This window comes from Acomys minous, assembly GCF_964271855.1.
Source record: "Acomys minous genome assembly, chromosome: 19".
NCBI classification, from domain to species: Eukaryota; Metazoa; Chordata; class Mammalia; order Rodentia; family Muridae; genus Acomys; species Acomys minous.
In genome coordinates, this window is record NC_140499.1 from 65,289,786 (window position 1) to 65,430,958 (window position 141,173).

At 49.5% G+C, this 141,173-nt stretch overlaps 4 protein-coding genes and 3 long non-coding RNA genes across 14 annotated transcripts in view; 3 read left to right on the forward strand and 4 right to left on the reverse strand.

Moving 5' to 3' along the window:
* The first annotated feature begins 6,488 nt into the window (after nt 1-6,488).
* POGZ (pogo transposable element derived with ZNF domain) lies at nt 6,489-55,637 on the forward strand. Of its 7 annotated transcripts, none has more exons than XM_084769204.1 (19): nt 6,490-6,832; nt 24,664-24,788; nt 26,719-26,874; nt 31,592-31,767; nt 33,171-33,279; nt 34,876-35,166; nt 35,272-35,454; nt 43,554-43,660; nt 44,354-44,691; nt 45,706-45,860; nt 48,257-48,357; nt 49,003-49,149; nt 50,057-50,191; nt 50,278-50,444; nt 50,582-50,722; nt 51,267-51,323; nt 51,460-51,572; nt 51,832-51,856; nt 51,972-55,637. In XM_084769204.1, exons 2-19 carry the CDS (start codon nt 24,665-24,667, stop codon nt 53,635-53,637), a joined length of 4,191 nt encoding a protein of 1,396 aa, XP_084625330.1. In that variant the 5' UTR covers nt 6,490-6,832; nt 24,664; the 3' UTR covers nt 53,638-55,637. The 7 variants fall into 7 exon arrangements, with proteins under 7 accessions (XP_084625332.1, XP_084625334.1, XP_084625330.1 ...); XM_084769203.1 differs by having other exon boundaries at nt 6,491-6,832; nt 35,245-35,454; XM_084769206.1 differs by lacking the exon at nt 26,719-26,874 and having other exon boundaries at nt 6,489-6,832.
* Nucleotides 55,638-57,751: 2,114 nt separating this feature from the next.
* Nucleotides 57,752-60,724, reverse strand: PSMB4 (proteasome 20S subunit beta 4). Its single transcript, XM_084769569.1, has 7 exons — nt 60,542-60,724; nt 60,210-60,416; nt 59,823-59,969; nt 59,459-59,540; nt 58,711-58,827; nt 58,045-58,133; nt 57,752-57,858 (listed from the first exon to the last, which is right to left on the reverse strand). Exons 1-7 carry the CDS (start codon nt 60,679-60,681, stop codon nt 57,846-57,848), a joined length of 795 nt encoding a protein of 264 aa, XP_084625695.1. The 5' UTR covers nt 60,682-60,724; the 3' UTR covers nt 57,752-57,845.
* Nucleotides 60,725-85,226: 24,502 nt separating this feature from the next.
* Nucleotides 85,227-96,602, reverse strand: LOC311590061. Its single transcript, XR_014776750.1, has 2 exons — nt 96,353-96,602; nt 85,227-85,978 (listed from the first exon to the last, which is right to left on the reverse strand). It is a non-coding gene; the product is annotated as an uncharacterized lncRNA (long non-coding RNA).
* LOC311590130 lies at nt 87,658-91,929 on the reverse strand. Its single transcript, XR_014776775.1, has 2 exons — nt 91,569-91,929; nt 87,658-87,889 (listed from the first exon to the last, which is right to left on the reverse strand). It is a non-coding gene; the product is annotated as an uncharacterized lncRNA (long non-coding RNA).
* An 18,743-nt stretch (nt 96,603-115,345) lies between the features above and the next one.
* Nucleotides 115,346-128,070, forward strand: SELENBP1 (selenium binding protein 1). Its single transcript, XM_084769567.1, has 12 exons — nt 115,346-115,475; nt 118,761-118,817; nt 118,959-119,071; nt 119,282-119,467; nt 120,014-120,134; nt 121,377-121,559; nt 121,800-121,978; nt 126,044-126,122; nt 126,212-126,333; nt 127,186-127,278; nt 127,405-127,523; nt 127,715-128,070. Exons 1-12 carry the CDS (start codon nt 115,472-115,474, stop codon nt 127,875-127,877), a joined length of 1,419 nt encoding a protein of 472 aa, XP_084625693.1. The 5' UTR covers nt 115,346-115,471; the 3' UTR covers nt 127,878-128,070.
* A 9,968-nt stretch (nt 128,071-138,038) lies between these two features.
* LOC311590508 lies at nt 138,039-140,817 on the reverse strand. The gene is made up of 2 exons (XR_014776897.1): nt 140,687-140,817; nt 138,039-138,338 (listed from the first exon to the last, which is right to left on the reverse strand). It is a non-coding gene; the product is annotated as an uncharacterized lncRNA (long non-coding RNA).
* RFX5 (regulatory factor X5) overlaps nt 140,774-141,173 on the forward strand; it is a 7,634-nt gene continuing 7,234 nt past the window's right edge. Inside the window, exon 1 of one of the 2 annotated variants that reach the window (XM_084769560.1) lies at nt 140,774-140,927. The gene's annotated coding sequence lies outside the window, so the exon portion shown is untranslated. The remainder of the gene's footprint in view (nt 140,928-141,173) is intronic. The other variant, XM_084769562.1, reaches the window with a different exon arrangement.

Below are 141,173 nucleotides of genomic sequence, written 5' to 3' on the forward strand. Positions count from 1 at the left end.
GTCAGGTGGGAAAGCGGTTGTATTCAAGCTGGAGTCACCGCCTAACTGCGAATATACAAACTCAGCAAGGAGAATGACTTCCTGCACAGAGGAGAGCAAAGTGATTTCCTTCTGTAAACGCATTTCAAGCCATGTGTGTTGGTGTTCTCCATGTGTGTTGGTGTCCTTCCATGTGTGTTGGTGTACTCCATGTGTGTTGGTGTCCTCCCATGTGTGCTGGTGTCCTCCCATGTGTGTTGGTGTCCTCCATGTGTGTTGGTGTTCTCCCATGTGTGTTGGTGTACTCCATGTGTGTTGGTGTACTCCATGTGTGTTGGTGTCCTTCCATGTGTGTTGGTGTTCTCCCATGTGTGTTGGTGTTCTCCCATGTGTGTTGGTGTTCTCCCATGTGTGTTGGTATTCTCCATGTGTGTTGGTGTACTCCATGTGTGTTGGTGTACTCCATGTGTGTTGGTGTTCTCCCATGTGTGTTGGTGTTCTCCCATGTGTGTTGGTGTACTCCATGTGTGTTGGTGTCCTTCCATGTGTGTTGGTGTCCTTCCATGTGTGTTGGTGTACTCCATGTGTGTTGGTGTACTCCATGTGTGTTGGTGTACTCCATGTGTGTTGGTGTCCTTCCATGTGTGTTGGTGTCCTTCCATGTGTGTTGGTGTACTCCATGTGTGTTGGTGTACTCCATGTGTGTTGGTGTACTCCATGTGTGTTGGTGTACTCCATGTGTGTTGGTGTACTCCATGTGTGTTGGTGTCCTTCCATGTGTGTTGGTGTTCTCCCATGTGTGTTGGTGTATTCCCAGACAGGGCACTGAAGCAGGAGGATTATCATGAATATTGAGATCCTTTTCTTTTCTTTTTTTAATATTCAAAAATCTTGGCTGACAGATGTTTATTACCTTTGTGTTTCAGGGAACATAAAAGATATTCAAAATGCATTCTTTTTTTATTTTTTTTATTTTTTATTTTTAAAGATTTTATTTATTTATTTATTTATTTATTTATTTATTATTTATACAGTACTCTGTCCCCATGTGTGCCTGCAGGCCAGAAGAGAATACCAGATCTCATTACAGATGGTTGTGAACCACCATGTGGTTGCTGGGAATCAAACTCAGGACCTTTGGAAGAACAGACAGTGTTCTTAACCTCTGAGCCATCTCTCCAGCCCCCTCTTTTTTTATTTTTATTTTATTTTATTTTTTTGGTTTTTCGAGACAGGGTCTCTCTCTGTAGCCTTGGCTGTCCTGTACTCACTTTGTAGACCAGGCTGGCCTTGAACTCACAGCGATCCGTCTGCCTCTGCCTCCTGAGTGCTGGGATTAAAGGCGTGCGCCACCACACCCGGCTTCAAAATGTATTCTTTTACTATCATGAGCAATGGCTTCATTTTCTTTTGTACTTTTACTGTACATCCTCAATAACAAGAGACTGGTGGAACATTGTGGTGTGATATGGACTGGTAAGCCCAGCACTCCAGAGGCTGAGGCAGAAGGACCACTCCAATATCAAGGCTAGCTTTGTCTTCATAGCAAGTCTGAAGAGAGCTTAGATGCATAGTGTGACCGAAACTCAGAGACAGAGAGGCAAGGCACACATGCAGACACACAAACACACACACACAGAGACAAGACACACACACACACACACAGACACAGACAAGAGAGAAACATATTGAGAAGAAGGCTGACCTCTGTGTACACTACAAACCTCTGCATCTTGATTCTGAAGGATTCTCTCTCATCTACAATGATTAATCTTCAAAGCCCTTCAATAGAATGAGTTGGTAGATTATTTGCTTTTCTTGGTTGCTTTCTAGAAATAACTCATGCCTATAACAAAATGCAAATACTGCTAAATTTAAGAAGAATGTAACCTAGAAAAAAGAGGAAAATGATTACATGTTGTTCAGTAGCCCATTATAAATTTGAGCAAGTTAGATGCCAAGTATCTATAAAATAATCCAATTTATATTTCCATGAAGCTGTGCAACATTAATTGAATTACTAGATAATCACACCTGGCCAGCGCCATAGCAACAGCATGGGTTTTGCTCGTGGGTAACTCTTAATTGATGTTAAGATGCAGCTACCCTAGGTCATTGGCGCCTATGAGATCAGGCAGTAATTCCAAGTGAAATCTCGATGAGTGATAGAAGTGCTCTTATGGAATGTTTTTTTCCCAAATATATTTTGAGACTAGAGACCTTTAATTGTTCCTTGCTAAAATCTAGTGAGGTATTTCCCTTTCTTTCAGAACCCAGTCTGCAAGGTTCTTGGGCTTTTCCTCACCTCCTGAGCCCCTTGAATGTCAGGTGGTGGCAAATAATATTTGCAAGTGAAAGCCAGCCACAGCTTCTAAGCTCCTTACTCCGTGACCCGCTTAGAACAATCTCCTCTAGCCTTTTACTTCCTAATGATTTCCCAGGAGGTCGGGCTTCCCTCCCCTCCCCCCCTCCACACCCCCCCATCCCTCCAGTCTGCTTTTGTGTGCTGACTCCCCACCTTACAATGCAGTACGCTGTCAATCTTTTCAAGTTGAGAGCTGCTCAGATGGTGAAAAGTTTTGTTGTTTTTGTTTTTCCTGCTTTCATTTCCCCAAATGAAGTCTCTTTACTTTGCAGATTCTACTGCCCTGAGGGCATTAGGGAGGGTCAGGTGTCTGTCTTTTTCTTGTTTGTTTGTTTGTTTGTTTGTTTGTTTAAATAGAGGTGCCATTGTCCCTCAAAGCTACCTTCTTCTTCTTTTTTTTTTTCTTTCAAAGCTACCTTCTGCTTGGACTGACCTGACAGTCTCATCCGCGCACTCCCAACCACACTGCCCACAGCAACTCATACAGGCCACCTCACACTGAACCTTAGCGACCAGTGCGTATTAGTCAGACACCACAGAGCCCACCTCTGCCTTTGAAGACTTGTTGGAAGCATTTGACACTTTCCAAGCGACAGGTGGCCTCAATATTCAACCTGTAGCAGAAACCGTAAGGCAGGGAAGCAAATAAGTGTTTCCATAAATGGACAGGAAACTCCCTCTTGCTGCCTAATTGTGAAAAGCTCCACTGGGGACTACCATTAACCTTTCACTCTCTTTCCTAGAAACCCAGATGGGAAGGATTCAATGTTTCTCACTTGGCTACTGAAGACTGTAGACTTTTTCTTTCTTTCTTTCTTTTTTTTTTTTTTCGAGACAGGGTCTCTCTGTGTAGCCTTGGCTGTCCTGGACTCACTTTGTAGACCAGGCTGGCCTCAAACTCACAGCGATTCACCCGCCTCTGCCTCCCGAGTGCTGGAATTAAAGGCGTGCGTCACCACGCCCGGCTTTCTTTCTTTTTTTTTAAGGGGTATTACTACTAGGGTCTGGTTTCTTCAATAAATCCAGCTACACTGTTGTCTAGACCCCTGGCCAGCACGCTTCTGAGGCACATGTAACTTGATTTCTGAGGTCTTGCTCCAAGTTGTTTTCTTGTTTTTATTTCTCATCATTATCAAGATGGTTCAAAAGAGAGAACCCAAGCCATCAGCCTTCTGCAGTCTAGAAACACACGCGTTAAGTGAGGATGACGTTCCCCCTCCACTGTCCACAGTCCACAGGGACTACGTGGACTGTAGGGTTGTTGCCCAAGCCTGGCCTCAAAGGCACTCTATGCCCAGGGCGATCTGAGCGCTTGTATCCCTTAGAGATGCTGTTCTAGTGCCCTGAAGTGGTAATTTGCAGCTTACTCTCCTTACAAAATTCCTTCGCCCACCATCCATCCATCACTGAAACGCTCATTAGTTCTGAGTACGATGGTGCCCTACTCCACCCTGTGCTCGCCGGCCTTTTCCCTCTGCCCACCCACCTCTCCAAAGCCGCCTCCAGATTTAGGAAAGCTCCTGTTTTTTACACTCAGCACAGTGCTCTTCCATTTTTTTCTTTTTCTTTATGGAAGTCATAGCACCATCACTCACACAATTTTGTTTGCTGTCATGAGTCAAAAGTGTCTCCCAGCACACAGACTAAATGACAGAAAAACAGGGTTTTTTTTATGGGAAAGTAAAAGCAAACCAAAACAGCAGCAACAACAAAAACCCTGCAGAACTCACTGGGCTGCAGAGGTAATGTCACTGCTGCCAGCCTGGTCCAAGCCACAGTCATCTCTCACCAAGACGAATGCGGTGGTATCCTAACTGGTCTCCCGGCTGCCTGTGCGCCTACCAGGTACGCACCCACTCCCAACAAACAGCCACAGGGATCTTTAAAAGCAACAGGTGACTTCACATAAGGGGTTGAAACCCTCCACTGGTTTTGCTTAGTCAGGACTAAGCCTGCAGTTTGCTTCATTCTTTTCAGAGTTTGTCCATGTGTTACTTTCCCTCCAACAACTCCACATAAAGACGTCACTTCCCTACCATTCCCTGCACAAGACATCCAGCCCAGAGCCCTACCCACTGCCAAAGCACTCACCAGACTACATATTTGCTTATGCGTAACAGTTGATGCTTTGTATTTCTAGGAGGCAGATAAATGTCCTGGTCACAAAAGCTACCCATCTCTACCTGGTCATCTCAGAATTTAGTCATCCTGATAGAGGAAGCAAAGGTCACACAGGGAGACGACTTGCAAACATTCTGACCAAATAGCCCAGCTGTGGTCCAGCCCCATAGCTTCCAAACACGTGGAAGCTTCTGAGATAATGTCAGCACTGACCAATTAGAAACGCGAGAACCAGTGAGCTCAGCCAGTCATCTTCCTGAGTCACGAGAGACAAGAAAGTCATATTAGTTTGTTTGTTTTTCGAGACAGGGTTTTTTTGTGTAGCTTTGGCTGTCCTGGAACTCACTTTGTAGACCAGGCTGGCCTCGAACTCACAGAGATCTGCCTGCCTCTGCCTCCTAAGTGCTGGGATTACAGGTGTGCGTCACCACGCCTGTTTTATTATGTGTATATTTCCTGTCTCTTCCGTGGTAGAGTGTAAGTTTCACATATTTAGGGGTTTTGTTTTTCTCTGTTTTTATGTTTTAAGTGAAAACTTTATCTTTTATGATTTTATTTTTAATTATATATATGTGGGAGGGAGGTGTGGGGGTGCATGCATTTGAGTGTAGACACCCATCCAGCCGGAGGAGGGCACTGGATCCACCGGAGCAGGAGGATAGGATCCTGGGCACTGAACTCTGGTCTGTAAGAGCTAGGACAGCTCTTATCCAACGAGGCATCTCCCCAGCACCAGGGACTTGGTTACTGTATTCCTAGCTCCAAGAACAGTGTTTGGAACATGAAGCATAGGCAATAAATATGGAATGAAATAATGGTACATCAACGGCACACGGTCCGTCTCCAGCATGATGTGATAATGGTTTTTGTGGTCAACAAAACATGGCACGATTTGTTGAGCTATCTTTCATTGGCAGAAAGTGACTGATTGGTAGTTTGGGAAAAAATACATTCAAAGGTGTAAATATGGATCTCCACCTGCCCGTCCCTGCACCAAGAGCCTTTATTTAGAATTTAGTTTGGAACAAGTATCAATGGATGGCTTAAAGATCATTCTCAAATACCCAAGGAAAGTAATAAATTTTTATCTTTTCAGGACACAATAAAGTACAAAACTTCTTAGCCATCAGAAGTCAGTTTTTGTCTGTGTGGAAAGTGGTAAATAGTTTTGAGTGGATTAATCAACTTATTTGCACCAATCTAACAGGGCCGTGGAAGCTCTGGTTTCTGAGATTGGGGACTGCTTTTGAGACTTCTCACAATGGTTTTGAAGAACTTCCCATCAGAAGAGTAACCTTGCTAATCAATCACAAGGGGTCTCTCCCCAGAATCCAGAGGAGATTGATACAACTGGTTTTAAAAATCTTTCATTAGGTAGGTGTGGAGATGAATCCCTTTAGGTCTAGCACCTGGGAAGCAGAGGCAGGTCGAGGTCGGCCTGGTCTCCATGGTGTGTTCCAGGACAGCCAGGGCTCTGTAGAAAGACCCTGCTTCAACAACAACAACAACAACAAAACCGATAAACAAAGAACAAAACTCAAAACCAAGAAAGTGTTTCATTTAGACAAGGGCGCCATTACAAAAGGCTACCCCAACCAGCGTGTCTTAAAGAGGAGTGCGATCTTGCTCTTAGTGGCAACGACAATTGTTGGTGCCAATGGGACTCACCATCTTGCTTGTGGCATGGAGTTCTCTTGAATTGGGAATATAAACCTTGAGTGGAAAGTGGGGAAAAGTCCAAATTGGTCTGGAAAAGTCTTAAGAAAGTAAACTGGGAGATATTTTCTTTGGGCATGCCATTTTTCTCAGCAAAATCTGGGTGGTGTTTGTGAGGCTAATTATTCTTTTCTCCATGAAATCTTTTTTATTTATTTATTTGCAGGCCCAGACAAACTTGACTAGAAAAGAAGCCCGGACAAGGGTTAGGCTGATCGATGACGTAGCGACGCCGCCCAGCCAGTCGGAAGAGCGCAAAGAGGGGAGGGCGGAAGTGACGAGAGGTATCCCTCCGCAGGGCGAGAGGGTCGGAGGGGGGAGTCGAAGTCTCTCTTCCCCCGCGCCAGCTCCCGTACACGGAGCCGCATTCCTTGCCCCCCCCACCCCCTCCCTCGGGGCCCCCCTCCCCGCCCCCCTCGGGGGAAAAAATCCACCCCAATCACTCGAACCCGAGGGAGGCTTCCTTTCACCCTCGGGGAGAGGAGCTTTCAACGGTTCCCTGTCTCCGTCTTCCCCCCCCCTTCCCTTCCCCCGAACCCCCGTCCCCTCCCCTGCTCCCACCCCCTACTCCTCCCGGCGCCGGGTGCAAGGTCCCTTTAAGGCGACGGCGCCTTCCTCGGGTCAGACTACCGGCGGCGGCGACCACGGGAGGTGAGTGAGCGGGCGAGCCCCGGCGCTCCCCACCCCCTTCTCCCGGGGGTTCCGTTATCTTTTCGCTGGGCGAGGCGTTCCGAAGCGAGACAATGAGAACAGGGATTGAGGGGTGGGTGGGTGGGGGGGGTGGGTAGGGGATGATGGTGGTGGTGGGGAAACGCGCGCTCGCGCTCGCGGGCTGGGAGGGGGGAGGGGCCGGGCGCGCGCCCGCGCGGTCCCCGAGTGGCGGCGGCGGCGGCCGTGGGGCGCGGCGTGTGCGCGCGAGTGTGTATGTGTGTGTGTGTGTGCGCGTGCGCGTGCGCCCCGGCCACGGAGCTGCGCGCCCCGGGCCACCGCCGGCCCGAGGCCCCCGGGATGCCCCGCCGCCCACCCATCCCCCCGCTCACCCCCCCCCCCCGCTCCCCTCGCCCCCCTCGGGCGGGGGCCGCGCGCGCTCCAAGCCCCCACGGCCGCGCACCGCCGACGTCCACGAGCACGCCGGGCGCGAGCGTCTCGGGAGGAGTGGGCGGCGCGGGCGGCTGGGGATGGAGCTCGGGGTGCGGGGGCCGAGCGGGGCCGGCAGCTGCGGAGCGGTCGAACCCGGGGTTCCCGCCGCTCTCCCACCCCCTCCACCCCGCCCACGCGCGGAGGCGTGAGCCCTGGTTTTGAGCGGGGAGGAGGGAAGCGAGTGATTGCTCTGCCGGTTCCCCCCTCCACCCCCCCCCCCCCCGTTATGTAATCCCGCTCCAGCTGCGAGGACATCCCGGGCCTCTGCAGCTAGTTGACGGAGTCTCCTCCCTCGGGCCCCCAAATTCATGCAAGGATGGCGCCGTGATTTACAGAATGGGATGGGGCAGAATCTATTTTCTGGTGATTATGTCCTGCCGCTGTGGACGCCATGTTTAGCCCAAGGACTATTTTCTTGAGATTTCCAGCACCTACTGAAAAAGAGTAAATGTCATCGATCCACCTGCTTTCCCCTTCGTTTCTTGCCCGTGGTCCTGGTTTCCTGTCTCGGGTTGTTGAATTCCTGCAAACTGTCAGCAACACTGCACGTTTCTAGTCTCACTTATCTTAAGCAGGAAAAAAAAAAGAGGCTGGGTCTCTGTTGACCCTTGCGTTCCCTAGGAGGAAATGGAGATCGAATTGTAGTGTTTTATAACAGTGCAGAGGGTAGCCCTTTTCTTCACACTTCTGTTCGCCTCCCTTTGCAGCACAAAACGCCACAGAAACGTGGTTTTAGAGGAGTTTGCCCAGGTGAAGGGGAAAGGGAGGGGGCCTGTCGCCGCTTCCGCCGTGACTTCCAAGCCCCCTTCCGTGTTCTGGAAGTGGGAGCCTGGGGGCGACTTACTTGGTTATTAAACGTGAAACTCAAGTACTTTGTGCCTGAAAGGCTTTTTTATGTGTGGAGGGCTGGTATCATTTCTATAATGGGCAACCTTTAACTAAGATAATTGGTGCATTAGAAATTACTGGTTCTGTGGAAAGGCGGTCAAAATATAATGTTAAAACAATTAGATTGAGCAAGATCGTGGTGGAGCATGACTTACTCCCAGCACTGGGGGGGGGGCAGAGGCAAGAGGTCTTTGAGTTCGAGGCTAGCCTGGTCTACATAAGTTCGAGTTCCAGGACAGCCAAGACTACATAGAGAAACCCTGTCTCAAAAAAACTAACTAAATAAATAAATGAAATTAGATTGTGCCCTTGATTTCTTTTCTTTTTCCTATATTGGTAGAGTATGTCAAACTGAAATAACAAAAATAGAATGGATTTTTGAGCGTGAACACGGGCTTGAGAGTTGCCGCTCCTGTGTGGAACAGAGGGTCTAATCCAGGAAAGCAGTTCCACATGGTGGTTCGCGGATCCCAGGGGTACCCTCAGACCCTTTCAGGGATGTTTTGAGACCGTAACTTTTCAGAATTATAAGTAAAGCCTTTCCCCTTCTTCCATGACTTTTGCACTGGTGACCCAAAAGCGAAGTTAGGTAAAGCAAGCAAAAGCGAAGCTAGGTAAAGCAAGCAAAAGCTAGCTAGGTAAAGCACACTAGTTCTTGTGTACCTACTGTCGCTGACAGAGCGTGGCGGCTTGTCATGAGGCTGCTCTTATTATTAGACTGCAGCTTTGGAGTCTTTAACTTCTAAGAATCTAGTAAAAGGTGAAAGGCATGGCTGGATGCTGTGGCACAGCCTATAATCCCAACACTCAGGAGGCAGAGGCAGGAGGATCGCTGTGAGATCGAGGCCAGCCTGGGCTACACAGGGAAATCCTGTCTCGAAAAAACAAAAATAAGAAAGTGAAAGGCATATATAAAGCATTTATATTGCCTATGGAGGGTTTTTTTTTGTTTTGCTTTTTAAGATTTATGTATTTCATGTTTATTAATGCCCTGTCTGCATGTAGACCTGCACGCCAGAAGAGGGCATTGGGCCCCACTATAGATGGTTGTGAGCCACTATGTTGCTGGGAGTTGAACTCAGGTGCTATTAATGGCTGAGCCTTCTCTCCAGCCTCTGTGGAGGTGTTTTTAAAGTTTTTCACTAACATGTATTCGTTAACATGAGTATTGTTTCATTATGACATGTTTACGTGTGTATATAGTGTATTTTCATTATATTCACACCACATTACCCTCCCTCAAACTCCCTACTGTTTTTGTGCAACTTACCCTGAAGGAGATGTCTCTTCTTACCCTGACAACCATGAACTGCTGTAGGTCCTTCCATGGTGGCGTGTGACGTGGTTGCATGGGTTTGTGCAGCAGTCGCAGTGCGTTCAAGAGTGTGCGTGCGTGTCTGCTCCTGAGCGCACTCTGCTGTTCTTCAGCTCTTAGCGTTCTTTTTTTTTTTTTTTTAATATTTATTTATTATTTATGCAGTATTCTGCTTACATGTATGCCTGCAGGCCAGAAGAACATACCAGATCTCATTATAGAGGGTTGTGAGCCACCCTGTGGTTGCTGGGAATTGAACTCAGGACCTTTGGGAGAAGTGGCAGTGCCCTTAACTTCTGAGCCATCTCTCCAGCCCACCTCTTAGCATTCTTGCTGCTTCCTCTCCGTGATGCGCCCTGAGCCTTGGAGTGGCCGTAGAGAAGCTCCACGCAGAACTCCTATAGCCTCGTATGCTCAGCTCTGCCAGTGATGAGTCCCTGGTGAAACGCTGCAGAAAGACGCTTCTCCCGCCGAGGCTGACAGCAGCACCATGGGCACGAACATTCAGAGTGGGAGGTCACTTGATGGGCATGTAATGTCCAGTGGTGGCGTCCCCACTAGATCTGTGACCTCCTCACCACAAGCTTTTGATGAGATTTAAGTACGAGATATAAATTCCCTCCTGTGAAGGAGGCCTCAGATTCAATCAGAAAATGGTTGAGCACCCTGTATCAGTCACAGCACTATTCTATGAAGGTAACACCACTGCTGTTTGGAGGTGGGATTGTTGTCGTAAGGAAAGGCATTTGTGGGGTTGGGTTGCTGTTAGCTGTTGTTCCACAGAGATGCACTTTCCCTGAGAGGGTAGCTGACAGACTGCACCTGACGCATCAGTGTTTCTTCTGGAAAATGAGGGCAGTGACTTTTGTCGTACTAGGAAAACAATGGACATTTGTGTCCAGTGATAGAATTATAGGAAAATTAGATCGATAAAATGCTTAACAGTTTGAGATTTAACATCTTCCCAGGACGTGAAAAACTTAAAAAAAAAAAAAAATAGCCATAGTTACTAACTGACTTTACAAATGTAACTGAGTGTGGTGCTGCATGCTGGTAATGCCAGTGAGGGGGCCGAGGCAGGGTGAGCTCCAGGCTCCCTGGAGAGAGCCTCAAAATCGAGGGGAGGAGGGAGATTACACTGTGCATGAGATCTTAAAAAAGTACTGCATGATCAAACGCCGTTTGGCAAGTGGACATAACTCTGTTGTCCATGTAATCAGCGTCAGGAGTAAAAATATGTGAGGACAGGGCCTGGAGAGGTGGCGCAGCAGTTGAGGGTTTGTACTGAAATCTTGAGGACCACAGCTCAGATCCTAACTGAGTCCCCTTAACAAGCTGGGCAGCCTATGCAAACCTGTAACCCCAGCTTTGCTGATAGTGGAGACAGAAGCATCTGCAGGGCTAAGATGCTGCTCCAGGTTTGGGGACAGTGATAGAAGAGGACCTGGCCCCCGCACACACAGAAGCATGTGCACCTGCACTCACGTACACATAAGCACACACAGAAGCATGTGCACCTGCACTCATGTACACATAAGCACACACAGAAGCATGTGCACCTGCACTCACGTACACAGAAGCACACACAGAAGCATGTGCATCTGCACTCATGTACACATAAGCAGATTTTTATTTGTTTTCATTTTTACAGAAGTAAAGAGAACCAGCCAAAATAAAAGTTACGCCAGTGAGCATTAAATATATATATACAGTGCTGAGCATTGAAATGAAGGCCCGGCACATGCTAGGCACATGGCGCATGAGTGCCAAAGATAAGACCGTGTGAACTGCATTGTTAAATAAAGCCCATTCACTGCATAAAAACTGTGTTGCCAGTAAAGTTATTACTGTGAAATACAGAAGCCAGCCAGTTTGCCAAGATGTTAATTATGGATTAATGCATGACAGCGTATCACACAGTATGTCTTTGTTGGCCTATAGACTCTACCTAGCATTCATTTTTTAACATCCCCCATTTCTGAGTTCTTGATTATTTTTTAGTGTCTGAGAAATGCATATGTATAAGCCTCATGATAATTTCTTCTAGAAAAAATTAAAAAATTCAGCGAAAATTGTTACTAGCTAGAAAGATACAGGTAGTAGTCTCCTTATCCTGCCCCCTTTTTTCCCCTTTCTTTTTTCTTTTTTGGTTTATTTTTTTGAGACAGGGTTTTCCTGTATCACCTTGGCTGTCCTGGACTCGCTTTGTAGACCAGGCTGGCCTTGAACTCACAGCGATCCCCCTGCCTCTGCCTCCCAAGTGCTAGGATTAAAAGCATCGTGCACCACTGCCTGGCCTTTTTTTTTTTTCTTCTTGAGACAAAGTCTTTCTATGTAGCCCTGGCTCATTTGGAACTTGATTTGTAGACCAGGCTGGCCTTGAACTCATAGAGATCTGCATGCCTGTGCCTCTGGAGTGCTGGGATTACAGGCATGTGCTACTACACCCAGCCTCATTCCATGCATGTAGAGAAGGTTGAAGAATGCAAGTTGACACCTACCAGGGACCTGTATGTGACCTCGACAACAGTGACTTTAATATTTTATCCCGTGCCAGATGTGAAAAGTTGACAAATTGCTATACAAAGGCTAAAATATCTGTTAAATCATATTAAAGTCACATTTCTGACATTTCCACTTATTAGGTCCAATTATTACTTATGTATTTGCCAAGAATAAGTACTTTATCCTGTGTAACAATAATACCATTATATAATAAAATAAATTCTGGAATGTCTTCCAGTGTATAGTCTTTTTTTTGTTGTTTTTTGTTTTTTGTTTTTGTTTTTCGAGGCAGGGTTTCTCTGTAGCCTTGGCTGTCCTGGACTCACTTTGTAGACCAGGCTGGCCTTGAACTCACAGTGATCCACCTGCCTCTGCTCCCGAGTGCTGGGATTAAAGGTGTGTGCCACCACCACCTGGCCAGTGTATAGTCTTATTAAAATAGTCCAACTGTTCCCCAAATATCTTTTTAAAGCCATATTTTTTATTTGTGCACGTGGATGTGCCACATGCTTGGATACCCACCAAGGCTTGAAGAAAGGGGCCAAGGCTCTACGGCTGGAGGTGGGGTGGCCGTGAGCTACGTTGAACTCCACAGCTGCCGCGCTGTCTCCCCAGCCCTTGGTTTGTTTTTGAGGGTCAGAATCTCACGGAGCCTTAGCTCTGTGTTTAGCCTTTAACATGTGGTTCCCCTGCCTCCGCCTTCCAGTCACTAGGCTTAGAGGCCTTTGCTGTCACTTGGTTCCACAGTGCCTCTCACAGCCCTCTGATGAGCCAAGACCCAGCGGAGGTTTGTGTGTTTCATCTGCTTCTGTGTTTTCAGCCTCTTCTAGTGTGGTGTCTTCCTCACTGCCACCTGTTTGTGACACTGACATTTTCAAAGAGGCGGTCTTAGTGTTTTATAGACTGTCCCATACTCCGCGTTTCTGGTTATTTTCCTGTAGATTTAGCTCATAAGCCTGTCTGTCCTTTCACGGATCACTTCTGTAGGGCATTTCTAGATTTATCTCACTTCCTCATAGTACAGGAGGAATGGAGGGAAAAGGAAAAGACAAAGTCAGGGTGTATATAAACCTTTTTTACAAAACAGATTTTCTTATATTTTGAAGTGTGTGTTTGTGTGTGTGTTGTACACATGTGAGTGCAGGCGTCCATGGATGCTAAAGACATGGGGCTGCTTTGGAGCTGGAGTTAGATGAAGTTGTAAACTTCCTGATGATGGGGCCTGGGAACTGGGTTTGGGTCCTCTACAAGGTTAAATTTTTTTAATTAATTAATTTATTTATTTATTTATTTTTGGTTTTTCAAAACAAGGTTTCTCTGTGTAACAGCTCTGGCTGTCCTGGAACTCTCCCTGTAGACCAGGCTGGTCTTGAACTCATGGAGGCCCACCTGCCTCTGCCTCCCAACTGCTGGGATTAAAGGTGTGCGCCACCACCACCCAACTAATGTTTGCTCTTAATGCTGAATTTTCTCCCCAGCCATTTTTGCTAGCAATAGTTTTTGTTTGTTTGGTTGGTTGGTTTTGGATTTTGGTTTCTTGAGGCAAGGTTTCTCTATGTAGCCTTGGCTGTCCTGGACTTGCTTTGTAGAACAGGCTGGTCTCAAACTCACTACAATCCCCCTGCCTCTGCCTCCCGAGTGCTGGGATTAAAGGCGTGCACTACCACATCCGGCTGCTAGCAATAGTTTTAAAACTTTTTATTATATTTTATTTTGTGTGCAGTATGTGTGGAGGTCAGAGGGCAATTTGAGAAAGTCCTTTTTCCTCTTCCACACTGTGTGTCCTGAGGATTGAACTCAGGTCTTCTGATTTGGTGGCAGGCACCTTTGCTAGGCCATCTCATTGGCTCAAGTTTAGTTTTATTTGATATCTTTGTGGTGATCAGACAGTATCCTGCTGGCTAAGACAGATAGTTTGCGCAAAGTTTTCTAACCTCTACATGGGTACGATTCTTCAGAGTACCCACACAATAATAATAATTAAAATAAAATAAAAATGGGCTGGAGATGGCTCAGCAGTTGAGAGTACTGGCTGCTCTTCCTGAGGACCTGGGTTTGATTTCTAGCACCGGCATGGTAGCTCACAACCATCTGTAACTCTAGTCCCGAGGCTCTGGTGCCCATGGGATTTTAGTTAAAACACTCATACACAAATTTAAAATTAATTTTTAAAATGGAAAGATAACAAAAAGCATGATATGTTTAAAATGTATATTGGTTTTTTGTTTTCTTAATGTATCAAGTGTTTTGCCTCCTTGCACCCAGGTGCACCACCACATGCATGTCTAGTGCCCTCAAAGATCAGAAGAGGGCGCGACTTGGGACTGGAGTGACAGATGGGTGCAAGCTCCGTGTGGGTGCTGGGATTGAACCAGGGTCTTGTGCAAGAGCAACACGTGCTCTTTACCACGGAGCCAGCCCAACCACGAATGTACAACTATGTATAAAGGATGGCAACAGTCCAGGTAGCTTGTTGCGGAAAGGAGAGAGAACGCACACAGCGATGGCACAAGAAGGAAAGCAGGGCGAGGAAGTGGATCCGAGGGAGCTGGGGGTGTGGCTGGAGCCACCAGGGGGAGCCCTGGGGCCCGAAGCCAGCCCGTGTCGCCTCATTGTTGATCCCCAGGCCATTGAGAGACTGTCTGGAAGGAAGTAGGTGACATTCCTAAGGATGACACCTACACATACTTGAACAGAAACAGACACACATGCACATCTGCATATAACACACATAAAGGAGAGCAGCTCCTGAGTCATGTGCTTACTTGCTAGAAGGGGGCGTTTCAAGTAAGATTTTCCTTTAAGGTTCCAGAAGATATACATACTGTGGGTATGGAATTTTTCTTTGAGTTGACGTGGGTCACAGGTTCAAGGACTTCCTGGATCCAGGGCAGTGTCAACGTAGACCCTGTCCAACTGTGTTCCCTCTATGTACACGGACCCCGCACCCCCACCCCAATAACCGGTTGGCATAGAAAGGTTTTTAAATGTAAGGGGGATGATGTTTTAGACATATTTGTACTTTCTTTTTCTTCTTTGGTTTGGGTTGGTTTTTGGAGACAGGGTTTCTCTGTGTAGCTCTGGCCTGGCTGTCCTAGACTCACTTTGTAGACCAGGCTGCCCTCGAGCTCACAGAGGTCTGCCTGCCTCTGCTTCCCTGAGTGCTGGGATTACAGGCATGAGCCATGTGTCCAGCAATAATATTTTTACTTTCTCTCTCTCCCTCCATCTTTTTTTTCTTTTTTTAAGAGTAGGGTGGTTTCTCTGTGTAGCCCTGGCTGTCCTGAAACTCGCTCTGTAGCTGGTCTTGAACTCAAGAGATTTGACTGCCTCTGCCTCCCAACTGCTGGGGTTAATGACATATGCCTGTACCTCTTGGCAATATTTGTAACGTTTTTCATGCTGCATATTTGATAATACTTTATTTTAAAATAAAATATAGTGCCAGGTGTAGTGGTGCACACCTTTAATCCCAGCACTCCTGACGTAGAGTCGGGGGAGTGGTTTGTGAGTTAAGGGTAGCTTGGTTGGTCTAGGACAGCAGCCAGGACTGCAGAATGAGCCCCTGTCCAAGAGCAAAGGGAAACAACAAATCGTAGAACAGTGGGAGCGTCTACTCCGTGGCCATTGAAAGGAATGCTTGTTTTCTTTCTTGAATTTTCATTGTCATTGTATCATATCACTCAAGAGTTTTTCCTTTTCTTTTGGTGTGGACATGTGTGCTTGTTTGTATATGTGCATGTGTGTAAAAGACAACCTTAGCTGTGTTTCCGAGGTGATACCACCGTTCATTAAAAAATAACAAAAGGAGCTGTGTGTGTATGTGTGTCTGTGTGGGTGGACGCACAGTCAGGTGCCCACCAAGGGGACAGCATTGGATCTCAAAGACAGAACTAGAGTGCTCGGGAAGAGCATTCTACACTCTTTAACACCGGCCTTCGAACCAGGCCCAGGGGCAAGGGCCCTCACCTGAGGGGGAGGTGGGCTGGCCAGCACTCCCAGGGGCCCTCTTGTCTCCCTCTCTCCTCTGCTGACCTCTGCTCAGTTATCACCCAGCCCTGAAGATAAACTGCAATACAAGAAGGTTGCTAATTTTAAAGTTCAACAAGTATTTCATTTATGTTGCTACCTCCTGCAGCCTCTTTTTACCCTAAATGATTTGCTGAAGTCAAAGGAATTGGTCACATTCTGAGATACCAGCTTAGACTAGAATCAAGTATTTTGAAATACATTTTCCAGCCGGGCGTGGTGGCGCATGCCTTTAGTCCCAGCACTCGGGAGCCAGAGGCTGGTGGATCACTGAGTTCAAGGCTAGCCTGGTCTACAAAGTTACTCCAGGACAGCCAAGGCCACACAGAGAAACCCTGTCTCGAAAAACCAAAAAAATAAAAATAAATAAATAAAAATTTTTGACGATTTTAATTGTGTTGGCTACTTGGCAGTACTTAGAAGTGAAGGAATTTTTTTTTCTTGTTTCAAACTAGTTAAAATGTGAGCATCTTGCTTTTCCAGTCATTCTTTAGTTTTAGAGTCAGCCTTTTTCATGGGAGAAACAACATAACCAGCTGGAAAAATTGTGTCATTTAAATTAATTATTTCACAAAACCAAACATGTATCTCAGTTATGTAGAGCGTCTTAAGAAATGGAGTTCTAGCCTGGCCCAGTGGTGCAGTCTGTAAGCCTAAGGGTTTGGAGTTGGAGGCACAAGGATTGCAAATTTGAGACCAGCTCGGAGCTACAAAGCAAGATCTTGTGTTAGAGGAAGCAAAGAGGAAGGGGAGGAAGCATATAAATACTTGCTATAAAAAGACCAGCCTTAAGCTGGGCATGGTGGTGCACGCCTGTAATCCCAGCACTCGGGAGGCAGAGGTGGGCGGATCACTGTGAGTTTGAGGCCAGCCTGGTCTACAAAGTGAGTCCAAGGCAGCCAAGGCTACACAGAGAGACCCTGTCTCGAAAAAACAAACAAACAAACAAACAAAAAAGACCAGCCTTTTAGGATATGCTGCTAAATTATCCACAGGCGTAGGATGACGATCACGTTTTTTTTTCAGGCAGCTCTGCTTATTTAAAAGGAAGCTGTGTGTGTGTCGTGGTTAGCATCCGTGTGACTGTTTTCAGTTGGCCACCTCTGAAATAGTGTCCTTTAGACATCTGCCCAGGCTGCTGTAACTGTCCCTTTTCTGGGTTTTAGACTGGATGAAGGTTGTACAGTATGAAGTTACACAGCAAAGAGCAGTGGCGAAACAGCGTTTAATTGCTTGAAAGTTGTCCCCCCCAAAACAGGACCCATGTTGGAGTGTGCCTGTGGCAGTCAGGACAGCTGGGGAGCGCGCTCTCCTCTCCTCCTACCGTGTGGTGCCGAGGCTGCCAGCCAGGCTGTCGGCTGGGTGTAGAGTGTCTCTACCTACTGAGCTGTCTCAGCCCATGGCTTTGTTTTCCAGGTCCTGGAATTCAGTTTCTGGCTAGCGTTGCCTAGTGTCTATGTGCGTTAAGGCGAATGAGAAAATTAAGTAATTCTGTAGATGGTTTGCTCTTCAGCTTTCCCTTTGGTTTTGGTTTAAGGAGACATGCATAACTAAACAGATGATTAGGAGCCCCCTAGAGTCAAGGTAAACATCTTAGCAGTTAAAAAACGAGTTTCCCAACTGGGCTCCTGGTTGTCCCTGACTCATGGAGGTATTGTGGGATGTTTTACAATTTCAAAGGCAACAGTGCCATCTATTGGGCGTTGCCCAAAGTATGGCTGTCAAGTTTATACGTTGATATACAGAATGGTTTGGTTGGCTGTTCTGTTTTGCTGTTACAGGCTTGTGGATTTGGTACAGAAAGTTCTAAGACTCTTGCGGACATGGATAACCTTTGCTATGAAGGCTTTGTGTGAGCAGTGAGCATAACATTACTTTCTTTTCTTTTCTTTTTTTTTTTTTTGCATAACATTACTTTTGCTCAAGACAAACTGACCCCTTCTCTGCTCATACTGGAGGCACAGCACCAGCTGCACTGTGTAGCACAGTTTACAAGCTTTGTTTTGAAGCTGGGTGTGGTGGCGCACGCCTTTAATCCCAGCACTTGGGAGTTGGAGGCAGGAGGATCTCTGAGTTCGAGGCCAGCCTGGTGTACAAACGGAGTCCAGGACAGCCAGGGCTACACAGAGAAACCCTGTCTCAAAAAAAACAAAACAAAAACACACAAAAGCTTTGTTTTGGAAAGATGTGCATAATGTAGGCAGTGTTTGCAAATTAAAGTAGCCTCAGGGTCCTGGGGACAGTTTACAGGATCCTAGACAGGAAGGACTGGAGTGTGAAAAGTGGGGTCTTACCTTAGGTGCAAATTTGAAGGCAGAGGCAGTAATCCCAGCCCTAGCTTTATTCCTGCTGTTGTGATAAAGAAATCCTTCAGCATAAAGCACCTTGGGGAGCCTGCCGTGGCTGCGCACTCCTATAATCCTAGCACTTGGGGAGGCAGAGGCAGTTGGATCTCTGAGTTCGAGGCCAGCCTGGTGTACAAACCGAGTCCAGGACAGCCAGGGCTACACAGAGAAACCCTGTCTCAAAACAAAACAAGAAAGCGCTGTAGGGGCTGGAGAGATGCTCAGTGCTTAGAGCACTTGCTGCTCTTGCAGAGGCCTTAGCTTTGGTTCCCAGCACTCAGGTGATGGTTTAGTCACCCATGATGACTCCAGTTCCAAGCGGTCTGACTTTCTCTTCAGACCTCTGTGGGTACCGGGTACACATGCTGTGCTATTGCAGGCAAGACCCCTGATATACACAAAGTAAATTTTCTTCTCCCCCCCCCCCCCCACCCCAGACAGGGTTTCTCTGTGTAGTCTTGGCTGTCCTGGACTCGCTTTGTTTTTTTCTTTGGTTTAGTTTGGTTTTTCGAGACACAGTTTTCCTTGTAGTCCTGGCTGTCCTGGCCTTGTTTTGTAGACCAGGCTGGCCTCAAATTCATAGAGATCTTCCTGCTTCTGCCTCCCTGAGTGCTGGGATTACAGGCATGCGCCACCATGTCCAGCTACAAAGTAAATCTTTCAGAGATGCATTTAGGTGGGAGAGGGTTTATTTCTTCCTATAATTACAGGTTATTGAGTGTCATTTCAGGGAAGTCGAGACAGGAACTTAAATGGCTAGTCACATCATACCCCAGTCAAGAACAGGAAAGACAGGACACATACCCCTTCACTGGCTCGCTTGTACCTTTCTTTCTTTCTTTCCTTCTTTCTTTTTTAACATACTTTTTTTTTTTGGTTTTTCGAGACACGGTCTCTTGGCTGTCCTGGACTCACTTTGTAGACCAGGCTGGCCTCGAACTCACAGTGATCCACCTGCCTCTGCCTCCCGAGTGCTGGGATTACAGGCGTGTGCCACCACACCCGGCTTCTGACATACTTGTTTTTATCTTACTTGCATTGGTGTTTTGCCTGCATATATGTCTACAAGAGGGTGCCAGATCTATTGGGACTGGAGTCACAGACAGTTGTGAGCTGCCATGTGGGTGCTGGGAACTGAACCTGGGTCCTGGGCCCTGGGCCCTGGGAGAACAGCCTGTGCTCTTACTGCTGCTGCCTCAGCTCTTATGTGCTTACAAAGTCTGGGGAACGGTGGGTCTTCCCTTATTAGTGAGTTAACGAAGCCAGTCATGGGCGGGAGAGAGGCTCAGTGGTTAAGAACACTGGCTGCTCTTCCAGAGCTCTGGGGTTCCAATTCCTAGCACCCACCTGGAGGCTCAAAACAGTCGGTAACTCTAGCTCTAGGGGACCTGACACCTTCTTCTGGCCTCCTAGGGTACAAGACACAAGTGATGCACAGACATCGGTGCAGGCAAAACACTCATACATAAAATGAAATAAAAAATAAGTAAAAAAAAAGTTTCCCAGGACATGCACACAGGCTAACCCAATGTAGGCAGTCCCTCACTGAGATTTTTTTTTTAAAGATTTATTTATTATGTATACAGTATGCATCAGATCACATTATAGATGCTTGTGAGCCTCCATGTGGTTGCTGGGAATTGAACTCAGGACCTCTGGAAGAGCAGTCAGTGCTTTTAACTGCTGAGCCATCTCTCCAGCCCCCCTCACTGAGACTCTTCCTATGACTCTAGATGGTATTAATGACAAACGTATCGAGTCAAGGCTGGGCATGGAGGAAAACACCTTTAATCTCAGTACTTAGTAGCGGTGGGTCTCTTGAGTTCAAGGCCAGCCTGGTCTACAGAGTGAGTTCTAGGACAGCCAGGTCTGCATAGAGAAAGCTTGTCTCAGAAAAACCAAACCAACCAACAGCCAACCAACCAAAAAAAACATAAACACAGGTTACCAAGAAGAGACTTGATACCCTATGAACATATACAGGGGGAGGTAATCCCCCTCAGGAACAGTCATAGGGGAGGGGAATAAGGGGAAAATGGGAGGATACAAGGGATGGGATAACCATTGAGATGATGTAACAAGAATAAATTAATAAAGGAGAAAAAAATGAAAAAAAAAAACAAACCAAAAAAACCATAAACAAAACAACAAAAACTAAGTTGAGTCAGACAGGAACTTGGGAGGCAGATACTGTCCTATTTCTGTGAGGTTAAGGCCAGCCTGGTCTACAGATCAATTTCCAGGGCTACCTAGTGAGACTGTATCTCAAAAGCAAAACAGAACACTACCCAAGCCCTGTGTATCACATTCACTAAGTACTGTTGTAGTACAGCTTTAATTTGTGTGTGTGCTAGAGAGCGCTGCACATGCTGGCAGCACTGCATACACGTTAGCTACTTTAAAATACAGCATCAGGGCTTCACTGTGGCATTTCCCAACAAAGTTTGTGTAATGCATGTCTGTGAGAGAGTGTGTATGAGAGAGAGAGTGTGTGAGAGAGTGTATGAGAGAAATTGAGTGAGTGTGTGTGAGAGAGAGTGAGTGAGTGTGTGAGAGAGAGAGAATGTGTGCATGAGAGGGGGAGAGGCTGTGAGCGTGTGTGAGTATATGTGTGGCCTGAGGTGGGTGTCACGTGTTTCCTCGGTTGCCTCCCACAGACAAGGTCCTCACTGATGGAGCTGCTCTCTGAGCTGGTCAGCGAGACCACAGCATCTGCCCATCTTCTCCCTTCTCCAGGGCTTTGATAAAAGTACCTCACCATGTGTTTTGTTTGTTTGGTTTCTTTGGTTTGGGTTTGTTTAGTTTTGTATGTTGGTTCTGGGGACTGAACTCGGGTCCTTTCCTAGCTCTTCCCTCCTGTCCCTTTCAGCCGTTGCTGCCCACCCCCATGTTCTAGCCTCCTTTGAGCTTTCATGTCACTTAGTGCATGCCATTTTTGGCATGTGCCTTTAATTCTCCACCTGGGAGACTGAAGCAGGTGGCTTTCCATGAGTTCAAGGCCGTCGTAAGTTCAACACCAATTAGGATTGTGTCCTCCCCTCCCCCCAAAAAAGTGTTGAGCTGGCTGGATGGCTCCGCAGATGAACATGCTGCTGTCAAAGCCTGCCAACTTAGTGTGGTTCCTGGCACCTATGTGGTGGAGAGAATCAGTTCTTGCAAGTTGTCCACTAACCTCCACATACGTGCTGGGGCCCATGTACCTGTGTCCATATATACACTAAATAAGCGAATCATGTAATAGTAAAAAATATCAGTAGTTATGGGAAACAGTTTATAATGGACAAAACAGATCTGTCCCTGTCCTTGTTGTCACTGCACGTACCTCACCCTGTCCTGTTGTCACTGCACATACGTCACCCTGTCCTTGTCACTGCACATACCTCACCCTGTCCTGTTGTCACTGCACATACGTCAACCTGTCCTTGTCACTGCACATACGTCACCCTGTCCTTGTCACTGCACATACGTCACCCTGTCCTTGTCACTGCACATACGTCACCCTGTCCTGTTGTCACTGCACATACTTCACCCTGTCCTGTTGTCACTGCACGTACGTCAACCTGTCCTTGTTGTCACTGCACATACGGCACCCTGTCCTGTTGTCACTGCACGTACCTCACCCTGTCCTTGTTGTCACTGCACATACGTCACCCTGTCCTTGTCACTGCACATAGGTCACCCTGTCCTGTTGTCACTGCACATAGGTCACCCTGTCCTGTTGTCACTGCACATAGGTCACCCTGTCCTTGTTGTCACTGCACATAGGTCACCCTGTCCTGTTGTCACTGCACATAGGTCACCCTGTCCTTGTCACTGCACATACGTCACCCTGTCCTTGTTGTCACTGCACATACGGCACCCTGTCCTTGTTGTCACTGCACATACCTCACCCTGTCCTTGTTGTCACTGCACATACCTCACCCTGTCCTTGTTGTCACTGCACATACCTCACCCTGTCCTTGTTGTCACTGCACATACCTCACCCTGTCCTTGTTGTCACTGCACATACGTCACCCTGTCCTGTTGTCACTGCACATACGTCACCCTGTCCTGTTGTCACTGCACATACGGCACCCTGTCCTTGTTGTCACTGCACATACCTCACCCTGTCTTTGTTGTCACTGCACATACGTCACCCTGTCCTGTTGTCACTGCACATACGTCACCCTGTCCTGTTGTCACTGCACATACGGCACCCTGTCCTTGTTGTCACTGCACATACCTCACCCTGTCCTTGTTGTCACTGCACATACGTCACCCTGTCCTTGTTGTCACTGCACATACCTCACCCTGTCCTTGTTGTCACTGCACATACCTCACCCTGTCCTTGTTGTCACTGCACATACGTCACCCTGTCCTGTTGTCACTGCACATACGTCACCCTGTTCTTGTTGTCACTGCACATACGTCACCCTGTCCTTGTTGTCACTGCACATAGGTCACCCTGTCCTTGTTGTCACTGCACATACGTCACCCTGTCCTGTTGTCACTGCACATACCTCACCCTGTCCTTGTTGTCACTGCACATACGGCACCCTGTCCTTGTCACTGCACATACCTCACCCTGTCCTGTTGTCACTGCACATAGGTCACCCTGTCCTTGTCACTGCACATATGTCACCCTGTCCTTGTTGTCACTGCACATAGGTCACCCTGTCCTTGTCACTGCACATATGTCACCCTGTCCTTGTTGTCACTGCACATAGGTCACCCTGTCCTTGTCACTGCACATATGTCACCCTGTCCTTGTTGTCACTGCACATACGTCACCCTGTCCTGTTGTCACTGCACATATGTCACCCTGTCCTGTTGTCACTGCACATAGGTCACCCTGTCCTTGTTGTCACTGCACATAGGTCACCCTGTCCTGTTGTCACTGCACATACCTCACCCTGTCCTTGTCACTGCACATAGGTCACCCTGTCCTTGTTGTCACTGCACATACGTCACCCTGTCCTGTTGTCACTGCACATACGTCACCCTGTCCTTGTTGTCACTGCACATACGTCACCCTGTCCTTGTTGTCACTGCACATACCTCACCCTGTCCTGTTGTCACTGCACATACGTCACCCTGTCCTGTTGTCACTGCACATACGTCACCCTGTCCTGTTGTCACTGCACATACCTCACCCTGTCCTGTTGTTCCTGCACATACCTCACCCTGTCCTGTTGTCACTGCACATACCTCACCCTGTCCTTGTTGTCACTGCACATACGGCACCCTGTCCTGTTGTTCCTGCACATACCTCACCCTGTCCTGTTGTCACTGCACATAGGTCACCCTGTCCTTGTCACTGCACATATGTCACCCTGTCTTTGTTGTCACTGCACATAGGTCACCCTGTCCTTGTCACTGCACATATGTCACCCTGTCCTTGTTGTCACTGCACATAGGTCACCCTGTCCTTGTCACTGCATATATGTCACCCTGTCCTTGTTGTCACTGCACATATGTCACCCTGTCCTTGTTGTCACTGCACATACGTCACCCTGTCCTGTTGTCACTGCACATAGGTCACCCTGTCCTTGTTGTCACTGCACATACGTCACCCTGTCCTTGTTGTCACTGCACATACGTCACCCTGTCCTGTTGTCACTGCACATACGTCACCCTGTCCTGTTGTCACTGCACATAGGTCACCCTGTCCTTGTTGTCACTGCACATAGGTCACCCTGTCCTGTTGTCACTGCACATACCTCACCCTGTCCTTGTCACTGCACATAGGTCACCCTGTCCTTGTTGTCACTGCACATACGTCACCCTGTCCTGTTGTCACTGCACATATGTCACCCTGTCCTTGTTGTCACTGCACATACGTCACCCTGTCCTTGTTGTCACTGCACATACGTCACCCTGTCCTGTTGTCACTGCACATACGTCACCCTGTCCTGTTGTCACTGCACATACCTCACCCTGTCCTGTTGTTCCTGCACATACCTCACCCTGTCCTGTTGTCACTGCACATACGTCACTCTGTCCTGTTGTCACTGCACATAGGTCACCCTGTCCTTGTTGTCACTGCACATATGTCACCGTGTCCTTGTTGTCACTGCAGTCCTGTCCTTGTCACTGCAGTTCGTAAGCCAGGGCAAGGTGATGGCCATGACTTAAAGACGAGCTTGGGCAACATCCCAGGAGCCAGCTATCCCATTTTACAGAATGAGACTCTCTTTTAAACAAATATATATTTCACATTTGGTATAAAGCTATTTCTCCAATTCTGGATCAGTATCTTACTAACTTTATCTTTCTCATAGCATGGCGGACACCGACCTGTTTATGGAATGTGAGGAGGAAGAACTGGAGCCGTGGCAGAAGATCAGTGACGTCATTGAGGACTCTGTAGTGGAAGACTACAATTCAGTGGATAAAACTCCTCCAAGTACCTATTGCTCCTTTGTTCTTAAATTGGTTCTGTTAATTCTGTCAGATTGTTAACAGTGTGTGATACAGAGAAGGAGTTTAGGAGTCCAGAGAGAGGGCTGCAGTGTCGCTCAGATATGTAGTGTTTGCCTGGCTCTTACGCTAGGGATGTGATAGTACCTGGCATCTTAGCAGTGGAGGTGGAGGCAGGAAGATCACAAACAAGGGCGTGTCAGCTACACAGCAGGTTTGAAACCACTCTGGGACGCATGGGACCTCGTCTCAAAAAAAGAAAGAAAGAAAGAAAGCAGCAAGAGCCACTATAGTCCTAACTCTTGGACGCTTGAGACAGAGTGCCTCAAGTTAGAGGTACATGAGTTCCAGGCCAGCGAGGGGGGAGAGAGATTGATTGAGAAATTAAGAATGAATATCTGCATGCATGTGTGTACCTAGAGTTGCCTCTGTGTGTGTGTGTGTGTGTGTGTGCGCGCGCGCGCGTGCGTGCGCCGTCCTGGACTTGCTTTGTAGGCCAGGTTGGCCTGGAACTCACAGAGATCTGCCTGCCTCTGCCTCCCGAGTGCTGGGATTAAAGGCGTGCGCCACTACTGCCCGGTTCTAGGGTTGCCTTTTTATGGTGTTGGTCTTACGTTTTTTCATGCTGTAGCATATGAGTACCTGATTCTTCATAAAGCTTGTAAAATACTATTTAATTCACTCAAAACATCGAGAAATGGATAAATTAATCAAATATCCTCTTAGCAGCCATCCGAGAACAAGTGGTAAAGTGCTGTGCATTAGAGCTGCTGTGCATCCCTACAGTCACCCGAGGACAGGTTGTAACGTGCGGTGCATTAGAGCTGCTGTGTGTCCCTACTGAGATGCACTTGTTGTTCTTCTTGAATTTTGTTTCCTTTATGAGACGAAAACAGATCTCTTTGTGTCTGTCTTAGTGGCTGGTTATAAATTAAGATTTGTTAACCTTCTATTTTATCAGTGATTAGGGTAAATTCTAGATTGCCCTGAATTCAAAAAGTAGGGATTTTCTTCTAAACAGCAACAGTTGCTGTTTGGTTTGGTTTGGTTTTTGTCTTTCCATGAGACCTGAAGATACCATTGATTTAGGCTGAAAAGGACACATTGCAGGTTTTACAGATGGCTTGTTTTGAAGGCTTATAACCAGCAGTGGTGGTGGTAAGGCTGGGAGTCCTGAGGATACGCTAGTGCCATAGAAGGCAAACATTCGAGTCTAATTCAGAGTCAGTGACCTAACTTTGTTGAGTTTTTTTGTTTTGTTTTTGTTTTTATTAATATGTTTGGGTATTTTGTCTGCATGTATGTCTGTACTACATGCATATATGGTGCACACAGAGGCCAGAAGAGGGCACTGCATCCCTTGGAATGAATTTACAGACAGTTGTAGTGCCATGTGCATGCTGGGAATTGAACCTGGGTCCTCTGGAAGCCAGAACTCTTAACTGTTGACCCATCCCTCAGCCCCACAGTGACCTAACTTAGTTAATCAGGAAATGCAAGACAAAGAATGTATGATGGTTAGTTTTACTTGTCAAATTGACATAATCTAGACTCACCGGAGCCTAAATTGGCCTGTGGACCTATCTGTGGAGAAATGTCTTCATTAACTGATGTCAGAAGTCCTGCCCACCCATCTGAGTGGCACCGTTCCCCAAGAGGAGAACAGGGTCTGCACTGTAAGCTGAGCCGAGCAGGAGGATGTGATGAGCAGCTTCAAGCTCTGCAGCCCTGAGTTCCCCACAGGGATGGCTGTGGTCTGAGGTTGTGAGCCAGAGAAGCCATTCTCCCGTGTGCTGCTTCTGTCAGGGTGTTTATCACAGCAGTAGGAGAGGGCATGAAGACCGAAGGGAGTAGACGCAGAGTCCTTAGTGTCCCTTGTCCCTGTCCCCACGTGACTGTGCCTTCCCTCCCCACAGTCTCTGTGAGCCAGCAGCCAGTGTCAGCTCCAGTGCCCCCTGCTGCCCATGCGTCTGCTGCTGGGCCCCTCTCCACACCTGCTGCTGTCAGCGGTGGGGCACAGGGCAGCGACAGTGCGAAGAAGACTCTCGTCACACTAATTGCCAACAATAATGGTAAGTGCACCTGTTGGGAAGCCTGGGATAGAGGCACGAGAGAAAACAACGACCTTGCAGCTAGCTGTCCCTGCAGTCCCACAGCTGTGCCAGCCGGAAGTGTCTTTAGGGGCTGTTGCTTGTTGTGGAAGGAACTCTGCTTCTGTCACGCTGGACTGAGTCAGGCCAGCAGGTGCTCACTGCTGGTCGGTGCTGGAGGAGAAAGGTGAACTCAGCATTGTTAACTATTCTAGAGAGCTGGGACTGTCGGTCGGTTGGTTTTGTTTGTTCACACACGTGTGCTCTTTCGTGCACACGCATACGTGTGTGTGCGCACGCGCGCGCACACACACACACACACACACACACACACACTTGAAATCAGAAGCGTCCTTTTCGTTTGGTTAGGAGTTTCCCAGGCAGCTTCCCGCCGTGTTTGCTCTGGGAGGTTTCTTGGCTGCTGGCCGCTCGGTATTGAAGAGAAAGCTGTTTTCCACCAGGATGAAGAGGACAGCAGATAGCAGCACGTTCCGGGGCTTTTATCAATTAGAGAAGCTAAATAAAGTTTACTTAGTTTGGTTTGGTCTTTTTTGAAACACCAGGCTGGCCAGAAACTCATTCTTTCCTTTCTTTTTTTTTTTTTTTTTAATGCGTGTACGGGTGTTTTACCTGGATGTATGTCTGACACCTTCTGAGGGTGTTGGCCCCTGGAACCGGAGTTGTACATGGTTATAAGCTGCCGTGTGGGTGCTAGGAATTGAACCTGGGTTCTCTGTAAGAGCGACTGAACCATCTGCAGCCCTAGCCTGGAACTCTTGATTCTCCTCCATCTACTGTGCCATCAGTAACCAGCTTCTGTCTCATGGCTGCTAACTTCCTACACACTGAAGAGGATTCCTCCTAGTTTCTACTTTAGAATTCATAGCAATACTTGCTTTCACAGACTCATTGTATTGCAACAAGAAATTTATTTGTTTAATGGTTGGTTGGTTTTTTTGAGATAGGGTCTCTCTGTGTAGCTCTGGATGGCCAGGAACTCAGTATGTAGACCAGGCTGGTCTCAAACCTGTAGTTGCCTCCTGAATGCTGGGAATAAAGGACATGCTACTACCACGTTGTTTTCTGGTGTATTTGTGTGTGTGTGCGTGCACGCGTGCGTGAGAGAGAGAGAGATTAGGCACTGAGCATAGTTGTGACACACACACACACACACACACACACACACACACACACACACACACGGAATTGAAATATAAGGCCTCACTGACACTAGGGTAGACCTAGACTTGGGCTACACTCCCATCTCCTAGCCCCTTCCTAAGGGTTTATTTTGAGGTAGAGTCTAGCTAAACTACCCAGGCCGGCCCTGAACTCAGCTCCTGCTTTCCTCGCCTAAGTAGGGATTTTATTTCCTTTAGAAATAAATTTTATTGCTGTAAGAATAATGGGTAAGCCAGGTGCCTTTAATCCCAGCACTTGGGAGGCAGAGGCAGGAGGATCGTTATGAGTTCAAGGCCAACATGGTCTACAAAGTGAGGCCAGGACAGCCAGGGCTACACAGAGAAACCCTGTCTCGAAAAACCAAACAAAAAGAATAAATGTGTAGGGCTAGGGATGGAGTTCCTGGGTCAGGTCCCCAGCTCCACATGAACTGAGTGTGGTCGCACACCACTAACATCCCAGCACACCACAATTGGCAGGAACATCAGAAGTTAAAGGTCATTTTTTGTTACATAGTGAATTTGTAGCCAGCCTAGGCTTCATGGGTCCCTATCACAGAAGAAGAGCAGGGCTGGGGAAATACCGCGCTCGTTAGTGCTTGCCACATAAGCGCAAGGACTTGTTAGGTCCCAGGAGCCGTGTAAAGTCCCATCTACCAAGGAGATGGAAAGAGAGGTGTCCCTGGGGCTCACTGTCCAGCCCCGCCTTCTCACCCAGCTCCAGGCTAGTGAAAGACCCATCCAAGGTCAAAACAAGGCAGCCAGCACCTGAGGCTGGCCACTGCCTTCCGACAGCACCTGAGCCCGGCCACTGTCCTCCACCAGCATGCATGCCTACCTACACATGCACACATAAAATAAAAAGACGTGCATTGTAGAGAATGCTAGAAACAGGGCAAGGTGTGTGGTTGGCACATGCCTGTGATCATAGTACTCAGGATTGTGAGCTCAAGGTCAGTCGGTACATAACAAGACCTGCCTTAAAGAAAAAAATGGAGTAACAGGCTGGAGAGATAGTTCAGTGGTTAAGAACACTAGCATGGGGCTGGAGAGATGGCTCAGAGGCTAAGAGCACTGTCTGTTCTTCTAGAGGTCCTGAGTTCAATTCCCAGAAACCACATGGTGGCTCACAGCCATCTGTAATGCGATCTGGTGCCCTCTTGTGGCAGGCAGGCACACATGCAGGCAGAGCACTGTATATACAATAAATAAATAAATCTTTAAAAAAAAAAACAAAAAACACCACCACTAGCACAGGCTGCTCTTCCAGAGGACCAGGTTCAATTCCCAGCACCCACATAGTGGCTCACAGCCATCTGTAATGGGATCTGATGCCCTCTTCTGTGTGTGTGAATACAGATTACTCATATACAGTTTTGTTTTTTTTGTTTTTTGTTTTTTTTCGAGACAAGGTTTCCCTGTGTAGCCTTGTCTGTCTTGGACTCACTTTGTAGAGCAGGCTGGCCTCAAACTCAAATCGATCCGCCTGCCTCTGCCTCCCAAGTGCTGGGATTAAAGGCATGCGCCACCATGCCTGGCTAAATAAATATATTTTTAAAAGGAAGAAAAAATGGAGTAGGAGAGAAGAAAATTAGAGAGTATCTAGGCAACAAGGCCCAAGGTGGAAGTTACTGTCCTGTCACGTGGAATGGCTTTGTAGTGCTTCATTTATGCAAATAGTTCTTTTATGCGCTTTTGGAGACGCGTGCTAATGTGCTCTTTACAGAGATAGGATCGTACAGACTACATTTCCCCTACTTTTTTTTTTTTTTTTTTTTTTTGGTTTTTCGAGACAGGGTTTCTCTGTGTAGCCTTGGCTGTTCTGGACTCACTTTGTAGACCAGGCTGGCCTCGAACTCACAGTGATCCGCCTGCCTCTGCCTCCCGAGTGCTGGGATTAAAGGCGTGCGTCACCACCGCCCGGCCCTACTTTTATTTTTCATGTAATACTTAGTGAATATTTTGTCACTTTAATCTATACTGATAACCTTAATTGTCTTATTGTTTGGTTTTAGATAGGGTCTTACCATGTCACTTTGGCCAGAAACTCACTCGGAGCCTAGACTGGTCTGGAACTCAGAGAGATTCCTCTGCCTCTGCCTCTGCCTCCCATGTACTGGACTAAAATAATGTATGCCCCAATGCCTGGCTTTTGTTTCTTAAATTAATTAGTTTCTTCTCTGTGTGTTAGTGTTTTGTATGCACATATGTCTGTATTCCGTGTGTGCGCCTGGAGCCCTTGTGAGGTCAGAAGAAGGCATTGGCTCCCCTCAGACAGGAGCTACAAGTGGTTGCCATGGGAATCAATGCGTATCCTCTGTAAGAGCAACAGAAGCTCTTAACTGTTGAGCCAGCTCTCTCTGTAGCCCTCTGTTTTGTTTTTGAGACCAGGTTTCATACAGCTCAGGCTAACCTTGAACTTAGCGCCTTATCACTCACCTGCTAAAGGTGTAAGACACACACACACACATTTTTGTTTGTTTTGTTTTGAGCATGGGTCTCCTGTTTTCCAAATTGGCTTCAAACTTGCTATAGCAACAGGATGACCTTGAACCCCTGACCCTGCTGAGATCACAGGCATGCACCACAAGCCTGACGTGTGCACATCTGGGATTTGAACCAAAGGCCTTGTGCATGCTGGGCAAGCACTCTGCCAACTGTACTACATCTCCAGCACTTTGTAACATTTTTGCTAACTGCATTTCTCATATAATTAATGTGTTAACAATAAATTATTTAAAGGTACATTGATGGTTCACCTCTAAAGAGCTAAAATGAGCACTGGATATAAGTGCATATATTATCTGTCATCCCGGCACTTAGGAGGCTGAGTCAAGAATATCTCAGAACACATTTCCTTCAACAAGGCCCCCTCCCATTTCCCTCTCCAACTGTTCTATTAACTAGGGCCCAAGCATTTGATCATACGATCCTGTAGCGCCATTGTTACCCAACCACTCCAGTTGTGGGTCCTATAGAACAGTGTCTGATGTTATTTTGCATCAAACTATATGAACCCTTTTCTCAACAACAAGCAAGTTTAGGTCCCGCAGGGTGGCCCTGTGACACTTGCCGCCCAGCCTGAGGACCTGAGAGCTGCCTGCTCTACACAGAGGGCACGGGTCACACTCACAAACACACTTATAAAAAAGGGTTTTAATGGAATTACTAGCAACATGTTAGCTTCTTACAAAAAGATTTTACTTAAAGTCTTAACCTTCTCTGTTGTTGGGGAGAATTATGTGGTCACGTAAATCCTTGGTGTGAAGTTAGACCCTGGTGTCTTTCAGCTTTGGTTAAGGCCTGGCTAAGGGTTAGCAGCCTGCCCTGGCCCCTGTAGCCTGTCAGTTGTAGAGTTGGGGAGGCTCACAGTTGGGGAGTTGGTGACAGTTGAGGTGAGTAGTGGCAGCTAAGTGATTTTGATAACTGAGACAAAATGTTCCTTACAGAACACAGGTTTCTGCTAACATCCCTTTCTTGTTCTTTTTCCTTTGTTTTGCCCGCCTTTCACCCTTTAGCTGGTAACACTTTGGTCCAGCAAGGTGGACAGCCACTCATTCTCACCCAGAATCCAGCACCAGGTCTGGGAACAATGGTTACTCAACCAGTATTGAGACCTGTCCAGGTCATGCAGAATGCCAATCATGTGACCAGCTCCCCTGTGGCCTCACAACCTATATTCATCACCACCCAGGTGAGTGGGACTTGGAATTCTGGGGCTGGCAGAGGAGGTGGAGTGAGAGCCTGCAGCGGCGCTGCCTTGGACAGGCTCCTCATCACCACGTGACTCCTGTCTGCGGACCTGAGCTTCTCTGTGCTGCTCGATGTGGAATGCCCAGCATAGCATCATGGCTGTGTGATACTTCCTATCTGTGCTCCTTAGAGATCTGTTGAGTTGATTGAAGTCTGGGCAGAAATCATTGGGAGGTAGAATTAGAAAGCCTTCACACGGGGTGGAGAGCTGGCTAACCCTTCAGGAGCATTTACTGCTCTTGCAGAGCACCCACATGTCGACTATCTGTAAGTTCACGGTGAGAGGGCCAGATGCCGTCTTCTGACCTCTGTAGATGCTCCCGAGGTGCATGTGCATAGATGCAGGCAAACACTCAGACAAGGAAAGTCAACCTTAAGGAAAAAATGTCTTTTAAAGTCTGCACACTTGCCTTGCATGCCTCACCATTGCCTGGGTTGCTTCTGCCCCCTCGGTGAAGTCATTGACTTTTGAAGATCCACGTATAAAGTCAGTGGTCTTGAGGAGGGGAGGCTTGCCATGCAGGGTGCGGATGGAAGTAAAAAGCCCGGATCTGAGTGGTGCTGGCAGGCGCATGCCTGAGGCCTCCTGATTTCTGTCATCTCTTTCCAGTTCATCAGAGGCTTGGGAGCAACATAGAAAAAAGGGTGGCTATGTGTTGGGATTGTAGATTAAACACTGTTGTAATGTTGGGTTCTCCTCTTCAAAGTCCCAGTCTGTGGATACAGAGGCTTTTGGGTTTGGTTACCTAATAGTTTGCTAAACATGCTAGTTGTAGTGCTACATATCTTAGGAGAGTGAAGCAAAATTGTCATGAATTCAGGGTTAACCTGAACTACATAGTAAGTTTGAGGCCAACCTGGGCTACACAAACCCTGTCTCAAAACAAAGGTGTTTGCCAAAATTAGGACCTTGGGGGACAGCCTATGCTACATAGCAAGACCCATCTCAAAAAGCAAAAAAAGCAAAACAAAACAAAAAACCCACCTCACAAAAACCTAGCATGCCAGAATTTCCAAAAATTCTCCATTTCAGTCATTTAAAAGCTGTTGTAACTCTAGAGAGAGAACCATTAGGTAAGAACATGGAGCTGTCAGCCATGGTGGCGCAGCCTGTAAGCCCAGCACTCGGAGGCAGAGGCAGGCGGGTCGCTGTGAGTTCGAGGCCAGCCTGGTCTACAAAGTGAGTCCAGGACAGCCAAGGCTAACATAGAGAAACCATGTCTCCAACAAACAAACAACCCCCTCCACCCCACCCTCCCAAAAAATAATGTGGCGCTAGCCATCTGTCAGGGTCAGGGCTAGTTGCTCTCCATATTAAAGGCCGCTTTGCCTTTTTCATTGCAGGGATTTCCTGTAAGGAATGTTCGGCCTGTGCAGAACGCGATGAACCAGGTTGGGATTGTGCTGAACGTACAGCAGGGCCAAACAGTTAGACCAATTACCCTGGTCCCAGGTAAGGCGGTGCTCACCGTGTGGAATGACCCGTGTCCAGAGAGCTGTGCTTACTGTCTCACAGTGCTCCAGGTTATTTGAAAGCATGTATTTAAAGAAGAATGCAAAATACCATCTTAACAACTTAAGCCCAGTTTTTAAAAATGTTTGTAACCTCCGGCCAGGGCTAGTTTTATTTCTATGTGTAGCTTTTCACTGCCTTTCATGAGGTGACATGAGTCTTATCTTCTCATTATCACTTCTGATGACGTCAGCTACTACCAGGTACTCCTGAAAGAATGTTGTTAATGCAACTCACGGATCTAATGCTCCATATATGTGGTAGGACCATAAGTTGAATTTACCTTAATTTTAAAGCATAGCTTTTGGATACGCAGCCAGGCACGGTGGCACACTCCTGGAGATTGAAGCAGGAGGATTACTGTGAATTCAAGGCCAGTCTTGACTCAAGAAGCAAACAAACCAAGGCAGAGGTCGTGAGGACTTAGATGTAAATTATGTAAACGACACATCCCTGAGATTAACACTGCCAATGACCATGTAGTGAGGACAACACCGCCAATGACCATGTAGTATAGTAGCAAAGGTCTTGGGATTGCAGAGTAGCAGGGCAGGTGCCCTCTCAACATCGCTCAAGGCCTTGGCTTCAATTTACAGTACCCAAAAAACTCCGCAAAAAAATGTGTAATTTCCCCCAAGTCACATTTCTTATGTATTAGGTTTTCTACAGTTCAGCTCAAAAAGAGAGTAGCTTTGTTAAATTGTGTAAATGGGTCCTCAGGCCTAGCAGGAGGGCGCGGGGACTCGCCTCCAAGCCTGACTCCCTGTGTTCACTCCTAGAAGCCACGTGATGGAAGGAAAGAACCACTTCCCCAAGGTGTTCTCTGGCTTCCACTTTACACAGTGGTGTGCATGCCGCGCGCGCGCGCGCGCGCGCGCACACACACACACACACACACACACATATATATAAGAAACAATAGGGGCCTCTGTAGCCTACCTTCCTAAAGAACTTTTGGGTTTTGTTTTGTTTTGTTTTTGATCTTAGGGCCCACGGGGCTTTTTAGGCCATGAGTTTGATCAGATTTCTCTATAACATTCTTGTTTCCATAAATATTTCTCAGTGGAATTGTTTCCAACTGTTCTAGAAGAACATCCCCTGGGCACATATTCTAGTAGAGTAGATCGCCTGCCCTGTTTGAACGTATAGAAGAAAATGGAAAATTCTTTTAGAATTCTGAAGAAGGACTTGGAGGACCACATCTGCCCTTTGGCCTCTATGTCCCCGTTCTTCCAGTTCTGAAACCGAGGCCAAGCTACTGTTCGTATTCTTGAGGTAAAAAGGTGGTGCGGAAGGTGTTTGAGAGCAGTTGCTGGGAGCTGTCTTCCCAACGTTACTCAGAACAACTCTTCGTCCAGTGGACAGCTGCAGCTGGCCTCCATGTGAAGATCAGTAGGACTCCGGGTGACCCTGTTGGTCACTTAGTTTAGGGAAATAACTTTCCTGTTCTTGGGTTTCTGTGAAAGGCAAGGAAAAATGTTATAAGGGAGCTCACTGATGAAGGCTTGGGACTTCTTTTGTCTCTTTTTTTAAAAGCCCCAGGTACACAGTTTGTTAAGCCGACAGTTGGCGTCCCACAAGTGTTCTCTCAGATGACCCCCGTGAGGCCAGGCTCCACAGTGCCTGTGAGGCCCACCACCAACACCTTCACCACCGTCATCCCAGCCACCCTCACCATCCGAAGCACTGTCCCACAGCCCCAGTCCCAGCAGACCAAGTCCACTCCCAGCACCTCCACCACTCCCACTGCCACACAGCCAAGCTCACTGGGGCAGCTAGCTGTCCAGCCTCCAGGCCAGTCCAGCCAGACCTCGAATCCCAAACTAGGTGAGACTTGGGCTGAGGAGCCGGCAGCACAGCATGGGGCAGGGGTGGGAAACAGGTGATTTCACTTGGTCAACGTAGCTCCCTCCTTCCCCTCTCCGCCTGCAGTGAGCATTGCCAGCTTCGTCACTGTGAAGCGGCCCGGGGTCACAGGTGAAAATAGCAACGAAGTGGCCAAATTGGTGAATACTCTTAACACTATCCCTTCCCTGGGCCAGAGTCCTGGGCCAGTGCTGGTGCCCAGCAGCAGTCCTGCTCACAGAGCCACTGGACCCGAGGCTTCAACGAAAGGTAATGTGAGAGGCTGAGCCACCAGTCGGTCACTCAGAAGACACTGATAAAGAATTTATTGCATTGAAACTATTCTGAAATGGAGGCATAAGTAGGATGTAGGTGCTGTGAGTTGTTTGTACAGAGGAGGCAGTGTAGGAAGATGCTGCGTGCGGAGCTGCAGCAGCTCTGGGGGCCGATCGGTGACGTGCACGGGTTCATCATAGGTGTTTCCATGGAGGAGGTGGGTTTTCTGGGGTGAATTTTTGTTAAGATTTGTTTATTTTATGTATGTGGGCGTTTTGTCTTCATGTACATCTGTACACCAGAAGAGGACGTTAGGTCTCACAGGACTACAACTGTAACAGTTGTGATCTACTCTGGGTGCTGGGAATTAAGCAGAGGACCTGGAAGAGCAGCCAGTGCTTTTAACCTCTAAGCCATCTATCTCTCTGGCTTCTCTGGGGTGAATCTTTTATTTTTAATTAATTAAATTTAATTTGTATTTTATGTGAATTGGTGTAAGGGTGTCAGATCCCCTGGAACTGGAGTCACAGACAGTTGTGTCTGCCATGTGGGTGCTGGAAATTGAGCCTGGGTCCTCTGGAAGAACAGCCAGTGCTCCCAAATACTGAGCCATCTCTCCAGCCCTCCCGGGTAAAGTTTGAAAGTTGTGCCTGAGAGGTATTCAGGAAGAAAGAGAATACGATTGTGAGGTTGTTCAGTAGTCCAGGGCGGGGTCTGTACCTTTGTGTGACTATCCAAGCTCCATGCACAGCATGGTCCTGTCCAGGTACTTACATACAGCGAATGGGAGCGGGACATGTTCAGTAAAGTTGTTTAACGGCTCTGAAGTTAGAATTTTACACTTTTCCAGTGCCTCAATTTTTCCTTTGCTTTTATTTCAACTACTTAAAAATGTTGAAGCTTTTTAAATACATTGAAAAACTGGTAGTCACAAAAATTGAAATTCTTACTTTCTATGCAACATAAAAATGAATTCAAACTCATGTGTGGTGGCGCATGCCTTTAACCTGGTGCTTGGGAGGCAGAGACAGGCAGGTCTCTCTGAGTTTGAAGCCAGCCTGGTCTATAGAGTGAGTTGTGGGCTAGCCAGGACAACACAGTGAGGACAACAACAAAATCAAAGCCTAAGCAAACGTGGAAGCCGGAAGACTGAGAAGAGAGCTGGCTGGACATGGAGTCGGCCGTGGTAGCACATGTCTGCGGCCCCAGCACTCAGGAGCCTGAGGGGGAAGCCTTGCCGTGAGCCTGACGCCAGCTTGGGTTACACAGTGAGACTTTACCTCAAGAATCAAAACAAAACAACAACAAAAACCCCACCAAACTGAGGGCAGGGGCTGAGGAGATAACCCAGTCTGCTTGCTGTCTAAGCGTGAGGGCCTGAGCTTGGATCCTCACTGCCACATGGCACTGCATGCTGGTGGCACGCACTGTGACCTCCGCACTGAGGGTCGTGGAGCTCACTGGCCAGCCGAAGCGGTGCGTTAACTGCCAGGTCAGTTACAGACCTTGTCTCAGAAGTAATTTGCAGAGGAGCCCTCAGGTCAGACTCTGGCCTCCACAGAGAGAGCGCATCCACACATGCATAGCACACACACGTTTATACCACGTATAAACAGGAAATGGGAAGATAGTTGACACAGTTACACATGCCTGTAAATAGAGCAGCAGGCCAACAAAAGGGGATGCTTTGTGCTCATACAGTCGGGTCTGGGCAGTGCTGAGATCCTATCTGAAAAACAAATATGGTAACCGCATGCTTATAACGTCGTAGTGAGGAAGCCAGTGCCTGAATATTGCTGTAGCACATGTGAGGTCATGCCATAAACAGCTGACAGAAACCAAAAGTTCCCGGGAAGAATGCATTAGAAGAAAGCGTTACAATATTAGGTTTGACACCTTCTTGGATGTCACAAGCACAGTCAAGAATAAAAATTGCTAAATTGGAAACTGTAAACTTATGTCCATCAGAGAACACTAACACAGTAAAAAAGTAAGCTGTAGAGTGGGGAGGAGTATACAGTAAGCTGTAGAGTGGGGGAGGAGTATACAGTAAGCTGTAGAGTGGGGAGGAGTATACAGTAAGCTGTAGAGTGGGGGAGGAGTATACAGTAAGCTATAGAGTGGGGGAGGAGTATACAGTAAGCTGTAGAGTGGGGGGAGGAGTATACAGTAAGCTGTAGAGTGGGGAGGAGTATACAGTAAGCTATAGAGTGGGGGAGGAGTATACAGTAAGCTGTAGAGTGGGGGGAGGAGTATACAGTAAGCTGTAGAGTGGGGAGGAGTATACAGTAAGCTATAGAGTGGGGGAGGAGTATACAGTAAGCTGTAGAGTGGGGGGAGGAGTATACAGTAAGCTGTAGAGTGGGGAGGAGTATACAGTAAGCTGTAGAGTGGGGAGGAGTATACAATAGGCTGTAGAGTGGGGAGGAGTATACAGTAGGCTGTAGAGTGGGGAGGAGTATACAGTAGGCTGTAGAGTGGGGAGGAGTATACAGTAAGCTATAGAGTGGGGAGGAGTATACAGTAGGCTGTAGAGTGGGGGAGGAGTATACAGTAAGCTGTAGAGTGGGGGAGGAGTATACAGTAAGCTGTAGAGTGGGGAGGAGTATACAGTAAGCTGTAGAGTGGGGGAGGAGTATACAGTAAGCTGTAGAGTGGGGGGAGGAGTATACAGTAAGCTGTAGAGTGGGGAGGAGTATACAGTAAGCTGTAGAGTGGGGAGGAGTATACAGTAAGCTATAGAGTGGGGAGGAGTATACAGTAAGCTGTAGAGTGGGGAGGAGTATACAGTAAGCTGTAGAGTCGGGAGGAGTATACAGTAAGCTGTAGAGTGGGGGAGGAGTATACAGTAAGCTGTAGAGTCGGGAGGAGTATACAGTAAGCTGTAGAGTGGGGAGGAGTATACAGTAAGCTGTAGAGTGGGGAGGAGTATACAGTAAGCTGTAGAGTGGGGAGGAGTATACAGTAAGCTGTAGAGTGGGGAGGAGTATACAGTAAGCTGTAGAGTCGGGAGGAGTATACAGTAAGCTGTAGAGTGGGGAGGAGTATACAGTAAGCTGTAGAGTGGGGAGGAGTATACAGTAGGCTGTAGAGTGGGGAGGAGTATACAGTAGGCTGTAGAGTGGGGAGGCGTATACAGTAGGCTGTAGAGTGGGGAGGCGTATACAGTAGGCTGTAGAGTGGGGAGGCGTATACAGTAGGCTGTAGAGTGGGGAGGAGTATACAGTAGGCTGTAGAGTGGGGAGGAGTATACAGTAGGCTGTAGAGTGGGGAGGAGTATACAGTAGGCTGTAGAGTGGGGAGGAGTATACAGTAGGCTGTAGAGTGGGGAGGAGTATACAGTAGGCTGTAGAGTGGGGAGGAGTATACAGTAGGCTGTAGAGTGGGGAGGAGTATACAGTAGGCTGTAGAGTGGGGAGGAGTATACAGTAAGCTGTAGAGTGGGGAGGAGTATACAGTAAGCTGTAGAGTGGGGAGGAGTATACAATAGGCTGTAGAGTGGGGAGGAGTATACAGTAAGCTGTAGAGTGGGGAGGAGTATACAATAGGCTGTAGAGTGGGGAGGAGTATACAGTAGGCTGTAGAGTGGGGAGGAGTATACAGTAGGCTGTAGAGTGGGGAGGAGTATACAGTAAGCTATAGAGTGGGGGAGGAGTATACAGTAAGCTGTAGAGTGGGGAGGAGTATACAGTAAGCTATAGAGTAGGGAGGCGTATACAGTAGGCTGTAGAGTGGGGAGGAGTATACAGTAGGCTGGAGAGTGGGGAGACGTATACAGTAGGCTGTAGAGTGGGGAGGCGTATACAGTAGGCTGGAGAGTGGGGAGGCGTATACAGTAGGCTGTAGAGTGGGGAGGCGTATACAGTAAGCTGTAGAGTCGGGAGGAGTATACAGTAAGCTGTAGAGTGGGGAGGAGTATACAGTAAGCTGTAGAGTGGGGAGGAGTATACAGTAAGCTGTAGAGTGGGGAGGAGTATACAGTAAGCTGTAGAGTGGGGAGGAGTATACAGTAGGCTGTAGAGTGGGGAGGAGTATACAGTAAGCTGTAGAGTGGGGAGGAGTATACAGTAGGCTGTAGAGTGGGGAGGAGTATACAGTAAGCTGTAGAGTGGGGAGGAGTATACAGTAAGCTGTAGAGTGGGGAGGAGTATACAGTAAGCTGTAGAGTGGGGAGGAGTATACAGTAGGCTGTAGAGTGGGGAGGAGTATACAGTAAGCTGTAGAGTGGGGAGGAGTATACAGTAAGCTGTAGAGTGGGGAGGAGTATACAGTAAGCTGTAGAGTGGGGAGGAGTATACAGTAAGCTGTAGAGTGGGGAGGAGTATACAGTAGGCTGTAGAGTGGGGAGGCGTATACAGTAAGCTGTAGAGTGGGGAGGAGTATACAGTAAGCTGTAGAGTGGGGAGGCGTATACAGTAGGCTGTAGAGTGGGGAGGAGTATACAGTAGGCTGTAGAGTGGGGAGGCGTATACAGTAAGCTGTAGAGTGGGGAGGCGTATACAGTAAGCTGTAGAGTGGGGAGGAGTATACAGTAGGCTGTAGAGTGGGGAGGCGTATACAGTAGGCTGTAGAGTGGGGAGGCGTATACAGTAGGCTGTAGAGTGGGGAGGCGGATGCAGTGCTAGGAGGTTACTAGTGAGATGTAACAAGTCCTCCACTCTGCAGCAGTAAGAAGCCCAACCAGCTGGAGATGAGGCTCAGCGCCACTGCCGCCAGCGCCGACGGCCTGCACCTCCGTGCTGGCGTGAGCCGTGTGTAGTCCCTTGGCCTCTGCACACCTCTGTGGCACACATGCAAACACACAAAATCATTTGGGCTTTTATCCTTGTGCTGTTGTGTTGGTCCAAGGCTTGGGAAGCAAGAGTCAGGCCAGTCTCTATGAATAGAAGGCCAGCCACCAGGCTTACATGCACAGGAAGTCCCAGAACTGCCAGGGCTGCATAGACTTTATGGGGGGGGGGGAACGACAGACACACAACATACATTTGTTTTTAATGAGGCAAAGGGGCTTGTGGAGAAGAAGCAGTGGTGGGGTGTCTCTACAGTGTATGTGAGGCCCTGGGTTAGGGGTTGGGGAAATATCTCCACAGACAATCATGAAATGTTTAAACATAAAATAGAGCTGGGTGTGGCGGCGCACGTCTTTAATCCCAGTACTCTGGGAGGCAGAGACAGGCGGATCTGATCGCTGTGAATTTGAGGCCAGCCTGGTCTACAAAGAAAATCCAGTACAGCCAAGGCTACACAGAGAAACCCTGTCTCAGAGGGTAGGGAGGAGGGACCATAAGATGGCCAGCAACGTCAATATCATTAGGGAAACGTAAAAATCATGGTGAAACACCATCTGTACCCGTTCGGAGAGTGACTCAAAAAGCAAACAAGCCAGGTGTCTTTAATCCCAGCATTCGGGAGGCAGAGGCAGGTGGATCGCTGTGAGTTCAAGGCCAGCCTGGTCTACAAAGTGAATCCAGGACAGCCAAGGCTACACAGAGAAACCCTGTCTCAAAACAAAACAAAACAAACCGCACAACCCAACTAACCAAACCAAACCAGAAAGTTAATCCCACTTAGGTTCTCGTGGATCCTGCTCTTTATTTTTGATGTGTGTAGTTATGGAGGAATAAGTGTGTACGGAGGCCAGGAAGGCAGAAGGGACAAGTGGTGGGCAGAGGTGAGTAGGGGTCACAGAGTGAAGAGAGAGTAATGGAGCAGATGTGGCTGGAAGTGGCCGGCATCCTGGGGTTTGGAGGGTGCAACAGGAGCAGGCAGTGAGGGAGAGGAGCGGGTGGGCGTGAAGGGCCGTAAGGAACGTACTTTGTGTGCTGATTGAAAATGGAATGCAGGGGGCTGGAGAGATGGCTCAGTGGTTAAGAGCCTGCTCTTCCAAAGGACCCGGGTTCAATTCCCAGCACCCACATGGCAGCTCACAACTGTCTGTAACTCCAAGATCTGACACTCTTACACCAATGCACATTAAAAAAAAAAAAAGAAAGAAAGAAAATGGAGTGCAGAACAGGAAAAGATCCCTTCAATGAGGATTTAAGAGTGTGAGAAAAATATAACCTGATCTAGCCAAGTGATTTTACTCTTCCCGAGCTGCGTGTACTGAAGTCTATAATCAAAGGCAGCAGTAATTGGTCCTGTTTGTTGCTGTTTTGTTCCTCTTCATTTTACTTTTTTTTTTTTTTTTTTTTTTTGTGATGGGTGTTTTGCCTTCATGTGTGTCTGTGCCACATGCATGCCCGGTGCCCTCAGGAAGCAGAAGAGGTTGTCAGATCCCCTGGAACTACAGCTAACCATGTTTGAGCCGCACGTGAGTGCTGGGGAGCCATGGTCCCCGAAGAGCAGCCGATGCTCTCAATAACTGAGCCGGCTAACCAGCCACTGTAATTGTTTTAAAAAGTAACAAAATGGGGCCTGGCAAGATGAGCCGCTTCCTCATGCACAGGCGCGCATGGCCACGCCTGACAGCCAGAGTTTGTAGACCCACGGAAGGACCGCACTGACCACACCCATTCACACGCAGTGAACTCAGGTGGCATTTAGGTGAGGTTAGGGGAGTGCAGGCCTTGTACACTATTGGCAGGGATGGCACGGCGCATAGGCACTGGGAAAAAAGAGTCTGAGGTTTCTTTAAGAAAATTTTTTAATTGCCATATGCTTTAGTTCAGCTTTTGAGCATATATTGAAAAGAATTGAAAGCAGGACTAGAGCACACACGAGTGCACCCGTGCTCCTAGGAGGACTAGAGCACACACGAGTGCACCCGTGCTCCTAGGAGGACTAGAGCACACACGAGTGCACCCGTGCTCCCAGGAGGACTAGAGCACACACGAGTGCACCCGTGCTCCTAGCAGCGTCATTCACAGGTCAAAGGTGAGCACAGCCTGAGTCATCATCAGATCACGAATGCACAAGCAAAATGGGTCCTGCTCACACAGTGCTGTGTTATTTATGTATAAAAAGGAAGTCATTTTTTTCCTTCCTGAAATCCTTTTTGTTTAATTTCGAGGTTGTATTTAATTGCATTTCTTCCTTCCCTTTTCTCCCTCCAACCCTCCCATCACATCGCTCCCCACTCTTACATATTTATGGTCTTTTCCCCGTTGTTGTTATTGTATGCATATATGCATTTTATCTATCCATGGATATTCCTAAATATAACCTGTTCAGTCCGTATCATGTTACCTGTATGTATGGGAAGTCATTTTGACACAATGCCATGTGGGGACATGTAAGGGCATTGTTAGGCGATGTGAGATATCAAAGTCCGGCCCAGCCAAGGTTGCATGAGGAAACCTGGTCAGAAAGGCAGGGCTAGCAGGGCACATCTGTAAGCCTAGACCTCGGCATGTGGAGGCACGGGGGTCAGGGGTCGGAGCCTTAGGCCGGTGTGCTACAAGAGGCAATGTCTCAGACAGAACTCTGCCCCAAAGAGTTTCAGTTCTGTACGTCGAGAAGAATTCTGGAAGTTACACAGCCTGAATGTGCTTAGCCCCTGCAGCCCACACTTAGTGTAAGCTGTGGTGCTGGGTACCGCTGCCTGTACACCACAGGGTCACAGCTTACTACAGCAGGACCTCCCTGTGCAGGCTAACGGCCTGTAACTAAATACACAGACCAGGCTGGCCTGGACCTTGGGATCTTCTCGCCTCCACCTCCCAAGTGCTAGGACTGTACATGTGCAGCTCCCTGCTTAGCTGCATTACAGATTTCTAAAAGGAGAATGTCTGTCCGGCTCGTTGCACATGCCTGTTATCCCGACACTTGGGGATGGAGGCAGGTTAATCATGAGTTCAAAGATGCTATATGAAAACAACCCCAAAGCCATAAATGGGAGAAGAAAAAAAAAGAACTTAACTGGGATTGGCAGTTTATTAAAAAAAAAAAGCATTCCTAGCTTATAAGTCAATATAGAAACTGACTGCTGGCTGACAAAGTCTGTGGGCTGCAGTCTGCTGGCCCTGGCCTCGCTTAGAGCAGTGAAGGGCGTGTGCCTCACACACAGTGGTCTCCCGTGCTTGCTCTCCTTAGGGAGTGTGCAGGCTCGCCCCAGGATGCTGTGCTAACCGTACCAACTCCTCTCCTTCCAGTGACCTCTTCCATCCCAGTGTTTGACCTCCAAGACGGTGGACGGAAGATATGTCCACGGTGTAACGCTCAGTTCCGTGTTACTGAAGCTCTGAGAGGTCATATGTGTGTAAGTGATCCCACCCATGATAAGGGTCCAGCTCACGCGGCCTCTTCTGGTTCCGAGAGCTTGCAAAGCAGATGCTTAAGTGACTTGGAAACCTTCCCTCTTTCGGTCTGTTGTAGAAAGGGCTCTATAAACTGGGGCCTGGCAGAGCACTTGCGGATCTCATAGGACAGACGTTTGTTTGCTGAGACCTTAAGCAGTGATCATTCCCAGCTTAGTGTTAGCTGTCATGGGGAGAGTGCAGACCTGCTGCCCGGCTCTCCTTATGTACAGTATTGTAACTCTGGCACCCGTCCAAATGGAGAAGTTAGAACTTCTTTCTCTAGAGAGAACAGAGTCAGATGAATCTAGTGCAGGGCTTAAGACAGCAGGAGGGCGGCCGTGAAGTGCTGTGTGGACTAGAAAAGAGGACTGTGAACTCTGGGCCTACTACAGTAAGCCGGGTGAAGGCCAGCTTACCCAGCTCGGCTGTGCTGACGAGTGCCCGCAGCCCCAGCTACCTGGCAGGCTGAGACATGGATGCTGTGACCCCAGTGTGCTAGCCTGAACAACTTAAATGAGACCCTAGTTTGTCAACAATGTCCCTTAATGCCTATATTAACAAGCCATTCCCAGGAACCGTTGGTGACCACGTGTATTTATAGTTAGCTTACCCTAGTGCCTGGCAAGTGGGTGATGATGCCCTTTCTTCCACAGTACTGCTGCCCTGAAATGGTCGAGTACCAGAAGAAAGGCAAGCCCCTCGATGCAGAGCCCAGCGCCCCATCGGCAGCAAAGCCCTCCTCCCCAGAGAAGACAGCCCCCGTCACTCCCACGCCCTCCTCCGTGCCTCTTCCTGCTCTCTCACCACCCACCAAAGCCCCGGAGCCGGGTGAGAACGCCGGAGACGCTGTGCAGACCAAGCTCATCATGCTGGTTGACGACTTCTACTACGGGCGGGATGGCGGCAAAGTCGCCCAGCTCACAAGCTTTCCTAAGGTCGCCACGTCCTTCCGATGCCCTCATTGTACCAAAAGGCTGAAAAACAACATTCGGTAAGCATGGCGCAGCCTTGGACCTTACCCTGCACAGAAGTAGACAGGTTTTCTTACACAGTTAAGCTTTCCTTTTTGGAAAATATTAACTGTGGTGCAAAATTTTTTCCAAATAATTGTTTTTTAAGAGAGAGTTTCTCTGTGTAGCCCTGTCTGCCTTGGAACTCACTTCGTAGGCAGGCTGCCTCAAACTCAGAAACACGCCTGCTTCTGCCTCTCGAATGCTAGGATTAAAGGCGTGCGCTCCTACCACCTGGTATGATACAGTCTTGTTAGAATTTATAGTATATAATAGTGTTGAATTATTTCATTATGGTAATGATAAAATTTGAGTTTGAGTAAGAAAGACTAGCCTCTTAATCCCAGCACTCGGGAGGCAGAGGCAGGTGGATCTCTGTGAGTTTGAGGCCAGCCTGGTCTACAGAGCGAGTTCCAGGACAGCCAGAGGTGTGATACAGAGAAACTGTGTCTTGAAAAACTAAAAAAAGAAAGGGAAAGAAAGATTAGTGTCTTTGCACAGAACCTACTTTTAATTTTAAGAACTTGTTATCTGGGGGCTCGGTTGTTAAGAGGACCCAGGTTCGTTCCCAGCACCCACATGGCAGCTCATGGCTGTCTGAGACTCTTCAGATCTCACACTCTCACATATGTATGTATGTATGTATGCGTGCACAAAACACCATAAAATAAAAACAATTTTAAAAAAGGAGCCTGTTATCTGGAGCTGGAGAAAGGGCTCAGAAGTTAAAAGTGTTCTGCTTTTACAGAGGACCTGAGTTCAAGTCCCAGCCACCCAATTAGGTGGCTCACAATTGTCTCTAACTCCAGCTCTGGCCTCCTTCAGCACTTACATGTACATAATTTGAAAAGAAGCATCTTTCTGGGTTCAGAAAAAGACTTTCCCAAATAGAGGAAATTGGGAGAGGGGAGCAAATACTGTTTGTTCCGAATTTTATGGCCTTTCCCGCCGACTCCTGATTGTTGCCTGTGCGTCGCCTTTGTGCTATGCTGCAGATTTATGAACCACATGAAGCACCACGTGGAGCTGGAGCAGCAGAGCGGCGAGGGGGACGGCCACACCACCTGCCAGCACTGCTACCGCCAGTTCTCCACGCCCTTCCAGCTGCAGTGCCACCTGGAGAGCGTGCACAGCCCCTATGAGTCTACCAGTGAGTCTGAGCATAGGCCTCCAGCAGGGGCGTGAGGTCTCACTAGCAGAGAGCTCGTTACATGCCGGGAATAGTGTGACGGGGAGCTGCTCCGTTTCCTTTCAGGCCTGATTGTAAAGTGCTTTGCTGTTAAATGAATGCTGTCAGTGAAGGAGGTGGTGAGCGAGTGTGGCGTTGCGCAAGGAGAGCAAGCGAGCACTCAGAATAAGGAAGCCGGTTGCTTGAAACTTCTATTGAGTTGACATTTTGAGATGTGAGCCCAGTGTTCCGGATTTTATTTATTTGATTTTGGTTTTTAGAGACAGGGTTTCTCTGTGTAGCTCTGACTGTTCTGGAACTTACCCTGTAGACCAGGCAGGCCTCGAACTCAGAGATCAGCCTGCTTCTATCTCCCACACACTTTAATCCTGAGGGATTAAAAGCATGTGCAATCACTGCTCTGCTTCAAGGTTTCCTTTTTTTAGGGGTGTGTGTGTCTGTCTGTCTGTCTGTGTGTCTGTCATCTGCATCTGTGTCCACGTGTTCCTAGGCAGGGACCTTTGGAGGCCAGAGGTGTCAGATTTCCCAGGAGCTGGAGTTAGAGATGGCTGTGAGCCAACCAGCGTGGCTGCTGGGAGCTGAACGCCAGTTCTTTGCAGAGGCAGTGTATGTTTTAACCAAACCATCTCTCCCTTCCTCTTCAGAGTATTTCTAATTTCTTTAAAGGATCGCCAGTTTTGTTGAAAATGCAAAAACTAGCCAGGTGGTGGCGGCGCACGCCTTAATTCCAGCACTCAGGAGGCAGAGGCAGGTGGATCTCTCTGACTTTGAGACCAGCCTGCTCTACAGAGTCCAGGGCAGCCATAACTGTTGTTAACAGAGAAACCATGTCTCAAAAAAACCAAACAAACAAAAAAAGCAAAACTATCTTAAGTATCAGAGTTTACATAATTAATTATAATGTGTGAGAATAAGACAGCGTTATATGGGCTGGAGAGAGGCTCAGTGGTTAAGAGCGCTGCCTGCTCCTCCAGAGGTCCTGAGTTCAATCCCAGCAACCACATGGTGGCTCACAACCATCTATAATGTGATCTAACACCCTCTTTTGCAGATAAAGCACTCATATGCAATAAATAAAATAAATAAATCTTTAAAAGACAATGTTATATGTTAAGTTTACAGGCTGGTGCCTGTCATCCCAGCGCTTAGAAGGCAGAGGTAGGAAGACCACTGAGTTCAAGGCTAGCCTGGACTACATAATAAGAACCTATCTCAAAACAAGGCTGGGCGTGGTGGCATATGCCTTTAATCCCAGCACTCTGGCTGGCAGAGGTGGGTGGATCGCTGTGAGTTTGAGGCCAGCCTGGTCTACAAAGCGAATCCAGGACAGCCAAGGCTACACAGAGAAGCCCTGTCTCAAAAAACAAAAGCAAGCAAAGGAACGGCTTAGATAGCTTCAGGGGGTGGGCCATTGTCTGATAAATACTTAAAACTTAAAGTCTATATAATGTCCATATTTGCAAAAACTTGAAACACCAGTGAACAAAGAAAAAACACAAATAAATGTGGTCGCCTTTCTAGCCATACTTTATAATTCAAACTATGAAGCAATTAAAAATTTTAGCAAAAATTTATAATAATATTCTTTTAATCAAGCTTGACTAATTGGCCAATTCATAATATAATTATCTTGAATCTATCCATACAGAAAGAGAAATGACATAATGGTTAAGAACATCTGTTCAGCTGGACGTGGTGGCACACAGCGTTGATCCTAGCACTTGGCAGGCAGAGGCACATCTAATGCACATAGGACATTCCAGGCCATTCAGGGCTGTGTAGACAGACCTGTCACGAAAGCAGAAACAAACTTTTTTTGTTTTTGTTCAGCTTTTTCAGCACAAACTCTTCCTGGTACTTGATGGGCGGTAGATGTTGACAGGTTATGTCTGAGTGAGGATCTTGGTTCTTAGATGCATAGAGTCATGTAGTGTTTAGAGGAGCTCATTCCACGGCCAGGGTCAAGCCGGCGGCACTGGAAGCCGAGGGATGGCTGGAAGTCATGAGCGTCTCTACCGAGTTCTTGCCTGGCGTAACAGCTGACAGTTGTGGCTTACTGGATGCAGCCAGCAGTGGTGTCGGGTGGGAAAGCGAAGCAAGGGGTAGGAAATGGTAAAAGGAGGATGTGCTTTCAAGTTAGAGTAGAGAGAATGTCTGAGTTGAAATGTAGACGGCTCACAGTGTAGACTAGAGCGTTGTGTAAAAGGCTGAGTTAGAGACCCGGGGATGCTGGTTGTCATCCGCAGCACAGTGTTACAGGGTGACGGGTGGTGGCTGCAGGTGGAGATGCAGGTCAGAAAGGGTCTTGAGGGCTGCGAGCTGTCCAGGCGGTGTCTCCATTCTTTTCCTTCCTACAGCCAAGTGCAAGATCTGTGAGTGGGCGTTTGAGAGCGAGCCCCTGTTCCTCCAGCACATGAAGGACACGCACAAGCCTGGGGAGATGCCTTACGTGTGCCAGGTACTGCCGCGTCTCAGAGCACTGGGCAGCTTGTTTTTAAACCAATTGTAAAGAACCCACTAATGGATATTTCTAAATACCCACTGTATACCTCCTTGTAGTTAGGACTTTCTAGAAGGTAGCACTCAGGCTGGAGAGATGGCTCAGGGGTTAAGAGCACTGCCTGCTCCTCCAAAGGTCCTGAGTTCAGTTCCCAGCAACCACATGGTGGCTCACAGCCATCTATAATGAGATCTGGTGCCCTTTTCTGGCCTGCAGGTGTACATGCAGGCAGAACACTGTATACATAATAAATAAATAAATCTTAGAAAGAAAAGAAAGAAAAAAGAAAAACCACAAAAAACAAAACAAGCCAAAAAACTAATTAAAAACAGAAGTAAGACCCAGACAGCAGATTCCTGTGCTCACTCGGGGAGTCTGTCTCCCGAGCATCCCTCTCAGGACAGGCTGTCTTTATTCCTTAGAGAGTTTTCAGCCGCCGCATCCTTTGCTGTTTCTGTCGCAGCTAAACTTAGGGTCCACCAGGTCTCCGTCACAGAGCGCTAAGCCTGTGCGTGTAAGAGTTGCCACCCGTCTCTGCTGTTACCCCCTCTCAGCGCTCCGGCCGCTCACGCTTGCCCGCGTTTTCCTCCTTGCGTAACTCAGGTCTGTCAGTACCGCTCCTCCCTCTACTCTGAGGTGGACGTCCATTTTCGGATGATCCATGAAGACACTCGGCACCTGCTCTGCCCCTACTGCCTGAAAGTCTTCAAGAACGGCAACGCCTTCCAGCAGCACTACATGCGGCACCAGGTACAGGCGCCGAGCACTCCTGTGCTCACGTTTGCATTTTGGGATTCTGCATGCATGTTGTTGTGCCTGTGTCCTGTGTGCATGAGTTACACATGTGAACCACCATGTGGGTGCTGGGAATTAATCAGGGCTAATGACAAACCAAGCATGGAAAGGGACCAGGATGAGAAGCCTTGAGTTGTTTTGTTGTTTGCGTAACACCTTCGCTGTGCGTATTTTTGTGTGTTTTAAAAATCAAAAGGTGGGCTGGAGAGACGGCTCAGTGGTTTAGAGCACCGCCTACTCTCCCAGAGGTCCTGAGTTCAATTCCCAGCAACCACATGGTGACTCACAACCATCTATAATGTGATCTGGTGCCCTCTTCTGCACATAAAGCACTCATATACAATAAATAATAAATCTTAATAATCAAAAGGAGTCGGGCAATGGTGGCTCACGCCTTTAATCCCAGCACTCGGGAGGCAGAGGCAGGTGGATCGCTGTGAGTTTGAAGCCAGCCTGGTCTACAGCGTGAGTCCAGGGATAGGTAGTACTGTCTGCGCTACCAAGATGATAGGAGCAAGCTTGTGCCGCGGTGCGTGTGCTCCCGAGTGAGGGGGACCTGCGTCCCAGCAGGGATAGGTTCCCTTGTGTTGAGTAGTTCTTTGCTTATTCTCTTGTTAAATTCTCAAGACGCTGGGCAGCAATGGTGCATCCCTTTAATCCCAGCACTCGGGAGGTGGAGGCAGACGGATCGCTGTGAGTTCAAGGCCAGCCTGGTCTACAAAGCAAGTCCAGGACAGCCAAGGCTACAGAGAGAGACCCTGTCTCAAAAGAAAGAAGGAAGGAAGGAAAGATGCTGACATTGATTCACTAGAAGCCTTTAAGGGATTTTTGTCTCTCTTGTTCTCTGGTTTCCCCCCTTCAGAAAAGAAATGTTTATCACTGCAACAAATGCCGCCTGCAGTTTCTCTTTGCCAAGGACAAAATTGAGCACAAACTTCAGCACCATAAAACCTTCCGTAAACCTAAGCAACTGGAAGGCTTGAAGCCAGGCACCAAGGTAAGGTGGCCACAAGTTGCTTTCGCAGACCAGGGAGGTAACGCTGACTGTGAGTGCCGTCTAACTGTTGCTCCCTTGACTCTCAGGTGACAATCCGGGCTTCCCGGGGACAGCCACGAACTGTTCCTGTGTCTTCAAATGATACACCGAGCGCCTTGCAGGAGGCAGCACCACTGCCCTCCACCGATCCCCTGCCTGTCTTCCTCTATCCCCGTGTTCAGCGCAGCCTCCAGAAGAGAGCTGTTAGGAAAATGTCAGTGGCCCTTCTCAGCGCTGGGCGGGTGGGGACTGGCTGGCTGGGTCTTTCCTAGTAGCCAAGGAGCTCAGATACCGTCTTGTCAGTGTCTTGGTGATAACCTGAGACAGTAATGGAAGTGTCGTTTTCCACAGGAGCGTCATGGGCCGGCAGACTTGCCTGGAGTGCAGCTTTGAGATCCCAGATTTCCCTAACCACTTCCCTACCTACGTGCACTGCTCTCTCTGCCGCTACAGCACCTGCTGCTCGCGAGCGTACGCCAATCACATGATCAAGTAAGTCGCAGTCAAGCCTGAGTCCTAGCTCCAAGTCCAAAACTCAGTTAATTACCTCCCACTTCTTTTTTGTTTATGTCTTCAATATTTAAAGTTGTTTTCCCATCTCTTCTAGGAAGGTAAAAGAGCAAATCGGTATCCATTTGTCTTTCTTAGTCTGAGCTCCAGGTCACCCCTTAGGGTCTTTGCTACTGAAAGTGCAGACCAAGCAGTGGATAGGAACTTGTTAGGAATGCTGATTTATTTATTTTGAATTCTTCACTCATATCCCAACCGACTGCAGTCTCATCTCCCGCCTCTCACCCCAGCCTCCTCGCTAGCATGGATCTCCTCTCCTCCCTCTCAGGAGACAGCAACCGCCAGGGGCATCACTCTTAGGCCCTCCTAGACCTGAACGAAAACAGGAATTGTAGTTGAACCTCAGGTTATTTAGTGCTTGTGTTGAAGTTGAGACGCCTGACGGCCAAGCTGTTGGGACTGTGAAGGCGTCTCTTGTTGGACGTTGCCGCTGGCTGCTAACGCTCTGCTTCTCTGTCTTTGTCAGCAACCACGTCCCACGGAAGAGCCCCAAGTATTTGGCTTTGTTTAAAAATTCTGTCAGGTAATGAAACACGTCTTTTATTTTGTGGAGTGGTTATGGGACTCACTCTGAGCAAGCCTCAGGGTTGAACTGTGTTCGGTGTTCTTGCTGTATGTGTCTGACACACTCCTGTCCTCTTTCTCTCCCCACCCCTCAGTGGGATCAAGCTGGCCTGCACTTCATGTACCTTTGCTACCTCTGTGGGAGATGCCATGGCCAAGCATTTAGTGTTCAACCCCTCCCATAGATCTAGCAGCATCTTACCCCGGGGTAAGTGGGAGAAACTGGGGTTGGGGGAAGGGTCATACTGTATGAGCCAGGAACATCTTTCTCTGGCCTCACACAGTCACTATTTAGATGCACACTACACCAGTAGTCTGGGAAGTAATCTGGGAAGACTGGGAAGGCTGGCCCCGTGAAGAGCCTGTCGGAACATAGCATGCTGACATCTCAGGATAGGTTCGTGGAATGCCTTTTGGGTTTTTTCCTCCAATGAACTAACTTTTTTTTTCTAATCTTACTTTCCCAGGGCTCAGCTGGATGTCCCACTCAAGGTAACACTGACTTTATGATTGAGTGTATGCTTTGCATGGTGTTTGCTCTTCCTAGTATTTAAATTCCTAAGGTGAAGCAATCCTTCTGCTCTCTGCCCTGTGTCCGCTCCCTTAGGCCTGGCCAGACTCCTGAGCGGGGGTATGACCGCAACATGAAGAGTATGCATCTTCCACCTCCCGCCCTCCCTAAAGCTGCCACTGTGAACCCTGCAGGAGCCACCCCAGCCGAGCCTCAGGAGCTTGCAGTCCCTGTGGTCCAGGCACTTCCATCACCTGCCTCAACTGCAACCCCACCAGCCACTCCCAGTCACCCTCAGCCCTCAGCCCTGCCACCCTTGGCCACACAGGGGGCTGAGTGTCTGAATGTTGACGAACAGGAGGGAGGCCCTGTCACCCAGGACCCTGAGCCCGCATCCGGTGGCGGGGGTGGCAGTGGGGGTGGTAAGAAAGAGCAGCTGTCTGTGAAGAAGCTTCGCGTAGTGCTGTTTGCCCTGTGCTGCAACACGGAACAGGCGGCTGAACACTTTCGAAACCCCCAGCGTCGGATCCGTCGTTGGCTTCGACGCTTCCAGGCCTCTCAGGGAGAGAATTTAGAGGGCAAATATCTCAGCTTTGAGGCAGAAGAGAAGCTGGCTGAGTGGGTGCTGGTCCAGCGAGAGCAGCAGCTGCCTGTGAACGAGGAGACCCTGTTTCAGAAGGCCACCAAAATCGGACGCTCCCTGGAAGGGGGGTTTAAGATCTCCTACGAGTGGGCTGTGCGCTTCATGCTGCGGCATCACCTCACCCCCCACGCCCGGCGAGCTGTAGCCCACGCGTTGCCGAAGGACGTAGCAGAGAACGCAGGACTCTTCATCGAGTTTGTGCAGCGACAGATTCACAATCAGGACCTACCTTTGTCCATGATTGTGGCTGTTGATGAGGTTTCTTTGTTCCTGGACACAGAGGTGCTGAGCAGTGACGACCGGAAGGAGAATGCCCTGCAGACAGTGGGCACGGGGGAGCCGTGGTGTGACGTCGTGCTGGCCATCCTGGCAGATGGCACTGTCCTGCCCACACTGGTTTTATACCGAGGACAAGTGACTCGGCCTGCTAATGTGCCAGACTCTATATTGCTAGAGGCCAAAGAGAGCGGCTACAGTGATGATGAGATCATGGAGCTTTGGTCAACCCTTGTGTGGAAGAAGCACACAGCCTGCCAGCACGGCAAAGGCATGCTGGTGATGGACTGTCACCGCACTCACTTGTCAGAAGAGGTCCTGGCCCTGCTGAGCGCCTCTAGCACTTTGCCTGCAGTGGTCCCTGCAGGCTGTAGCTCCAAAATCCAGCCATTAGACGTATGCATCAAACGAACCGTTAAGAACTTCCTGCACAAAAAGTGGAAGGCGCAGGCTCGGGAGATGGCAGACGCTGCCTGTGCTTCCGACGTCCTGCTTCAGCTGGTGCTGGTCTGGCTGAGTGAGGTGCTGGGTGTCATCAGGGACGCCCCAGAGCTGGTTCAGCGGTCCTTCCTTGTGGCTAGTGTTCTGCCAGGCCCCGACGGCAACGTTAACTCACCGACACGCAATGCTGACATGCAGGAGGAGCTCATCGCCTCCCTGGAGGAGCAGCTGAAGCTGAGTGGAGAACAGTCTGAGGAGCCCTCGGCTTCCACCCCCCGCCCCAGATCGTCTCCTGAAGAGACGGTGGAGCCCGAAAGCCTTCACCAGCTCTTTGAGGGGGAGAGTGAGACGGAGTCTTTCTATGGCTTTGAGGAAGCTGACCTGGATCTGATGGAGATTTAGGTGCTAGGGTCACGAGAGCAAATGGAGTCGGGTAGGAAGGCTGAGGGGGGGTGGAGGGGCTTGGAGGAAGGGGCACCAGCGGGGCACTTGGTTTATATTTTTAATTTTATGCCACCGCTCCCCTGACATTGACTGACACTTCCTGTGAATTTGTGGGTTGTCAGGAGCGCAGTGGTGATCTGAGTGAGGAGTAGCCATTGTGTACTCACTTCTGCTAAAAACAGGTTTTTGTGACCTATTTCTTTAATTTAAATCACTGTGTTTGCTATTTTTCTGACAAAATCTAGGAAAACAATCCTTTGTGGACAGATATTAAATTGTTTTGTTTCCCCTTTTACCTCAATTGTATCATAGATTTCTGACTTTTTGTTTTTTTACTGTGTGGCCAATGTCTTTGGGCATGATCTAATCATTGTTAATGTGAGAACTTTTCTGCAGATGGGAAAGAAAAATATGTAGCTCACAAACTGGTTTATTACATATGTGGATAATTTTTTTTCATTGTGGTCTTAACACTTTTATATAAAAATGAAAATGAAAAAAGAATCCCACTGAACTCTTTCCTTTTCCTCCCCTTCCCTCCCTTTCCAGAGGTGTCGGTTTCTACAGCAACTCTAGATAGAAAATTGTGGCTTTAAAAATGCATGAACCACCTTGAGCCATCCGGAATGGATAGTTTCTTTCCTCACACCCTCCTCCAAAACACATCAGAAACAATATTTTTTTGTACTTGCGACCCTTGACCCCTTTCCCAGTTTTCACACTGCCCTTCACTCGGGACAAAGGAGCCCATGGGTCCCTAGCATTCAGGAGGTACTGAGTGAGTGAGTTGATCAAACAGTGCTCAGGCGGAAGCTGTTCCCAGTCTGCCGTCATCAGCGTGCCCCCAGCGTAGTCCCTGCTCTGTCGCACTCTGTCCTGTTAAGCAGCGTGTCCCAGCAGCACACTGCTCGTCACAGGTACCAGCTGGCATATGTTTAAGTGTTGAGCTGCAAAAACTGCTTGAACCCCTGCTTGCTTACTCGTGGCTTCCCTGGTCCTCAGTGTTTAGAGAAGAAACCGATGTGAAAGAAAAGGTGTAGAGGTGTACACGAAGACAGAATCTTTATTTTTTACTGCCAACTCGAAGGAAAAGTTTTCTACCATTTGCATGAGGGACTTTTTTTTTTTTTTTTAAGAAAATGATGTACTCATGGTGATAAACCAAAACGTACTGTACCAGAGGAAAAGAACAAAAAACCAAGTCTACCTTTCCCACAGCCACACCATTCTTGTCCATCCTAAGGCTTTCAGCAATGTTTCCTCCTGTGAACCAAGGAGGCGGCCTGCACAAGCTTGTAAGTGGTTTCACCTCTAAAGTGTACACAGGTGGAACGTTTAATAAGAGGAGAGGAAATGGATCTTAAAACTTCTCTCTGTGTCCCTGTGCAGTAGGCTTTCATAGACTGGGAGATGTTCAAAGTGTGACGGCTTGGTGGCACAGATGTGCTGCTGGTTGCCACCCATGCCTCGCCATGCCCTTATCTTTTTTAACTCCCAGCACACTATAACATAGTAACCAGGACCGATCCCAGAAGTTTGGCCAGCCCTGAGCCCATGGCATTGGAGGTCTGAACTGCGGATCCGCCTGGCCTCTGTTCCCCAGCTTTTTGCTCAATGCCATTTTATTCTCGGACTGCACTTGAAAGCCAACCTCCTGCCTCTGAGAAAGCTGGAGAACTGTAAGTGGTCACTTCAGTCTACAACCTAATCCTCTCTGGTCGTCTCTGCAGCAGCCACAGCCTTAGCAGAGCTGGGTTCCTGGCCTCTGCAACTGACTTTGGATGGGTAACAAAAATTTTTTATTTTATTTTTAAGATAATGCTAACAGTGGATTGGCTGGGTTTTGGCAAGCAAGTTGTCTTTGTGGACTCTGCCTGCATGGCTTAGTAGTAGAGGGAAGTTTTTTGTTTTTGTTTTTTTTATAATTCAGTTTAATCAATAAACGTATTTATTGACAACTTTCTGTGTTGAGGTCAAATATGTCAAAAGTTTCCCATTGAAAGCTCAAGATTTTCTCCTTGTGTGAACCTGTTTGCAGCTGTCTGTGCCACTCTGGAAAGCATCATGCTGGAGACCTACATTTTATTTATTTATTTATTTTGGTTTTTCGAGACAGGGTTTCTCTGTGTAGCCTTGGCCATCCTGGACTCACTTTGTAGACCAGGCTGGCCCCGAACTCACAGTGATCCACCTGCCTCTGCCTCCCGAGTGCTGGGATTAAAGGCGTGCGCCACCACGCCCGGCGACCTACAATTTTTTTCAAAATCAAGGTTTAGATGGGCAGTGGTAGTGCACACCTTTAATACCAGTACTCTAGAGGCAGAGGCAAGTGGATCTTTATGAGTTCAAGACCAGCCTGGTCTACAAGTGAGTTCTAAGCCAGCCAGACCTACACAGAAATCCTGTCTCAAAAAACAAACAAACAAATTTAAAAAACACCCAATAAACGGGGCTGGAGAGATGGCTCAGTGGGCAAGACCAGAGTTTAATTCCCAGCACCCACATAGCAGCTCACAACTCTAACTCCAAGATCTGACACCTTCACATACATGCAGGCAAAACACCAGTGCACATAAAATGGACAAAGCTCATTTCCAACTGAAACAGCTACACTTAGAACTCACTTTCGTTTGTACGCTGAGTGTGGGCACCACACACTATTAAGGCAACTCAAGTTTCCTGCCAACTTGTGGGATGTGGGGACTAAACTCAGGCCTTCGGCTACATCCTAGGGTTGTGTTTGTGGGTGCATTCATGTGTGAATGCAGGTACAGTGCTGTGATCTGATGACAACTTTGGGTGTCTGCTGGCTCTCCACCAAGACAGGATTTTGTTTGTTTTTCTGCTTCCTATACCAGGCTACCTGGCCCTCAACTCACAGAGCATCTCCTGCCTCCACCTCTTGCACTGTAGAGGACCTGGGATTACAAATACTTAAACTACTCTCTCCAGCTTTTCCGTGGGTTCTGGAGACTCAAATTCAGGTATTCACACTTACATAGAAAGTGTCTCAGCAACCAAGCCATCTCCTCAGCCCCACTTAGTAAGTTTTCTTAATGATTTTGTTCAGTTTTGTGTATATATGCGGGCATGTGCATGAGCGCAGGTGCTCATGGGAGGCAGTCATCAGACGTCCCCTGGACGTGGAATTACAGTTCTGGGCCACATGGCATGGGCACTGGGAATCAAACTCAGGTCAAATCCTGTGCAAGGTACCTGATCTTAGATAACCGAGTCATCTTTCCAGCCCCCCACCCCACAGGATGCTTCTTCTAAGAGCTAGGTGCTAGAACTTTGGACACTACACATCATTTAATTGTCTATGCTCAGCATCTCCTGAATATGAGGCTACACATGGAGGCTTAGGAGCTGACCCCCACCGCACACAGTGGCTCTGCTACATACCCTCGCACCCCTCAAACGCCATTTCAACCAGTCACGTTTGCACCCCACCCCCACCCCCCGGACACCTAACACATTCTTTTCAAATTTAATGCATGGGAGAAAGTAAAGACTACTGACTGCACTTAAGCCAACTGTGTTCTCAAAGTTGGCCCTATGAGAAGCTGGTCCTGGGGCAGCCCCAAATGAGTACTGTATCCTATTCCTGCTAAAAGCCTAAATGCCCCCATGACCACCCACACCCCCATCCCACACTCGGGAGGCTGAGGCACAAAGGACTGTTCTGACTTTGAGGAGCTGATTTCAACCCTCAACACCCATGTGCTGCAGCTTGCATACTTAAAATCCCAGGGCCTGATAGCCAGTCAGCGTAACTGAATTAATAAGCTGGAGTTCATTAAAATTATGTCAAAACAAATAAGATTGAAAGATGTTTGAGGAAGACCTCTGGGGACGCACATGAAGAGCTAAATGGTTCTCTGTCCAAGAAAGGAAACACCACAGGTGGCATAAAGCAGTACTTGGTGCAACCCCATGAGAATAAAAAGTTTTTAACTCCAGGACTTGGCAGGCAGAAGCAGAGTTCTGAGTTCCAGACAAGCCTGGGCTACATAGTAAGATCCTATTTCAAAACAGAACAAAAAACCAACAATAAAAATCAAGTCAGAAAACATGTCAAAGGACTGATTTATTTTACAAAAGTGTGCCTTTGAGCCGGGTTCAAGTTTAGAAGGTCAGCATCAACTCGACAGTTCATCCAGGTTTCATTCAAAGCCACTAAAAAGACAGAAACATTTTAGGAAAAATATGAAGTACAAAGGCATCACCTTCTGAATTAGCTGCTCCCTCCAAAATCACCCACATGGAGAATTTCTGGTTGTGGCCTTCAGAAGGGACAGCCCTGTGAAAGCCAAGAACTTCCCAACTCTACTGTCTATTTTTTCTTACTGTAACTTTAATTACCTGATCATGTGAGCAATATCCCAGTTGGTCTCCGCCGACAGCGGTCCTTCTATCTCAACACCTTTTTCAGTCACGGTGGCAATTTGAAACTGAAACAAAATGTGCGATGAAAATACCCAGTGTGAAAAGGTCTTTCTCCAGCATTTGCTCTGGCATCTCAATGTTTATGTGAATAAAATGTAAAAACATGGGGGCTGGAGAGATGGCTCAGAGGTTAAGAGTACTAACTGTTCTTCCAGAGGTCCTGAGTTCAATTCCCAGCAACCACATGGTGGCTCACAACCATCTACAATCTGATCTGATGCCCTCTTCTGGCCTGCAGGTGTACATGCAGCTAGACCACTGTATACATAATAAATAAATCTTAAAAAAAAAAAAATGAAAATACCCAGTGTGAACAAAGGTCAAAGGGTCATACCCACCTCTGAAAACAGATGTAACACACTAGGTCCCAGAATTTGTACTTTAGTTTTTTGGGGTTTTTTTGTTTTGTTTTGTTTTGTTTTTTGAGACAGTGTCTGTGTAACCTTGGCTCTCCTGGAACTCACTCTGCAGACCAGGTTGGCCTCAAACTTCCTGCCGGCCTCTGCCTCCTGAGTGCTAGGACTAAAGATGTGTGCCACTATGTCTGGCTCCAGAGTTTGTACTTTTCAGCCTATTTCTTACCCGGTTATATGAACGGGCGTCTCGGTAGTACAGCACTCGCATGCACCGTTCTACAAGCTCTCGGGCCTCAGTCTGACTCAGCACTGGTTGTTTCTCTAGAACATCTCGAAGCAGAGGCTACAGAGGTGTGCAGAACATTGGAGGAATTAGACCCTGGCTTAACAGTAAGCAGCCCGCTCCAACCCCTGTAAACAAGCACCCACCTGAACGACAGGCTTCTACCCACTGTCTCAACAGAACTGGGTGCTGGCTCTGTTTGGCATTTACTTATTTTGTGTATATGTGTGCACGTGCATGTAGAGGTCAGCTTTCAGGAGTAGGTTCTCTGCTTCCACCATGGGTATCCTGGGCTGCCTGTGTCAGCTCTGACAGCAAGGGCTTTTCTTTTACCCAGGGAGTCATCCCCCCGCCCCCGCTTTTGAGATGGAGTTGCTATGTAGCCTAAGCTGGTCTGGAACGCATGGTCCTTCTAGGCTCGTCCTCCTGTACAGCAGGACTACATATGTGCAGCACCATGCGCAGCTCACACACACTCACAGCAGGAGTGTAGACAGGCTACTCTCCTATTCCCACTTTGTCACAGGAAGGTCACGCAAACACATTCTTCTTAGATAGACAAAACCTGCTGCCCAACATCAGGAGCCCAGCCTGTCTCTTAACAGAATTCCGAGGGAAACAGATTAAGGCTAGCGTCTCATTTCTATTCCCACCCCCTCCCCCACCCCCGGCTGCTAAGCCCACTATTTACCTGAGCCAAGTAAGCGCCATAACCAGTGGCTAGGGAAGGGGCTTCATACGCTACGCCAAGCATGTCCACATAGCCAAGGAAGCTGAAGGGACGAACACATCAAAGAACAACGCGTTTAACCTTGTGTTTCTGAAGACCGGGGACCGTAAGGTTTGAATTAAAAGATGCGAATTTCCTGGGATCAGAGAGTCTGGGGGTGAGGGGGAAGCAGTGCGGCTCGGTCGGTGAGGGCACTTAACCACCATCCTTGACCACCCAAGCTCAATTCCTAGAACCCACACAGTAGTAGAAGAGGGTGACTTCTTAGAGGCTGACGAGACCCTCCATAGGGGCTACGTTAGGTGGTCAAGGAAGTTACCAATACCTCTCTCCATCAGCGTAGCCTCCGATGACCATGGTATTCCACAGGGGGTTCATCCTGGAGCGGCGGCTGTACATAGCCCGTGTCAGCCACGAATGAATAGCTCGGGGGCTGTAGCTGTGCCCGTCTCCCAACAGCTCTTCGTCAATCCTTAAGTGATTGGTTGAGAGGGCAGGAATACCGGAGGTCAGGTCCCCACCACCACCCCTTGACCTACACGTAATTCTATACCCTGCAGACTACGCACTGCCGAAAAGGATCCCAAACATTCACGCTCGACTCTCGTCAACTCCCCAAAGCCTCAAGCCCCTCCATCCCACCTACGGGAATAAAAACAACAACAACAACAAAGTCCCCGGAGGTTCTCCGCTCCGCCTGGAGGCGACTTACACCATCTGGCCGAGAACCTGCTTCAAATACTGGAAGTCAGCATAGTCGCCTGAAGCCCCCAGCATAGTGCTGTCGTTCACTCGCATAATGCGAGAGATGTTGCGGAAACGAGCCAGGGAGCCGTAGGAGCCCAGCATGTCTGCAGCAATCACCACTCCGCCGTCGAACTTCACCCCGAGTACGGACGTCCCAGTCACCATCGGGTTCCTACCGGGTCAAAAAGGGTCCCTGAGCGCGGCGGCCGGGGCCCCGGGTGCTGCCGCCCGCGCGCCCGCAGGTCCCCACGTCCCGGCCCGCCGCCCATCCCCAGCGCGGTTAAGTCGCAAACCCACTGGGTCCGAGTGATTGGCCCCTCGCGGAGCGCGGCCGCCGGGTCCACCAGGGCGCTGGGGGTGGACGGGACGCGGTAAAACTGTCCCGGAGCCGGACCCCCGGCCCAGTGGCCAGCCCGCGACTCCCAAAACGCTTCCATCTTAGTCACAGCAGCCGGAGAAATGAAAGCGCCTGCGTCACCGGAAGCGGAAGTGGTTCTTCGTCGGCACGCCTCTCTTCTCCCTGCCAATCACTTCCAGGAGCCAGGACTTCCGGGCGCCGGGTTAATGACGTCGTCTTGAGGCGTCGTGGTCCAGAGCTGCTGAGACCCACAGAAGCGCGCGACTTCGCATCCCTGTGTCCGGCTGAGGTAGGGCTGACTAGATCTGAGCCTTCCGACGATAATTCAGGGTGTGGGACAAGCACCAGGACCGGTGGTCACGTCCTGTTTGGAATCAGCTGGCAAAACTGGGCTTGAAGAAATGACTGAACCCAGCTGTCTTACAGCTTTACTCCTCAAAGCAGGCCCGCGTAGCGGGCATCAGCAACCCATTTTATGGACGAGAAAGCCGATGCTTGCGCTACAGTCGTTTACCCCGTTACAGTCAGTAGACAGTAGAAAAGATGCCACAAACCAAGCCGGAGAGCATCTTGCTTCGAATCTTAGCACCTACGTGGTGGCTCCCTTCCAAATGATCCAATACCCTCTTCTGACCTGGGGGGTGGGGGTGGGGGGTGGACCAGGCATTTATGTGGTAAACAATTAGGGGGTGCGGAGGAATTGGCTCGTCCCACGAGGGCTGCACAGGAGGACGGCCTCTGGGCTAGGTTCTGAATCCAGGCTAATCTGGGCAGCTGAGAGACCCTGTTCTCGGGGTCGCGGGTGGGAGGGCGCTTTCTGGGCAGACACTACGTCCCAAAGAGTTCGATCACCGGGTCCCGCCTTGGGAGAAGAAAACCGGCTCCTGAAGTAGGCCCTCTGACCTCCGTGTTCACCTGGAATTCATACACATGAAATAATAGTGACTAAAGCAAAGCGATGAACATGCTACAGTTGTGTCTCCCTGGAACATGTGATAACAGGTGATCCGTTAGCCTGTGGGACCGTGGACAAAACCGAACACTTCTCTGTTGTCAGATGACCTTGCCCGTTTCCTAAGCAGAAGGAAAAAGAAAAAAAAAAAAATCCACTGTGACCTAGAGGCAGTGGAGCAATGCCTGCCCCCTCCCTAAAGCATACAAAATAATGAGTTTCATTATGGCATTTTTATACCTACGAGTCATTTTGCTCTATTCTTATTGGTGCTGCGTCCCAGTTCCCTTCCCTGTCCTCCTGCCTCCTCTTGCTGGTTTCCTCCCTCTGTCTGAATAGATCCGGCAAGCTTCCGTGTTCTGTTTCCTTCCAGCTCCTACACCTCAATCCCTTATGAGCTCTTTTTTTCTTATGGTTCCCTTTCTACTTTACACACACACACCAACACACACACCTAGATTCCATATGTGAGAAAATAAGAATATCATCTCTCTGAATATGGCTAATTTCATTTATCATAACTGTCTCAGTTCCATGCGTTTTCTTGGAAATGCCATGATTTCATTTTTTTCCCTTTATGTCTGAATGGAGCCCCTTTGTGTGTGTAGATCACCACATTTTCTTTACCTGTCATCTGCTGGTTGACATTGAGACTGGTTCCCTTGCTTAGCTCTTGTGAGTGGCGTGACAGTTAACATGGACGTGCAAGTCTCCTGTGCTGACCTAGTCCTCTGGTTATCTATCCACTTTCAAGTTTGTTTCTTTGTTTTAAGGAAACTCTGTACTGATTTCCTTAGTGGCGCATGAGTTGGCATCCGCTCCGGAAGTATGCACATGTTCCTTCCCACAGCAACATCTTTTTTAAAAAATTATTTTTATGCACATGAGTGTTTTGCCTGCACATGTGTCTGTGCACCACAAGCATACACTCTTCCTGCCCACTGAGGCCAGAAATGGGTATTGGATTCCCTGGGACTGGAGTTACAAACAGTTGTATGCTGCCACGTGGGTGCGCCAGATCAAACCGAGGTCCTCTGGAAGAGCAGCTGGCGCCCTAACCACTGTGCCATCTCTCCCCCCACATCTTTGGCAGTCTGTTCTGATGAAAGCCACTCTGGCTGGGGTGGAAGGGAATCTCACGGCAGCTTTAATTTGTATTACAGTGATGAGTGTGGATGTTGAACGCTTTCTTAAATGTCTAGTGGTCTTTGTGTGTGTGTGTGTGTGTGTGTTTGCTCTTGTGTGTGTCTTGGGGGATGTCTGAGTGCAGGTGTACATGTGTGCTCACATGTGGGTGTGCATGTGGAAGCCAGAAAACAACCTCGAAACCCCAGGGAGCCAGCTGTCTCTGCTCCCCTAGTGCTGGATGGCGAATGTGTGCTGCCGTGCCCGGACTGTTAGACAGGCCTGGGCGTCTACCTCAGGTCTCACGCTTGCACGGCGGGCAGTTTACCAACGGAGCACCCCAGTCACTTTTATCTCTCCCATTGGGAATTCTTAGCGCATCTATTTCCTGGATGATTGGACAGGTGTTTCTTTGTAAGGTTTCTTCTTCTTTTTCTTCCTCTTCTTCCTCTTCCCCCTCCTCCTCCTCTTCCCTCTCCTCCTCCTCCTCTTCCCCCTCCTCCTCCTCTTCCCCCTCCTCCTCCTCTTCCCTCTCCTCCTCCTCTTCCGCCTCCTCCTCCTCTTCCCCCTCCTCCTCCTCTTCCCTCTCCTCCTCCTCCTCTTCCCTCTCCTCCTCCTCTTCCCCCTCCTCCTCCTCTTCCCCCTCCTCCTCCTCTTCCCTCTCCTCCTCCTCCTCTTCCGCCTCCTCCTCCTCTTCCCCCTCCTCCTCCTCTTCCCTCTCCTCCTCCTCCTCTTCCCTCTCCTCCTCCTCTTCCCCCTCCTCCTCTTCCCTCTCCTCCTCCTCCTCTTCCGCCTCCTCCTCCTCTTCCCCCTCCTCCTCCTCTTCCCTCTCCTCCTCCTCCTCTTCCCTCTCCTCCTCCTCTTCCCCTCCTCCTCTTCCCCCTCCTCCTCCTCCTCTTCCCTCTCCTCCTCCTCTTCCCTCTCCTCCTCCTCCTCTTCCCTCTCCTCCTCCTCCTCCTCTTCCCCCTCCTCCTCCTCTTCCCCCTCCTCCTCCTCTTCCCCCTCCTCCTCCTCCTCCTCCTCCTCTTCCCCTCCTCCTCTTCCCTCTCCTCCTCCTCCTCTTCCCTCTCCTCCTCCTCCTCCTCTTCCCCCTCCTCCTCCTCTTCCCCCTCCTCCTCCTCTTCCCCCTCCTCCCTCCTCCTCCTCCTCCTCCTCTTCCCCCCTCCTCCTCTTCCCTCTCCTCCTCCTCCTCTTCCCTCTCCTCCTCCTCCTCCTCTTCCCCCTCCTCCTCCTCTTCCCCCTCCTCCTCTTCCCTCTCCTCCTCCTCCTCTTCCCTCTCCTCCTTTCCCCCTCCTCCTCCTCTTCCCCCTCCTCCTCTTCCCTCTCCTCCTCCTCCTCTTCCCTCTCCTCCTCCTCCTCTTCCCCCTCCTCCTCCTCTTCCCCCTCCTCCTCTTCCCCCTCCTCCTCTTCCCTCTCCTCCTCCTCCTCTTCCCCCTCCTCCTCCTCTTCCCCCTCCTCCTCTTCCCTCTCCTCCTCCTCCTCTTCCCCCTCCTCCTCCTCTTCCCCCTCCTCCTCTTCCCTCTCCTCCTCCTCCTCTTCCCCCTCCTCCTCTTCCCTCTCCTCCTCCTCCTCTTCCCCCTCCTCCTCTTCCCTCTCCTCCTCCTCCTCTTCCCCCTCCTCCTCTTCCCTCTCCTCCTCCTCCTCTTCCCCCTCCTCCTCTTCCCTCTCCTCCTCCTCCTCTTCCCCCTCCTCCTCTTCCCTCTCCTCCTCCTCCTCTTCCCCCTCCTCCTCTTCCCTCTCCTCCTCCTCCTCTTCCCCCTCCTCCTCCTCTTCCCCCTCCTCCTCTTCCCTCTCCTCCTCCTCCTCTTCCCCCTCCTCCTCCTCTTCCCCCTCCTCCTCCTCTTCCCCCTCCTCCTCTTCCCTCTCCTCCTCCTCCTCTTCCCCCTCCTCCTCTTCCCTCTCCTCCTCCTCCTCTTCCCCCTCCTCCTCCTCCTCCTCCTCCTCCTCCTCCTCCTCCTCCTTTTCTTCTTCAGACAGGATCTTACTGTGTAGCCCTCACTGGCCTGGAACATGATATGTAGACTAGGCTCGCCTTTCACTGACAGGTTCTCTTACCTTTTCCTCCTGTGTCAGGATTAAAGATGAGCACCACACATGCCCTGCTTGTCAGAATTTGTTTATTTATTTAATTTTTTAAATTTTTGTATGTGTATGGTTGGTTGTTTTACCCGCATATGTGTCTGTGCTCCATGTGCATGCAGTACTTTTGGATTCCAGAAGAGGGCATCAGATTCTCCCGGAACTGGATTTACAGAAGTTTGTGAGCAGCCGTGTGGGTGCTAGGAATCAGCTGAGGTCCTCTGGAAGAGTGGCCAGTGCGTCTGACTGCTGAGCCTCCCTGCAGTCTCAGGGTTAAAGTTCTTTATGGCGTCTACATACTAACCTCACATCCGATGTTATACTCATTGCTGTGATCAAACACCTGACAGGAAACGGCTAAGGAGAGGAAGGCCTTATTTGGCTTACAGTACCAGGGGACGTAGGTCACCACAGAAGTGAAGTCACAGAGCAGGAGCAGGGGTAATGGTCACGTTACCACACAGGCAGCAAGGAGGGAGATATAAAACTCTGTGCAACACTTGCTTTCTCCTTTGCATTACTCCCAGGCCGCAGCCCATGACACTGTGCCACTTATATTTAGGCCGTGTGTTCCCACTCCAGGTCACTCCTGAAACAACCTCACAGGTGCCCAGGAGTTTGTCTCCTAGGTCGTCCTAGATCCTGTCACATTGCCAGGCAGTATTAGCTACCACAGATACACAGCTGGCAAAGGTTTCCTGCCATTCTACAGACTGTAGACCTGTAACTATAAAATCAAGGTTTTTTTCCGCCTACGCCTGCCCTAGCTCCCAAACAATGATGCACAGACCTATTATTTTTATTACAAAGCTTCAAGCACTATAGCTGGGCAGATACTGAGCTATTTTAACCTGACTAGGATGGCCTGGCCCACTTCCCAGCCATGTAGACTGTTATCTGCCATCTTAGTCTCACTCTGGCACCTCCTTGTTCATCTGTGTCCTCATGGCAACTCCTTTCTCTCTCTCTCTCTCTCTCTCTCTCTCTCTCTCTTTCTCTCTCTCCCTCCCTCCCCCCCCCCTCTCTCTGGTTCCCACCTGAGACCCCCCCTCACCTTTATCTCTCCTACCCAACTATAGGCTGTTCAGCTCTTTATTTGACCAATCAGGAGATGATGGAGAACAATTTTTACACAGCAGTAAGACAGGAGATGCTTCATAAAAATAATGCCGAGTCTGGATTGCAGCCAGATATCTGGGTAGAGAAATCAGCATTTGAATACAAAGTGCACAAAAATACCCTCCAACATCTCCACCTTTTAGTCTAATAAAAGGCTCTTTTTCTTACATTAATAAACTATATACAATAAGAAAATTATGAAAATTGTCAGGTAATAATTACATTTACAACGTCCACTCTATTTGTATTTGTATTTGTACTTGGAGAAAGTACTCTACTATCTATCTTTTCTTGGTGAGTTCAGAGATCTGTATTTAAATCATTCTCTATTATAACTTGCATTTATCAGCCTTTCAGTATCTACAGAATATGATATATCTCTGGGGTTTTTAAAGCCCGTCTATCTCAGTATATACGAGTAGGCAAATGTTGCTTGTTTCCTAGTGTCTGTTTAACTTTGAAAACATTTGCAGGAGGCTGAATAAAACTTATTTCTGTGATTAAACTAGTGCCTAATAAGTTCGATTGACTACTACCTTGCATTTCTTAATTATGCCAAACAGTTTGTCATAGTAGCTTTCAAAGAGACTAGAATCCTTTGGGTTTTGTTTTTGTCTCTGGTTTTTTAAGACAGGGTTTCTCTGTGTAGCCTTGTCTGTCCTAGACTCACTTTGTAGACCAGGCTGGCCTCAAACTCACGGGGATCCTCCTGCCTCTGCCTCCCGAGTGCTGGGATTAAAGGCGTGCGCCACCACGCCCAGCTCTACATTGGATTTTTAAAGAATCATATAGGTACAATAGCTAAAAGAAAAGATGAAACATATATGTATGTATATACATAGATATAATGTTGTAACGAAACATAATCTTAAATTTGCATCAATATGCAAAGATCCATACCCATGTAAAAATTTCGGGTTGGTGATGTTCTTTAGTTTAACCCACTCTTTGTCCTATTATTCCTTTATCTCCCTTTTGTTTCTTTTCACTCCTTTTCTTCCATTTCCCCCCTAACACTAAATAGGAGGAAAAGGATAGAAAAAGAAAAAGAAAGAGAAAACAAGATCCCTGAGTCTAGCCTCCTTTAATTTGTTTCCTCACCGACCATTAACAACTTGTGGCCAACCTGGTAGTGGTGGCGCACGCCTTTAATCCCAGCACGTGGGAGGCAGAGGCAGGCGAATCTCTGAGTTCGAGGCCAGCCTGGTCTACAAAGTTAATTCTGAGTCAACTTGAGTAAGTACAGCAGTTTCTATATCTAAAACAACTCTTCTGCATATTGTGTGTCAGTAACTCTATTAGGAGATTTGGGGAAATCATATAATACCATAAGAGTGTCATACAACTCTGGTTTTTGAACTGAATCATAAGGGCTCTGAAACACTTATTTTTTTCTGACTTACAGCCTGCCTTTTCTGATTTATTTGTGTCAGTATAGAATGGAAGGGTTGTTAATTTCCCTCAAAAAAATTATGGCATGCTCTTTGCCAGTGTTCATTTTCTTCAAATAATGAGGCAATTTCTGCATTAGTAAAAGGCACTACAATTTCTGTTTGGTCTATTTCTGTTAATTGATGAGGTCTCATTTTTCTTTTCAGAATCAATCCAGAAACTTTTTCTCATAGGTCAGTCAACCATCTTAGTGGTAGGGCCAGGTGTTCCACCAGGTGGCTCCCTCACATAAAGCTGGAGAGCCAGCCTCTGCTGTGTCTTGTTCATGTTTTTCAATACTTTCATCAGGAGCATCTCCTATTTTATGGCTTGTCCCTGAGTTGGAAGAATGTTAATCCTGTTTCCCATTGTTGCAATGGATCTCCCATAAATTCACGGATGTATTAGCTACATACAACTTTGATTTTCCTATTTGACCTTCTGGCCCTACACATTTAAGCCACCTCAAACTTTGTTTTATTTGGGATAAAGAATATCTACCTCCTGAAGAGGCCAATGTTGGAGGGCAAATCTTGGTAAAATTATTATTATATCTACTCCTGTGTCTGTCACAGCTTCAAGTTCAACATTATTTATAAATACCTTTAGTTTTGACCTCTGATCATCTATAGAAGTTTATACAAATGCTTGATTTCTGGCTTCTTCTGTTTTTTGTTGTTGTTGTTTGTTTGTTTTGTTTTGCTTTTTTAATCTACTGAAGCTGCTCTGACTTTGATGTCTGGGTTTTTTCTTTTTCTTTTTAAGATTTATATATATATATATTGTTGTTGTTTTGTTTTTCGAGACAGGGTCTCTCTGTGTAGCCTTGGCTGTCCTGGACTCACTTTGTAGACTGGCCTCAAACTCAGCGATCTGCCTGCCTCTGCCTCCCAAGTGCTGGGATTAAAGGTGTGCACCACCATGCCCGGCTTATTTATTTATTATTATGTATATAGTGCTCTGTCTGCATGCACGTCTGCAGGCCAGAAGAGGGCACCAGATCTCATCACAGATGGTTGAGAGCCACCATGTGGTTGCTGGGAATTGAACTCAGGACCTTTGTAAGAGCAGACAGCACTCTTAACCTCTGAGCCGTCTCTCCTGCCTGATATCTGGGTCTCTACTGTCTATCTTCAGAACAGTGCTGTCTGATTGTCTGTGGATGAGTGTCTTCACTGCAGCCCTGAGGTGGCTGGGCTTTTGGCGGCCTGTTATTGTCTTGTGCATCTACACGCATTAGTCCAGAGCCAGCCGGTGCTGCATCCTTTGCATATTCTAGAAGGCTCAGGCCTCCCTTCAGGAGCAGCGTGGTTCTGCCTACAATTCTTTTTGAAATGACCTTGCTTACCACAATTAAGACATTTTCTCAAAACCTTAGAGATCACTTCTCCTGTTAAAGTTACTACATATGAATGAGATACAATATCAGCCACATTTCTAATCCGTTCATCTACTGGTGTTGATCTTGCTCTGAAAGATTTTGCACTCAGCATTAGCATCTTCAGAGTCCAAAGCTTCGATCAGTGCTTTCCTAGCTCCTGGGTCTGAGACCCTCCTATCTACAGCTGAAGTCAATCTTCGTAAAAAGTCAGTGACTGTTTCTTTTGGGCCTTGCATAACTGAGTAAATGCTTTGAGTCTTTCTGTTGTTTCTTCAGCCTTGTCCCAGGTACTTAAAATTGCCATGCGACACAAAGCCAAGGTAGCCTCATCATACACGACTTGCTTCTGCACCTCAGCATGACGAGCTTCACCTAGCAGCTGATTCAGGGAAATATCGATACTTCTAACCCTGTTTCTCTGTCTATCCCCTTAGCCTTTTCCTTCTACCTTGATCGCCATTGTAACTGAGGACCAGGTTCTAATACTGCTGTTGTCATATCTTTCCAGTCCAGACCTGCAACTCAGCCAAAGTTGCTGCTGAAACCTGGAACCCCGAAGCGTTCTCTGGAGTGGTGGTTCTCTCTAGGAGCATCTCAAAATGGAGCGATGAACAGCCAAACAATACCAAGTCCCAAAAAGTCCCCACCTACCTCCAGTTTAGGCTAATATATATATTCATATACACACACAACCATATATGTGTGTGTGTGTGTATGAGTCAGCTTCACACGTCCTGTTGTTAAATGTGTGCACCCTTTGGAATTCTTTTTTTTTTCTTTTTAGTTTTTCAAGACAGGGTTTCTCTGTGTAGCCCTGGCTGTCCTGGACCCGCTTTGTAGACCAGGCTGGCCTCGAACTCACAGCGATCCGCCTGCCTCTGCCTCCTGAGTGCTGGGATTAAAGGCGTGCGCCACCATGCCCGGCTTCCCTTTGGAAATCTATTCTCCTAAAAGCAGACAGTGTGTGTGTCTCCACTAAGCTGTGTGTCAGCTGGCAGAAACCATGCCCCTGCACAAGGTGGTTCATCTTCTAGTGCATAAACATCAGCTGATCTCTCACAAGTCTGTTCCCCATCGCACACATGTGTGCATCCACTACAGATGCCAAATGTAAAACTATGGTTGTGGGGTTGGTTGGTTGGTTTGTCTTTTCAGGAAGGGAGAGAAGAAAGGGGAGTAAGTTCCAGACAAAAACCCTGAGTCAGATCTTCCAGGTGAGGGTTAGGAAAGTTATCATGCCACTGGCAGTGCGGCAGGGGTCAGCCAAAGTGGGAGGAGCAGCAGGGGTTTGATAGAATTCAGCTTTTTGTGAGAACAGTGGGTGGCCTCATCAGCTCCTCCCAGCAACTCTTAAAGGGGGAGGAGGGCAGAGAGAGACTGTAGGAGCTATAGCCTGCCTCTTCCAGAGGAATATCTGGAGGGTCTGGAATCTAGACTGAGGCAGGAGGATTGCTATGAATTTGAAGACAGCTTGGGCTGCATAGCAGGTTTCGGGCCTGCCTGGGCTGCAGGGTCCAGCAGCTGTGGAAAGCCCTTTAAACGTGCTCAGGTTCCTAAGCTGTCACTCACCAAAGATGAAGCGTTTAAGTTAGTGCTCCGTGAACTGGTTCTGTGTCAGGCTGTCCTTGGAGGAAATGCCCTGAGCTCCTCGAGAACGGAAATAAAACTCCACCAAACTGGGACCAATAGCAGCTGTCAGGGCTGCCACATAAACGTTTTCCTCACTTTTTAAAAGTTGTGTTGGCGGGGAGGTATGTACGAGCAAGAAGGAGTGCAGGTGCCCACAGAGGGCAGAGGTGTCCAGCCACCATACATGTATGCTGAGAACTGAAGTTGTGTTACTGTGGAGCCGTCTCTCCAGCCCCCTCCACTTAAAATTATTTTATGTGTGTTGGTGGTTTTTGTCGGCTTGTATTTATGTACCACAAGCATGCAATTTCTATGAAGCCCACAAGAGGGCGCTGAATCCCCAGAAACAGGAGTTGAGGGCTGCTTGTGAGCTGATGTTGGAGCTGGGACTCAAACCCAGGTCTTTCTGGAAGAGCAAGAAGTGCTGAGCCATCTCTCCAGCCCACATAAACACACACCCTCTGCTTTTAAGAGGATAGAATTCCACATGGTGCACACTTTTAACACCAGGATGTGGGAAGCAGAGGCAGGCAAATCTTTGAATTCCAGCCCAGCCTGGTCTACAGAGTGAATTCCAGGACAGCCATGGATACACAGAGCAACCCTGCCTCGAAAAACGGGGAGAGCCGGGCGCGGTGGCGCACGTGGGAGGCAGAGGCGGGTGGATCTCTGTGAGTTCAAGGACAGCCTGGTCTACAATGGGAGTCCAGGACAGCCAAGGCTACACAGAGAAACCCTGTGTTGAAAAACAACCCACTGGGGAGGGGGGGGGAGGAGGGGAAAGAAAGAGAGTAGAATTTGAACCATCAACTTCAAAGCAACCACAGATAGAAAATATGTTCACTGTATCCACCTCTCCTCCTCCTCCTCCTCCTCCTCCTCCTTCTCTCCCTCCTCTTCCTCCTCTTTTGCGACAGAGTTTCTCTCTGTAGCCTCAGCTGTTCTGGAATCATTTTGTAGACCAGGCTGGCCTTGAACTCACAGCGATCCACCTGCCTCCCCTCCCGAGTGCTGGGATTAAAGGCGTGTGCCACCACACCCAGCTTTTCTTTCTTTTAACATTTGTTTATTTGGGGCTGGAGAGATGGCTATTCTTCTAGAGGATCCAGATTTGATTTCCAGACCCTATTTAGCAGCTAATAACTAACTACCTGTAGGTCCTGTTCTGCAGGATTTGACATCCTCCCGTGGTGTGAGCACCAGCCACACGCATGCTGCACCCGCACATATAAGAAGTCAATAATAATAATATGCTTTTCAATTTTTATTTATTTTCATTTTGTGTGATGGGTGTTTTGCCTGCATGGTATGTGCACCGCATGTGTTCAGGGCCCTTCAAAGCCTAAAGAGAGCGATGGTTCCCCTGGAACGGGAGTTGCAGGTGGTTGTGAGCCACCACGTGGTTGCTGGGCACCGAACCAGGGTCTTCTGCCAGAGCAGCAAATGCTCCTAACCACTGAGCCATCCCTCCAGCCCTGTGTGTTTTTAAGTCACTATTCTAGTTTGGGTGTTTTCTACAGACCTGCTTTCCAGGGTTCCCAGGCTCCTTATGCAACCCAGCCTAGAGCTCGGGATACTGGTGTGGTGGATTCGTCTGCTTGTCCGTCTGACACAGTCTAGAATCCTCTGGGAAGACAGTTTAGATCAGGTTGGTCTATGGACCAGCTTGTAAAGGAGTTTGGTTAACTGACATGAGAAGAGCACCCTGATTGTGGGTGACGCCATCTCATGGGATGGGCCCTGCATTATAGCAAAGTCAAGAGAAAATAAGTGAGGCAGGAGAGTAGTGGGGAGTGCCCGCCACGCTGCTGTCTCTGCCTCTGTTCTGGACTCCTGAGGTGGCCAGCTGCCTCAGGTCCCTGACATGGCTCCCACAATGAGGTGCTGCAACCCGGGACTGCAAAGCCAAGTAAACTCTTCTCTCCTAATTTGTTTTTGGTGGGAGTAATTCATCACAGCAGCAGAAATGAAGTTAATGCAGTCTAGGGTGGCCTCCGACTGATGTACTCCTGCCTCAGCCTCCTGCGTGGTAGGCTTTCAAGCACGCATCAGCAGACCAGCTAAGGGCACCCATCAGTGTGTGGCTGATAAGCCTGTGCACTGAGTTTTTAATTACAGATTTCTTTCTATCTTTTAAAAAAAATCATTCTAGAATGCCTATTTCACTGGTTTGCTTTGTTTTGTTTGAGCTGGTCTCACTCTGGGGCTCGCTATGCCGCCCAGGCTGGTTTGAGCTGGTCTCACTCTGGGGCTCGCTATGCCGCCCAGGCTGGTTTCAGACTTGTAACACTCCTTTCTTTGCCTCCAAAATGCTGAAACTACAGATGTGAGCCTCTGCTCACACTTCACTACTTTATTGATTACAGTTCTATTTAACCTTGAATATTTTCATCTGTATGGCCACAGTCTCTCTAGTTCACTTATATGTGTGTGAGTCATAGGTATTTTTATGCGCTTTGAAATTTTTATCTTTCACATATGAGAGAAAACATGAAACGTTTTCTGTCTGACTTTTTAATTTAATTTAATTTTTGTTACATGATGACCTCAAGTGCCATCCACTTTCCTGGAAACAACACAATTTCATTCTTCTTCATGGCTGACTCTAACACTGTGTATGTGTGTGTGTGTGTATGTGTATGTATGCATATGTGTATGTGTGTGTATGTACATGTGTATGTGTGTGTATATGTGTGTATGTGTATGTATGCATGTGTGTGTATGTATGTGTATGTACGTGTGTGTATGCATGTGCGTATGCGTGTGTGTGTGTGTGCGCGTGCGCGCGTGTTACTCACCCGTCTGTTGACAGCCTCCAGGCTGGTTGACCTCATACTTTACCACACTGCAGTAACGATGGGCATGCAGGTCTTCCTTTCATATTCTGGCTTCACTGGCTTCAGACAGATACCCCCCAAGTGACGTAATGAGATCAGATCTTTTTTATACAATGTTTTATTAGCATGTATTAATTATACATAATAATAGGCTTAGTGATGACATTTTCATACATGTACACACATGTTCTCATCATAAGCACCCTTTGTTATCCTCTCGTCCCCCTCCCCTTCTTCTCGGTCAGTCCCCTTTTACCCTCATATTGTTGTGTGTTACTGTGTGCACCCTAATGAGTTCAGTTAGGGTTGCTTGGAGGAGCACGGGTGAGGTGTTACGTACAGGCTCATGGGCGTGCTGCCATGGTTACACCACCAGGGGAGGGGATCTCTTCCTCCCCCACTGTCTGAGTTACTTTTCTATTGCTTTGAAGCGACACATGGCCTAAGGCCACTTATAAGAGAAAATGTTTACTGGGGCTCACAGTTTCACACGTCCATAGCCACTGTGGCAGGGAGGGTGGCACAGGCGGGCAGACAGGGCACAGAGGCAGAAGCTGAGAGCTCACGGTTGATCCACAAGTTGGAGGGGAGAGAGAGAGAGCTAACTGGGAATAGCATGGTCCTTTGAAACCTCAAAGCCTGTGTTGTTTTGAGGGTTGCAGGGACCTCTGACCAACATCTCAGAGAGAGGGAGCCCACCTCCAGCTCTGGGCTTTCATTAATATTCCATGGCATGGCTGCAGTGTTATCTGTTCATGCCCAACACCTCAGTTCAAATCTACCCCCAAGCTGGGCGTAGTGGCACACGCCTGTAATCCCAGCACTCAGGAGGCAGAGGCAGGCAGATGGCTGTGAGTTCAAGGCCAGCCTGGTCTACAAAGCGAGTCCAGGACAGCCAAGGCTACACAGAGAAACCCTATCTCGAAAAACAAACAAACAAAAGTCCACCCCCACTCCCTTTTATTTTTCAGGGTTTTGTTTTGTTTTGTTTTGTTTTTTGAGACAGGGTCTCTCCATGTAGCCCTGGCTGTCCTGGACTTGCTTTGTAGACTAGGTTGGTCTCACTGTGAAAAACTTTGGTGATTTCTCTTCTCCAACCACAGGCATTCTGCCTTGGCTAAGCCTGATTCTCGGCTTTTTTTTTTTTTTTTTAAATATTTACTTATTTATTATTATGTATACAGCGCTCTGCCTGCATATACACCCACAGGCCAGAAGAGGGCACCAGATCACATCTGATAATATATAGATGGCTGTGAGCCACCATGTGGTTGCTGGGAATTGAACTCAGGTCCTCTGGAGAAGCAGTCAGTGCCCTTAACCGCTGAGCCACCTCTCCAGCCCCTTTCAACATATCGTCAGCACATCCCAGAAAGATGGACTCTTCGGGGAATTACAGTTCATCTATCTAGTCCTTATTTCCTTCATAGCCTCTTGGTACCTTCTTGGAAATATGGTTTTCATTTTGAGGTGTGTGGGAGTTGTAAGTGTGTATGTATGTGCATGTTCACATTCGTGTGGGCACATATGTATATTTGCTTATCGTGCACATATGTACGGAGGCTGGGGGGTATCTTAGCACTCTTCACACTACATACTAAGAGTTTCTCACTTGAATCCAGAGCTGGCCAACTCAGCTAACCTAGCTAGGCAGCTGGCTCAGGAGATCCCATCTCTGCTTCCTGTGTGCTAGGATTACCGACAGGTAGCCATCCACGTGGCATTTACACATGTTTGGGAATTCAAGCTGGTTCTCAGACTTACACAGCAAGGGTTTTTGTTTGGTTGGTTTTTTTTGTTTGTTTGTTTGTTTTTTTGTTTTTGTTTTTGTTTTTTTACCTTCTAAGGCATCCCCTCAGTCCTCCAAAATGTGAGTTTCTTGTTTTCCATCTGCTTTTTTTGTTTTGTTTTGAGACAGGGTTTCTCTGTGTAGCCTTGGCTGTTCTGGAGCTCTCTGTAGACCAGACTGGCCTCAAAGTCACAGAGATCCTCCTGCCTCTGCCTCCCAAGTGCTAGGATTAAAGGCGTGTGCCACCACGCCAGGCCTTTTTTTTTTTCTCTCTCTTAAAGATGGACTGACAGACTGTGACTTCTAAAGCTTATCTAGTATGCCAGTCTCTTGTGAAATTTATTCTCTGGGTTACCTTTCTGGAGAATTCATCCCCTTAAAAACAATATTTTAAAGCCAGGCGTGGTAAAAAAAAATAAAATAAATTAAAAAACACGCCTTTAATCCTAGCACTCGGGAGGCAGAGGCAGGTGGATCGTGTGAGTTCGAGGCCAGCCTCGTCTACAAAGCGAGTCCAGGACAGCCAAGGCTACACAGAGAAACCCTGTCTCGAAAAAAAAAAAAAAACTAAAAAAACTAAAAAAAAAAAAAGCCAGGCGTGGTGATGCACACCTTTAATCCCAGCATTTGGGAGGCAGAGGCAGGTGGATTGTTGTGAGTTTGAGGCCAGCCTGGTCTACAAAGTGAGCCCAGGACAGCCAAGGCTACACAGAGAAACCTTGTTTCAAAAAACCAAAAATAAATAAATAATTACTTACTTAATTAAAAAAAAAAAACAAGATAAAAGAGATAAAAGAAACTGCTTTCCCAAGCCTTTAGAAGCCTATAGCTGAAGACAGTTTTCTAGTGGCTCCGCGCCCCCTGCTGTTGTCTTTTTGTAATACTTTGAAACTCAGCCAGTTCTGGCAGCGGTTCATCTCTGTTAGGCTCCCTTCCCTCTTACCCAGACCTCCTCACTCGACTCTGCGGCCCTTGATCTGGATTTTATTCATCTTTGTGCTTTGGGGCTCTGCCTCAGAAACAATACCAGTCAACCCAAGAGTTCCTGGGACCAGAGAGCCAGAGAGATGGCTCAGTGAGTGAAAGCCATTGGCAGCGATGGCTCACTGGCCAATCTGTGATGGATACCCCAGTTTATGTAAAAAGTCAGACGCTGCGGTGTGAATCTGTTACCTGATGTGCCTCTGCTGAGGTGAGAGGAGGAAGACAGGAGGATCAAAGATAACCGATGGCAGCAGCAGCAGCAGCAATAGGTCTTGGGCCAGCCTGGTCTACAGAGTGAGTTCAGGACAGCCAAAGCGATACAGAGAAATCCTGTCTTGGGGGTGGGGGAGCCAGGCGGTCTTGGTGCACGCCTTTAATCCCAGCCCTCGGGAGGCAGAGGCAGGCGGATCTCTGTGACTTCCAGGCCAGCCTGGTCTACAAAGTGAGTTCAGAACAGCCAAGGCTACACAGAGAAACCCCATTTCAAAAAAACCAAACCCCAACCCCCCAAAAAAGAAAAAAAAACCCCAACCACCCCCCCAAAAGTCCACAGGACCTAGACATGATGATACCTTATCACTTAATTTTGAAATTTATTTTTAAATGTGTATATATGTGTGTGCGCACGTGCACGCAGGTTCCCACAGAGGTGGTCTTGGAGATGTTACACATGTTTGTGACTTGCCTGGTGTGGTGCTGGGATCTAAACTTTGATACTCTGCTTGTTTGTGTTTGGCTTTTGGAGACAGGGTCTTTCTGTGTAGCCCTGGGTGTTCTGGAACTCACTATATAGACCAGGCTGGCCTCAAACTTACAGAGATTCTCCTGTCTCTGCCTCCTAAGTGTTGGCTGCCGCCACCACCACAACCGCCACCTGTTTTTGTTTTTTGGGTTCTTTAAAGATTTATTTATTTATTTATTTATTTATTTATTATGCATACAGTGTTCTGCCTGCACATACACCTGCAGGCCAGAAGAAGGCATCAGATCACATTACAGATGGTTGTGAACCTCCATGTGGTTGCTGGGAGTTGAACTCAGGACCTCTGGAAGAGCAGGTGGCACTCTTAACCACTGAGCCATCTCTCCAGCCCCACCTGACTGTTTTTTGACGATGAAATTTTTATGATGAACTTTGATGTAATGTTTCAAAATCTGTGTTGGGAGCTGGAGAGATGGCTTAACGATTAAGAGTGTGTACTGCTGTGGGGCATGGGGCAGCGGGCACTGCTGCAATGAGCAAATGTGTGATGGAGAGGTGGGAAAGATAGAAAAATGAGACGATGTATGTGCTATGGAGAGAAATGGCGCCCAGAGACGTGATGGCGGTGACAGGTGAGAAAGAAGGATGAGGTCAACACGTGGTCATTGCCTGGTAGTGTCACACCCAGATCGCTCAGAGATCACCAAGATCCCGAGACCCCCGAAAAGACCACCAGGACTCGATGCTGACACAACATACACAGGCCCTGTATTACAGGCTCAGAGCCTCGGGCCACAGTCCTTCCTGACGCAGCAGGGTAGGAGAGTGGCCCTGAGCTCCAAGGGCAATGGGCTTATAAAGGGAAGCGGGGTTGTGGTCCCAGGGACGCTGATCTTTAGGCAGGTTGCGTGGAGGCTGGATCTTCAGGGAAGTTGTAGGTCCCAGGAATGTGGACCTTCAGGCAGGTTGGGTGGAGGCTGAGTCTGGAGGGGAATTCTTTTTATCTCAGAGGGACACTGGGAGCTAATTGTATGTAATCACTCCGGTGGAGTTTCTGGGGACTGCTGGCAGGTGTCATTCCCAGAACGCAGGGAGAAGGGTCAGCTAGGGGACAAGTTCTCCTACAGAGCATCATTAACTGCAGAATGTACTTTACATATAGAATGTGGCATTAATTTTGCCCTTACAATAGAGCCTGGTGGGGTGGTGAACAATAGCGTGGAGCTCATGCAGACAGACTCAGGCCCCGCCCGTGCCGCCTGGCTGCGGGGCCCCGAGTGGAGGAGGAAAGATTAGACCTCCTTGAAGGACCGTCCCAGGCCAAGATGGAGCTTGAGATCCACGTGGATGTACGCAGTCTGCGCCAATGCCTACTGCCTTGGTGGTGTCCTTGGGCCACGCTGGGGGGAGGGGAAGAAGATGAGGACATGGGGACAACAGACAGACTGACAGACATTTGAGGTGTATGACACGTGTAGCCATCTGAGGACATACTGAGCGTGGGCAGTCCTGATAGGGCCAGGGAAGAGTTGATGTCTGTGGCCCATGAAGACGTCTGTGGTCTGGGCTGCTGCCTGGAGCCTTGCTCCATCCATGGGTGGAGGAGAGCTGGCCCCGCCTCCCTCCCCATTGATGCAGCTCTCTTCAGTGCAGGTGGAGAAAGGTTCATCCCTCCCTTGGGCCACTAGGAATTTGACCATGTTCCAGTTCCAGTGAGTCTATGGACAGCACAAAAATGGACTTCTTTTTCTCTCCTCTCTGCCCCCTCCTTTTTGGGGGGAGAGGGGAGGCCATGAAAGGAGGCAGTCATGGAAGGACTGGGAGGCAAGCAAGATCAGGCTACATGATGTGAGAGTCCCAAATAATCAATAAAGTAAATAGCTAAAAGAGTATGTACGGCTCTTACAGAGGACCCATGTTCGGTTCCCAGCTCTTGTATGGCAGCTTGCTGTTGCCGGTAACCCTACATCCAGAGGAGAAGACAGCCTCCTCTGGCCTCCAGGGGCGCCTGACTCAAGCACACACACAGGCATATAAATAAAAATAAAACAAATCTATAAGAATCTGTGTCCAGCAGGCAGAGGCTCATCGAATTAAATTACTGATGACTTGAGTTTGATTCCTGAACCCCACAAGGTGGCAGGAGACTCCCAAGAGTTGTCCTCAGACTTCCAAAGACACATTGTGTATGTGTGTGTGTGTGCGCGCACGTGTGCACGCACTAAATAAATAAATAAATAACCCATGGCACTACCGTTATAATTTTTTTTTTTTTTACAATTTACAAATACAGAATTATGAGTGCCATAGAAAATAAACTCACCTATTTGTAAAAATGGTTGTGGGTAAATTTCAAATGAGTAAAAATCAATTTAATTTTTTAACTTTTTGCTATTTGATTTATTTTGTGTGACATGCTGAGGGAAGGATTGCACAGGCGCCACCCTCTGGAGGAGTCCTCTCTTTCCTTGTACCGTGTGTGTCCTAGGAACCAGGCTCAGGCGGCCAGGCACCTTTGCTCGATGAGCCATGAAAATGTTTAAAGGAAAACATAACTTTTGGCCCCAGTATCCAGAGATAACTATTTTTTAGCATTTTGACACATGCTCGCTGACTGACATGGGGCTGTCGTTAGCCTGGGCTGACTGTCACCTCGTAGCCTGACTTCTGCCCTGGTGGGCACCGGCTGGAGCACACCGGCAGCTCCAGTCAAGGTGTTTAAATTCAGGCTTTCCCTTTATTAATGTCATCTCTGTCTACATGCTTATTTTACTGAAGTGTTTTTATTTCAAAGATAAAATACAAGTCAGGTACTACAAATATCTTTTTTAGAATGACAGCAATTAGTGTCACTGGCCCAGATCAACAATAGTGGCCGAAATTTTGTGTGAGACCTTCTAACCTCCCACCCCGTGTTGTACATTTGAAAGTCACTCTTTTTACAAAAATAGCACTTTATACATATTTTTCAGTAGATTCATTTTATGCAATTTCTCTGTATCAACTATTTTTAAAGTTATATTATATGCCATAGACTTAATATGTGTTTAGTAATTTTTCTTTTAAAAGTTATTTCAGCAGCCAGAATAGTTAGGCAAGAAAAAGAAGCAAAGGCCACCTGAAGTAGCCAAGCATGAAGGTGCACCCTTGGTAATCCCTGCATTTGGGAGGTGCGGGCAGGAGTACCAGCCATTTGAGGTCAGCCTCAGCCACATAGTAGGTTTTTAGGCTAGCCTCGGCTACATGAGACAGTGTCGGAAAATAAAGGTGTTTTTAAATAACTTAAGATAGGAAGTCAGTCTTGCTGCCCACTAAGGCATAAACTAACCAAGGATAGATTATTATTTTCAACCCTGACTTAAGCATTTGCTAAGAATGAAGTCCTGCCATTTGCTACATGGATGAGCTTAGAGAAAGAATACTACGCCAGGCGCAAATGACAAATACCAAATGTTCTCACTCCTGTATAGAGGCCAAAAACTTGATGTCATAGAAGCAGAGAAAGTACCGGAGGCTGGGAAGTGAGTGACAGGGAGATGTTGACTGGTAGATACAAAGTTACAGCTATGGGGAACAAAACCCAAGGTTATATAATGATTTGTTGCATACTTGAGAACAGTAACAAGGCAGTAGTTTGTCTGTTCTCCCTATCAAGGAAAAGCTAAAGGTTTGAGAGATGGGCCCGCTGATTACTCCACCTTGCCCTCGGGCAACAGTGCTGCAGATATCAAAATATCACACGGGGCTAGAAGTGTTCTAGGACTCGCCTGGCCCATGCAGGGCCGCAGGCTCCGCTCTCAGCACTAACGGTGGCACGCCTCGGCACCCCAGAGACCTGTACAGCTCCTGCGTGCCACTCAGAATTCTCACCATGTTTGAGGTTCTTGCACTATGAAGGATAAATTCTGTAGTGTTTATGGCTCTATAGTGATGCTTCCCCAGCCCTCAGAGGCCGGACTTCCCGAGCATAAAATGTCCACGCCAAAAGATACTGTGCTGCTTTTCAGTTTGCAGTCCTGCTCTCGTTTGCCTTTGTTACTGTTTGTGTTCAGCTGGCAGCTGGAGCTAGCTGCAAGGCCGGCCAAACACTAGGGATCCCCAGACCTCCATCACCCGAGCGCAGGACCCTGGGTTCCTTAGCTAAACTCATTTGTTCTTCTGTCCTGTCCCTGATAAACACTCTCTCCCTCTGACTCTGTCTATTTAGGTAGCTCATCTTAGTGGAATCATGGAATACTTGTCCTTTTATTTTTTTTTTAACACTTTAAGTTTTTATGTGCATGTGCATATTGGAGGGGGTGGGGCAGAAAATAAACTTAAAGATGCTATCAAATATAAATATTAAGCCAGGTACAGCAGCGCATGCCTATAATCTCAGCACTCAGGGAGGCAGAGGCAGGCAGAGATTTGTAAGTTTGACACCAGCCTGGTCTACAAAGCAAGTCCTGGACATCCAAGGCTACACAGAGAAACCCTGTCTCACAAAAAACAAATATATATGTAATATAAAAATATTTAAAAGGAGTGACAGAAGGAGGCTGGTGAGATAGCTCTGCAAGTAGAGATAGCTGCCAAGGCTAACGGCTTAAACTCAGGCCCTGGAACCCACAAGGTGAAAGGAGAAGCCTGGGCTGAGCAGTGGTAACAAGCACCTTTAATCCCAGCACTTGGGAGGTAGAACCAGGCAAATCTCTCAACTCAGGCCAGCCTGGTCTACAGAGTAAGTTCCAGGACAGCCAGGGCTACACAGAGAAACCCTGTCTCAAACAAACAAACAAACAGGAGAGAACTGATTTCCATAAACCCATAAACAGTAGTGTCCACATGTGCATCGTGGCACAAATGCACACACATGGATGCGTGAACAAACATAATAAATGAATAAGTGCAAAGCTATTAGAGACAGTGACAGTGAATCACATGAGGGAACATACTCATGCTTGGGGCTGCCATTATGGGGTTCAAGAGAAGGAACAGTTTGGTTGCTAGAGGACCATAGCACAGGTAGTTAATTTATCATTATTTTTAGATTCATTTATTTTATAAGTGTTTTGCCTGCATAAATGTTTGTGCACCACAAACATGCCTGGTGCCCTTGGAAGTCAGAGGGGGCCTCGGATCCCCTGGAACTGGAGTTACAAATGATCTTGAGACACCATGTAGGTGCTGGGAAGTGAACCTGGGCCCTCTCCCAAGCCCCGGGCACAGCTGTTTGATTGGCAGGCTTTGCTCGCTGTGCACAGTGTGTCCGATTTTAAAATGTCGATGGGCACGCAACTCGTCACAGGTGTAAGATAGCAAACAAAGACTTCCCCTGAAAGTTCACTTGGGACCACTGGCCTCTGCAGTGGTTGGAATCAGAAACATCTCCCTTAGGCTCGGGTATCTGGACGCTTGGTTCCCAGTTCGTGGCACTGTTTAGGGAGGGTCTAGAAGCTGTGGAGCTGCAGCCTTGCTGGAGGATGCACATCACTTGGGAAGGGCGTCGGAAGTTTAAGCCTCTTTCCACCTGCAGGTTTCCCTCTTCTGCAGGTTGGAAATGTGTCTTTCTGCAGACCTCTCAGCTCCTTGGTCCAGGGACCACTGCCCGGCCTCTTCTGCCGTCCCCGGCTCCTTCTAGAACCATAAGAAGAAATAAAACCTATGTTCCACAAGTTGACTTAGGCATGGTAGGTCTTTTGTTTGTTTGAAACCGTTTGTTTTTTTTGTTTGTTTGTTTTTGTTTTTTTTTTTAAATTTTGGTTTTTCAAGACAGGGTTTCTCTCTGTAGCTTTGGCTGTCCTGGAACTCTCTCTGTAGATCAGGCTGGCCTCAAACTCACAGAGAGGCACCTGCCTCTGCCTCCAAAGTGCTGGGATTAAAGGTGTGTGCCCTCTTCTGGCCTGCAGGTATACATGCAGGCAGAGAACTGTATACATAATAAATAAATAAATAAATAAATAAATAAATAAATCTTTTTTAAAAATGTGTCCCATCACCACCCAGCTGCAGGCATGGCATTTTATCAACAACAAAAAGTATTTAATATGTGCCCTAAACCAGCCTTGGCCCAGTTCTCACACTTATACTCAGACATAAGTATTCCAGGAATAGACGGCGGCAAGGGAGAACTTGTTCCCTTGTGCAGAGAGGGCTGTGAGTGCAGCTCAGGGTAGGTGAGGGTCCCAGGCTGCTAACAGGTCACCTGTTGCATTGTTTGGAGAGGACGTGTGTGCACGGCACATGTGGGTAAGGTCCCTATGTTCTCCTGTGTCATCAGGTGGCAGGTCACTCAGGATCACCAGTGATCCCAGCCAGCAGGTAGGAGCAGGACAGTACAAAATTCAAGCCAGCTTCAACTACCAGTGAGCTGGAGGCTAGCCTTAGCTACAGAAACCCCGCCTTAGAAATCAAACAAACGGAAAAAGAAAGACAAGAAAAAAGGAAGAAAGAACAAGAGAACAAATGAACAAAAGAAAGAAAGAAAACCACAAAACACAGGGCTGTGTGTGGCGACACTTGCCTTCGGTCCCAGCAAATGGAGAGACAGGAAGGCAGATCTCTGGTCAGTGTAAAGAGTTCCAGGTCACCTGGAGACCCTGTGTAGCTGCGAGAGAGACAGACAGAGACAGACACAGAGAGAGAGAGCGCGCAAAGGGGATTTTCCTTCTCAGCTGTGTGTAACTCAGAAGGTAGGACTTAGATGCTGCCTAGACTCGCACAGTCACACAGTTTCGCAGACTCAGCCCTTCACAGGCTCAGGCCTGGGACTTTGTCTCACCAACTCAGGAATATATTTCACAGACAAGAAGAGCGAGTTTAGTAAGGAATTGTTATTATAGAGGAAGCTTAAAGATTGATAGCAAAGAGCAACGCTCTGGAGGGGACCGAGGGGCAAATCACAGCGCTACCTTGTAGGGCCTGTTGTGGTATTCACAGCAGGGCCTGGAAAAGACTGGGATGTTTCTATTGCGACTGGGTAATTCTCCCAGCATCTTAGAACCCGAGCCAGTGGCCAGCCCACACCCTCTGTGCCTGTCCCCTGACCCAGCCAGGGTCACATGCTAGGGACTAGGTGGGTGTTGGAGCCTCCCTCTGCCTGTCCCTGACTTGTGTTGCGTTAGCTCTTGGCAGCCTCCTGGTCAGTAGTAGCCTGACATGTAGCCGCTGACCCCACAGGTGCTGTTGACCGTGTTGGCTACTTTTTGTGTCAACTTGACACAGGAGTAGTCACCGGGACAAGGGAACCTCAACTGAAAATGCTTCCTGAGATTGGTCTGTGGGCAAAGCTATGGTGTGTTTTCTGGACCAGTGGTTGATGTGGGATGGCTCATCTCACTGTGGCAGTACCATCCCTGGCCTGGTGGTCTTGGGTATTAGAAAAAAAAAAAAGCAGACTGAGCAAGCTTTGAGGAGCAAGCCAGTAAACAGCCCTCCTCCATGGCCTCGGCATCAGCTCCTCCCGCCAGGCGCCTGTCCTGTTTAACTTCCTGCTGTGACTTCCCTTTGAAATAGAGTAGGACAGAGAAATCCTGTCTCTCAAAAAAGAAAAAAAGAAAGAAAGAAAAGAAAAAGAAGAAGCGAAAAAAGAAAAAAGGAAAGAAACAGAGTATGGCCTGAGTGAGAGCTGAAATAAACACTTTGATTTCTAAGGTACTGTTGGTCATGGTGTTTTACCACAGCAATATGAGCCCTGATTAAGAGATACTGGTTTCAGACCTTGGCAGGGTCTGGGCTATTAATTAGACGACCCGCTCTTTGTTCAGACATTTACACGCCCAGCCTGTAGTTTCACCGTGGTGGGAACTAACTCACCTCAGCCACTAAGAGGCAGCTGCAGGTTTCTCTGACTCCTCCATCTAGCTTGCTGTCTGCGGGGCCCTGGCAGGGTTTTCATTGTCGACTTGACATAGCCTAGAGAAGAGCCCGTCTGCACTGCGTCGGCCTGTGGGCATGCCCGTGAGGGCCTTTCCTTACTTAACAGAGCTGGGAAGACCCACTCTGGATGTGGGTGGCGGTATGGAGAGCTGAGAAATCCTGCGACAGTGTGTATGGTTGCCATGGGCACAGACACGGCAAGGACCCCGATCCCATGAGCACAGACACGGCAAGGACCTCGATCCCATGAGCACAGACACGGCAAGGACGCCGATCCCATGAGCACAGACACGGCAAGGACCGCGATCCCACAAACACACAGGGACGGCAAGACTTTACCCAGGTCAAGCTCAGGGGAACTCAGAAGGTGTTAAGTGCAGCTTCCTCCTCCAGATGACGCCTCGTTAAGCCATATGCGATAAACGTACCTCCCTCAACCATACTGTGCCCCTAGACAAACATACAGAAAAGCTGGGGTGAGGTGGCGGGTGCATGCTCTAATGGAGTGGCACCCACTGTTAAAATAATCCAGAACGTCATCCATGTTTATTTAAAATAAAGCACAGGAGGCCGGGCATGGTGGTGCACGCCTTTAATCCCAGCACTTGGGAGGCAGAGGCAGGCAGATTGCTGTGAGTTCGAGGCCAGCCTGGTCTACAAAGTGAGTCCAGGACAGCCAAGGCTACACAGGGAAACCCTGTCTTGAAAAACCAGAAGAAGGAGAAGGAGAAAAGAAGATCCAGCTGTGAGGCACTTTCTTTATTAGTGATTGACGGGGGAGGGCCCAGCCCATTGTGGGTGTGGCCGTCGTGGGCTAGTGGTCCTGGGTTCTATAAGCAGGCTGAGCAAGTCACTAAGCAGCGCCCCCTTCCCTGCCCTCTGCATGAATTCCTGCCTGCAGGTTCCAGCCCAGCTTTTGAGTTCCTGTTCTGACTTCCTCCAAAGATAGACTGTGATCTGGAAGCAGAAGCCAAACAGGCTTAGGGACTTTAGCAGCCTTCGCCTGCCTGCAAGATTTTTCTGGTGGACGGTCTCAGCAGAGACTTCATGCCTCATCCTGCAAACGGTCTGAAGCTGAGTCCTAATTTTGGCGTCCTGTGCCTTCTGCAGAGAAGGGAAGGTGGCTTCACAGGAGACAGCCAGAGGGTGGGTGGCCCTTAAACTTCAGAGTTGAAGACGGTCTGGAATCCTTCCCCTTCCTGTCCCTTCCCAACCAAGTTTCATGTCTGTCTGTCTTTCTTTCTTTTCTTCTTCTTCTTCTTCTTCTTCTTCTTCTTCTTCTTCTTCTTCTTCTTTTCCCCATCAAATCCAATTTGTGTTGCTCACCTAGTCTTCGGAGTAGGGCACATGGTCGACTTACCGAGGGTCACATCATTAAAGAAAGCCGACTTTCCTTCTGACAGCAACATCAAATGCCAAGATCTCTTCAACTAGAGGCCAGCCTGGTCTACAGAGTGAGTTCAGGACAGCCAGGGCTACACAGACAGACCCTGTTTCAGAAAAAAAAAAATTGAAAGAAACTCAACAACCATTCCTTGTGAAACGCTAAGCAAACAACAGCATAAACATAAAACATGAATGATGCCTCTTTGACAAAACCAACATGCTAGCCACTGATGTGTTAGGAACTCTGATTTGAAACCCAAATCACTAACTTGGGGACTCCTGCAACTCAGCAATATTCTCCCACTAAGTTTAGCCGTAGGTGACAACTCTGACACAAGGACTATGATGACAGTGACCATCTAGGTTAATTTTTAGGAACTTGAAGCTGGCTGTTGCTGACAGTCCCTTGGACCCAGGAAAGTGTCTAACAAGAGGCTGACACAGGGTGAAAAGCCTGCATCACTACCTCCATACTGTCTCATTTCTGCTTTAACCCTTTGGTTAGTGTATTAGTTAGGGTTCTCTAGAGGAAGGAACAGAGACAGAATCATATATTTAGAAAGAATCATATATATGTACACATATATATGTTCATATGTGTATAGATGTGTATATATAGATGTGTACATATATACACACATATATCAACATATCTTTAAATATGATAACCAGTAATATTGGTGTTACATCACATGATAAAGAAATTGGAGAACAGGCTGGAGAGATGGCTCAGTGGTTAAGAGCACTGTCTGCTCTCCCAGAGGTCCTGAGTTCAATTCCCAGCAACCACGTGGTGGCTCACAACCATCTGTAATGTGATCTGATGCCCGCTTCTGCCATGTAGGTGTACATGCAGATAGAACACTCAATTACATAAAAATAAATAAATACATCTTTTTAAAAAAAAAAGGAAAGGAAACTGGAGGTGGGCAGTGGTGGCGCACGCCTTTAATCCCAGGACTTGGGAGGCAGAGGCAGGTGGATCTCTGTGAGTTCGAGGCCAGCCTGGTCTACAAAACTGAGTCCAGGACAGCCAGGGCTGCACAGAGAAACCCTCATGTCAGTTAGAATTCTTGTTTCTTGTGTCTGTAGCTGGTCACATGGCCCTAGCTGGTGTTTATAACTACCTTCTTCTACCACCCACTCTGCATCTCCTCCGCCCTCGGCAAGCACCTTGTCAGGTCTTGGCTCTTTTCCTGGAGGAGTGACCCACACCTTCATCCCCGATGGGTCTGTGCCCTTTGTCATCCTTCCTGAATTGGGTTGTTGTAGTTTTCCATTAACTTTAATCACAGGACATGGGTATCACCAAAAGATGCCCTAAAGGATCTGCTGTGCTCCAGACACACTCCTTCTCACCTCCGCTGTGGGAGGAACCGGGTCCATCACCGCCCCAACACTGTGATGCTTTTCTTAGCCTGTTGGTTTAAGGGCATTAGAAGGCCACAGTGGTCATGGAGAGACGTGAGCCTCCAGTGTGACGGAATTGCTTGCTGTGTCTCCTGGCCGGAGTGATCCCCACTCTGGGCCAGCAGAACGTAAGGCCATAGTACCAGGAAGCAAAAAACAATGTGGGTCACTACGGGTGACAGGGCCCTGGTCTACAAATCGAGTCCAGGATAACCAGGGCTACACAGAGAAACCTTGTCTCAGGGGGGTGGCGGGTGTGGAAAAAGATCTTTATATTTGTTTTTCTGTTGCTCTAGAACCACTTCTGGTATCAAAATTTGTATTGGACCAGAACTTATAAAACACACACAGTTATGTATATTATACACACATATATGCATAAAGGGATTTATTAGAATGGTTCACAGGCTTTGGTCCGACTAGTCCAACATGGCCACCTACCAGAGGAAGGCACAGGAATCTGGTGGCTACGCAATGCACCAGGCTGGATGTCTCAGGTGATTCCAGACGCAGTCAAGTTGACAGCCAAGAGAGCCACCACACAGACTCTGTTCTGCGCTGACTGTAGACGCCTTAGGCACTGAACGAAGGCTTTTCCTGGACACCTGTACAAAATGGATCTGCCTTGAATTTACATAATCTCTCTCTTGCCACCTTGAGGCTGAACACTGGGAAGTAAGGTATTCTCAAGACCCACAGTGCAACCCGACTCTGTGGACCAGCTGCTGGGTGCGCAGCGCACATTGCAAACCACCTCATTCCCCATCAGCCCTTCCCCACCACCTCAGTCCCCATCAGCCCTTCCCCTCCACCTCAGTCCCCATCAGCCCTTCCCCTCCACCTCAGTCCCCATCAGCCCTTCCCCTCCACCTCAGTCCCCATCAGCCCTTCCCCTCCACCTCAGTCCCCATCAGCCCTTCCCCTCCACCTCAGTCCCCATCAGCCCTTCCCCTCCACCTCAGTCCCCATCAGCCCTTCCCCACCACCTCAGTCCCCATCAGCCCTTCCTCACCACCTCAGTCCCCATCAGCCCTTCCTCACCACCTCAGTCCCCCCCATCAGCCCTTCCCCTCCACCTCAGTCCCCCCCATCAGCCCTTCCCCTCCACCTCAGTCCCCATCAGCCCTTCCCCTCCACCTCAGTCCCCATCAGCCCTTCCCCTCCACCTCAGTCCCCATCAGCCCTTCCTCACCACCTCAGTCCCCATCAGCCCTTCCCCTCCACCTCAGTCCCCATCAGCCCTTCCCCTCCACCTCAGTCCCCATCAGCCCTTCCCCACCACCTCAGTCCCCCCCATCAGCCCTTCCCCACCACCTCAGTCCCCATCAGCCCTTCCCCTCCACCTCAGTCCCCCCCATCAGCCCTTCCCCTCCACCTCAGTCCCCATCAGCCCTTCCCCTCCACCTCAGTCCCCATCAGCCCTTCCCCTCCACCTCAGTCCCCATCAGCCCTTCCCCTCCACCTCAGTCCCCATCAGCCCTTCCCCTCCACCTCAGTCCCCATCAGCCCTTCCCCTCCACCTCAGTCCCCATCAGCCCTTCCTCACCACCTCAGTCCCCCCCATCAGCCCTTCCTCACCACCTCAGTCCCCATCAGCCCTTCCCCTCCACCTCAGTCCCCATCAGCCCTTCCCCACCACCTCAGTCCCCCCCATCAGCCCTTCCCCACCACCTCAGTCCCCATCAGCCCTTCCCCTCCACCTCAGTCCCCCCCATCAGCCCTTCCCCACCACCTCAGTCCCCATCAGCCCTTCCCCTCCACCTCAGTCCCCATCAGCCCTTCCCCTCCACCTCAGTCCCCATCAGCCCTTCCCCTCTACCTCAGTCCCCATCAGCCCTTCCCCTCCACCTCAGTCCCCATCAGCCCTTCCTCACCACCTCAGTCCCCATCAGCCCTTCCCCTCCACCTCAGTCCCCCCCATCAGCCCTTCCCCTCCACCTCAGTCCCCATCAGCCCTTCCCCTCCACCTCAGTCCCCATCAGCCCTTCCCCTCCACCTCAGTCCCCATCAGCCCTTCCCCTCCACCTCAGTCCCCATCAGCCCTTCCCCTCCACCTCAGTCCCCCCCATCAGCCCTTCCCCACCACCTCAGTCCCCATCAGCCCTTCCCCTCCACCTCAGTCCCCCCCATCAGCCCTTCCCCACCACCTCAGTCCCCATCAGCCCTTCCCCTCCACCTCAGTCCCCATCAGCCCTTCCCCTCCACCTCAGTCCCCATCAGCCCTTCCCCTCCACCTCAGTCCCCATCAGCCCTTCCCCTCCACCTCAGTCCCCCCCATCAGCCCTTCCCCACCACCTCAGTCCCCCCCATCAGCCCTTCCCCACCACCTCAGTCCCCCCCATCAGCCCTTCCCCACCACCTCAGTCCCCCCCATCAGCCCTTCCCCTCCACCTCAGTCCCCATCAGCCCTTCCCCTCCACCTCAGTCCCCATCAGCCCTTCCCCTCCACCTCAGTCCCCATCAGCCCTTCCCCTCCACCTCAGTCCCCATCAGCCCTTCCCCTCCACCTCAGTCCCCCCCATCAGCCCTTCCCCTCCACCTCAGTCCCCATCAGCCCTTCCCCTCCACCTCAGTCCCCCCCATCAGCCCTTCCCCTCCACCTCAGTCCCCATCAGCCCTTCCCCTCCACCTCAGTCCCCATCAGCCCTTCCCCACCACCTCAGTCCCCATCAGCCCTTCCCCTCCACCTCAGTCCCCATCAGCCCTTCCCCTCCACCTCAGTCCCCATCAGCCCTTCCTCACCACCTCAGTCCCCATCAGCCCTTCCTCACCACCTCAGTCCCCATCAGCCCTTCCTCACCACCTCATTCCCCATCAGCCCTTCCCCTCCACCTCAGTCCCCCCCATCAGCCCTTCCCCTCCACCTCAGTCCCCCCCATCAGCCCTTCCCCTCCACCTCAGTCCCCATCAGCCCTTCCCCTCCACCTCAGTCCCCCATCAGCCCTTCCCCTCCACCTCAGTCCCCCCCATCAGCCCTTCCCCTCCACCTCAGTCCCCATCAGCCCTTCCCCTCCACCTCAGTCCCCATCAGCCCTTCCCCTCCACCTCAGTCCCCCATCAGCCCTTCCCCTCCACCTCAGTCCCCATCAGCCCTTCCCCACCACCTCAGTCCCCATCAGCCCTTCCCCACCACCTCAGTCCCCATCAGCCCTTCCTCACCACCTCAGTCCCCATCAGCCCTTCCCCTCCACCTCAGTCCCCCATCAGCCCTTCCCCTCCACCTCAGTCCCCATCAGCCCTTCCCCTCCACCTCAGTCCCCATCAGCCCTTCCTCACCACCTCAGTCCCCATCAGCCCTTCCTCACCACCTCAGTCCCCATCAGCCCTTCCCCTCCACCTCAGTCCCCATCAGCCCTTCCCCTCCACCTCAGTCCCCATCAGCCCTTCCCCTCCACCTCAGTCCCCATCAGCCCTTCCCCACCACCTCAGTCCCCATCAGCCCTTCCTCACCACCTCAGTCCCCATCAGCCCTTCCCCTCCACCTCAGTCCCCATCAGCCCTTCCCCTCCACCTCAGTCCCCATCAGCCCTTCCCCTCCACCTCAGTCCCCATCAGCCCTTCCCCTCCACCTCAGTCCCCCATCAGCCCTTCCCCTCCACCTCAGTCCCCCCCATCAGCCCTTCCCCTCCACCTCAGTCCCCATCAGCCCTTCCCCTCCACCTCAGTCCCCATCAGCCCTTCCTCACCACCTCAGTCCCCATCAGCCCTTCCCCTCCACCTCAGTCCCCATCAGCCCTTCCCCTCCACCTCAGTCCCCATCAGCCCTTCCCCTCCACCTCAGTCCCCCCCATCAGCCCTTCCCCTCCACCTCAGTCCCCATCAGCCCTTCCCCTCCACCTCAGTCCCCATCAGCCCTTCCTCACCACCTCAGTCCCCCCCATCAGCCCTTCCCCACCACCTCAGTCCCCCATCAGCCCTTCCCCTCCACCTCAGTCCCCATCAGCCCTTCCTCACCACCTCAGTCCCCATCAGCCCTTCCCCTCCACCTCAGTCCCCATCAGCCCTTCCCCACCACCTCAGTCCCCATCAGCCCTTCCCCTCCACCTCAGTCCCCATCAGCCCTTCCCCATTTTTCTACCTACCTGAGTTTAAAGATTTATTTATTTTATTTATTATGTATACATTCCTCTGCCTGCTTGTACCTCTGGAGGCCAGAAGAGGGCATCAGATCACATTGTAGATGGTTGTGAGCCACCATGTGGTTGCTGGGAATTGAACTCAGGACCTCTAGAGGAGCAGTGAGTGCTCTTAACCACTGAGCCATCTCTCCAGCCCCCTACCTACCTGAGTTTAAAGGAGTTTGAAACGGAAACTGAGTTAAGAATATGTTTATAAAAACTGGATGTCATGTTCTTAGTTTGCTGGGCGTGTGTGTGTGTGTGTGTGTGTGTGTGTGTGTGTGTGTGTGTGTGTATTTGCATGTGTGTAGATACTCATGGAGGCCAGGAAACTGTGTGATCCCCTGGAGCTGGAGTTGCCTGGTCGGGTGCAGACAACCAAACTTGGTCTTTCTTTCCGAAGCACACTCTCCACCCCCAAGCTTCTCTCTTTTAAACCTTTTTTTTTAAGGTTTTTTTGAGACAAGGTTTCTCTTTGTAGCAGTCCTGGCTGTCCTGGGCTCACTTTCGTAGACCAGGCTGGCCTTGAATTTACAGCAATCCGCCTGCCTCTGCCTCCCAAATGCTGGGATTAAAGGCGTGCGCCACCACGCCCAGCTGCTTTTAAACTTTTTAAAGAACTTGTTATTGATTCTTTGTGCATTTCACACCATGCACTCCAGTCCCTCATATCTGCCCTCTGCCCTTGCAACTTCCCAAGGAAAGGTAAACAGAAAGCAAGCCGTCTCTTTGTGGAATCCGTAATGCGTCCCAATGTGCCCCACAGTAGTCTCTCTGTCCACACATCTTTACTTGCAAAAGTTCATCACAACGAGTCATTGGTCTGGTTCAAGACCCTTGGCCTCTGCCTCGCTATCTGTACGGGATCCTCCCCAGGACTCCTTGAGGAAATCCTGTGGTGGCCCTGTGTCATGGAGATCTGGCAGATTTGGATCTGCAGGACTGGCCCCTTTGTTCACTTCAGCAGTTCATACATGGGGTAAATGTTGGGGTGCACCAACTAAAAGCCCTGAATTTGGACCTGAGCTTGTCAGCCCAGCAGCTCCCCGACACCCACACCACCAGAGTGAGTTCTCCAGCACCGCCCCAGCTAACTCAACTCAGCGCTGCAGCCAGCAAAGGGTGGGACCAACTCTCCCTCGCCATGCCCATGCCACCAGGGCCAGCTCTGTTGTGCTGCCCAGGCAAGGTGCAGGCCCATTCTCCCAAGTGCTGCAGCCAGCCAGCATTGGGGCCCCCTCTCCCACTGGGCCCAGGTAAGGGGTCTGTGAAGAACTGCAGGATGTGAGGGGTGGGGCCAACTGCACAGCCCTCAGACATGGGTGTGGCCCCAGCAGGGACTCAACATGGTAACAGAGCCACGAACTCAGACATGGGTATGGCCCCAGCAGGGACTCAACATGGTAACAGAGCCACGAACTCAGACATGGGTATGGCCCCAGCAGGGACTCAACATGGTAACAGAGCCACGGACTCAGACATGGGTGTGGCCCCAGCAGGGACTCAACATGGTAACAGAGCCACGGACTCAGACATGGCCCTTGGTGGCAGCACAGGCCAGGCCCCCACCATGACTAAGCAGGAGTCATCTCCAGCTTGCCAACTTTTTTCCTGTTTGTGACAGGGTTTCTCTGCATAGCCTTGGCTGTCTTGGAACTCACTCTGGCCTTGAACTCACAGAGATCCACCTGGTCCTGTGGGTGGTCACTCTTTGTTTTTGTTCTTGTTTTTCAAGCCGGGATTTCTCTGTGTAGACTTGGTTGTTCTGGAGTCACTTTATTGGTTAGGGTTAGGCTGGCCTCAGACTCACAGAGATCCGCCTGCCTCTGCCACCCGAGTGCTGGGATTAATGGCGTGCGCCACCACGCCTGGCTGGGTGGTCACTTTTAATTCCAGCACTTGGTAAGCAGAGGCAGGCGGATCACTGTGAGTTCCTAGTCTACACAATGAGTTCCAAGATAGCTAAGGCTACACAGAGAAACCCATCCCCCCCCAACAAAACAAACAAACAAACACAACACCCCCCCCCAAGAATTTTGTTTTTTAATTTTATGTGTATTTTGCCTATAGCATGCCTGTCACCATGCTAGGTACACAGAAAGGCCAGAGAGTGTGTTGGATCCCCTGAAGTTGGAGTTACAAACAGTTGTCGGTTGCTATGTCTGTGCTGAGAATCAAACTCTTGTCTTCTGGAAGAGAAACCAGAGCTCATGAGCACTGAGCCCTCTCTCCAGCCCTGCCCCAAGCTTTCCCAATGGCACCAATGACCTACGTGAAACAGGCATGGTAAAAATCTTCCATTTACCAAGTGCCACTCAGAGCCACTTTAGTATTCTGAAGGGTGGGCAAAGGAGTACCCATGTTCTCCCCTGACCATGGGGCCCACCTCTCCCCTTCTGAGTACCTCAGCTGCTAAGAAGCCAGAGCCAGAAGTGCAGGAGGAAAACAAAGCTGTTTACACATGGACTCTGTCCCTGGTGTTCTGCTAACACTACACCTTCAAGTGTTCCTGAACTTTAGAAATAGGCTTTGAAAGGGCTCAGGGGCTCCACAGCCAGCCAGGACAGCCTTGCCAGCCATGGGAACCTACCGGGTTTTGATATCAAATTCCCCCCTAATGTCTCCTGAATCAAACAAACAGAAGTTGAGATTGGAAACGAGAGGGCTTCCTGCCAAGGGTGTGTCTGTGTGTACCTGGGGTTGGGGAGGCGGCTCAGCAGTTGAGAGCACTTGCTGCTCTTGCAGGGGATCCGAATTCAATTCCCAGCATTCATATGGTAAGCCACAACCATCTGTGGCCCCAGTGCCAGGGGATCCAACCTGCATGCAGGTAAAATAGCCACACTCATGAAGTAAAATCAGTAAATCTTCAAAGATATAATATGCATGCCCTAAAGTCAGGTCAGATTACAGTCTAGTTTTATTCCTCTAGTGAGTTACTGAGGCATTAGGCAAGTCTAGGTTTGTAACCATATTTGTGAGAAGTGAACTGAATAGTAAACGAAATAATTTGTCATGTAATTTACCAGATTTTTTTTTTTAAAGGAGAGAGAAATTGCCTGGTGGTGGTGGTGCACGTCTTTAATCACAGCAGTCAGGAGGCAGGTGGATCTCTATGAGTTTAAGGCCAGCCTGGTCTACACAGTGAGCTCCTGGACAGAGAAATCCTGTCTCCAAAAAACAAAGTGAGAGAGAGAGAGAGAGAGAGAGAGAGAGAGAGAGAGAGAGAACACACAATTATTCTGATGGAAGCAGAAATAGAATGTGATAACACTTAACAGCCATTTATGAGGGGCTGGAGACATGCATGGCTCAGTGGTTAAGGGCGCTGCCTGCTCTTCCAAAGGATGCAGGCTCAATTCCCACATGGCAGCTCACAACTGTCTGTAACTCCAAGATCTAACACCCCCACACCAACGCACATAAATTAAAATTAAATAAAATATTTTTAAAAACAACCATTTATGAGCAGATTATTTTAAAAATTAACACACTGGACCCAGGCATGGTGGTCTTTAAACCAGTACTCAGGAGGCAGAGGCAGGCAGATCTCTAGGCCACCCTGGTCTACAAAGCAAGTCTAGGACAGCCAAGGCTACATAGAGAAACCCTGTCTTGAAAAAGACAAACAAACAAACAAAAACCAACATCAGAAAGAAGGACAGACAGACATTGGGAGGCTAGAGAAATGGCGCATTGGCTTAGAGCACCCTGGGTTTGGTTCCCAGCACTCAGGTGGTGGAGCCCAACACCTGTAACTCCAGTTCTCAGAGCTGTGATCTGATGCCCTCTTCTGGCCGCCTTGAGCACCAAGGACACACGTGGCACACAAGCATTCATGCAGGCAAAACACCCATACACACAAAGTAAAAATAAATTTAAATTTTTGTTTTAATTATAGAATACATGTGTAGCATGTCCAAAACCCTGGGGTTCAGATCAAGAATTCCCAAAATATGCACAGGTAATATGACCGCCTGTTTTTAAAAATCCCAAAAGATGTCATCCACATGCCATTAAGACTAATGAAATAGCCAGGCATGGTGGCACTCCCCTTTAATCCCAGCACTAGGGAGGCTCAGGCAGGTGGATCTCTAGGAGTTCAAGGCCAGCCTGGTCTACAAAGTGAGTCCAGGATGGCCAGGGCTACACAAACCCTATCTCAAAAAAAAACAAAAAGCAAGCAAACAAACAAAGCAGTAGGTTACCACACAGCAGTATACCACCATTAGACCTATGTGCCCGTTTTGCCCAGCAGCTTAGTACTGTGGCACACACCATCCACCGCTGGGTAAGGTCAGTTTCTCCCCCACTGTTCCTTTTGGCTACGAAAGTTATCCACTAGGGAAGAAATCTCCAGGTCAGTTCCCACTGGATTTCTCTATGTCCTGCAATCAAAGTGAGTGTGCCTTTCCAACGCTACGGATCCTCCTGCCTCTACCTCCTAAGTCCTGAGATTACCAGCATATTCCACCATCATGTTTAGACGGTGCTGGGGATCAAAGCCGTGACTTTGTACCTGCTACCAACTGAGCTATATATTCAACCTGCACCTCGCCCACCCACCCCCCAATCTAAATGGTCAGAGTATTGGCTATTGAAGCCAGTATGCGTGCGTGTTAAGCTTTCCCACTCAGCTGTCCTGCTCCCCTCTCTGAGACAAGGCCTTACTATGCAGCCTTGGCTGGCCTGAAGCTCACTATGTAGAGTACGCCAGCCTCAAACTCCCAGAGGCCTGCTTGCCTCTGCCCGCCAGGTGCTGGGATTACGGGCACGTGCCATACAAGATCGGGCCACTGTCTCACTTCACACGCACGCCTTCCCAGTAGCAGTACCTACAGGGGTCCAGTACAACGGCACCACCAGGATTTTCACATAGACATAGCCAGTACAAGAAAGATTTTTTCCCCCTTTTTGACATTCCCTGACCCATGCCGGCTTCAAACTCACCATCCTGCTGCCTTAAGGCCCCCAAGTGCTGGAATCATAGCAGTGTGCCACCATGTAAATATACAGAACATTCTGTCACCTCCAGGGTCCCATAGGTGCCAAGCACACGTTTTTCTCTTCCCCACAATCCTCTTAACTCTTGGTACCAACAGAGAGTTTATTACTATAGTTTTGTCATTTCAAGGATGGGATCACAAACGGTGTAGCCTTTTACAGCTGGTTTTGTCCCTGGGCGCGGCTTTCTGTCCACTCGCTCAGGTGGCCGTGTGTACCAACGGTTCCTTTTTACCGCTGAGTAACAGGAAGGCCGCAGTGTGTTTAAACATTCACAGGTCTCGAGGACACCTCGGCTGCCTGCCTTCCAGTTTTGCCTGCTCCAAATAAAACTGACAAAAGCGTTTCTGCCCAGATTTTGTGTGTGTGTGTGTGTGTGTGTGTGCGTGTGTGTGCTAGTCTCACTTTGACAGCTGGTCCTGAGGCCAGGCTGGTGTTTACTGCTTTCCTTTACTTTGTTAATAGCTCACATTTATAGAGTGTTTGTTACATGCCAGGCCCTGTTCTAAGAACTTTACAGGCATCACTTAATTCTCACAATTACTATTTCAAGTACGAGCTGTTGTCTCCCCACCCCCACACACCACTGAACAGATCTGGGAGAGGCTGCACAGCCTGCACGGGCCAGCATTCAGCTTTGAGCCTGAGCGACCCTGGGTTGCACAGCCAGACTCCAGTTGGCCCGGGCTCTTTCCTTACGGAGTGGCCCGGGCGCTTCACTCCTGGAGGATTCTAAACTTACAGTTGTTTGTTTCTGCTTCCGTTTACTTTAACTATTGGTCCCCGAACGTTGCCCTGTGTAGCATTGACCCCGTCTCCCTGACCTCATTCCGTAATGACGACGCTACTTCCTCTAAGTCATCAACACCCCTGCCCGCATTTAACTTCTGTCCCCCTTTCTGCCTGACTAGCCAACGGCTTAAAGAGCTTGAAAAAGACAGGTTGCTGTCCAGTGAGTTACTGCTCGTAGGCGCAAACCTTCCTGAAGTAATGTTCTGGTTTGCTTCTTACTGCTGTGATAGACACCCTGACCAGAAGCAAATTGAAAAGGATCAAGTCACAATCACAATCACGTCCATCACTGAGGGAAGCCAAGGCAAGAGCTCAAGCAGGCAGGACAAGGAGGCAGGAAGTCAAGCCGAGACCATGCAGGAGGGCTGCTTCCTGCCTGCCTCCCCAGGCTTGCTCACAGTTGGCGGAACTTATACCTCCCAGGATCACCTGCCTAAGGGCGGATCCCACACTGGTGTGGGCCTTGCGGCATCAATCATAGCCAAGAAGATGCCTGCGTGATGAAGGTGGCTTTTTTCAGTTGAGGTTCCCTCTTGCCAGATGACCCTAGTTTGTGTTGACTTGATAAGCAACAACAACAAAAACAAAACCCTACCCATCACAGGTACCAAACCTGTAAACCAGCAGGCCACTTTGTCATGGATCACAAGCCACAAGCTGATCCAGGTCATAAGAGGTTCCACTTTGGCCTGCACCTGCCACACCTGAGGTCCTGGCCTCATCGCATAGGCTGAGAGAGAAAGGACAGCAGAGAAGGGGTCGTTGGTTCAGACCACAGGTTCTGTGGTGGGCACTCCAGCTGCCATAACCGGATTTCTACACAGCCAGCTGCTTCTGAGATTTGAATTTGCCCTATGGGTCTTCATGGAGTAGTTGAAAAGTGTGTACCCCAAAGCCAAAATGTCTGGGATTGAAAAATGAGTATCACCACTTGCTCACCATTGCCTTTGGACTGTTTACAAACGCTTGTCTGTGACTTCCTTTCCGTATCTGAGACGGAGCTTCTATCCCTGAGGCTGTTGTGGTGCCTGGAAGAGTTCATCCTTGGAGAGCACTCTAATGCTGCAGTGGGCTTGCTTGGCTTGGTTTGGTTGTTTGGTTTGTTCTGTTTTCTTTTCTTTTTCTGTTTTGTTTTTAATAATTTATTTATATATACAGTGCTCTGCCTGCATGTGCACCTGCAGGCCAGAAGAGGGCATCAGATCACATCACAGATGGTTGTGAGCCACCGTGTGCTTGCTGGGAATTGAACTCATGACCTCTGGAATAGCAGTCAGTGGTCTTAACTGCTGAGCCATCTCTCCAGCCCCTTGTTTTGTTTTCCGAGACAGGGTTTCTCTATGATAGCCTTGGGTGTCCTGAACTCGCTTGTAGACCAGGCTGGCCTCGAACTCACAGCGCTGACACAAGCTGGAGTTATCTGGGAAGAGGAACCCCAGTTGAGAAAATTCTTCCACAGGCAGTCTGAGGAGCATTTTCCTGATGGTAGTACAGAGTGGTATAAGAAAATAAGCTGAGGGGGCTGGAGAGACGGCTCAGCGGCTAACGTCACTGACTGCTCCTCCAGAGGTCACAAGTTCAATTCCCAGCAACCACATGGTGGCTCACAACCATCCACAATAAGATCTGGTGCCCTCTTCTGGCCTGCAGGTGTACATGCAGGCATAATACTGTATACATAATAAATAAATATTCTTAAGAAAGAAAGAAAGAAAGAAAGAAAGAAAGAAAGAAAGAAAGAAAGAAAATACGCTGAGCAAGTTAGCAGTCATCGCTTCTCCATGGCCTCAGCTTCCGCTCCCGCCTTGCCTCTTCCCTGAAGATGGACTATAAACTATAAGCCAAATAACCCCCCCCCCCATCCCCCAAGCTGCTTTTGGTAATGTGGTTTTACCACAGCAATAGAAAGCAAACTAAGAGAGCAGCTGAACTGAGAGCCTAGGTCAAACAGCCACAGCGTGTGAGACACCATACTCCATCTGAAATGCCCCAGATGCCCACAGATGGGAGCGGGGGCAGGTGCACGGAGCGAGGCAAGGAAATAGGCCAAAACTGTGAAATTTCCTTGCAGAGGGAACACATTTCTATACCCTCCCTGCTGGAAGCGAGTGAGTCGGTCAGGGCAAGCAGCCCTTCATGGGTGGCAAGGCGGCTTGGTAGCTGCTCTGTGGCAAGCCGACCTTCAGCACCAGCAGGGGCTGGGTCTGACTTGGCGAGGGTGGTCCGTGTTGTAAGGGGGTGCCGGGGCCGGGTCTGACTTGGCGAGGGTGGTCCGTGTTGTAAGGGGGTGCCGGGGCCGGGTCTGACTTGGCGAGGGTGGTCCGTGTTGTAAGGGGGTGCCGGGGCCGGGTCTGACTTGGCGAGGGTGGTCCGTGTTGTAAGGGGGTGCCGGGGCCGGGGCTGACTTGGAGAGGGTGGTCCGTGTTGTAAGGGGGTGCCGGGGCTGGGGCTGACTTGGCGAGGGTGGTCCGTGTTGTAAGGGGGTGCCGGGGCCGGGGCTGACTTGGAGAGGGTGGTCCGTGTTGTAAGGGGGTGCCGGGGCCGGGGCTGACTTGGAGAGGGTGGTCCGTGTTGTACGGGGGTGCCGGGGCTGGGGCTGACTTGGCGAGGGTGGTCCGTGTTGTAAGGGGGTGCCGGGGCTGGGGCTGACTTGGCGAGGGTGGTCCATGTTGTAAGGGGGTGCCGGGGCCGGGGCTGACTTGGCGAGGGTGGTCCGTGTTGTAAGGGGGTGCCGGCAACACGGAAGTCTGGGAAGAAGATGAACAGCGTGCCTCCCTGCTTCTCAAGAGTGGCTCCCGGGAGAACAGCTGGTGGGCAGTAGCTCTCTAGCCTGGGTTTGCTTCCCCGGGGTTCATTTGCAGGCGTTCTTCTGAGGCCCTCTGTCCCTAGCTGGCTCATCTTGCTGCACCCCAGTCCTTATACCTACCCAAAGAATTTGCTCTGCACGTGGTCAACTCCAAGGCAGCACAGCCCTCATAAAGACACACTCAGGCTGGAATTTGCCCACTGGAGGATTTTCCGTCTCCACTAATTTCCAAGATCACCTCTCAAGGAACTTAGGAACTTGTTTGTTTGTTTATTAGTTTTTCGAGACAGGGTTTCTCTGTGTAGCCTTGGCTGTCCTGGACTCACTCTGTAGACCAGGCTGGCCTCGACCTCACAGCAATCCGCCTGCCTCTGCCTCCCGAGTGCTGGGATTAAAGGCGTGCGCCACCATCACCCGGCTGACAGCTCATTTTAATGGGGGGAGGGGAGGAGACAAAGGCTATTTAAACCTTTTGGGAGTTGAGTAGGGGATATTGGGGTGAGCGTACATCGTTGGCCAGGGCGCTGAGGATGCCTCACTTGAATAAGGAGGAATTGCCGATGCTCCTGGACATGACCTTATAAGGGGAGAGGAAGTTTAACCTGGCTACCAGGCTACATGACAACCTCCTCCCACGGGGCAAAGGTGGGGGTGCAGGGCTACATGCTCGGGGGACATGCAGGCCCAGGGTGGTGGCGGGCAGTGACGATCCTCCTGCCGAGCTCAGGGTCAGATTCCTGGGTTTGAACACACGTGACTCCACTCTTGCCCTAGGCCAGCTCCTTTCTCCCTCATGACTCCCTGGGCCACAATCAGCATTCTGTCATTTTCTTTCTTTCTTTCTTTTTGGTTTTCCGAGACAGGGTTTCTCTGTGTAGCCCTGGCTGTCCTAGCTTCACTCTGTAGACCAGGCTGGCCTCGAACTCACAGCGATCCTCCTGCCTCTGCCTCCCGAGTGCTGGGACAATTATCATATAATAAGTTCTGGGTGCTTTTTGTATATTTTCTCACTCAATTTTCCAAACAAGCTATTCCGTCTCTCTTGCAGAGATGAAACTGAGGTACAGAAAAGGTTAAGTCCTGTTGCCCTAACTTGTACCTAGTAACTGTTCAAATGAGAGTTCAAACACAGGCAGTGTAGTTCGAAAAGCTTTGCGGCTTATCTTTCAATAATGGGCCTCTGAGCTGGTGGTGTGTGGCTAGAACACTAACACACACACACACACCCTTACCTCCACAACCGTCCCCCCCCCACACACACACACCCTCACCCCTGTAAGCCAGGCTGGGATGCTGTCTTCAGCATCTGTCTCGCCTGACTACTCCTGTATCCCCTGCAGTGGGCACAGGAAGGGAGGTGACTGGCAAACTGGGGCAAACCAGGGGTCTCCAGCCTCCCTCAGCCCTCACTGTATTCTCAAGATCACAGGGTTACTTACCTAGGCGTGAGGATCTCTGGCTCTCTGGGCAAATCCGTTAATCCCTGGCTTGGGAGGCGGGATGAGGCATAAAGTTACCTGGTGTCTCCCCACCCCCACCCGCAATCCTGTGTTTGGTTTTTGTTGAGACCCAGTAGCCCCCACACGGCTAGTTATCACCCAAGGGAAGCGCTAGTGCCTGCTGAGGTGGCTAGGAGGGCTCCTCGCCCGCCAGGTCACCTTACCCACTGCCCTGGCCTTGCCTGCCTCCGCCTCATGTATTACCCTGTCCGTTGAGCACTGTTGGATTTGCTGAGTCACGGGCCCAGGTGGCAGAGGTGACCTCACTTCATCTGGAAGCCACCAGAGAGCCTGCTCCACCCAGAGGACACTGCCCCTGCCCCCCAGGCTCCAGGTGAGATACCCTAGCAGCTCTGGACCACAGGGTGGAGTGGGGGATGGGTGGAGGCTGGCTCCAGCAGCTAACCCCCCATCCCACACACCTGCCTGCTCAGCCAAAGCCAATTGTGCAATCCAGTCGGCTTCTCCACCCAGAGCAGTCACGTGCTTGTTCTTGGCTGCAGGGACACTTGTGAGAAGCTAGCCGTTTGCCCCTCACCAAATACGTGTCCCGCCCCACCCCCCACCCCTCACCCCGCCAGGAAACAAGGTTTCTCTGTGTAACAGCTCTGGCTGTCCTGGAACTCGCTCTGTAGACCAGGCTGGCCTGAAACTCACAGAGATTCACCTGCCTCTGCCTCTCAAGTGCTGGGATTAAAGGCGTGCGCCACCACCACCCGGGTGTGTGTGTGTGTGTGTGTGTGTGTGTGTGTGTGTGTGTGTGTGTGTGTGTGTGTGTGTGTTGAACGCACTGAACAGCCCTCCAGGCAATAATCGCAAATGATATGATTCACTAAGCCCCAGTGTCAGGGCTGCTATGAGACTGGGTGACTTAGTGCCCAGTGAGGTAGAGGTGACAGGTACAAGACTCTGACGCCAGAACCAGGAGTCAAAGCCTGGGCTCCGTGTGCGTGCGAGCGTGCGAGCGTGCGAGTGTGAGACTTTGAAGGCGTTACTTCCCCTTTCTCGGCAGTCACTTCCTCCTTTGTAAATTGGGCTTAATGGGAGTTCCCACTTTTATGGAGACGTTGGAGGTTAAGGTGGACCACATGAAGGGTTTAGAGAGGTTCGTGTCAGCCTTTATGGAGCGGGTGTGGTTGTCCTATCCCTCAGGGCTTAGAACCCTGCCTAGGAGACATTAAACGCTTAGCAAATGGTAACTGTTATTACGGCCTGTGTTTTGCCTGTTTGTCCAGGTGATTCCAGGAGGCTGGGATTCCCACGATGCTCGGCGGGGCACTCTTTTGATGGGTGTTGGCAAAGGTGCCTCCACAGGGCTCCCGTTGACCCCGACAGCAGGCCTGAGAGTATGCCACTAATGCTGAGCTTCCCTTTGATTTGAAGATTTTATTTTTAATTATGTGTGCTTGTGGATGTCCACTCGTGGGTGCGTGTAGGGGCCCACAGCAGCCAGAGCCCTCAGATCCTCTAAGGCTAGAACTGCAGGTAGAGTTCTGAGCTGTCTGGGAACCAGACTCAGGGCCCCTGGAGGAGCAGTTATGCACTCATAACTGCTCTCTCTGCCCTGCTGGGCCTTAATCTTTTAAATTTTTGCTCATTTAATAGGCAACATCATTATTTTATGCTTTTACTATTTCAATTTTTAAATTATGCATACAATTTAAGCTCAATATAAAACTTAGGAGCATATAATTATCAATCTTCAACACCAAAAAGAGAAAAGGCAAAAAAAAAAAAAAAAGTGACAAACTGGGCACTGGTGGCACACATCTTTAATCCCAGCACTTCGGAGGCAGAGACAGGCAGATTGCTGTGAGTTTGAGGCCAGCCTGGTCTACAAAGTGAGTCTAGGACAGCCAAGGCTACACAGAGAAACCCTGTCTCAAAAAACAAAAACAACAAACAAACCAAAGATAAACAATATGAAAAGTAAAAATTTCTAAAATCCAAGTTTTCAGAAGAAGCACTCATATCCAGACATGGCAGCACAGGGCCATGGTACCAGCCCTGGGGAGATGGAGGCAGGAGGATTGCCTTGAGTTCCAGCCCATCCAGAGTCATCCAGGAGAGATTCTGTCTCGAAACCAAAAATGTGACCATGTGGGATACAGAGAGAAGTGTCGCTCAGCGGGTGGAGGGAGGGCTTGGCAGGATGAGGTCTGGGGCTCGGGGCTCACTGCCAGCACCACAGAACCAGCCTATTCCTGCTCTCAGCAGGGGAGGGCAGGCTGACAGGTGCAAGCACATCTCCACTACTAGTAGGTCTGAGGCCAGCCTGGGCTACAGGAAATGCCATCTCAGCGCGCGCGCGCGCACACACACACACACACACACATACATACATACACATACACACACATACACAATTACACACATACACACATACACACACATACACATACATACACACACACATACATATACATACACACACATACATACATACACATGCACACAAATATACATACACACATACACAATTACACACATACACATACACACATACACATACATACACACATACACATACATACACACATGCACACACATACACACATACACATATATACATATATACACACACATACACACGCACACACACACACAAAGGTGACTATTGTTAGTTATGTCTATATGACAAAGGAAGGTTTAGATGTACCAATTATTTCCTGTTTGCCTGTAAGTACATAAATGTGTGTGCTATTTAATTAGTCCACCTCATTTAAATTCTTTTATATGTAGTTTTAATTGAAATGAGGTCATGGTTTTTTTCCTTCTCTACCTTAACTGCATTTCTTTTTCTTTTCTTTTCTTTTTCTTTTTTCTCTCTTTTTTTAAGAGGTTTTTCAAGACAAGAGTTTCTCTGTGTAGCCCTGGCTGTCCTGATTTCTCTGTAGACCAGGCTGGCCTCTAACTCACAGTGATCCACCTGCCTCTGCCTCCCAAGAGCTGGGATCAAAGGTGTGCGCCACCACGCCGGGCTACATTTCTCTTTCTTTCTTTCTTTTTTCTCTATTTCTGCTTTGTTTTTTGTTTTTTGTTTTGTTTTTTAAACACTGAACACTTCACAAGTCTGTGTGCCATCTGCACAGGGGCAATGCTAATCTTCTCTGTTATTCTTTTTTTTTTAATTTAAGATTATTGTATTTCCTTACAAGAGGAACACTTCAACAAACTTTACATGTATCGATCACCTCTTTTCAAATTGGGCATACATCAAAACTAACATCATGGAAGTTTCTCTCTATCATTCTAAGGCTAGCATCCGTTCTGCCGAGGGGAGCGCCCCAGCGGCGTTTCCTGGCCGTCCCTCCATGTCAGCATCGACAGGCAGGCAAACCACGTTGCGGTGGACTGACACTGCGTTTTGGGCGTGTGGCTGCGCTGCACAGCCGCTGGCCTTAACCCTGTTCACACTCGCCTGTTTCCATAGAGACCGTCAGAGACAGGCTTGCATTTGAAATGTGCTAGATGTGTGAATTCTAAAATCACCCACCATCTTATACTTTTGCCAATAAAATAGAGATGCCAGTTTCCATCCATGCCTCACTGTGACTATCATCAGGTTAAAATGTTTGCTATTTGTTTATCGGAGGGCAGCTGTGCTGTGTCATGGCACCTCTGGGGGAATAGAGGACAGCTATAGGAGGGTGTTCTCTCTTTCCACCCTGCAGGGGTCACCACACTCAGCAGGAAGTGCCTTTACCCACTGGCTCCTCCTTTTTTTTTTTTTGTTATTGTTACTATTGTAATAAATCGCCAAGACAGAGTCTGTCTCTGTAGATCCAGCTGGCTCTCTTGCTTCCGCCTTCCAAGTGCTGGGGTCACAGGGATGCACCACCAACCTGGGTACTTTTGCGTTTTTGACGACATTCGTACTCACTGGCCCTCTTTTTTTGGGGGGAGGGTTTGAGACAGGGTTTCCTAGACTCACTTTGTAGACCAGGCTGGTCTTGAACTTACAGCAATCCCCTGCCTCTGCTGGGATTAAAGGCGTGTGCCACCACCGCCCGACTATCACTGGCGCTTTAACAAGTGTTTTTCAAAAAAAAAAAAAAGTGTTTTTCTCGTCGATAATGAGATCTGGTCCCTGCAAAGCGTTGGTCAGCATTCAGCTCTCATTTTCTTGTCCTAGGGCTATACCCCTTTATTCCAACAGAAATGCACTCTTTCCTTGCAGTGTTTAGACAAGATGTCTGCAGGCCATGCTCCCTCCTGAGGCTTAGGCTTGGCAGCTTTTGCTGATCTCTGGTCTTCCTCGGCTCAGGGTTGAGTCACGCCACCCTCCACACCAGCAGCCACATGCACGGCATCTTCCCTGGCCGTTGCTTTCCCAGCAGGCTTGTTGGTGGCTGTACTCAGAACAGCCGTTTTAAGTCTTTTAAAACCTGGATTAATTTATTCTTTGAGGATGTGGCCACTCACAGGATTCCCACGCTCGGCTGGAAGGCCCACACCCATCCACACAGGCAGTAACTGGACTTAATGGGTTATCAAGAAAAAGAAGAAGAAAAAGGATGCGGAGAAAGCAGAGAAAACGATGACACCAAGTTGAAGGGTAGACATATTGGATGGCCTAGGGGTGGGGTGGGGGAAATGTGGGTGTGGATCTAGTACTGCGTTGTATTCAGGTATAAAGTTCTCAAAAATAGTGAGATGAAAACAAAATTTCCTGCCAGTTTGGTTTCTGGGTATCCCTTGGTCAGTTGGGCAGAAAGCCTGGGCGCCTGTGTCCCGCGTGTTCACCCTCAGAGGACGCCGCCGTCAACGTCACTACAGCTTTCACATGGGATCCTGGGAGAGCTGAGTGGGGCGAGCAGCTTGGCCACGGTGCAGCGGACCAAGTGGGACAGACCGGGGGCAGGTTCCTCCCGATTCCACCAGAGGACTGAGGTCAAATTCCTGGGGCACTGGGAGAGGGACCCCAGCCTTCTTCCCAGGCAGCACCTGGGTCCTGAGGTGAGAAAAGGTGCCCTGGGCTCTTTAGAGAGCAGAGGATTTGTTCCTGCCCGTCCGAGAGGCTTAGTCAGGGTGTGAATGGCTGCGGGGACCGACGGTCTTTCCAAGCCCTTCATTTTCCTTTCGATACTTTACGTTTTGAAACATGTTCAAGATGGAAGCTTTATTAGGGATTTTGATAGCTTAATTTAAGCCATTAACCAAGCGCATTTCTTCACTCCCAAGCGTGCCTCTGTGAAGCCGGAGACTGTTGCATAAACGCTGTTTTATGGCTTTTGTCTCAACTCTTCTGGAGCCAGGCTTGGCACAGGAGAGTCGGAGGGAGGGTGCTCTGGGAACTGCCTGTGGATCCAAACACCCCTTCCTCTCTGGCCTACACAGCTGCGTGCCCCTGTACCCCTAACTGGACACACAACAGTATACATGATTTCTTAAACAGCAAATCAGGGTTTTAGGAGGTTTGTCAAGTGATAATATGAAGCAGGGTAAATATCTTACAGTAGTGAAAACTTATTATTGTTTTAGATTATGTTTATGGTCTTATAATTTCATTTATTTATTTGCCTATTTTTAATTTAGTTTTTTTGGTTTTTTTTTTTTTTGTTGTTTGTGGTTTTTTTTTCTGAGACAGGGTTTCTCTGTGTAGCCTTGGCTGTCCTGGAGTCACTTTGTAGACCAGGCTAGTCTCGAACTCACAGCGATCCCCCTGCCCTAGCCAAGTGCTAGGATTAAAGGCATGTGCCACCACACCCGGCCCTAATTGTTAACCTTATAAAAAGTGCTAATCTAAAAAAAAAAAAAAGTGGGGCTGGAGAGATGGCTCAGAGGTTAAGAGCACCGTCTGTCTTCCGAAGGTCCCGAGTTCAATTCCCAGCAACCACATGGTGGCTCACAACCATCTATAATGAGATCTGGTGTCTTCTTGTGGTGGGCAGGCACATGTGTGGGCAGAATACTGGGTAAACAATAAATAAATCTTTTATTTTATTTATTTATTTATTTATTTTTTTGGTTTTTTGAGACAGGGTTTCTCTCTGTAGCCCTGACTGTCCTGGACTCGCTTTGTAGACCAGGCTGGCCTCGAACTCACAGCGATCCGCCTGCCTCTGCCTCCTGAGTGCTGGGATTAAAAGTGTGTGCCACCACGCCCGGCTAATAAATAAATCTTTTTTTAAAAAATTTAAAAAAAAAGTTCTGAAATAAAAAAGTCTACTGCTTAGTTAAGATTATATGTATACCTGATTGCCTAATATCAGAGGTGGAATTACATGGTATTAAACCCATTTGGTGTGGTTTCTATTTGTTCTCTGGCACTGCCTAAGACATGTAAGATATTTCTCTGATGTTTCTTCAGTGGTTTACCAACAGTGAAATGGGATCTGCAGCACTGGGGTGTAGCTCAGCTGGTAGGGTCTCGATCAGTGTGCAGGAAGCCCTGGTTCATCCCAGCGTGAGTAAACCCGGCATGGCGCACAAGCATGGCGCACAAGCATGGTGCATAAGCATGGCGCATAAGCATAGTCCCAGTGCTCAGGAAGTGGAGGCAGTCGGATCAGAAGCTTAAAGTCATCTGCAGGTCCATAGGAAGTCTCTGGTCAGCCTGGCTAGAGATTCCACCAACAAAAAAGGGGAAGGGGAGGGGGGAGGGAAAGGGAGGGGAAGGGAGGGAGGGGGAGGGCAGGGGAGGGGAGGGGAAGGAAGGAAAGGAAGGACAACCTATAATTAATTTAAGAGACAGTAAATAGTTTCCCACTTATATCAAAATATCTATTTTAAAATACAACTTTTGATTGATCTTTGTTGTTTTGAGTTTTGTGTGTTTGGAGTTTTTGTTGTTATGTTTTGTTTGTTTGTTTTTAGTTTTTCGAGACAGGGTTTCTCTGTGTAGCCTTGGCTGTCCTGGACTCACTTTGTAGACCAGGCTGGCCTGGAACTCACAGCAATCCTCCTGCTTCTGCTTCCTGAGTGCTGGAATTAAAGGTGTGTGCCACCACCACCTGGCTGTGTGTTTGTTTTTAAGATGGGGGTCCCATGTAGCCTGAGATGGCCTAGAAATCACTACATAGCCAAGGATAACCCAGAACTGTTGATCTCTAATCCCTGGGATCAGACAGGCCTAAGCCACCACATCTGGTTCTCGATTAATCTTCATATAAGCAATATGACAGTCATAGAGCTGCCACCTTGCTTACTTGTGAAGTTTTTCCATTTAAAGATAGAGGTATAAGCCGGGTGTGGTGGCGCACGCCTTTAATCCCAGCACTCGGGAGGCAGAGGCAGGTGGATAGCTGTGAGTTCGAGGCCAGCCTGGTCTACAAAGCGAGTCCAGGACACCCAAGGCTACATAGAGAAACCCTGTCTCGAAAAAAACAAAAAAACAAAACAAAACAAAAAGATAGAGGTATAACAGTCAAGGACAAAGCAGTTGGCTTTTTCACTCCTTTTTGTATTGTGCTGGGGACTGAACCTCAGGCATGATGGGCCCCACCGCCAATAGCTGTTTTTACTTACTTTTTGAGTATGATGTGTGCTGTGTGTGTGAGTGTGCACATACGTGTGTGAACATTTTGTTTTGTTTCTGTCTGTCAGGATAACCTTCAGCATCAGTGTTCGCCTCCCATCCTCCCAAGCCCCTTGTCCGACAGGGTCTCTTGCTTTTCGGTGTGTAGGGTTCTCCTGTCTCTCCCGCCATCTTCCCCCAGAAGCCCTGGGACTGCAGGTGTGCACAGCTCCACCCAGCTTCACGTGTGTTCTGGGGATTCAAACTCAGGTCTTCACACCCGTGTGACAAGGTTTCACCAACTGACCCATCTCCCCGGCCCAACAACTGCTTTTTAAAACACTGTCCCTAGGTGGCACACGCCTGTAATCCCAGGAGAGGCAGGCAGATCTCTGAGTTCCTGGCCAGCCTGGTCTACAAAGTGAGTCCAGGACAGCCAAGGCTACACAGAAACCCTGTCTCGAAAACAACAGCAAAACAAAAATAAAAACAAGACAAAAGAAACCCTCTGTCCCTAATCAGTAGGTCACAGCCGCTGCTCAGCGTTGCCGCTGTGACACACGCTTCTGATAAAAACCAAGCCATGGCACACTATAAGGAGTTTGAAGAAATACTACCCCAGAGACAAGCCTGCAGCCCAGAGGCTGCCCTAAATGAAAAGAAAGAAACGTGAAATGGTGATTTTAAGCACCAGTAATGGCCAGATGGGATGGTATTTCGGAGTGTTTGGAGGTGGGGAGGAGGGCCTCTGGTGACTTTCCACAGAGGCCTGGCAGAGGGCATCGTTTAAAAGGCAATTTTTTTTTCTTCTCTGAGCCTGTGTGTTATTCTGAACACCAGGGTATGAACTCCTTGATCAAAAACAAACAAACAAAACACCCCCCCACCCCCTCACCCCCCCACCTCCCCCCAAGCAAGAAAAACAAAGTAACTGTGAGTGGCCAAGTGAGTTGGTAAAACAGGTTCAATGTAAGACAAAGAAAACTGCTGCCTTCCTCCGAGTTTGCCCCGGGCTGGGCCTGTGCTAACTGTTGGGCACCTGGCCTGGCATCAGCCACACTGGGAAGCAGGTTCTGTCCCCAGTGCTCTCCTCCTCTGAGGGTGTGTACTTGGTCTTTTAGTATGAAGAAAAATGAGCAGGACAGAGCTCAGAACTGGGAAAGATGTTGTCAGCCCCGTGCGGCCAGGCCTGCCTCAAGCCTCGGCAAGCTGCGCCTTTGTGGTCCAGACACTGCACACACATTACCCACTCACACGTCACATATCAGACAGCTCTACAGAACATGTAGAGCCTCTGGCAGTGGCGTGTTACAGTTACTGTTGCTATGATGAAACCCCATGACCAAAAGCAAGTTGGGGAGGAAAGGGTTTATTTGACTTACTATCCTGAATTACAGTCTGGTGAGGGCGGGAGCCTGAGTCAGGGGCTGGTGCAGAGGCCATGGAGGGCTCCTGCTCACTGCCTTCCTCAGCCTGCTGTCTTTCTTTCTTTCTTTCTTTTTTTTTTTTTTTTAGTTTTTCAAGACAAGGTTTCTCTGTGTAGCCGTGGCTGTCCTGGACTTGCTTTGTAGACCAGGCTGGCCTCAAGCTCACAGAGATCCACCTGCCTCTGCCTCCCAAAAGGCGTGCGCCACTATGCCCGGCTCAGCCTGCTTTCTTATAGCGCCCAGGACCACCAGGCCAGGGATGGCACCACCCACAGCAGCCTGGGCCCCTCCCACATCAATCACTAAGTAAGAAAATGCCCTACAGGCTTGCTTATGGGCCAATATTATGGAGGCAATTTCCTCCTCTCTAATGACTCTGGTTTAGGTCAAGATGACAGAAAACTAGCCAGCACAGACATTTACATCCTGTCTTTCTTTGTAGTTTTCCCTTAACATTGTTTTGTTTTGTTTTGTTGGTCGAGACAGGGTTTCTCTGTGTTACAGCCCTGGCTGTCCTGGAATTCTTTCTGTAGACCAGGCTGGCCTTGAACTCACAGCAATCCACCTGCCTCTGCCTCCTGAGTGCTGGGATTAAAGGCGTATACCACCCAGCCTCCCTCCTTGATGTTTTTATTTGAGCTTTTCCTTACAAAAAGGACCATGTGCTTTTAAAAAAAACACACACACACACAAAAAGTATATAAAGTAACAAAGGAAAACGATGGCCTCCTTCGTGGGCTCCAGGTGGGTGGCAGATACCACTTGGGCTGTAGAGCTTCCTAGCTTCTCTCCTGCAGGGACAAGGCACCCCAGCCTCACCACTCCACCTGTGAAGGTCTTCCTCGCCCTGTTCACGACTGTGTCTTCACCTCCACCCCTCGCAAGAGAATCAGTCTGTCTGTCCTGGGACTACCAAGAAACAAGCCCCATAGTCTTAGTGTTCTCTCAGGGCCTTCCAGTGCCCTGTCTTCCTTCCCCTTCAAAACCAGATAAAGCAAAGGACTCGTGGAGAACAGGGCCCGGCTGCAAGAACTGCATGTCGGGAGCCGGAGAGGCCGCATGTCCCGGAGCCAGAGAGGCGGGTGAGCGGGCGCCCTGTTCTGCTGTCTCGACCCTGGCTGAGGCCTTCACTTCTTCATAGGCAACGTGAAGACCGTCTGACCCACCTGCTACAGTAAGACTAAGTGGACTGATGCACACCAATCACTCTTTTTCATCCTCTCTATACCCTGTCCTGTGTGTGTGTGTGTGTGTGTGTGTGTGTGTGTGTGTTCATGCGTGCACCGTGGTATGCAGATGCAGTGCACATGTGGCCAGAAGTTGACATTGGCTTTTTACGCCAGCAGTGCTAGGGACCAAACTCAGATCCTCACTCCCACAAGATGAAGGGAAATTATGCAACTCTTCACTAGGTTATTGAAGTGATATTTGAGGAGCAATGGTTACATATTAAATTCTTGTTAACAGTGAAAAAAATTAAAGCTGGGTGGTGGTGGTGGCGGCGGCGCACGCCTCTAACCTCAGTACTCAAAAGGCAGAGGCAGGCAGATCTCTGAGTTTGAGGTCAGCCTGCTCTACATAGTAAATCCAGGACAGCCAGGGCTATGTAGAGAAACCCTGTCTTGAAAAACCAAAAATAAATTATTTTGAGAGATCAGCTTCATCGCCCTTCCTTCTCTTCACTGTTTAATTTGTTTTTGTTTTTCACCGTTTCCCCACTCCACCCATCAGAGGTCTTGAAACTTGTTTAATGGGCCCAAAGAGTCTGGCTGAAGGTGAGTGAACCGGTTCACCAGGAGCAGCCTGTCCTCCCGTGGAGTGTCCCCTCGTCAGGGCTTCTACTTCCCGTCTCGGAGTCCAGGGCCAACCATCTGCCTCCCCCCATAGCTGCCGTGGCCTAACGGCAGGGTTGGAAACAGCAGACACAATGCAGGCGCTGCTGTGGCGTGGGTACTGGCAGCAGACAGGGCGGCCTCCACCACACACCGTGAACAGCAGGTGTTCAGTCAGTCTGGTTGGCCACTGGCTAGAGGAAGGCAAGTCAGCCTGGGGACAGAGCCCTTCAGCTCAGAGCTGCAGCAGCTGCTGCTGGGAGTGGAGAGAGGTCCTTCCAGCCCCAGCCCAGCTCAGGGCCCTGGGTGGTTCCGTTAGCAGCTGGCTTCTCACCCTGGACTGGCTCGTCCTTGTCTGGGCCGGGACAGCTTCTTCCTAAAACAGCTTCATTAGCTCTCAAGCAAGAAGCCAGTGAGAAAGCAGCAGTTAAGGGTGCTATGGAGACGCTGCCAGGACCAGCCAGGTCAGAGTGCAGGGCCATGAACGAACTGGTTGTCAAAACAGACTCAAGGGCAAACAAAATCCCCCAGGGCCTGTTTTGGACTTACTGGTTTAAGAAGACAAGGGAGGGATTTGTGTCTTGCAGAACTGGGTGTTCCCTGCACACCATCACTCACCACAGGCTCAATCAGTCTAGTTGGCTTCTGGGTAGAGAACGGAAAACTCAGATTGGGAAAACGGGGGAGGGGGGGGGTGCTCCTGAGAAGCGGCTAGCAGGACCCGCAGCCCCGAGGGTAGGGATGGCTGTCTACTCTGCAGCCATAGCTCAAGCCTGAAGAGTCAAGAGGAGTGGAGGCCTCAGGAGGAGGAGGAGGAAGGGGAGGAGGAGGCCTCAGGAGGAGGAGGAGGAGGAGGAAGAGGAGGAAGAGGAGGAAGGAGAGGAGGAGGGAGAGGAGGAGGCAGGCCATGGGGAAGCATAGGAGGGCAGAAAGAAGGCACAGGTGAGGGACAGCTCACACACTAGGCAAGCTCTGATGGCTGGTGGTGGTGGGTGGTGGAGATGACTGCACAGAGAACCAAGAGGAGTTGGGTATAATTTTTGTTGATATTCCCCACCCCTTAACTCTTTTTTTTTTTTCCCTTGGTTTTTTGAGACAAGGTTTCTCTGTATAGCCCTGGCTGTCCTGGACTCACTTTGTAGACCAGGCTGGCCTGGAACTCACAGAGATCTGCCTGCCTCTGCCTCCCGAGTGCTGGGATTAAAGGCGTGCGCCACCACTGCCCAGCTCCTTAACTCATTTTTAAAACATTTATTTATTTTATGTGTATGTGTGTGTGCCTCGATGATTGTACACCATGTACCTGTGGAGGCCAGAAGAGGGCGCTGCATTTCCTGGAATCTGAGTTGCCTGTGAGCCACCATGTGGGAGCTGGGAACCGAACCTACGTCGTCTGCAAGAGCAGCAGCCAACACTCTTAAATACTGAGCTATATCTCCAGCCTCCAATTAAGTCTTTTTAAATGACCTTTTGGGAAATCCAGGTTTGGAAGCCTGTGCCTTGAAGCCCCAGAAAGTCTGGGGTGGCACTTCCTATGTAGCCCAGGCTGGCCTCTGCCTGCAGGCTGGGATTATAGCTGTGCACCGCCACACCTAGCCAGGGGAACTTTCTTGATGGGGATATGAGCTTTCTAATAGGGAGCTGAAGGATGGGTGACCAGTGCCCGCCACCCCTCCCCTTTGTTTCTTCCCTTCCAAGCGACGCATTTACACTTGCTACCTGTACGCAGTGAGTCAGCGCAGAGCGACCCCTCCCAGGCTTTTCAGCTGGGCTCTACCTTCCTCCTTCAGAGGTGAAAGGTGGCTTAGGAGGCCTCAGCTGAGCCCTCCCAACAGAGGCCTGTCTTCTCGTGCTCCTAAGGTCGCCATCGCTATTTCCACTGGTGATCTTCAGCCCAAATGTTACCCTTTTCCCTCTCCAGTGAAAGCCTCACCTCAGAGCCTTCATCTAAGGAGATAAAAGTTGCCTCTGCAGACAGTCGGATTCCCTGAAGTGTGTGGATGGGAGTGCTCCCTGGGCAAGAGGCTCGTGCTGAGGAGAAGGGAGTCCCTAGCTCCATAGTGGGGACCACTTCAACCTCTCTGCTGCAGCCCTTCAAACACTGACTTTCCAAGATGGCGGGCAATCCTAGCCGGGGTTAACAGGACCAAGCCTCAACCTTGCTTTGAGGAGTCCTTCAGCAAGCAGTGCTGGTTTACCTGTCCCTGGCAGGTTACAGCCGCAGGCTTAATCACCTGAGCAGATCCTTACCCTTCAAGCTGGAGGACCCATCCTGAGACAGGCGTGCCCCTGAGCATTTTCTGTCACAGCCCACTTAGGGACAGTAGCATCTGTTGGCCTCCTCCCTGACCCCACATCCAGCACCTCGGGGCACCAGACTCTGAGGCGAGGGGGAGGCAGTTCACTTTCACCTCCTGAGGTTTACGAGGGTAATTAGCAGTAATAGCAGGTACTAGGCTTTCTCTCCCACTTCAAAGCCCACGGCTCAGGGGCAGTTCTGGGAAAAGTGGGACCTAGGCTCACCCCTCTGCCTTGGCTCTGTTGGGCAGGTGCTGTGAAAAGGCATGGGTGAGGGGTCCAGGTGATCAGAGCCGTGGTTTTGGAGTGTGAATGTTTAGAAAAAAAGGACTCGCTTAAGAGAAGACTGGCCTTGGATACGGAAGTAGGAACAAACAGGTCCACAGCCCTGGGTACCCCAAAATGTCCAGGGACGAGGCCAAACACATAGACAAGCATTTGAAGGTGCAGACATATGTGAATGCACACATACAAACCCTCCTGTCATGTGGCACCTGCTCACATGGACACACATAGGCATGTACACGTCCAGACACAGGTACACACAAAGTCACACCCATGACTACACAAACATAAAGGCACACACACTGGGAACCCACAGGAGAATGCTACACAGGCACACAAACTTAAAAAATACCTAATGGCACAGACATTTTTTGTATGTACACACACACACACACACACACACACACACACACACGCACATCCTGTGATTTGAACACCCCACTTGATGGCATCCTGGCCGGTTGCCTTCTGGCCAGCTGCCCTGTATAGTTTACTCTGGATGGCAGCCGGGTCCCGCCCCTTGCCCCACCTCTCCCCCAATTGGTTACATAAATTCCCTCCCTTTGCCCCTTCCCTGTGCGGTCTCCCTCCACCACCAGCGCTGCTCTCTGCCGAGCCTCTGCCCACTCCTGGCAAACCCTGCAGGACCAGAGTGTCAGCCAGCAGCATGGGTAAGGAGAGGGGTCGCAAACCGTGCATAGTCCACCCCTGCTTTCGAGGGTCCTCCTCCCTTCTGTGAGGAGGGCAGTGAAAAGCTGGACTCTTGTCCCTGGGCTGCAGGCATGCGCACAGCAGCTCAAGTGAAGGCTTCGTGCGCACAAGACTTATTTCTCAGCTTCGCTTAAGTTCTAAGGAATAGAAAGGGGCCAGCAGGAGGGGTGCTCTGTGAATCCCACCCAGGCTCAGCGAGGGCAGGGAGGAGCAGGGGGCAGGGGCAGGGGCAGGTTGTCACCCTAGTAAATAGGTGATTCTGGCTCTAGCACTGGGTCAACTTCTTGCTTGGGTCGGGAGTTACAAAGGAACTGCTAGCTGTCAGAGCCTGGATCCCTGAAGCTGCTTCATACTGCCAGTCAACTAGGGAGGTCAGGGGTGGCCACACCAGCCCACCGAGGACCTGTTTCAGTGCCCCTCCCAACTCCCACAGCTCTCTTCTCCGTTTCCCTGTGAGCTTGTGGGCATCAGGCTGAGAGCTGGGTTTGGGAATGGGTGTTGAGGTCCTGTTTCCCCTTGGAGCTGGTTCCCCCCGGGCTAATAATAAGACCACTGACCCGCCTGGCATAGGAAAGCCACTTGAACTTTGCCTGGGTTCCCCAAACTCAAGATGTCACCGAACTTGCTTAAGATGCTTATGCCCCACAGAGAGAGATGCTGCTCCAGGCAACCTAGCAGCCTGGACCACGCCCTGGGAGAGTGGGACAAACCTCCTCCACTTCTTCCCTCTTTTTAAAGATGTTTTTATTTGGGGTGTTTGCCTGAGTATATATGTGGGTAGCACAGGTGTCTAGTGGCCATGGAAGCCAAAAGAAGGTATCAGCCTGGGGTGAGTTCCATGGGTGCTGAGAACTGAACCAGGGTCCTCTGCAGGGGCAGCAAGTGTGCCCAACCCCTGAGCCGTCTCATCTGCCCCAGAACAGCCTTTTGTTGATGTTGATGTTTGGCCTTTTGGGCTTTGGTTGGTTGTTCTTGAGACAGGGTCTCACTACATAGCCAGCCTGGCTGTTCCAGAACTCACTACGTAGACCAGGCTGACCTTGAACTCACAGAGATCCTCCTGCCTCTGCCTCATGAGTGCTGGACTTCAAACATACTTTTTGTTGATGCTCTTCACTCCTTTAAATCAGTGTGTGGTGGATTCTGCCTGGCATCCCGTGCTGAGGAGGCTAAGGCAGAGGATCTTTGTGAGTTGGAGGCCAGCCTGAGCTACATGGTGAAGTTCAGGTGAAGCCAGGTTTCTGGATTCTACGCCGCTGCGGCCTCCTGACTTCCTCCACCTTCTAGAAGTGGGTCTCCCAGTAGGCAGACAAAGCTTTTGCTCTGGACTTTACTGCTTTCTTATTATTTTTATTATTTTCTTAAACTTTTACTTCATTTTGTCTGTATAGGTGTTTTGCTTGCATTTATGTGCACTATGTGCATGCCTTATGCCTGAGCAGGCCAGAAGACACTAAAGTTATAGACAGTTCTTAGCCACCATCTGGGTCCCATTAATCAAATCTGGGTTCTCTGTAAGAGCAGCCATTTCTCTTAAGCCTTAAGCCATCTCTCTAACCCCTCTCCTGCCTGCTGTGGCCCTGGGGCAGGGCAGGAGGCAGGGTCCAGTCCTGTGAAATCCACTCCAGGATTTCTTTCTACTTGGGTCAGCCCCTTCTGTGTTCAGTTCCTCTGCTGTCTGGCCCACTCTCAGAAACTGGAAGCCCCTGGTGGCTATTTGGTCAGGCTGTAGGGTCAGGAAGGGCCTTTCCCTGCAACTGCCCTGAGTAGGAGAGTAGAGAGTGGCCTCAGGACACACAGCTGGTGTCAGTCTTGCACACACACACACACACACACACACACCATTCCCCTCATCTGGGTTGGTTGTCTAATCCTGGGTGTGGCCAGCAGCCTGGCTCAGGACCTAGATTGGAAGGAGAAAGTCCACAGGCCCTGCCCTGGATGAATTTGGTGGGAGACACAGCTGCCCGTCCCTGAGGGCTGCTCCTCAGAACAGGCATGCGAAGACTGCCCACCTGGTGTAGGTCTCACCAAGGCCCCTCACAATTTTGTTTGTTGTTTTTTCTTTGTTTTGTTTTGTCTTGTCTTGTTGAGAATTGAACCCAAGGCCTTTTGATGCTAGGCAAGTGCTCTGTCACCGAGCTGCCTCTTTCCATTGTTTGTTTGTTTTAAATATTTATTTTAGGCCTTGTTTGTTTGTTTGTTTTGAGACAAGATTTTTTGTCCTGGACTGGATTTGTAGACCAGGCTGGCCTCCAACTCATAGAGAGCCACTGGCATCTGCCTCCCTGAGTGCTAGGATTACAAGTGTGTGCCACCATGCCTGGCTGGTTTTAATTACTGCGTGTGTGTGTGTGTGTGTGTGTGTGTGTGTGTGTGTGTGTGTGTTTGTGTGTGTTTGTGCGTGTGCGTGCGCGCGCGCACGAGGTTTGTGAGTCATGTTGCTGCCAGAGGTCAGAGGTATCTGACCTCCCTAGAGCTGAACTTTCCGGGGCTTGCGAGTGGCCTGGTACAGATGCTGAGAACTGAACTGCTGAGCTATCTCTCCAGCCTCTCTAACTCAGTTTTGTTTTGGTTTTGTTTTGAGACAGGGTCTTTCTATGTAACCTTGGTTGTCCCAAAACTATGTACACCAGCCTGGCCGTGAACTTGCAGAGATCCACCTGCCTCTGCCTGCCGAGTGTTGGGATTAAAAGCATTAAAGTTACACACCCCAACTCAATTGTTTGCTATGTAGCAAGGCTAGTCTTGAACTCATGTCCTCCTGTTTTTGCCCCCCCTGTGCCCCTCCCCCGGCACCCCCACCCCACCCCCTGCAGCCCCGCCATGGTCACAGTGCCCCGCCCACTGTGATAGTCTCTCTATCCCCTTTTCACATATGAACTGGATCAGAGTGAGATAATTTGACCAAGTTCCTGTGACCAGTCAGGTAGGCAAAGGCTGGAAGTGAAGTCATTGTCATAACTATTGAACCCACAGCCTCTGCCCCACTTTCTCCAAAGCCTAGCGGAATATCAATCCACTTCCGGGTCATGTGGCTCCACTCTCCCACCACACGCTCAGGATCATCAGAGTTGGGGAACAGGAGTCGGGAGAGGGAGGATAGGCCAAAGGGATGGGGGCGGAGTAGCACCTGGGGCAGCATTAAGTCTGCCTTGCTTGCCAGGTGTGTGTTATGGGCTGTACAGAGGGAGAATTTACCTCCAAAGCAGGCGCCAACCAACAAGCTTCTTTTGTTTCTACAGATACAAAATGTACAAAGTGTGGCCCAGGTTACCCAACCCCTCTGGAAGCCATGAAAGGTAATTGTGCATCTGAGAGCCAGCCTCCCTCTGCAGACCCCATGGTAGGGTGAGGAGACTGCTGACCTAGCCTTAGCCCCCTGGCCAACCCCGGGCCGCCTCTGCCCAGCCCGGTCCCATAGCCTGCTTTCTCCTTCCCAGGACCTCGAGAGGAGATTATCTACCTGCCCTGCATTTACAGAAACACAGGCACCGAGGCCCCGGATTATTTGGCTACTGTGGATGTTGACCCCAAGTCCCCCCAGTATAGCCAGGTGAGGTGAGGCATGGGTCACTGGCAGCCCTGAGACCCCCACCACACAGCGTGGCTCCCTCACTCCCCGCTTCTTGCTCCTCCTTGGTAAGGCAGTGGAAGCTGTTCTCTGCACAGGGTGCTGTCTGTGCTGGGACGCCAGCCCACTCGGAGTCTATAGAGGCCTGGCCTGGGCAAGCGGCAACTCCCTGCTTCTCTCCATCCATCCTAGGTCATCCACAGGCTGCCCATGCCCTACCTGAAGGACGAGCTGCATCACTCGGGATGGAACACCTGCAGCAGCTGCTTTGGGGACAGCACGAAGTCACGCAACAAGCTCATCCTGCCCAGTCTCATCTCCTCCCGCGTCTACGTGGTGGACATAGGCTCTGTGCCTCGTGCCCCGAAGCTGCATAAGGCATGTCCTCTGTCCCTGTGGCTGGAGACCCTACTGCACTCACTGGCCCAACAGCCCCTAGACCAGCTGCCTCGGGCGTTTACACAGGCTCTGGCTCAGCAACGGGGGAGAGGGGTGGTTGGGGGGGGGTATGTTTCAGAGGTGACCTGGGCATGCTGAGCTGGCTCCACTGAGCAGCACAGGCTGGGACGGCAGAACAGGAGGCTTGTCTTTGAGAGGAGAAGAGAGAGCCATCTTTCCCCATGCGTTAGGAGCTCAGGGCTTCCTCTCAACGTTCCACCGGATGTCCTCCCTCTGCACCAGATGTTCACAGCTGTCTGCTGAGGGCACGGAGCCAACATGGACATGGGAGGGGCCTCAGGAGATGGGAATACCATCTAGAGACATGGGGGGAGGGAGGGGAAGGGCGGTGCCCTGACTGAAGACTTATTGGCTGCTTCTCTGCCTCTCCTTGCTGTTCTGTGAGTTACCAGGCTCAACTTGTGATGTCTTCCCTCAGGACTCCTGGCTCTGTCACGTTCTCACTCCATCCCTCACCCTCTCCAGGTCATTGAACCCAGTGAAATCCACGCCAAGTGCGGCCTGGGCAACCTGCACACCAGCCACTGCCTGGCCAGCGGGGAGGTGATGATCAGCTCCTTGGGGGACCCCCAGGGTAATGCCAAAGGTATCTGCTGGCTCTACAGACGCACGCGCAAACCTCAGCAGCTAAGCGTGGGAGGTGGCTGGCTGTGCGGGAGCGATGGAGTGAGGAGCCAGGGAGAACTGGCTGGCGGAGTCCTGTCCAGCAAGTGATGTCCGTTGTTTCAGTTACTCCTACAGTGATGAGGCCCGGCGGGCCCTGGCGGTGCAGGCAATAAGTCCAGCTGTTCTCTCGGCCAAGGCAGAAAGATCACAAATTTAAGGCCTGGCTGGGAAACTTAGCAAGATTTTGTCTCAAAATACAAATAAAAGAAGGCTAGAGATACACCCCAGTGATAGAGCACTTGCCTATCACTAGTGAAGTCCCAATTTCTTTCTTTCTTTCTTTGTTTTATTTGATTTTATTTTTGAGACAGGGTTTCTCTGTGTAGCCCTGGCTGTCCTGGACTCGCTTTGTAGACCAGGCTGGCCTCGAACTCACAGCGATCCACTGCCTCTGCCTCCCGAGTGCTGGGATTAAAGGCGTGTGCCACCACTGCTCGGCATGTGAAGTCCCAATTTCAGTAACACACACACACACACACACACACACACACACACACACACACACACAAATGCACACGCACATGTGCGGAGTCTGCTATGGTCAATAGTCTGGCGTAAGGCTGTGAACTTACAATACCAGCCTTTGAGAATTTAAGACCTTGGCTTGGCTTTGTGGTTTGTTGTTTGTTTGTTTGTTTAGTTAAACTTTTTAGAAAAATTTAGTTGGGCACAGTAATGCACACCTTTAATCCCAGCACTCAGGAGGCAGAGACGGGGGAAATCGCTGTGAGTTCAAGGCCAACCAAGGACAGCCAGGGCTAAACAGAGAAATCCTGACTTGAAAAAGAAAAAAAAAAGGGAGAGAGGAGGAAGTGGGTGGGGGGCAGGAGAGAGGACAGCTGGCCAGGCAGGAGCTGGAGCTCTGCCTGCTGCTGCTTGCCATCACCCGCCCAACAAGCTTAGACTCTGGGAAGAACCCACTGTGGTCGTAGCAGGCTGGGCAAGTGACACTTATGAGACGGAGGACATTTTCCCAGAGCTCCAAGAGGACGAGGAAGTGGCTAAGAGGGGAGCACAGAGCCAGGGCCCGCTTCTCACGCCGGCTCTGACATGGATGTCCGGGCACCTGACCTTAAGGATCTTAAGGATCTGGTCAGCCTGCTGGGAAAGAGCAGTAGCTCCACCACCTCTACCTAAGCTAAGCCCCTTTCCTCCTGCTCAGGGGGGTTCGTACTGCTGGATGGAGAGACGTTTGAGGTGAAAGGGACATGGGAGAAGCCTGGGGGTGCCGCGCCAATGGGCTATGACTTCTGGTACCAGCCTCGACACAATATCATGGTCAGCACTGAATGGGCAGCTCCCAATGTCTTCAAAGATGGCTTCAACCCTGCTCACGTGGAAGCCGGTAAGAATTACCCCAAGGACGGGCGGGAGCCTCGGTCCACACCCCCTGCTCTCAGCCCCCTGCCCTATGCCAGATCTGCAGACCTGTTACCTCCGGGTAACAGGCTAAAACGTGCCAGGTGCTCAGAGGAGCCCTCTGTGCCCACGCCCAGCTCTCCCCACCTTAGCCCTTCCCTGCCTCTGCCCATGGCCTCCCATCCTGAGCTGAGCCCAGCCTCGGTCCCTATCCGTCCCCGCTCAGGGCTTTATGGGAGCTGCATACATGTGTGGGACTGGCAGCGTCATGAGATTATCCAGACCCTGCAGATGAAGGACGGGCTCATCCCCCTGGAGATCCGCTTCCTGCACAACCCGGCTGCCACCCAGGGCTTCGTAGGCTGCGCCCTCAGCTCCAACATCCAGCGCTTCTACAAGAATGAGGTATCTTACACACACACACACACACACACACACACACACACACACACGGCTCCCACAAGGCTACACACACACACACACACACACACACACACACACACGGCTCCCACAAGGCTACACACACGCACGGCTTTCACAAGGCTACACACACACACACACATAAACACACACACACACACACACACGGCTCCCACAAGGCTACACACACACACACACACACACACACACGGCTCCCACAAGGCTACACACACACACACACACACACACACACACACGGCTCCCACAAGGCTACACACACACACACACACACACACACACACACACAGCTCCCACAAGGCTACACACACACACACACACACACACACACACGGCTTCCACAAGGCTACACACACACACACACACACACACACGGCTCCCACAAGGCTACACACACACACACACACACACACACAGCTCCCACAAGGCTACACACACACACACACACACACACACACACACACACACGGCTCCCACAAGGCTACACACACACACACACACACACGGCTCCCACAAGGCTACACACACACACACACACACACAGCTCCCACAAGGCTACACACACACAGCTCCCACAAGGCTACACACACACACACACACACACACACACACACACGGCTCCCACAAGGCTACACACACACACACACACACACACAGCTCCCACAAGGCTACACACACACAGCTCCCACAAGGCTACACACACACACACACAGCTCCCACAAGGCTACACACACACACACACACACACACACACACAGCTCCCACAAGGCTACACACACACACACATACACACACACACACACGCACACACGGCTCCCACAAGGCTACACACACACACACACACACACACACACACACACAGCTCCCACAAGGCTACACACACACACACACACACACACACACACGGCTCCCACAAGGCTACACACACACACACACACACACACACACACACAGCTCCCACAAGGCTACACACACACACACAGCTCCCACAAGGCTACACACACACACACACACACACACACACACAGCTCCCACAAGGCTACACACACACACACACACACACACACACACACACACGCGCGCGCGCACACACGGCTCCCACAAGGCTACACACACACACACACACACACACAGCTCCCACAAGGCTACACACACACACACATACACACACACAGGGCTCCCACAAGGCTACACACACACACACACACACACACACACACAGCTCCCACAAGGCTACACACACACACACACACACACACACACACACACACACACACGGCTCCCACAAGGCTACACACACACACACACACACACACACAGCTCCCACAAGGCTACACACACACACACACACACACACACACACACACACACACACACGCACACACGGCTCCCACAAGGCTACACACACACACACACACACACAGCTCCCACAAGGCTACACACACACACACACACACACGCACACACGGCTCCCACAAGGCTAGCATCAGGACCTCCTCCCGGGCTTCACCAGCCTAAGGCTCTCCCAGGAAGGAGCGCTGCGGGCTACACGGCCTCTACCTCTCTTCAGTGTCTGTTGCTGTCAATGAGCAGCTGAACATCATGGGCCGGGTAAGTGTAAGGAAGAGAGATTTGTTTAGCTCTAGGTCTGAGGCTAGGCCACCCGAGGATGAGGAATGGCATCTGGTGACCGCTTTCTTGTGGTTGGGAACCCCGCCTCCAGGGGCATCACAGAGGGAGGCAGCACATGCAGGAGACAAGTTGGCTTCTTCATTAACAGACTCATTTTCAAGATAACCATGAACACTCTCCTGGCTGCATCCATCCTCCATGAGCTCTGACTTAACTACTTAAAGGTCCCACTTAGTCCCCAGGTGGTGTCGCACGCCTTTAATCCCAGCATGCCGGAGGCAGAGGCAGGTGGATCTCCGGGAAGTGGAAGGCAGCCTGGTCTACCTGAACTACACTGGCCGCTCCCCCAGAGAGCCTTCCATTCCTGCATCCGCATGGTGGCTCTCAAGTGCTGTAACCACAGTTCCAGGGATCTGAGTCCTTTCTCTAACCTCTGACCTCTGAGGGCCCCAGGGATACACGCGGTGCACAGAGATACATGTAGGCAAAACACTCACGCAGGTAAAACCAAACAAAAGTAAATTAAGTTAAAAACAAACAATAAACTAAACACAAAGGTCCCAGTTAGAATGGCTCACACCTGTAACCCCAGCTCTTGGGAGACTGAGGCAGGAGGATTGCAAGTTCAAGGCCAGCCTTTTCTACAGCAGACTCCTGACTCATGAAAACAATAAAGGTCCCACCTCTTAATTCCTCACAGTGTAATTAAATGTCAGCATGACTTTTGTTAGGAACACTTGAAACCTAATTGGCCGTATTGATAAACTCATTGAACACCTAAGGCAGTATGATGTCACACCTAAGGCAGTATGATGTCACACACCTGTAAGGCTGGAGGAACTGGAGTTCAAGGCCAGCCTCGGCTACAAAGAGTTGGAGGCCAGCTTGGGCTACATGAGACTATCTCAAAAAGCAAAACAAAACAAAATCTAAAATCTACTTAGCGAGTGAAAGGAAAACAATTGACTCAAAACACGGCAAGACCAAGTTCTCAGCACAAAAGAGATTTATTTGCCCAGAGGGACAGAGGGACGGAGGGACAGAGGGACGGAGGGACGGAGGGACAGAGGGACAGAGGGACGGAGGGACAGAGGGCAGGAGCAAGAGATGAAGACAACTAAGCAAGGACCAGGCACGGCGAGGACCCAGACCCTCTGCTCAGATGTAGGAGACAGGCAGCACAGTCTCCTTGTGGGTCCCATAATACGGGGAACAGGGGCTACTTCTGACGTGGACTGTGGTGCCCCGACTCATTGATCACCTCCCCCTGGCGGGGCGGCTTTGCCAGGCCACAGAGGAAGAGGATACAGGCAGTCCAGATGACACTTGATAGGCTGAGGTCAGATGACAGGAGAGGAGGGCTCCCCGTTTCTGAGGACTAGGGGGGGGGGCGTGTCAGGGAGGGACTGGGAGGCGACGATGGAGGGGCCTACAATCAGGATGTAAAGTGAACAAATTTTTAAGGGGAGCGGGATGAAAACAAGAGATAGAGGACGCAGGGTCGTAGTGCACGCCTTTAATCCCAGCACTCGGGAGGCAGAGGCAGGCGGAGCAAGGCCAACCTGGTTTACAAAGTGAGTCTGGGACAACAGGGGCTACACAGAGAAACCCTGTGTGGGAGGCAGTGGGGGGAGGACCATCGGAAATATGTGTTTAGCGGGTGCAGCTAGGCAGGCCTGTAACCCCAGCACTCAGGGAGGCAGAGGCAGGTGGATCTTCTTTGTGAGTGCTGAGAGAGAGAGAGAGAGAGAGAGAGAGAGAGAGGATGAGGAGGACGAGGGAGAAGGAGAAAGGCTTGGAATGGCGAGGATGGCAGTTTATAAAGAGAAGAAGGGAGCAGCCTTCCCGTGTTAAGATGATCTGATTGATTTTAATTGGGCAAGCTAATTAGGTCAGACAAAGGGGGCTTTTGGCTGTTGGACGTCAATACTTTGTGTTTGATTGTTTTTATCTTTCTAGACAAGGTTTCTCTGTGTAGCCCTGGCTGTCCTGGAACTTACCCTGTAGACCAGGCTCGCCTCAAACTCAGAAATATGCCCACCTCCGCCTCCCCAGTGCTGAGATTAAAGCTGTGCACCACCACCGCCCAGCTTGGACTTCAATACTGTGATAGTTTGACCTTGGTGGTCAGCGTCAGGAGGACGAAGTGGCCAAATAAGGGGATGAGCCTTGGTGCCAGCTTTAGGAATGCAATCTAACGGTTTTTAGCAAGGGGGGAAGGGGTAAAAGGCAAAACCAGTGTGCCAGCCACTCTGACAACCGTCACAGTGCCATGGTGAAGCAGTCAGGCTCTTTACCTGAGGGCCTTGCAGGGAAGGAGACCCTCGCCAAAAGGCCCAGAGTCTGCTCCCTCCCTGTCCCCAGCTCTGTTAAGTCCACTTCCTCCCTTCTCCAATGTAGAGAGGCACCTGGTCAGTGGAGAAGGTGATCCAAGTGTCCCCCAAGAAGGTGAAAGGCTGGATGCTCCCTGAAATGCCAGGTGAGTGCCAGGGGCGGGCGGAGGCAGCAGGTTGAGTCCTGGCCTGGGAAGAAAGGCAGACTCCTTAACATTCCTAAACCATCCCCTAGGCTTGATCACAGACATCCTGCTGTCGCTGGATGACCGCTTTCTCTACTTCAGCAACTGGGTGCACGGGGACATCCGGCAGTATGACATCTCTAACCCACAGAAGCCCCGCCTCGTTGGGCAGGTAGGGGCCTTAGTGGAGGACAGCGTGAGCGTGGCGGCTGGAAAGCCACTGAGGGGCAAGGGAGGAGCAGGAGAGGCAAACATGTGGGCAGAGGTACAGGCTCGGCACGGGAGAGTCGCGGCTGGACACGGGGATGTGTCTGAGGAGAGTGATGCTAGCAGAGTGTGGCGGAGCACACGGTTAAGACCAGCGCTGCGGGGCCGGGCGTGGTGGCGCACGCCTTAAATCCCAGCACTCGGGAGGCAGAGGCAGGTGGATCGCTGTGAGTTCCGAGGCCAGCCTGGTCTACAAAGTGAGTCCAGAACGGCCAAGGCTACACAGAGAGACTCTGTCTCGAAAAAAACCAAAAAACCAAAAAACCAAAAACCAAAAAAAAAAAGACCAGTGCTGCAGAGACAGGCACGCAGGTCTCTGTCAGTTTAAAGCCAGGCTGGTCTACATAGGAAGTTTGAGGCCAGCCAGAGTTACAAGGTGAGGTGCTATCTCAAACAGCACGAGCGTGCATACACACACACACACACACACACACTCAGCACTTCTGTAATGTACACACCTACATGAGTTACTCCTCTTGTCGCTGTGGTGAACTACCTGATAAAAACAGAGGAAGGGAAGATTTACTCTATCATGGCTTGAGAAGGCGTAGAGACCATCACAGTGTTGGGACAGAAGTGTGAGGCAGCTGCCATGCTCAGGGAGCCACGGTAGGCAGGGCGGGATGCTGGTGTTCAGCTCCTCCTCTTCACTATCAGCCTCACTGGGCTTTAGAATCGGTGAGGTTGATAATGGAGGTGAGGCTTCTCTCTGTCTCTCACTGTCTTCCCGATCTGACCTCTGCGCCCCGCCACCCAGATCTTCATCGGGGGCAGCATTGTCAAAGGCGGCCCTGTGCAAGTGCTGGAGGACCCAGAGTTAAAGTGTCAGCCGGAGCCTCTAGTGATCAAGGTGAGAACGTTGTCGTCATCGGAGCTCAGATTTGCACTTGGGGAGGACTGGGTGGCATAGTCTTGGGCTCCAGCTGCCGTGCCAACTGGGCAATCTGGGTGGAGTCTGACCCCTTGTTTCCCCAAGGGAAAACGAATTCCCGGAGGCCCTCAGATGATCCAGCTCAGCTTGGATGGGAGACGTCTTTACGTCACCACGTCGCTGTACAGTGCCTGGGACAAGCAGTTTTACCCCGATCTCCCCAGGTGAGAAGCCATGTGCGGGCTCACCTCTCCAGGTGTCCCCTCTCCTCAGAGGCATCATTTGGCCTTCTGAAGACGCCTCAGGAACTCCACCTGGACCCCACATTTACATGGCCCATTTGGACCCTGTCTCAACCCCAGGGACCCACCCACACTCACGAGGACCGCTCACTTGCCCCCTTCCTCTCTTGCAGGGAAGGCTCGGTGATGCTGCAGATTGATGTAGACACGGTACATGGAGGGCTGAAGCTGAACCCCAACTTTCTGGTGGACTTTGGGAGGGAACCCCTTGGGCCAGCGCTGGCTCATGAGCTTCGCTACCCAGGAGGTGACTGCACTTCGGACATCTGGCTCTGAAGGCCCCCAAAGCCTGTCCTCCGCATTCCAAGCCCTTGCTCTAAGGAGCCTGGCTTCACTCTGCTACCCCAGCCCAACCCCCCAAGGCTGAGCGAGACCTGTGGAGCAGCATCTCGCTACTGTTGCTTGTTCTTAGCTGTGCTGTTCTTAGATGAGCTTTTGAAAGCACCAATGAATAAAATGCTGAATCGATGCTCAGATCCTCAGATGGCCTTGTTGTGGAGGGGACAGAGGGAGTCCTGTGCCACTGCGGCTCTCTTGTGAAGAGAAAGCCTGGAGGGGTTGTGGTGGCTCGTCTGTGTGGGTGACGCCAGCATGATGTCACTGCTGTCAAACATCTCCCTTTAACCACCATACGGAACCCAAAGATTTAGGGGGATGATTGTCACAGGAAACCTGAGGGGCGAGCATACCAACCGATGTTTTAGACTTTTGGGGAGAGGGTGTGCATGCGTGTGTGCGTGCATGCGTGCATGTGCTTGCATATGTGTATGCCCCAGGTTGACACTGGGTTTCTTTTTTTTTTTTTTCTGTGTAGCCTTGGCTGTCCTGGACTCACTTTGTAGACCAGGCTGGCCTCAAACTCACAGCAATCCGCCTGCCTTTGCCTCCTGAGTGCTGGGATTAAAGGCGTGCGCCGCCACACCCGGTGACACTGGGTTTCTTCCTTGGTCGTTCTCCACCTTGCACGTGGAGACAAGCTCTCACGCCAGTCTGGAGCTTCCTGCTGTAGGCGGGATGGCTTACAGCAGGGATTCCGTTCCCGTTTTCCACGGGTTGGGATTGCAGGCTGGCTGGCCACCGTGCCCGCGCAGTGCTCACCATGGCCCTGCAGGTCAGAACCCTGGTCAGCACACGCATCAAGCCCTTCGACCCCGGAGCATCTCCCCAGTCCTGTTGTGTTTCATATTTTGTCTAAGTCTGTTTTCTGTTGCGTCACAAGCAGGAGAGTTATAAGTAGAGGTTAATTTACGTCATAGGCCTGAGGCTAGGCTATCCAAGGTTGAGGAATGGCATCTGGTGACAGCTTTCTTGGGCTCGGGAACCCTGCCTCCAGGGACATTACAGGGCGAGAGACAAACATGGAACTAAAATCTCACACGTCAAGCTTTCATTCCCTTAAAGTCTTCAAACACTTCCTTTGAGCAGTCCGCTCCAGTAGAGGTCTGACCATCTCCCTTTGCCTCTGCTGCCTCTCATGATGTCCTCCCTGCAGCGGACTCTTCATGTTGCCAAGCTGCTTTAGAGAAGAGTGAGAGAGAACCCCTGGGTGGGAGGAACACCCACACGTCTCCTTGGGAATTGAAACTTTTTTTTTTTTTTTTTGGTTTTTCAAGACAGGGAAAAAAAAAGACAGGGTTTCTCTGTGTAGTCTTGGCTATCCTGGACTCACTTTGTAGACCAGGCTGGCCTCGAACTCACAGTGATCCGCCTGCCTCTGCCTCCCAAGAGCTAGGATTAAAGGTGTGCGCCACCATCACGTGGCTTTTTTTTTGGAATTGAAACATCTTATTCACCAACACATAGTTGAAAACCATCCTACATTATGTTTTAATAAACTATAGACTGTGTGTGTTATGAATAAAATGCCTTAGTTATTGTCCTATTACTGTCAGCAGACACCATGACCGAGGCACGCCTGGTTCCATGCTTTCTAGCCATGACAGTGATGAACTCTTAGCCCCCTGGACCCATAAGTCTCAGATTCTTCCTTTGCTAAGATGCCTTGGTCAGCCGGGTGTGGTGGAGCCCGTCTTTAATCCCAGCACTCAGTAGGCAGAGGCAGGTGAATTGCTGTGAGTTCGAGGCCAGCCTGGTCTACAAAGCGAGTCCAGGACAGCCAAGGCTACACAGAGAAATCTTGTCTCAAAAAGAAACAAAACAAAACAAAACAAAAAACCCGCTCTGTCATACCTGTATAGGCCTCCAACTTTGGTATTAAACACACAGAGGGTCAGTCACACCCTCTGTGTACTTTTAACTACTGTGTAATATTTGCATAAAGCTTGAGTAAAAGCCAAACACTTTTAAATAAAGGTTGATTAGACGCACAATTGCTCTTTAAGCTGGTCCTTGGTTAAACAGCAGACCAGTAATCTATTAATTTTTCTTTTTCTTTCAAAAAGCAGCAGGCTGTACAGAATGGTGTTGTTTTAAAAAACAAATCCTAATTGTTCGATTTTACCAATAAAGACTCAGGAGTCGGGCTGGAGAGATGGCTCAGTGGTTAAGAGCACTGACTGCTCTTCCAAGAGGTCCTGAGTTTAATTTCCAGCAACCACATGGTGGCTCACAACCATCTATAATGTGATCTGATGCCCTCCTCTGGCTGTAGGTGTACATGCAGGCAGAGCACTGTATACATAATAATAAATAAATAAATCTTAAAGACTCAGGAGTCAGGGCTAGAGAGTTGGCTCAGAGATTAAGAGCACTGGCTGCTCTTCCAGAGGTCCTGAGTTCAATTCCCAGCAACCACATGATGACTCACAACCATCTATACTGTGATCTGGTGTCCTCTTCTGGCCTGCAGGTGTACATGCAGGTAGAGCACTATATACATAATAATAAATAAAAATAAAAAATAAGAAAAGACTAAGGAGGCAGATGCTGGGGTGAAAACCTGCTAGCTTAGAGAGACAGAGAAAGCACCCAGCTGACCTTCCTGCTCAGCTCACAAGCCAGGAGAAAAAGGCCAAAAGCTGAAAGCCAAAGAGCTAAGAGCTCCTTCTTAGTCTTCTCTCAGAGCCCCCAATTCCTATCAGCTGGTTTCTTTCTCCGCCCCTTGACCTAGGGTCAACTTTACTAAATCCTGTGTACAGAGAGCTCTTGGACTAAATGTGTGTGCAAGGCTAGCTGAACCACACGTTAGTCACCTGTTTACAATTATCAGAAAGTTCGTGGATTAAAGGTGTATGTCAGGATTGAACTGATCCAAACAAGAAACAGGTTTTTATAGTTCACAATCTCGGGGTCACAGTGGGATCAAATATCCTGCAAGGAATGGAACACAATCACACAGAGAGATGCACCCAGGAGCCTTCGGTCCCAGGAGACAGAGCCTGGTGCATTTCTGAGTTTGAGGCCAGCCAGGGCTGCACAGAGAAACTCTGTCTTGAAAAAAAAACAAACAAACAAAAGTGAGCGTGGTGGCGCACACCTTTAATCACTCAGGGAGGCAAGGGCAGGCAGATTGCTGTAAGTTCAAGGCCAGCCTGGTCTACAAAGTGAGTCCAGGACAGCCAAGGCTACACAGAGAAACCCTGTCTTGGAGGGCAGGGAGGCAACTCCAGTAATTTAAGCACAGGTTTGACTTCAGTGGGTTTTTTGGTTGGTTGGTTGGTTTTGGGTTTGCTTTTGTTGTTGTTGTTGTTTGCTTTTTGAGACAGGGTTTCTCTGTGTAACCTTGGCTGTCCTGGACTCACTTTGTAGACCAGGCTGGCCTCGAACTCACAGCGATCCACCTGCCTCTGCCTCCTGAGTGCTGGGACCCTCTTATATTTTACATGCTTAAAAGAACAGCATCACACCGATAGTGACATGGAGTTCTTTGGCAGTTCTGGCAGCTCAGGATGTGACGTGGCTGTATTTACCGCAGCCTCACTCGCCTCTGAGAGCCCAGACGGGAGGACCTGGGAAGGTGCTTCATGCCGTGAAGTTTTGGTTTCTCTGTAAACTCAGTTACGTAAGTATGCTCTTGTTTTAATCCCAAATGCAGCATTTTAGTTTGGGCTTTAGTATGTGCACAGATGACAACTGCCTCCTGAGGGGCGTGGTCTTTGCCAGGGCTCACAGGCTGCCTCCTCGTGGATCGCAGAGTGGAGGGTGGAGCTGCTTGGAGACAAAGAAACCTTCCAGTGAGAGGAGGCTGCTGCCGCCCAGCTAGGAAGGAAACTTTTTAAGACAGCTGGGGTTATATCTCAAGTACTCATGACATATCTCAAAAGGACGGTGGGGGGGGGGGGTCTGTGCACGCCTTTAATCCCAGCACTCGGGAGGCAGAGGCAGGCGGATCACTGTGAGTTCGAGGCCAGCCTGGTCTACAGAGTGAGTCCAGGACAGCCAAGGCTACACAGAGAAACCCTGTCTCAAAAACAAACAAACAAACAAACAAAAAACAAAAAACAAAAAAAAAGAAATAAAGAAAGACTTACATCTAAAATGCATGGGAAACTGGAAAACTCACAACTCAGCCATAGAAAATCAAGCGTTCCAAGCCAGGGCTCATGGCACACACACTTGGGAAGCTGAGGCAGGAAGGCTGTGAATGCCAGGGCAGCCTGAACTGCACGCTGCTGCTGCTGCTGCTGTAATAATAATAATAATAATAATAATAATAATAATAATAATAATAATAATAACAACAACAACAACAACAACAACAACAACAATAACAACAACAATAATAACAACAACAACAAATCACAACGTGCTCTTGCCGTTCCTAATTTCCCAGGAGGCCTGGATGCCAGCGGGCTGGAAGTGCGTGCTTCTCCTACTCCTGTGGGAACGCCCGATGCTTTTAGCTTCCAAGGTGAAAAGGGGTAAAGCACAGATCAAAGGTTCCTCCTCTCTCAGGAATGCAGGTCTCTGATCTCCAGGCCAAGAAAGGCAGAGCATGGGACTGAGATTCGGGGAGATGTCCAGATTTCTCCACAATAAGGGTCACCGTTCTTTATGCTGAGTTGGCAGCGCCAGGGCAGTTGGCAGCGAGGAACTCAGGGCTCCCAAACCCAGGGGCAGGGTCAATGACTCGGCCGCTGCTTGGAGAAGGGCAGGTGGCCACGGCGGGGAGTGGAGCGGTGCACGGAGGCCGCCGCAGTGCGCACTGACACGCTGGTGGAAGCTTAGGAGTTCCAAACCCGGCGGTGACGCTGCACACTCACAGCCCTGTGGTCAAGCCTCTGGGCTAACGCAGAGGGTACAGGCAGCCGGGCTCAGGGATCCAGTGGCAAACCCTTCAGGGTGGAGGCGAGCCCTTCTTCCCCAGAATAAATGCCGAGTCTCAGATGATCTTTGGTGAAACAGATGGTGGTGGTTGCCCTTATGTCATATAAAACAGGGACTTATGAAAGTTGGGCCGTGGGAGGGTTTCAGGGGTGAATGTGTTTGACTCGCTGGACCTGGGAAAGCCAGGGATACTTGACATGAGGGAACTCAGTTGAGGAAGAAAGTCTGTCATTTCAGCACCAAACTCAGGAGCTTTCTGATACTTCGACCTTAACAGCAGGGGTCAACATGCTATCACTATACACTTATTAAACTGGCTCAACTAAAAGAACAAAAACAAAACAAAAACCTAAAAAACCTTTTAGCTGGGCTTGGTGGCAGAGGCAGGTGGATCTCTGTGAGTTCAAGGCCAGCCTGGTCTACAAAGTGAGTCCAGGACAGCCAAGGCTACACAGAGAAACCCTGTCTCAAAATAAATAAATAAATAAAAATAAGAAAAAAATAAAAATAAAAAACTAGAGATATGTTGTGGTGGCTAAGGAAAATTCCATTTTGTGCTAGGCACCCATGCTAAATTCCTGAAAGGTAAATTCCCTGACTCCTTGCCTCCTTCCCCAGAATTGCATAACTGTTGTAAAATGATTAACTGCTTGCTCTAGCTTCTGTAAACTCACTTATCATAAAACAGTTCCTCGCCCATCGCTCAGCATCCAGGTGGGTGACCTGGCCTCTGCTTCTGGCAGGCGGGGTCCAGGCCCTGCGTGCTTCCATCAAGACTGGGCGGGTCAGCCAGGTGTGGCGACACTCGCTTTTAACCCCAGCACTCGGGAAGCAGAGGCAGGTGGCTGTGAGTTCCAGGCCAGCCTGGTCTACAAAGCGAGTCCAGGACAGCCAGGGCTACACAGAGAAACCCAGTCACAAAAAAGAATGGGGGGATTTCAAGGTCCAAGGTCCCTTACTCTCAGGAACAGCCACAGCACCTTAGGGGGGCAAGCCTATGCTCTAGGCAAGGCTCCTGTCTCACAGAGGGGACGGGGTATTGGGGTGGAAATTATCTACCAGGTGTTACAGTTTAGCTCTTTTAGAAGGAGATTGCTGGTATCAGACCTCAGTGGAGACTCGGGAGCTCCATAAGCAAAATGTTACAACCCTTTGTACCGTGCCTTACTGGGCGGACCCCCAGAAGGCGGGTCTTGTGAGACGCAGGTGATGGGGGCCCCGCCCCCCACGGTGCTTTCCCAGCAGTCAGCACCAATCTTGCTGAGATGGAGCAGGCTACCCTGGCTGCTCTGGGTGTCCAGTGGCAGTTCTTTCCCAGAGTAAATGGAGTCTCCGACAGTCACGAGGTGGACGAATGGTGTGAGCACCATTGAGCAAGCTTTATTTATAAACTTAGGCAGCTGGGAGGGGTTTGTGGGTGGATTTTCTTGGGCTAGAGTTGTTAGGACACTTAATCTACATGCAGTGGCTCAGTGCCTCCTTTACAAGCAGTAGCATGAGGTCCTATCAGAAGAAGCAGAAAACAGTACTTAATTACCCTATGGGTGGGGGAAGAACGTCCAGGTATGGTTAAAGGTCATTTGCTGGAGGCTGGGATCTCCTTAACACAGGGTGGGGTTCCTCCACGAATCCTCTGGTGCTTCCTCGTCAGTTTCTTTTTTCTTTTCTTTTCTTTTTCTTTTTTTTCTTTTTTTTTTTTTTTTTTTTTTTTTTGGTTTTTCGAGACAGGGTTTCTCTGTGTAGCCTTAGCTGTCCTGGACTCACTTTGTAGACCAGGCTGGCCTCGAACTCACAGTGATCCGCCCGCCTCTGCTCCCGAGTGCTGGGATTAAAGGCATGCGCCACCACACCCGGCTCCTCGTCAGTTTCTTAACAGGATAGGGTCCAGCTTATAATCTTTCCTGAGGGCTATGCTATTCTTACAAAATCTAGGGTTCCCCACATCAGGTGAAGAGAGAACCCCACTGGGAAAGGGAGTTCACCATTATAGAGCGAGCTCAGAGGGTATCTGAAAATGTCAGACTTCAACCTTAACAGCCACGTGGTGGTGCATACCTTTAATGCCAGCACTCTGGGAGGCAGAGGCAGGAGGATCGCTGTGAGTTCGAGGCCAGCCTGGTCTACAGAGCGAGTCCAGGACAGCCAAGGCTACACAGAGAAACCCTGTCTTGCAAAACAAAAACAAAAACCAACAACCCCCTCCAAAAAAAGGAACCTTCTTTTTTTGTTTTGTTTTGTTTTTTGAGACAGAATTTCTGTGTAGCTTTGGCTGTCCTGGACTCGATTTGTAGACCAGGCTGGCTTTGAACTCACAGCGATCTGCCTGCCTCTGCCTCCTGAGTGCTGGGATTAAAGGTTTACGCCACCACGCTCGGCTTCTTTCTGTTTTTTTGAGACAGGGTTTCTCTTTATGTAAGCCTGGCTGTCCTGACTTGATTTGTAGACCAGGCTGGGCTTGAACTCACAGAGATCTGCCTGCCTCTGCTATCTGAGTACAGGGATTACAGGGATGTGCCACCATGCCTGGCTAGAAGCAACCATTCGTTTTTCTTTTCTCCTTTTTTTTTTTTTTTTTTTTTTTTGAGACAGGGTTTCTCTGTGTAGCCCTGGCTGTCCTGGACTCACTTTGTAGACCAGGCTGGTCTTGAACTCACAGAGATCCATCTGCCTCTGCCTGAGTGCTGGGATTAAAGGCATGCGCCACCACGCCCAGCTGTAATAACCATTCTTTTATTTGTTTCTTTGGTTTTTAACAACTATTCTTAAAAACAGTTTGGCAGATCTTTATAAAATTAAACTTATAGCCAGGCATGATGGCACACGCCTTTAATCCCAGCACTCAGGAGGCAGAGACAAGCTGGTCTCTATGAGTTCAAGGCCAGCCTGGTCTACAAAGAGAATTCCAGGACAGCCAGGGATATTACACAGAGAAACCCTGTCTCAAAAAAAAACAAATAAATAAATAAATAAATTTATAAAGTAAAATATAAAATTAAATTATAAAATAAACTTTCTATATGAGCAACTGTCCTTTGTGCATTTATTTTGGGAGAGCTATTGAAAATGTTTCTTCATATAAAAGCTGATACATGGGCTGGAGAGATGGCGCAGAGGTTAAGAGCACCGGCTGTGAGTTCAATTCCCAGCAACCACACGGTGTCTCAAGACCATCTATAATGAGATCCAGTGCCTTCTTGTGGCAGGCAGCTGTACACGCAGGCAGAATACTGTATAAATAATAAATAAATCTTTTAAAAAACCTGGTAAACAATTGTTCACATGTTTTCTGGCAATCATCCCAAACTGGAAATAACCCAAATGTCCTTCGTCAGGTTCACCAAAGCAAGAGATCAGCTAAACAAGCTGCACTGTGCTCACACCAGGGAGAACTGGGCTCACACCAGGGAGAACTGTGCTCACACCAAGGAGCAGGGAGAACTGGGCTCACACCAGGGAGAACTGGGCTCACACCAGGGAGAACTGGGCTCACACCAGGGAGAACTGGGTTCACACCAGGGAGAACTGCTCACACCAGGGAGAACTACTTACAGCCTTATTACCTTCCCTACCCGAGTGTGTGTGTGTGTGTATACATGAACATGTGCCATTGTACATGTATCGCCCCCATCTACCAAATGTGTCCTGGGACTGGGACTCAGGTTCTCAGTTTTGGCAGCAGTTTTTTGCCCACTCAGCAATCTCACCAGCACAAGGGAATCACTTTAAATGAACACACACACACACACACACACACACACACACACACACACATTTTTTTACATATGTCTATATAAAATTATTCTGATTATAAAATATTTCCAAGTGACAAAATCATTTAACTGGAGGACAGGTTAATGGTTGCCAGGGGTTAATTATAACATCAGGTACCCTGTGGTGATGATGCTTCTGTGTCATGACTTTAGTGGTGGTAACACAAATGTACCATTTGGTACAAGTGTAGACGTCTAAATGCATATATAGAAATGCACGTGTGTAAACTGGTAAGGTCTAGATAAGCCTGACTGATTGTATGAATGCCAATTGCCAGTTCCTATGCTGTGCTATGATTGTGTAAGACGTGCCATTGAGGAAAAGGAGGAAACCGGGCACAGGGCACATGACATCTTTCTGCTCTGTTTCTTGCAACGATGTGTGAGCCAACAGTTTTCCCAAGTCATACAACGCTGCAGGTGACAGCTTGAGAGCGCTTCCACTGGGACACTGAGCATCAGAGAGGACAACAGTCAGGCAGTGAGCTGGCCCAGCATCCACTGGGACACTGAGCATCAGAGAGGGCAACAGTCAGGCAGTGAGCTAGCCCAGCATCCACTGGGACACTGAGCATCAGAGTGGGCAACAGGCGGGCAGTGAGCTGGCCCAGCATCCACTGGGACACTGAGCATCAGAGAGGGCAACAGTCAGGCAGTGAGCTAGCCCAGCATCCACTGGGACACTGAGCATCAGAGTGGGCAACAGGCGGGCAGTGAGCTGGCCCAGCATCCACTGGGACACTGAGCATCAGAGTGGGCAACAGGCGGGCAGTGAGCTGGCCCAGCAGCAAAGGCCTCTAAGCACAGTGACCTGAGTCAGATTCCAGGATGCACATGGAAAAAAGAGAGGACCAGCTCCAGCAGGTTGTCCTCTGACCTCCACCTAAGTACTGTAATGAGCACACACACACACACACACACACACACACACACACACACACACACTGTTTAAAAGAAGAGGCAGGCCAATAATGGTGCTCCTCCTGATGGCACAACTGTAATCCCAGCAAGCAGGCAGCTCAGGGGGATGCATAGAGTTCTAGGTTAACTTGGGCCTTGTAATTTGGACTACCTCAAAATGAAAGAATAACATTTTAAAATTACAAAATAAGGTTAACCAGAGCTTATACGCATCCCAATAAGGTGCAGTGGAAGGTATACAGTACTATCTAAAATATCCTTGCTAGAAATTTTAAGGAAAGCTTGACAACACCTGTAGGTTTCAATCAGCTCAGGGGGAAGACAGGGCTGGGAGGACAAGTCTTAAAATGCCGCGAGCTGCCAGGCGGTGGTGGCGCACACCTTTAATCCCAGCACTTGGGAGACCCTGTCTCAAACAAGAAAAACAAATGAATGTGAGGCTTCCCAGCCACTGTGTTCGGTGCGTATTCTAACTGTACAGAGGGATTCATTGAATAGCACAGACGCAAGGTCCGGGTCATTTTGGTACATGGTGTTTTTGTTTATTTCCAATTTTTTAAAAATAATAAAATTCATAAGGTTAGTAAACACAATAAAATAAAAACACTATGAAGATGTGTGAGCTCCAGGCTCTGAAGAAGCCACATTCATCCCGTGGACTGCTGGGCCTTGGCTGACCATCACAGTTCTGCAGGACGAAGACTCACGCCTATAATCCAACACCGGGAAGACTAAGGCAGGAGGATTGCCGTGAGTTCAGGATGACATGTGATACATGGGGAATTCAAAGTCAAGACCTGGCTTGAGTGAAACCACATACCTAAAAAGAAAGGAAAAGACAAACAAAAATCACAGTTGTATTAAAAAAAAAAAGTGTCACCAAAGTTTTCTTGAGCTATCTTAGACCTTTAGACCTTCTATCTGATAAAATTTTCAAAACGTATCCAGCCTCCACCCACCCTAAAACTAAGATCGCTCGCTGTAAGTCAGAATGAAAACTAAATACATTTCATAAATGTATAAACCAGTAGAAAGCCTTCTGCCCGCATATCCGAATTCCACAAGGCTTGTTTCCCTAGGACCAACAGATTCTAGTAGTGCTGTTTAAAATGGGTCTGGGGGGTCTCAAGAAATTGTTGGTTCTAGCTAGCCTCCTGCTGCTGTGACTCAGCTCTGACTAGAGGCGCCCTGGGGAGGAGAGGGTTTTTAATTCAGCTTCTACTTGTAGGCAACAGTCTATCACTGAGAGAAGTCCGGCGGGAGAACTGCCTAGTGAGGGCCTGGGCTTTACTGAGTGCTCACAAGCTGCCTCACAGTCTTAGTGGTTGGCTGCCCTGAAACAGCACAGCTGATTAGCAAAGTGCAACCAACTTCTGAGCACAGGCTATGACTTGGCCTTTAATGCCGACAGCAACCTTGAGCACATTACTTCAGTCTTAGGAAAATGCTGACTGGAGAAGCAGTCTGTCTGATGGCGTCTTTACCAATTCCTTTAAGATAGAACTTGGGCTGGAGGGATGGCTCAGAGGTTAAGGGCACTGACTGCTCTTCCAGACATCCTGGAGTTCAATTCCCAGCAACCACATGGTGGCTCACAACCATCTGTAATGAGATCTGGTGCCCTCTGCTGGGCTGCAGGTGTACATGCCTAGTTGTACATACAGGCAGAGCACTGTATACATAATAATAAATTTAAAAACTTAGTCTCATTAACTCTTTCATAAAAAAAGATATTATTTCCTCTTCGTTTCCCACAGTAGGGAGAAGCGGGCTGTGAGGGTGGAGTTAGCACACTACTAAATTCCCTCTTGTGGGACTTACAGGAGTGCACTCCTAGGAAGGAACCCAAGCCCTGCCCAGCAAGGAGAAAGCAGAGAAGGCCCAGCTGCTCAGCCGCCCGACTTTATTCAGAAAACCCCTGCGGAGGGGGCGGCCAGAGCCAGTTACAGGACAGAAAAGGGAAAAGAGGAAGGGCCAGTGGTCAGCAGTTGCTATGGGTAGCTAGGGAGGCAGGGTGTGCGGTGGGTGGGTCAGGCAAGCAATAACCATCTCCTTGGGTTACTGGGGAAGACGGGGTGAGGAGGGACAAATCGGACAAGCGAGTGGCATTGCTTTGGTTTTGGGAGTTGTCACTGTTTAATGGAAGCACTTTATAAAATGGCGAGCCCATGGCTAACAGTAGAGATCCAGCTGCGAGGGGTTTCGCGCAGTTGGAGAGGTTGTTGGCCACAGGCATGGGTAAGGGAAGAGCGGAGGATGAAATGGTTCCACTTGTTTTATACCAAAAAAAGGTGTTATTACAGGAACTTATAATGAATTGCCATGACTAGCCATCATTAGTAATTAAAAATATGTATATATCAGCCGGGCATGGTGGCGCACGCCTGTAATTCCAGCAGTTGGGAGGCAGAGGCAGGTGGATCTCTGTGAGCTCAAGGCCGGCCGGCCTGGTCTAGAAAGCAAGTCCAGGACAGCAATGGCTGTCTTGGAAAAAAACAAAAATAAATAAAATAAAAAATACATAAAAGCAAGTCCAGGACAGCCAGAGCTACACAAAGAAACCCTGTCTCTAAAAACAAATACACACACACACACACACACACACACACACACACACCCCACCCACTGATTCTGACAACCAAAGGCAAAAAATCAAACACGGTAGCTACGGCCATTCCATTTTGTAAAGCTCCCCAATTTAGGTTAAAAGATGAGAATTCCTGAAACGAGCAAAATTGGGTTCCCACAACCAAAGGAACTTGTTTTTCTAGATTCTTGCCCTCTGTGTCCTATGACGCCCGGTAATGGAGATGTTTCAGCCTCCTGACGTTTTTAACTCGCCCTATTCCCCAGCTACCCCTCGCCAGCCACTTTCCTGCCCTGTAACTCTATGCTGTGGTCCTCAGACCCTAGCGGGCATCTTTTCCCCCCAGTAAAGGCCGCGCTCGGTCGCTTGTCCATCAGAGAGCAAAAGCCCAGACGCTCGCTCGGGTTTCCGCCCTGCGGTCCCTTTAAGAACCGAACCCTCTCCGGACCCACAGGCCTAACGGACCCCAGCGTTAACCGAAACCTACCCTGGACTTCCCCATCTTGACTCAAATAGGACAAACTTTGGATTTCCCCCCCCCCCTCCCGCCCCTCCCCTGCCGACCAATCAGGTTCTGTTACCAGGCAGACTTTCGCCGCCTCCGTCTTGGTGGGAGCAACGACCAATCACAGAGCAGGCCGTGCGTGTATCCAGGCAGATCGCGGCTGGCACAGCCATTCAGAAAAAGGAAAATAAAAAAGCAACGCACGAGCCCGCCGGCCGGGCACCGTGGGGCTGGGCTGGAGCGGAGGTAGCCGCCGGGTAGTTTCTCTTTCTGTCTTAGCCTGTGTGATGTCCGCGTTGGAAGGCGACGGCTCCGAGGTAGGAGGGGTGGCGGGGCCCCGGGTGCACGTGCCCGAGCCTGGCACCCGGCTCCCCGCAGGCTTTCCTGCGCCGGGGTCCCCGGGAGTTCGGAGACTGGAGCCCCCTCGGGGCCGGCACCTGGGGATGGGGTGGAGGGGCCGGAGGGGAGTGGGGACGCCTCGGGGTGGGATGTCGTGGGAGATGACGTAGGGTCCGCGCCGCGGCGGGGGGGGGGGGGCAGCCGTGGCGAGACTCAATAATGGG

Bases quoted from the DNA above. Each gene is read 5' to 3' on its own strand.
- PSMB4 (XM_084769569.1), bottom strand. From the start codon at position 60,681: ATGGAAGCGTTTTGGGAGTCGCGGGCTGGCCACTGGGCCGGGGGTCCG. The intron at 58,828-59,458 runs GTAAATAGTGGG...ACACCTCTGTAG, and splicing joins ATGGCGCTTACTTGGCTCAG to CCTCTGCTTCGAGATGTTCT. The intron at 58,134-58,710 runs GTAAGAAATAGG...ATTTTGTTTCAG, and splicing joins ACGCCCGTTCATATAACCGG to TTTCAAATTGCCACCGTGAC.
- SELENBP1 (XM_084769567.1), top strand. The intron at 120,135-121,376 runs GTATCTGCTGGC...CCTCCTGCTCAG, and splicing joins CCCCCAGGGTAATGCCAAAG to GGGGGTTCGTACTGCTGGAT. The intron at 127,279-127,404 runs GTGAGAACGTTG...TGTTTCCCCAAG, and splicing joins CGGAGCCTCTAGTGATCAAG to GGAAAACGAATTCCCGGAGG.
- POGZ (XM_084769203.1), top strand. From the start codon at position 24,665: ATGGCGGACACCGACCTGTTTATGGAATGTGAGGAGGAAGAACTGGAG. The intron at 24,789-26,718 runs GTACCTATTGCT...CCCTCCCCACAG, and splicing joins AGTGGATAAAACTCCTCCAA to TCTCTGTGAGCCAGCAGCCA. The intron at 50,192-50,277 runs GTAAGGTGGCCA...CTTGACTCTCAG, and splicing joins GCTTGAAGCCAGGCACCAAG to GTGACAATCCGGGCTTCCCG.